Source organism: Salvia hispanica, chromosome 1 (assembly GCF_023119035.1).
Source record: "Salvia hispanica cultivar TCC Black 2014 chromosome 1, UniMelb_Shisp_WGS_1.0, whole genome shotgun sequence".
Classification (NCBI taxonomy): domain Eukaryota; kingdom Viridiplantae; phylum Streptophyta; class Magnoliopsida; order Lamiales; family Lamiaceae; genus Salvia; species Salvia hispanica.
Window position 1 is genome coordinate 27256993 of NC_062965.1, and position 118670 is coordinate 27375662.

Genomic DNA, 118670 nt, shown 5'->3' on the forward strand with positions numbered 1-118670 from the left:
ACCAAAAAAGGAAATGTGTCATCTTAGTTGGGACAGACTAAAAAGGAAAACTTGTCATCTTAAGCGGGACGGAGGGAGTAATTAAATTGTGGTGTTTTCTTTTAAGTACTTTAGTGTTATTCCAAGTACATAGACGGACACAATTTTCCACCGATGACTCTCACGTCAAACTCATCGTTTATTTTCACCACATAATTAATCAATGACCAAAACAAGCATCCACTATTTCCATTCGCAACTAGTCAAAACAAAGACAGTATTTTAATCAAGGTCTATCACTCGCTCGTTCTCAAAACAAAATTCAACGTGAAAAGGTACTAAAAAGACGGGTGTTACAATTTTGGCAATTAAATTAAATTTCTTGCCACCACACACAAATTTCATCATGACGATCACTTTTCAATAAGTAATCACAGAAATATAGATCAAACAGCAAACAGAAAATACAACTTTCTTAGCTGCACAAATAACTCCTACACATTCTATCAATACAAACAAAAAAATAATATTTCGCATTAACATATTCTACTCCTCAGAAACATGTCCACATCACAAAATCAATGCCAATTATCAATCAGCACCAAAAAATGGTGTCACAGAGCATTTCTCCATGTTATTGCAGATTCCATCAGAATGCAGAATCAGACGCCTTTGATTTCTTCAACAAGATGTCTTTAGCTTCATTGATCTTTGAAGCAAGGTAATGGCTGCCCCCAGCATCAGGGTGGTTTGCTACCATCACTCTTCTATGAGCCTCTTTGATCTTTTCCAAGGCAACGTGCTCCCTGATCGGATCAAGCCGGATATCAGATATAAAGATCCCATCTTTCATTAAAGTAATGAAAACTCAACATGGCTCGAGCAAGCTAGAGAAGAAACAAATTTTACCTTACTCCAAGAATCAATGCGGCCTCTCGCCTGTTCATGGCTTGTTGAAACCCCCCATGGTAAAAATTACGGGCCCGTGGGTTGGATTTGAATGCTTGCCATGCCCTTAGCAAGTATCTAGCACCTAGAGCACTAGCTCCAACTGCAACCCCTGCTACTGCTACGGATGCCTGCAAACCGGGGGTGAGAGGATGAAAAAGACTTGATTTTGAAAAGTGAGTGTAGAAACGTAGAGAGAGAGAACCTTCTAAATTTGCCTAAATGTTGCAGTGTTTGCATCAAAAAACAAGTGAAGAAGACCAGATAAAGAAGTAAATAATCTGCAAAATTAGCCCAAATGTTGCAATGTTTGCATCGAACAAGAGCAACTTTTGCACTCAACAAGTAAAGAACTTTTTAAATTAGCCTAAATATTCCAATGTTTGCAGCAAAACAAGAGAAATTTCTGCACTAAACAGAACAAATGTGTTCATGATCATTCCTTAAGTTGAGAAATGCAACAACCTAGCTCAGCAAGGTGATTTTTTAAAATTGTTTTTAGTTTATAATTGGATTAAATCGAAACGTGGTCACACAAATGCTTCATTTTCGCTGAATACCAGAAACTTAAAATGCAGAAATCGAGCTCAGAAATGGGAAAATTTAATACAATAAGCATTCACCAATCACCACACCTTAACAAGGTGCATAAAATCTCAAAGAAATAGCCCAAAATCAAAATACGATTATCGAATTTATCAATTTCAAATTTTGAAACCCTAACCCCAATCTCAAACATTTCCTATCTTTACCAAAAATAATAACAAGAGAAACAAAGCAATAAGCTCGAATTCGCGGGAAAATTGCAGAAGATGCGCAGGGAATTACCATAATATAAAGAATGCGAAAATAGCCGCAACGAAACGATCCCGGCCTGAAAATGGAGAAATCAATTCATAAGAATCCATACAAACATTTAACAAAACACATTTGGAGGAATACACCGAAAGAGGCATACCAACGCGATCGAATTTTGAAATGAATGCAAGAGAATTCAATACAAATCCTTGGTTTTTAGGTTGATTTTCCAGCTCCGAGACGGAAAAGTGGAAAACGGAGTTTTATGCTAGGTGCTTTCTTGATGAAGAAGATAGATTCGGACTTGGTGTCGGTTTCGTGTGCCTTCTAGAACAAGTATAGGTTTGTTTTTTAAAATTTTACTAGTTAATTTACAAATATTTGATTTTTCCACTGATTTTTAAAAAAGCAAATATTTTTTGCTAAATTGAAGTAAAGATTGTGCTTGCTTACACATATATATGTAATGATAATATTTTTGTGAACTTGTTATTACTACTATTAGATAAATAGATTTGGGTGTCAAATATGAATTCGCAAGTTAGATATAAGGCGTTATTTAACTTAGTTAAGTGGACATTTTATCTATATTGATATTTTAGACATATGGCACAAATTCAATTTTACCATATAAAACCGGGAAAACATTAAATCTTTTTGTACCAATGCTAGAAATCAGAAATAGTCATGATAAGATTTTGACTTGTGGTACCAAAAGTACCCACTGCAACCCAAGTGCCAGGAGCAGTCATCCAACTACTTAAAAATTTGCAACAGTACAGTTAATACTAGAAACTTTAGAATGTTAAAATTTTAATGGGAATTAATAAAATATTAATGAGAATACGGAGATAGTATTGATGGATAATGCAATCTACATTAATAGGAATATAGTGTATAATAAAAAAATAATTAAAAAAGTAGAAATGGATTCGTTTCAGTTATTATAAACTACTGTAATGTATTTGTGATCAATAATTATGAATCTGTACATTCACACGACACGATAAATAGTTGTATGTATATTTTAGTCGTTAGTCGCAGTATTAAATTTTAGTAATATGCTGAAAAGTGAAAACGACATTCTTATCAATTATTGAAAAAAGTCGAGTCAACTGCCATTTTCTACTCCACTTTTCTGAGTCGTTTTTTATTTATTTCCGAATTCCAACTACCTTCAATGAGTGAATGAAGCAAAAAATCAAAGAGCAAAGTTGAATCATGAAAAATCTGCATGCTGCTACTTCTACTGCAATTTTCCCGCCGTTTTGCTTCTACTTAGTCTTCTTCCTCCTTCTCAGCTCAGCCTCAGCCTCAGCCGCCATTGATGCTATCTCAGTTAACTGCGGCTCAAAGTCAAGCGGCGGCAATGTATGGCGCGGCGACATGCCGCCGCTGCTGCAATTGCAGGGGGAAAAGACCGTGTTCCGAAGCTCAACATCCAGCGCCGGCGCCGGTGATCATCCGATTCCTTACCGGACTGCGCGGCTCTCTCGCTCCAGATTCTCGTATAGGTTCAACGTGACTCAAGGTCAGAAAATTCTTCGGCTTCACTTCAATCCAGCGTTGTATAGGGGATTTAAACGGTTTAATGACTTGTTCGAAGTTGAAGCCGGGGGTTTTACCTTGCTCGGAAATTTCAGTGCTTCTCTCACTGCCGATGCTCTAGGTTTGAGTTATTTTGTGAAGGAATTTTGTGTGAACATTGATGCAGATCAACTGTTTGATGTAGTGTTCTATGCTGTGAATAGTGAATTTGTAGATACTTATGCTTTTATAAATGGCATTGAGATTATCTCGGTGCCTGCTGCCGTTTCTTACTTTGGAGGGAGATATGTAGGAGTTGAATTGGTAGGGAAGTCTGTGATCAATGTTGATAATAGTACTGTGCTTGAAATAGTCAGGAGAGTTAATCTGAAACAGGACTCTGTCTCATCGTCTAATGATGCACATGGCGTGTTTGGGGCGTGGGAGATGGCTTCTCGGAGGAAGGAAGCTAAGGTGAAGAGTGTTGAGTGGCGAACATTGGTGGATGTGGGATTTAGGTATTTGGTTAGGCTCCATTTTTCTGAGCTAGGGCTCGAGATGGCAGAGATGAGAGGTGTTACTTTCAAAATCTACATTAATGGTGTCATTGTAGATGCTGATATTGAGAGAAGTGAAGGGGATTATGATCATGAAGATTCCATCCCTTGGCATAGGGACTACATGGTGATGGTCAAAGGGCTCAAACGTGAGGGTAAGCGTGAGATCGTCATTTGTCTTCAATCCAATGGCAAGCTTATGCATGGACATGGAATCCTTGAAGGGTTTGAAGTTTTGAGGTTGAGTAACCCTGACAATAGTTTGGCCAGTCCAAATCCCTTCCCTTCGTCTTTCAGTTCATCAAATTGGATTATCCAGAGTTTTGATCAAGTTCTTGGTCACAGAAATACGATTTCCACTTTTGTGATTACATTACTGGCTTCTGTGAACACCATTGTACATGTATTGCGTCTAATATGGGAAGTCAGATATAGAGAGGAGAAAAACATGCCATCAGTTAAGGCTGGACGACTTTGTAGGCGGTTTTCACTTGCTGAACTCCAATCAGCCACAAGAAACTTCAGCGATGCACATCTCATTGGAAGGGGAGGATTTGGCAAAGTTTATATAGGCCGCATTGACAATGGGCAAGTGACAGTGGCCATAAAGCGACTGAGATCAAATTCGAACCAAGGGCAAAGAGAATTTTTGACAGAGATTGAAACACTAACTGAGCTCAGACATGTTAATTTGGTGTCCCTGATTGGCTACTGCTATGACCGTAGAGAAATGATTCTCGTTTATGATTACATGGCCTATGGAACATTGAGTGACCACCTTTACAAACTTTCGAGGAAGGGTGTTGAGTGCTCGTCTCTAACGTGGAAAGAGCGCCTTACTATATGCATAGGAGCTGGTCGAGGACTGGACTATCTTCACACTGGCCACTCACTCATACATCGGGATGTTAAGGCTTCAAATATTCTCCTTGATGAGAAATTTGTAGCCAAGGTGGCAGACTTTGGCTTGGCTAGGCACATGAATATGAGAACATCACATACTCATACTCATGTTAGCACAAAAGTTAAGGGTACATTTGGGTACTTAGACCCAAATTATTACACCACAGGTAAACTAACAATGAAAAGTGACACATTTTCTTTTGGGGTGGTTTTGCTGGAAGTACTTTGTGGAAGACCGGCTGTGGATGCAGGGGTCGGAGAGGATAAATTGCTGCTGACTAAGTGGGCTCGAGAAAATATTAGCAAGGGAAAATCTGACCAAATTGTAGCTCCAGATCTAATGGGTGAAATCTCAGAAGATAGCCTAAAGGCATTTATTGAGGTTGCTGAAAGATGCTTGCATGATGATCCAAGGGAAAGGCCAACAATGGCTCAAGTCGTGCTACAGCTTGAGTATGCTCTTAAGCAGCAGGATACCTCAAAATCCATGCCACAGAATGTTAATGATCCCCACTCATCCAACAAAGAAGCTAACTTGTCAATTAATGCTCAGCAGCTCGAGCAGAATGCACCCAGTCCCAAAGAGCAAACTAACAGAATCGGATTTGTTAATATTAAGCCTCCACCTATATATGAAAGAGAAGATTGGGGAAAATCCACGTCACAGAGACCATCACGACTTAGGCCATGGGATGCATTTTGGAGTAGAGTTAAACCATCTGGTATGCAGTTATGGAGATAGATAAAATGGACTACAACACTTCTTCTTCACATATTATATTAGTTCACAAACTTTACTACTATAACTCTTGTAGGCAATTATGAAGATCGTGCAACGGAAACAATGAAAAACTACAAACATTCTATGGATATGTTGCATAACAATGTTCCTGCCACTATCCCACTAGATGAATTAGCAGAGATTACTGATGATTTTGATGTCAAGTCTCTTATTGGTGAGGGATCGAGTGGAAAGGTATACCATGGAGTACTCAAAAGTGGACTGGCTGCTGCAATAAAAAAGCTCAATTCTAGCAATCAGGGAGACAAAGTACTTTTAGCACAGGTTTGATAGTAAAACTGTACTTATTGATATAGATACATGCATATGAGTTCTCTAAGAGTACATTTTTTAATATATGGTTATGCAGGTTTCCACAGTAAAGCACAAAAATGTGGTTGAGCTGCTTGGTTATTGTGTAGATGGTGGTTTGCGAGCCTTGGCTTATGAGTTTGCTCCAAATGGTTCCTTGCATGATATTCTCCATGGTGAGTTATGTTTGCCATAGTTTATTTGTGACTAATTTGAGAGTATTGAATATCCTCTCATAAGCTTCATTATGTTCACTCACATTAGCTTCTTTTTGCTACCGAATTCACGCATTTACAGAGGTTACACATATTTCTTTTCTTGAGCCCATTTATTTATTTGTCGATACAGGACGAAAAGGTATCAGGGGTTCAGGGCCGGGTCAAGCTCTGCCGTGGCCTCAGAGAGTTAAATTTTCTGTTGGAGCTGCAAAAGGGCTAGAGTACATCCATTTGAAGGGACAGATTCATGGGGATATCAAATCCAGCAGCGTTCTTATTTTCGATGACTATGGAGTTGCTAAGATCTCTGATTGTGATCTTTCAAATCAAGCTCCTGGCACTCGCCTTAATTCCTCTGGTTATCATGCTCCTGAGTAAGCTCTTTTCTTAGTCTTTTTCGTAGATCAAGTTAATTGGCTAGGGGTTTCAAATTCAATGTGTACATTTTTCACCGGGTTAGAGGTTCTTTTTCTTTTTTTCCTTTTTTTGTGGTGGTAGATTCATTACTAGTGGCCAGCAAAGCTGGAGGAGTGATGTTTACAGCTTTGGCGTTGTACTTCTAGAACTTCTAACTGGACGTAAACCTGTTGGTAATACACAGACAGGTGGAGAGCCGGATCTTGTGACATGGGTATGCAATTTCATCATGATAATGTTTCCTTTGGTATATTTGTCGAGCAAATCTATTTAGTCTATTTTCCATCCAGCTAGTAGTTGATCCAACAGATTGTGAACCAGGCAATGAAAAATCTTATTGAAGACAAGGTAAAGGACTATGTTGATGTTAGAATGAAAGGAGACTACCCTTTTAAGGCAGTTTCTAAGGTGATTCACTTATATTTTCTACATAAATAGAATTTTATGTTTGTGATGGGTCAAACTGCAGATATGTCGTTGCTCCATAATTCTGATATTTTTCAATAAAACAGATGGCTTCACTTGCTATCTCGTGTGTGCAATATGAAGCCAGTTTCCGTCCAAATATGAGCGTTGTAGTAAAAGCTCTCCAACCTCTGCTGAATAGTGCATCAAATCATACTGGTCAAGCATCAAATTTGTAAGACGCTTTCCTTAAATCAGATTAAACATCTTGCTATAGTCATCAAGCCCATTTAAATGACCCTGATAATAGAAAAGAGTGTCAAAGATCTTATGTTGTAATAGTATCTTTTAGTTCTTTTTATCTGTTAAACATACATGTTCTCAAGTTGTAAAAACTAACTTTGATTAATGGGTGAATGAAATTCTCTGCTCAGAAAGTTAGAAACGCGTCGTTATGTGGAGCAATGGATGAACCACTGTCGCTTTCCAGATGAACTAAGAAGGTTGTTCTTATCCTCTCGTGTCTTACTATCAACTCAAGTTTCATTTTCACTCGATAGTCGATACATGTTTCTATAAGCATTTATACATCATTGGGGGTGCAATATTTCATAAATGTGGTAGAACTTTTGACAGCATATAAGCTTATTTTTCATTCATCTAAAAGCATAACAACTTTTAGCAAGACTACAAGGATACTTTTCTCGATAGAAAAGCATAACTTGTTTTTGTCAAAGTTTTAATAGCTAAAATCACGAAGTTTGGTCAAATTTTGGTCAGCTCTTAATCCCCTTAGAAGTATGTTCCTTGCAGGCAAGTCCGAGAAGCCGAGCGTCTTAATTGGGCTGCCACCAGTATGTTCAATGAAGATTTGCTGATGGAGAAGTTACCAGAAAACCTTCAAAGGGATATACGTCATCATCTCCACGGATTTGTTAAGAACGTAAGTTCCACTGTTTCAGAATAATAAATTCAATAATCTGGTGATGAACAAGTGAAATTATGCCTCAGAAGAGCTCAATGATTCATTGACCAATATTATGAACTGATTCTGTCTGGTGTAAGAATAAGAATCAAAGTCTGAAGTCTGCACTGTCTTGATTAAGCTTGAGTTTGATTTTCTAGTACAAGGCTATCCTTGACCTATTGTTTCCTATGTATCCTGGTCATGGCAGCTCCACCTTTTACGGTTTTTGGATCAACGAGTAATAGATGCTATATGTGAAAGGCTAAGAACAAAAACATATGTGAGAGGGAACACAATACTTTATCCCGGTAGTCGTGTCAATAAGATTGTTTTCATAATTCAAGGAAAGATGGAGATCAGCTTTGTGGATGAATTTACTACTTGTCTCTTGTCGGAAGGGGATTGTTGTGGAGAAACACTCCTTCCTGGCTGCCTCGAAAACTCTTTAGTGAATACAGGTTCAACCCCTATTTTCATTCATTGATCAAACATTGTGGAGTCTGTCTCTCTATCTCACACACACATACAGGTGGAGGAGGCATGAGTGCTGGACCGACTTTAAGCGACAGTCTAGTTCGATGTTTGACAAATGTAGAAGCATTGGTATTGCAAGATGTGGATCTGGAACAAGTTGTCTGCCTTTTTGCTAGATTCATTGATGCCAGGCGCATCAAATGGGCTGCAAGGTGACCATTCTCTCACATACTTTCTGTTCTTCGCACCAATCGGATAATCAATCACACTATGATACTATGAGTTATGCAATAATGCACGTAACATGGTACAGATATATATCGCCTCACTGGAGAAAGCTCGCAGCTCGACGTATTCAAGCTTCCTGGAGACACGGAAAGAAACTACGAAGTAATCACTCTCCATGATGGTAAATCTTCTAACTCTGCATGCTCTTCTGTGTGCTCGTATATCCGCCAATAAATGTTCCATTTTTCTTTTTTTTGTAATGTCCCATTTCACTTTTACTATATTTGGTAAGTGGACATACATTCCACTAACTCATTTCACTCACATCTTGTTATAAAAACAATATATAAAAGTAGGTTCCACATTCTCCTAACTTTTCTACTCACTTTACTACATAAAGTCAAATAATTTCTTAAAACGCGTGCCAATCAAATATGGGACATTTAATCACGGACGGAGGGAGTATATTGTACATTGAAAACTGTCCTATAGGGACAATGAAGTGCAACTTAGTTGATAAGACGTTTTCGTTTCCCACCAACAAGTAGGTGTGGAGTGTGAGATCTTGTTAAATTTTCTTATATTTCTTTTAATATAAAAATTGTGGGGGAATATTTTGTTAGGGGTATCCATAGTACCATAGTGGAGGCTAGAAGCACAAATATATAACTTGAATAATGCTTATGTCTTGATTAAATATATGAAGGCTATGAATAGATATGCCCCTAGTAGATGCTAATGTTGACACACTAGTTATTGGGCTAGAAGAAGGCCCAAATAGAATGAAAGGTGGATCCGCTTTGAAAAGGCCCAACTATAAAAATTCATAATAACTGACATTATACTTATTAAAATCATATTGTTATATTTAAAAATAACTACCCTTGATACAGATTTTTTATTGAAAATGGATAATAAGATTTTCGTTTTAGAAAGAATTAATATAATGTTATCTGGTGATCTAAGTTCATATACACACAACTACTACGTCAACGAGCCAGAATTGATCCTGTTTCGTAGAGTATTAGGCCAAGATTAGATTATTAATCTTGACCCAATATTGCTGTTTGGTAGCCTCCTCTTTTTAAACACATTGACCAGCGTTGGCCCGAGTTTCATGTTTGCTACTACTTTCAATTCATTGCTCCTCTTATGTTTCCTTATCTCTCCATTTTGAGATTTTATCAGTAACTCGCGATAAAGAAGAAAGAGATTGTGATATTCTGATCGGTGATGAAGCGAGACAATATTGGTGGTAGGAGGAGAGCTCGGTGGCCCGTGTACATGGGTGGAACCATGTGGATGGGAGGTGGTGCTAAAACCCTTAATAAAATTATTTTTTAACTTTTTTCTTTTATAAATTTTTAAATTTATCTACATTTAATGTAAATTATTATGTAAAAGTCTTTAAAAATAATCTAAAAAATCCAAAAATATACTTTAACATAAAACTTATAAATTACAGCCTTTAATTATTAATATTTTTTTCTGCGTCCGCTCCTGCCTGTATATCCCTTCCTCTCCCTCTCGGCGGCGGAGTGGTCAGGGAAAAATGGCCGTTGGTTTCTGGGCATAATAAACTGGTGGGAATTTGGGAAGGACAAAAATATAATTTTACACTAAATAATCCAGCCTATCAAAACTTTAGTAAAGTCTTGATTTTTATGTCAACTTTACTCTCGATTTATATCTAGATATGCTATCAAAATATTAGACCAATTTCATTTTCGTGTACCAATCTAGATATGTATTAATGCATGAAGTATTTTTCAAAGGGAAAAAGAATTGGGCCTGCCAAATTGCTGACAACTGAAAAATTAATTGATAATTAATTATCTTCTTTAATGCTGTCATATTAGCATATCAACAGTTGATCATTAGGCTTACTGTTCTTATCTTCAACCTTTATTTGTCAAACTATTAATTTTCTTTTCAAGAAAAAGACATTGCATGTCATTCAATTTACATTAATATGTCAATATTAATTAAAATAATTAAGAGTAAACCGATGTTTCAATGAGAATATTAAAGTAAAAATTGTACTAATATCAGTACTTTAATGGATTTAGACATTCAGTTAGTTGAAAAAAAAGGTGAGAAATATAAATCCTTGATCACATTTCTTAAAATAATATAGGATCAATTAAATCCGTAAGTGATACTTTCAGTTAACAGACTTTCACTATTCGTAACATCCAGACTGCTCCACCTACATCCATAATAATATGTTATCCTCCCCTTTAAGATTATAGTGTTATAAGCCTATGATCGTATCACTACAAAAAAAAACGATTTTACCGATTGAAATTTTCGGTGGTAATTCCTAATTTCTCGTCGGTAGATAGTGTTAGCGACTGGTTACTGACTGAAATTATTTGTAGTAATTTAACATGTCGATTATTTTTTAAGCGACAGACTACGGTTATTCCATCAATAACACTATTTACCGTCGGTAAACCAACCTTTTTTTATATGGTATATTTAAATACAAAATTGAAATATTATGAAGAATTGAAAATAATGTGTGATAATACTGCACAAAACATCTTTTTCATCTTTTAAATGTACAAGGATGTGTGAAATAGCCTATGGTATAAATGGTTATTATGACTAAAACCCTAGCAAGTTTAAAAGCTTATAAAATCAGCAAATTAAATTGCAGTATGATTGTATTTGAAGATTACGTTCATTATGAAGCCAACATATTAACAAAGTGCATTCCTGCCTTTAATTTCATTAAAAAAACAAGGAAAAAATAAATCCGCATGGAGCTATTAATTTGCAATAATTTAATATCCAAATGATTATTTTTATAATTATTGTGTACGTACTTTTTTAAAAACCTATAACTTTAAGGCACCATATAAATTCTATACCTATATCAATATGACCATTTCGTAATGTTCTTTTTTTTTTTTAATTCTCAAATGCTTCATTTATGTAATTGTTAATTACTAATATCATTATTTCATTAAACGCCACGAGGAGTTGTACGTAGAGCCAACACTGACTAAAGCTTTGACTATTTTCAAGAAATAATTCTTTTCTTATATTAATTGATTTCTAGTCAAATTCGATTATTTCCAATAACTTTTAAAATCAGTTGCATAAATTATGAATATTAACAATTTTCTCAATTTCATGACGAAACGTTTTGATTTCCACTTTGTGACATGTCGTTCATTTAAACGTGTAAATGTTTTAAATTGATGGCATAGTTGAATTATTTGGTAAATGAAAAATTGTAAAATTCACTGATGATTTTATCCTCGTAGACTTTTTTGGATGCCACATTAGATATGGTTTCATCCAAATTAAACCTTATGTATAAATTGAGAAACTTATTAAAATTCACGATTTTTACAGCCGGTTTTAAAAGCTACGGAATGAACCAAAATTCATCAATTTGCGTTTCTCACATTTTAAAAGTTACGAAATTAACCAGAATTCATCCATTTGCCTTTTTCACACTTTTTATTTTCTTGGTTGTATTTATTTTGGCATTCATTCTCGAGAAAGGTGTAAACTTTAATACCAATGCCAAAAAATCAGAGCAAGAAATGAAGGGCAAAACGGTCACTCCGCCGGCAAATTTCCGCAGGCGGCGGCGCCACCGGCATTAATATCTGTTAATGGTGAGTTATCATTTTCCATCCACCACTAACTACTAACGCTTGTCCTTTCTCTCTCTTAATGTTTTTCTGTGTGTTTTCAAAATCCAACCAAATCAAAACAAGAGAGAGAAATAGATATAGAGTATTACTTCAATTTCATGTACATAAATTTTTCGATATTCAATATTATCAAATTCATATGCAACACCTTAATTTCTTCTAAAGATGGATGCACACTTATGTAGCATAGTCTTCAAAATTTGAATATAGTCACTAAATTAAAATACTTATTGCAGGTATTATTCTCATAGTTTATTTACGTGCATATATTAATTGTAACACCATTACTAAACATGGTTTCAAACAAAATCACTGATACCACAAGATATAATAATATCAGTCAACAAAATACATACTACTATCATTGTTTATTTACATACATATATCATTCTTAACATGGATTTACACACATGGCATTGTTTACTCACATACATATATTAATTGTAACACATTAACATGGCCTCAACCAAAATCACTAATACCATAAAATAACATGGCCTCAACCAAAATCACTAATACCATAAAATACACTATACTACTAATTAACAAAATAACATTTCAAACCAATTCACACAAACCGACACACACACACATAATCAACAATATAACATTTCAAACCAATTTAAACAAACTGACACACATACATGCACATACAGGTAACTGATACCACAAAATAGATTCTAGTATAGTAATCAACAAAATAACATTTCGAACAAATTTACACACGCTGACACACATATATACACATATAATACAAGTAACTAATACTAGTAGTACCTTAAAATACACTACTATTCAACAAAACAACATTTCAAACCAATTTCTACACACACACACACACATAATACATGTAACTAGTAGTACCACAAAATACACTATACTAATCAACAAAATAACATTTCAAACTAATTTACACCCACTGACACACACACATACACACATATATATGTGTATATAGCTCATCTCTCCTATTTGAATTCATATTACAAGAATCCCATCCACCCCCAACCCCCACTCCCTCTTTATTGCAACCCTTTTTTCTCTCACCGTGTGATCAGAAAACCATTAATCCGTCGGTTACAACACCACACACACACACACACATTAATGTGTAACATATTGAGTGGGCAGTGTGTGTTGTGCGTGTACGTAGACATAGTGCAATAGTAGTAGTAGTTATTATTATGAATGATTTATGGGTTGGCTTTTCATCTCTCAATTCCATTCTTCTTCACTTCTCTTTGGCTCCCTTAATTACTCCACACCATCCTCTCCCACCCTCCAAGAATCCCTTCATTTCCACCCCACCTACACCCACCCCACCCTACATATACATACACACACACATGTGTGTATGTATATATCTTGTGTGGCGTTACACTTCCAAATAATGAAAACATGGCTTGTGCCTTGACAGATGCTGCAATAACTCCAAAATCCACTCCCTAAACTTCATATCATTTTCCATATCAAATCCCAGATATTCTTCTCTTTTCCTTCTCTCTCATTTCCCCATCTTCTTACCATAACTTTTTTGGTGGGTTTTCGCTTTTCTTGATTTAATTTGTTAGGGAAATAAATTGGCTATTGCTACAGTTGTATTATGGGAATATACTACTACTAGTATTTATTGCAGTGCTGCTGCTTTCATCTCTTCTTCTTCTTCGGAGCCTCACCCATGGAGTTCAGCAGCGGCGGCGGCGGCGGCTCCAGCGGCGGCGACCCTCATGACGCCTCCGAGAGGAGGAAGAAGCGCTACCATCGGCACACCGCCAACCAAATTCAGAGGCTTGAATCGTAAGATTTTCCCTTTTTCTCTCCCAAAAACTTCATCTTTTGCAACTCTATCACCATGCACTTGCATCACCACGATTGACAAACATCAAGAAACGATTTTTATTAAATGGGTATTTTAGCTGTTCGAGTATACCTATGAAAAAGCATCAAGCAACGATTTTTTTGAAATGGGTATTTTTGTTATTTGAATATGCCAAGGAAAAAGGCATCAAGAAACGATTTTTATGAAATGATATTTTAGTGGTTCGAGTATACTAGGAAAAACAATCAAGAAACTATTTTATTTTAATTGTTTTTCGAAATTGGTATTTTAAAGTTCGATTATACTTATGTTAAAAAGCATCAAGAAACGATTTTTTTGAAATGGGTATGTTTTTTTTAGGATGTTCAAAGAGTGTGCTCATCCAGATGAGAAGACAAGAAATCAGTTGAGCAGAGAATTAGGCCTTCATCCACGGCAGATCAAATTTTGGTTCCAAAATCGAAGGACTCAAATGAAGGTTCCCTCGAAAAATCAAAACCACAATCTCAAAGTTTCGATCTTGCTAAGATTACTACAACTTGGATTGGATGTTATCTTCATTTTTTTTTCCTATTTCAGGCACAGCATGAAAGAGCAGACAACTGCACACTAAGAGCAGACAACGACAGAATCCGCTGCGAAAACATAGCAATGAGAGAAGCCCTCAGAAACGTCATCTGCCCCTCCTGCGGTGGCCCTCCTGTCACCGAGGATTCCTACTTCGACGAGCAAAAACTCCGAATGGAAAACGCCCAGTTGAAAGAAGAGGTTTTTTGCCACTCTCGAGATCTCAATCAATCACTTTCCGATCATAAAAATCTAATCTTTATCTTCATCTTCATCTTTTCTCAGCTTGACAGAGTTTCAAGCATTGCAGCCAAGTACATGGGCCGCCCCATTTCCCAACTGCCGCCGGTGCAGCCAATTCATGTCTCTTCATTGGATTTATCAATGGCCAGTTTTGGTGGACATGGGCATGGGATGCCTTGCCCTTCTCTTGATCTTGATCTCCTCCCCCGGAGCTCGTTGGGGCTAGCTCCATTCCCTCTGGCCAACATCTCCGATGCGGACAAGGCCCTCATGGCCGATGTAGCGGCCAGAGCCATGGATGAGCTGATCAGGCTGCTGCAGGACAATGAGATGATGCTTTGGATCAAGTCTGCACCGGATGGCGGTGAGCTCCTCAATCTCGAGAGCTACGAGAGAGCTTTTCCGAGGCCTAATAGCCACTTGAAGAACCCTGGTGTTAGAACAGAAGCTTCCAGAAGCTCAGGAGTTGTCACCATGAATGACCTGGCTTTGGTTGACATGTTTGTTAATTCTGTAAGTTGGCTGTGTGATTTCAGTTTTTTGTTATTAATTGATATCTGTATATTGATTTCTGTTTTGTTTGTGTGTTGGAATGGAAGAATAAATGGATGGAGCTGTTTCCTGCAATTGTGTCAAGGGAAAGGACTATTGAAGTGATATCTTCTGGGATGCTAGGAAGCCATAGTGGCTCATTACAATTGGTATTTACTTTACTATATATATATGTGTGTGTGTATGTTATTGCAAAGTCTAAAACACTGCATTGTGGCAGATGTATGGAGAGCTACAAGTGCTCTCAGCATTAGTCCCAACTCGAAAACTCTACTTCCTACGCTTTGTTCAGCAGATTGAAGCCGGATCATGGGCTATTGTCGACGTCTCTTACGATATCCCCAACCAAGAAAGCCAGTTCTCGTCTTCTTCGTGCAAGTCTCACAGGCTTCCTTCCGGATGCTTGATACAGAAAATGCCTAATGGCTACTCCAAGGTTTGCCCTCATCTCGAATTTTCTAGTGAAATTCTATCTTCGTGTGCATGTCTTCGGTTAATGACAGTGAGTTTTTTTAGGTCACTTGGATCGAGCACTGGGAAGTCGAGGATAAATCCCCGGTCCACAGGCTGTATAGAGACCTAATCTACAGTGGATTAGCCTTTGGTGCAGAGAGGTGGCTTTCAAATTTGCAGAGAATGTGTGAAAGAATTGCTTGCTTGATGGTGGCTGGAAATTCAAACCGTGAGCTTGGAGGTATTTCTAAGTCATATTTCTAATCATTTCATCCAAATTTACAATTTTTGTGTTGTTTATATGCTATGTGTATATGCTATCTTAGTGTAACATTTGTTGTGTGTTTTGGCAAAAGTGTGTACATGTTGACTAAGTGTAATTTTTTGTGTGTTTTGGAAAATTTGTGGTGTAAGTGTGAAAATTGTTGTGTTTTAGCAAAATTGTGTGGTGTATGTGTTGTCTAAGTGTAAGATTTGTTGTGATGTTTTTTGGCAGCCATTCCATCACCAGAAGGTACTAGAAGCATGATGAAGCTTGCTCAGAGAATGGTGAACAATTTGTGTGCAAGCATCAATCCCTCGAGTGGGCAGCAATTGACAACCCTAATCGGGTCAAACGAGCTCGAGGTCCGGGCAACGCTCCACAGCAGTGCCGACCAGGTGAACCGCATGGTGCTCAGCGCGGCCGCCACTATATGGCTCCCCGTCCCCCCTCACGCCGTCTTCAACTTCTTCAGGGACGAGCGCACCCGCCCTCAGGTACGTAATCTTCGTCTTAATTTAATCTAAATTAAGGGCGGACGCAGAAATTTGTTACAAGATAAAAAGGTTAAGTGTGAGTGTGTGTGTGTGTAATGTATTGAAATTGCACAATTATGTTCTTAATTTTTTGTGATTTTTGTGTAGTGGGATGTCCTCTCAAATCAAAATCCAGTTCAAGAAATTGCCCACATTGCTAATGGCTCTCATCCAGGCAACTGCATCTCTGTTCTTAGGGTAATTTTATTAGGCCTTAAATTAATTTCTAATTCTCATATAATATTGACTATATTTAGTTCTAGGAGTTAATTTATTGTAAATTTAGTAGCAGTATAGTTTTTATGAAAAAATTACGTTTTTAATTGATTATATTTGACCAAACAGGCCTTAAACACTAGCCAAAACAACATGTTGATACTCCAAGAGAGCTGCCTAGACTCATCAGGCTCACTAGTGGTCTACTGCCCCGTGGATCTCCCGTCGATCCACCTCGCGATGAGCGGTGAGGAGACATCGTTCATCCCCCTGCTTCCCTCAGGATTCACGATCTCCCCCGATGGCAGCAGTGGGCCTGACTCCTTCCCAGTGGGAGGTGGCGACGGGGCCTCCACTAGCTCCAACACGGACCCCGCTGCCAGGTCATTATCGTCCGGGTCCCTCGTGACGGTCGTCTTCCAAATCCTAGTCAGCAACACGCAGACAGCAAGGATCAGCCCCGAGACGGTCAACACGGTCAACAACCTCATAAGCAACACCGTCCATCAGATCAAAGCGGCCATGAATTGCTCCTCGTCTTAGATCCCCGACCGTTCGAATAAGCCCTGGACAGGGCTTATTCGAATGAGTGATCAGAATGTTTTTTTTTTTGCTACTTTTTTTGTCCCACTTCATTTTTTTTTTACTTTGAAAAAAAATAGGAGTCAAGAACGCACCGTTTCATGCTTTCCTTCAATTAGGGTTTGTTTGGAATTTTCCAAATCCAAGTTGAGGGAAAGTAGGTATGGTTCGGGTATTGACTTCTTCAAATTAGAATTTTCTTGAATTAGAGAAAAAAGGATTTGTGTAGTACTTAATTGAATTAAATTGCAATTGTTGAAATAGAGATGTGTTGCATGTGTGTATGGATGGATTTCTCATTTAATGAACAATGTGTTTCATGTGTGGTCCATGGGTGTAGGAATTAAGACAGCCATGAGTTTACAAGAGTGGGCGCAATAACATTGACAGAGTGTGTGTAGATATGTAGATATAAATGTGTATGTGTTGATAGACATAGATTTAGATGGATAGATTAGATGGGATAGGTTGATTGTTGCAATCAATATAACTAACTCCAACTCACCCCTTCATTAAAATGTGTGGCTTAAGAGTCGCATTTTGGAAGAGGGGGGAAGATCCTATCTTAGGTTTGGTGGTAGTACACTCCATGGATGGCGCTTTTAATGATTGATGGTGACACAATTTTTATTAAGCGTGTGTCTTGAGTCGATCGGTTGTGTTTGTTCGTTCATTCGTTTAGTCATAGTATGTCGAAAGTATTTACATGATTGAGCTTATAGATAAAAATGTTTCAAAAGTTTATAGGAGTAAGATTCAGTAATTCTTATAAAGAGTCTTATTAGGCTGATAAGTAGCTTTATTTACTAATTTTGTGAACTTTTCAACTTTGCATATAAAAATGTTAATATCATGACATTAGTATGTCAATATAAATCCAAGTTGACATGGTTGACATACTTATGTATTTGTGTAGACATATATATTTAAATGTCAATGCAAAGATGTAGGTATGTCAACTAAATTTATATTGACATACTAATGTCATCGTGTTGACATTTTTAATATGCAGCATTGACAAGTTGACAGATTAAGCTAGTTAATATTTAATCACATCTATTCTTCATAGATTATAAGTTGTGAAAGTGTTTGGAGTAAATCATAATCCAAGTAAATGAAACCGTGTTTAAAATCGATCACTACTTAAACCATGCCGTGTTTAAAATCGATCACTACTTAAACCATGTCGTCAGTACTAATGCATAATGATGTTTTATATTGATATAAAATACTAAATGTTGACAAATGTAAAGAAGATATGGTGCAAATGTTAGGAAATTGGGGATGCATATACTAGTCTAGCTATATACTATCCTATAGTCTATAAATTAGAATTTCGGAAAGTCTCCATTTACTCTAATCTAATACTACTGTATAATACTAGTATTAATTAGTCATGTTGAAATTTTCTAAGACTTGATTTTTCTTATATTCCATCTTAGTATTTAATCTACCTCCTTATGTAATAAGCATGCATTAAAATTAAATTATGTATGGTACTTGTGAATTGTGATATCGTTATTAAACTATAGTAACATCTACGACTCTCAACAAAATATACAACTATTTAGATCAGTCCCTTCATCTAGAGATAAATTTCACAAGTTACTACAACATTAAATGATCAGTAAGATGTAGAAGTTGAATCTATCTATCTTAATACATAAACCATCATTAATTAATCCATAAGATATAGAAGTAGAAGTTGAATCTATCTATCTTGCTACATAAACCAAAGAATCCAACACTCTTGGACCCACAAAACTATTTAAGAATGTAATTCTATTGGTATTTTTTTAATCCCCTTCCAAGCCCTCAAAGCAAGTATAATAATAATAAGGGTTTTTGGCTTGTTAAACCAAAACATTTCTCCGAATTCCGGTTTTTCCCATGAACTATGAGATTTGTTTTTAAAACCACGAACTTTCATTTCATTGGGTTTTTCCCTGGCGGGTCAACGGTGAAACTCTGGTTGTCTACGTGTTAATTTTAATTCTATTTGTCATTAACGGCCAAGTCGCCCACTGCCAGGACATCCGCAGCCGGCACGCCCAAAATAAGGACGCCCAAAAGCAACCTCCTCACCTACCTGAGATAGAACGAAGACGCCTGATTTCGAAGTGAGCGGATGAATGAAGATGCTGGAATTCAATTTTAGGGTTTAATTGGCTGGCTGAATTCGATTTTAGGTGAGTTGGGTAATGTTTAAATGTGATTGAGTCGTAAAACGACATCGTTTTAGCGTCCTATATCCGGCGTCCATGTCATTTTTTCGACAACTTCTCTACCAGAAATGTGTTATTCGGGTCGGGTTGGGAAAATCCTAACGAAATGAAAGTTCGTGGTTTTAAAAACAAATCTCATAGTTCATGAGAAAAACCGAAATTCGGGGAAAGGTTTTTGTTTAAAAAGCCAAAAACCCTAATAATAATAATAATGCTTATAGTAATAATAATAAAAAATAATTAAAAAAGGCCATTGCAATCTAGGCAAATTGCTAAAAAAAACATCAAATTTGGTTAAATTTGGATACGTTTAACAATTTTGTAAATTAGCTAGAAAATTACTATAAAGTTTGGTTTTGTCCTTAATTATCACGTGATGAGAATTTCTAGTCATCTATGTATTATTCATATTTCCAAACCAAATTATGTCATTTTCTATATGAATTGATAACGTTGTTTAATTCATCGGCGTTGATGTTCATTTATAATTTTTTGACTTTCATATAATTTTACCAAAAAAATTCTATAATCGGATAATATAAATTTCATAGCTTTTCTAACAATTTTCACTCATTTTATATTGGGATATTAATATTAATATTTTGTGTGTAGGGTAGAGGGAAGAGAAAGAGATTGTATGTGGACCTATGTCTAGGCCTACTCTCTGGCCTTTCGTATATAGCACGATTAATAGGCATATACTACTAATTTATAAAATTAATCTCTCAACGCAAATTTATACTAGGTGCTTAACTAATTAATGCTGCGTATTATGTACACATTAATATATGTAATAACATTTGACTATGACATAAAATACGTAGTAATTTTTAAAATACACAATAAAGTTTGTAATATATCTTTAAAAATATAATAGTAGGATATATATGGTGATTCTCCATTTACCGACTAAGTTTTCCTTCATTGTTAATTAGAAATATAGGGTTCAATGCACCACCTTTATGAGTTGTGAAAATGGCCTATCTCGAAATGTTCAATCAAATGTTTAATGTTTCCACATCAAATTTGTGTTTGAAATTGATATATATTTTCCTCTTTGGTGGAGATCATTTTCATTGTGACATAAACACCAAAAGGCACTCTTGTAGTTTGCCATATTAGTCCAAATTGTGTGATTTATCTAATTAAAATCGAGCTCTTGTCATTTTCCATGTATTTGTGGTATCTCTTACGCCCACATACACCAAATTATGTTGTGATTCAGAATGTTCGTCACAATTGAAAGTGGACACCACCACTATTGAGTGTGACAATCGTTAGGAATAAATTTATTATGCCTCGATCATTTTAAATAATTTATTTTAATTATTTAAAGCATGTTACATACTTATATTGAAATAAAGGTAGCCTGTCAAAAAAAAAAAATGGGTGGGGGGTTACCAAAACAATTGAAAGAATAGGAAATTCTAATCACACTTACAATTTTATTTTATCATTTATTGTTAAATATTACTCCCTCCGTCCACGAAAATTCGTCCCGGTTTGACCGGGCACGAGTTTTAAGAAATGTAATGGAAAGTGAGTTGAAAAAGTTAGTGGATTGTGGGTCCTACTTTTAAAGTATTAGTTTTATAATAAAATGTGAGTAGGAATGAGTTAGTGGAATATGAGGTCCACTACCAAAACTGGGACAAATTTTCGTGGACGGAGGGAGTAATAATATTTGAACTTCTTGTAAAAGTGTAGACCATTTACTGACATTTATTATTGGTGATAGATATAGAATGATAAAAATAATACGGAGTAGTGCATTTTAATCTATCATCCTATTTTAATAAGTTTATTGAACATATCGAGCAAGCTCAAATTAACATAATACTATGAAATATATTTGTTCGAAAGTTCATACAGAACAATAAATGTCCGAACATTGCCTAATTGATAAGAGTAAAATTTCGTTGTGCTTCTTCATCCCACAATAACAATAAATAATGCCCTAAACTTTATTTCTACTAGATTAAATTCAAAAAAATAAATTTTATCCGTTTAATGTATTTGTCATATTCTAATACCACAAAATAAATGCCCTTATCTATCTATCTATACATATATAAAGGGGGAGTTTTGGGGGTAGTTATGGAAATGCCATTTTAGTTGAAAAATTATACGATTAAATAAAAAACATTGAAATTAAATGTTAAAACGTGTGATTAGGAATTAAATTGAAGACAATGACCATTGGAATTAAATTTAATTTAATTCAATAAAATCTAACAATATGTGTAGCAGTTAAACTTCTACACACATTTGGTCCAGATTCAAAAAATTTCCATTGAGAACGGTTATAAATTTCTATGCCATTTACTACTAATTTATTGGAATCACTAAGAGTCATTAGAGAAGAATGTAAAAGGGATTAGAATTCCAAAAGCTATTAAATTTTCTATAAATACCAATTATGTTAGCAAATGTGTTATTGGAGAATAAAGAAAATGAACATTACGCCTGAGAAGATTGAGTTACCGGAAATAACATATGAAGCATGGAGGAGTTGCTAGAGAAGAAGCATGGAGGAGGTGCCACGAGGGTGAGAAAGAGAGGCTATCAATTTTTATGTAGGTCAATTTTATAATTATCTTAGTGGGCTTAATATAAATTAGCCCAATTTATTTAATTTAATTTACATTTGATAGTTTTGTTCTTACTATAGGAAAAAGCTTCACACCATGTTCCGATTCTTCACCTTGATCAATGAGGAATAAGAGGGAAACAAGAAGATATGAACTGTGTGTGTAGAAGGAAATCGCTGCCGCTGTAGGCGGCCATAGTGTTTTCGGCAACGGAAAATATAAATAGAAGAGAGAATGCGGCGATAGCAATACAAAGAGAAGGAACACCGGAAAAATAGAGAAGATAGAGACTGGAGGCTATTTATGGTGGTCCTCTTATTTATTGGAATAGTGTCATGATTTCAGGATTTAATTCGAATAAGATCATTTTAAAATAATTAATGAATTTTACTAACTACAAGAAATGTTGGGTAATTTAAAGGGATAGATTTTAGGTGTATTTTCCATAGATTTATAACATTTCAGATTGATTTATTCTGTAATACCGTTTAAAAAAATTATTTTACATAACTCGCCCGGTATCTAATAGAGATAAATCATTTACATCTATTCTTATAATTATGGATTAATTGTACTCCACGTATGTTGCCCTATATTTCAAACTGATAAATCAATATATAGGAATATATCCCAGCATCGAGCCACTCTTAATTTAACTCGAATCTATAGTATACTTTTGTAGATAAATATTAGTTGTACATTATTTTTTTCAACAAGATCTTCAAACCACTCTAATTGAGCTCAAAATTTTGGAATATGTTTTCCAAATTTCATGGGTGATTCCTCTATTATTTAATTGTTTATTATGATAATTTTTTATCTCCTATGATTTAATATTGCAATATTATAGTTTAAGATTAATTGTTTCATAGTAATATTTATTATTGATCCATATTTTGATATTTCCTCCATACATGAAAAACAAGGCACATTTGCCATTTTGATTGTCCACAAAATGCCATTATGATTAATTTAAATGCATATTATAACTTTTAATCACAATTAAGTTTACAAAGAAATGGAAGCCGATGGGGTTGCAACAAAGAAATGAAAAGCCAAAAGACTCAACCATCCCATACACTATAATAGTTGGTGGATTTGGATGAATGCAACCAAGATTTTTTTTTTACCATTCATATAACTCTATTGTAAAACATTTCTTGATATGAGCATATAAATAGATTTACAGCCAAGATAGATTCAGGTAAAAAAAACATCTACTATCAGTAAGGATTATCAAGTAAGCTGCCCAATGTAAGATATCAAATACATATCTAAAACCTCCAAAATATATTAAGTGATCAACAACGTAAAATTGAACGGGGATGGAGGGAGAATTTTATTGATATTTGGATTATTTGTTGGTCATGATGAGTGAAGTATATTTTAAAGTTAAGGGTTTAGGATTTAGGTTTCAAGGTTTGGGTTTTTAGTGTATAAGGTCACTATATTGCAATGAAATGAAGCTCGACTAGGAGTGCAATCTTAAATTATAGCTTTTGATAAACAATATCTTAAATCTCATTAGGAGAATTGGTGATTATACATTCTTTAGGTTTCTTTGTTTTGTGTGATGTAAATTTGCTTTATTTTTTAGTCTCACGGTCAGAGTCATTTTTCCATTTTACAAAAATAATGTACAGTATTTTTTTCCACGTATTTATATTTTAGCTGAATCCCAACATGATCACGATTAAATGTCAACACATATTTGTGTTGGCTTTTTAATAAACTGTGTTGACATTTAAATATCAATGTCAACATAATGTATTAAAATATCAACTTAAGTTTATGTTGACATTTCAGTATCATCGTGTTGACATTTTTAATAGATTGCATTGATGAGTTAGCAAGTTAGCAATTTAAGGAAAATATGCAACGGATCACACCCATGTGATCATATTTATTAAAAATATAGAAATGTACATGGATTTTTTTTTCAAACTTGCGATATCCATATTTTTTTTTCTGTATTTATGTATAATTGTCAATATTATCATTATATAATAAAATTTTCTTATCTCAAATTTGTGACACAAATTATTATAAACTCATCATTTGTATATCACAACTTTATTTTTATAAAATTCACTACTTTAATCAAATGTATTATTTATATTTATTATTAAATACATTACTATATCCGTCCCCCAAATTTTGACACAGTTTACCATTTCAGTTCGTCCCTGAAAATTTGACACACTTCACTTTTACCATTTTTGGTAGTGGACCTCATATTCTACTAACTCATTTCTACTCACATTTTATTATAAAACTAATATTTTAAAAGTAGGACCCATATACCACCAACTTTTTCAACTCACTTTCCATTACATTTCTTAAAATCCGTGTCGGGTCAAAGTGTATCAAAATTTGGGGGACGGAGGTAGTATAATTTAAGACCCCATATAATTTTATTATTTCAAAAAAAAAATCATATTTGAAGAGAATAAAGTGGACCGTGCATAGCACGGGTGTGATAGTAGTAGATTATAACATGCCAATTGTGTAAATGTATAACCATATGGAATGAACAAAAAACATGCATGTTCTAATTAGCTAAAGAAATTCAATTGCATTTATACATACTAACATGAATTGAGAAATGGTACATGGACCCAAAAAAATTTGTGACACTAATTAGCCCAGTTAATTACATATAATTAATACTACTAATAATATGACCCCCAACATTCATGCCCTACATGGATATTAAATTGAGGGCCCAAATCCACGAAAAAAATCTACCAAGCCAACCTTCTAAACCAAGATTCATTAAAGTATCTCAAGCTACTAATTATTAGACCATGTGAAGATTTATTAATTAGTATATGCAATTTATTGATTTAATAATTTGCCATTTGGGTACACAAGCCAGGACAGTACACAATTATTATCCTATAAATGTTCTTAAATGTTTCACTATTATTATGACAAATTGACAATTCAAGACAACACATTTCTCAAAAGTGTATTTGTTTCTCTTATAAAAGCACACATTTGATATATTTTATTACAAAAATGCGGTTCAGTGATCTTATTTATTATCCAACATGGCTCGTCAATTCGATACATTCATATATACACATATGAGTTTATAAAAACATAATGTTATTTCAAGCGTTTTTTGTTTGATCATATATATATGTATACATATAGTTTGATTTTTATATAATAATAAAATTTATTGTCATTTTAAATGTATAAATTACATAAAAGTTAAAGCTTCATTTTATTATTTATTTTAAATTATAGAGAAAATGAATAAATGAGCGTTAATTTTTAATTAATCTCTAGAACTAATGGTACTAATAACAATTTCTTAAATACTAAAATCAAAATAAATAGTACTCCACATAAAATACTAACTATAATGAAGACTAAACGTGAACGATGTTAGCAGATAGTACGCACATTAAAATAATAAAATATATACTATAAATAGCTATAATGAAGACTAAACGAGAACAATGCTAGCGGATAGTACGCACATTAAATAATAAAATATATACTCCTACAACATAACATTTCTCATATGACATTCATTTGCTATAATAATAGAAGATGAAACATAGTATTCCAAAGTAGGCCTAATATTGAAGCAACTCATATATTATAATAATAGTAGTATACTAAACCACATTATACTCCATAGAAGATGAAACATACATCTCTCTCTCTCTCTCTCTTTGATATACTAAATGTGAAGTACTACTAGAAAAGCATGAAGCCAAATCAAAAGTTGTATGATCCAACACCATGAGCAACCTGGACCATGTCATATTGTCATGATATCTTGCTTTAAACCCTTCTTTCACGAGGGAAAGCCTTGGGCCCAGTGTCACTCACTTTCTCTCTACATATAAAATACAATATCACAAAAGGGCTCACTGAAAACAAGACAACAAACGTTGCTATTACAACATTTTTTATTTTTATAATTTTAATTAGCATGGGAGAACGGGCTTCCATGAAACGCTTCTTAGAATCTACTAAAGCGAAAAAGCGCCAAATCACTCAAAGACAAGATACTTTGAATCCACTTATATATATCACACCATCAACATTTAAGTCTTGGAGGAAGCGGTGGCTGAGACACGGAGGCGGAGAATCCACGTTCATCGAATCAACCATCGACTCATCATCATGGCCCCGGTCGGGTTGCCTCCAGGTTTCAGGTTCCATCCCACCGACGAAGAGCTTGTGAATTACTACCTCAAGAGGAAAATCCAGGGCCAGGAAATCGAGCTCGACATCATACCTGAGGTGGATCTTTACAAGTGTGAGCCCTGGGAGCTTGCAGGTATGTATAACGACCCAACTCGTACAATAAGATTATATTATAATTTCAAAAACATAGTTATAAAATCTACTATATATATTATCTTAACTTGTCATGTCAAGAAAAAATGTGCATGTTAGATCACATTTTATTAATATTATATTACATATATTACTCTATAATAAACAGTGTGGTTGGTAGGCAGATAACTCATAATCGAGGAGTTATCTGACCTAAAATGTGTTTATTTAATCATGGTTTGTTTTATCTATCTTCTCTATCAAACTGTTACGTCTCGCGTTTCATTTCAGAGAAATCTTTCTTGCCAAGCCGGGACCCCGAGTGGTACTTCTTCGGCCCTAGGGACAGGAAGTACCCTAACGGGTTCAGAACGAACCGGGCGACCCGGGCGGGCTACTGGAAGTCGACCGGGAAGGACAGGAGGGTGTCAAGCCAGAACCGGGCGGTCGGGATGAAGAAGACGCTGGTTTACTACAGAGGGAGGGCCCCACAAGGGATAAGGACTGATTGGGTGATGCATGAGTATAGACTCGATGACAAGGAGTGGGAGGATGTTTCTGGAATCCAGGTAGCTCGTATGGTTATACTGATTTTATTATGGATTATATTTTTCATAAAAAAAATTATGCTATTTTGAGATATTGTGATCATGAATAGTACTTACTAGTTATTGTGTGTGTGTGTGTGTGTGTTATGATAGTGATAAAGGGTCAAGTGTCTTTGTGTTTCTTTTTCTTTTCTTTATGTTTTGCCAAAGATAATTGTGTATAGTTGATGCATAGGGAGGTGTCATCATTTGACTCTGAAAGCACTAATTTCGAGGGTTATTTTGGTGCAAAAAGCATTTATCTCTCCATTTTTTTTGTTTTTTTCAATCGTGATCTCTTTTTAAACTCCTGCTAAAGGATGGATAAAAAAGCAAAGATAGGTTGAGCTTTAACATGTGCACTCAAGTATTCATGTAGAGAGAGAATTTGGAGAGAGAAAATGAAGAGAAATATCACAATAGTGTGTGTTGAACGTGAGTTGCATGGCATGCATGGAAGAGAGTTGCTTGTGTGACAAATAATCATCCATCTTTGTAGTTTCAATTTTGATGAATTAAATAAGATCTAGTTGTGTTGTCTAGTTAGATGAATTTGAGTGATATTTATCATAGAATTAGTTTTGACTTGTGAATCTTGAGTAACAAACACCCTAATAATATGATTATGACATGATCATTAATAAATTTCAATATAGTAGTATAATCTAAGGCCAGCCAAAAAGAAAAGGAAATTTGCTGACATGTTATTCTTTTCTTGCACAGGTCTTAGATCTCTTGAGTGACAAAGTCTAGCTTCACTTTGTCTTTCAATAATGAGACAAAAGTGCAATTCTTGAATTCGAATCACATTTCACCAATCATCACCCCTTCATTATATACACTATAAGTAATTTTTTATTTCCTCCTGTCACCTTATTTTTTTATAGCAATATACAATCCCAATCTTGAATCCCAGATTCTTTCCACAAAATCAAATCATTTTCTATTGTTTTTATATTATACGCCAAAATCCAAAAGTAGCATCCCTTCACTTTCATTTTTGTAAGAAGGTGTCGGCCTCTTTTCACTTTATTCCCTCAATAAGCCACATACATATAGTAGTATATATTATACTAATGTATATAGGAATTAATTATTGTACACACTTTTTTATTGCAAGAACGTGCTATAATAGTGTATGTGAAATTCATATAGTATATTATATTATGCAAAGTAAGAACAATACAATTCATATTAGTTCAGTGCAATTGTTTCCATATTCTACCTTTAAGAACATTTTTATTTGAACATTTCTCTATATATAATATTTATGTAATGTATATGGAGAAAGAGAAAGAGATCTCTTTCAAAAGACTGCCTGTTTAAAGTTGATAGCTGATAAAATGCACCTATGATCGCTTCATTTCTATAGGATGATGTGGAAGAAAGAACAGAAAGATTTCTTTGAACTTGCAACAATTAGATTGCTTTTTTTCCCATAATTTCTGCTTCTTTTATCACTTTAATTTGACAGTGTATCTCACTAAATCCAGCAGCCCCTATTATTGACTTAAAAAAACATCCATGACCCTCCCTTTTGTTGTCATCAGATCATTCATGTTCAAACTTTTCCCTCCCCTCATAACCTAAACATGAATTCAAGAATCTAGTTGTCTTCCAATCTAATCTCTTTTTTGGTTTCACAGGACTCCTACGCTTTATGTCGTGTGTTCAAGAAAAACGGGCTGTGCTCGGAGGTAGAGGAGCTAGGGCAGTCGAGTAGCATACCGTTGCTGGAACATTACATGCAGGGGGTCTCCAACGAGCACGAGACAATGTCGCCCGACTTCCCCTTGGCGTCATCCTCAATCGTCTGTATAGAGGAAGAGGACAAAGACGACAAAGATGAGTCATGGATGCAGTTCATTACAGATGATGTGTGGTGTTCGTCTAGTGCTACATATGGTGGCGAAGAATGGGTTTCACAAACTAATGGCACAAGGAATTAACGAAGGGGATTCGTTAATAATATCAAACCTTAAATTGAATCGTCTGATTTATATTTTTTTTTCCACCAAAATCTTCATGATTAAAAAAAAGATTTCAAGTTTCATCATGTGCATTACTCTGATCATCTCTAATTGTACTTAGAAATATTTTTTCCCTTCATTTCTTTTTTGGGTGGTGTATTATTCTCTGTACAACAGGCTATCTTGTGGCCATAGGGATTTGGTTTTCCCCATTTTACTAAGGTTTCCTCATTGGGTTTCACTAGTGTAATAAAAGGCTTATTTTCTACAGAGCAATCGTAGGTAGTTAGTCGTTCCTCCAGTTTTTCTCAGACACAAATTCGTCACTCCTATTGCAAAAATATTATGTTCAAATTCCGCTGACCAAAAGGTCCTAAGCTACTGAAAAAACTCTTTAACGAAAATGGCATTTATACATGTGATCTAATCTAGGTAGGGGTCCATATATAAAAATACTACAACTTCACCTGTCGATTTTCATTCGAGCAGAGATTCGGTCACGCTAATCACATATAAAAGGTCTAAATCTTCAGTGCATATGGTTGAACATTTTACAGACCTGACAACAATGGAACATAGATAAGTTTGAAAAAGAGTATCAATTCGTACTTACTTACCATAGATTGGAATTCAAATTCAATTCAAGAGAAAATGTACCTTTCTTATCCGAGCATGATAGTAGATGTAAAGGGATTTCTTCTGCAATAATTGTAAGTAGGTGGAGCTAAGTAACATAAATATATAAAGTTAGTACAGACATGAACAGGTATAATAATGGCATGACAAAACTAGAAAAATTGTTGACCTGAGTTGAAATTTATATCTATAAGAACTGATGTTTTGTTATGAGTTAGAGTTCAAGATGGTATAGTAAAACAAAAGTCATACGAAATTATTTGATTAAATAGGGAACCCCCTCCCCTATTATTTTTACTCCATGTTTGGACAGAAAGCTTCATTTGGATCATAATAGCCAATTTCAGCCTAGTTGAGGGGGAGATCCTAGATTAAGTTGTTATGAGAAACCTTCCGTCTATGAAATCTGGCATTATCCATCACGAACCATCTGGCATTCTGGTATCCACCATCTCCATATTTCTGCTTAAAATTATATAATAGGCCAAAGCTTGAGTTCTATGGCTTACATTCTCCCAAGAATATTAGTTTGGAAAGCAGAAAATCGCCTGTGATATGGGTGTACTGTCCTCATCACCAACACTCCACTCCTTCTAGGCTAATTTTCAATCGGGAGTCATTCTCAAGTTCAAGAACTATGTATACAACAGCTCCAGTTCCTCTAAAGATAGTGAGCAATAATTGCAAGCTGGAAATTACTCTTTGTTTAAGGAAAAATCACCTTCAAACTAATATGTATAGCAAGCTACGTTTAGCACTGTCTCCCAACCCTAATATAACAACTCGGAATCATGCAATCCAATAAAACATTGACTTGCAGTACATGCAAAACTATAGCAATGGGTTCCCATATCACCATATTCCATCAAAGAATACCCATGGATACACTTTGTTTTAGTTTGCATAGTTAATCAGATATGTGTATTAACACTTAAATTTGACTTCGATAAAACTAGGTTAGAGATGTTCTTGTATGCGTTCAAGCAGTTCTTTCTCATTCAAGAGATAAATATTAGGCATTTGGAAATGTAGTATGCATAAGTTTGATTCTTCCGAATTAATTGAATAGGCCAACTACTCATCATTAAAACTTCTGCCAGGTTGTCTTAAATCCATATGAATTGATCCTTAAATCCATATGAATTGATCCTTAAATTTTAGATAAAGGTCAAACAGTTCATGACTTCAACGAATATGTTATAATTCAATCTTTCTACCATATTATCTACATCTTAGTTCCAGAGAAACACAAAAGAGCTCCATAACCAGAAAGATATTATGATTCAGTCTACTGAAGTTGTAACTTTTACATTTCTTTCTCTCTTGAAAATATAGACATTAATAGACTAAGCGTGCAATGATAAATAGTTAGTGGTAGGCCCAAAATATTTTTCTGCTTTTGTCCTTGTGTGTGTTTGTGTTGTGTGGGGATGACTACATAATACGACTCTTGCAGATGTAAAAAGGCAAGGTGATATGGAAAAGAAGTAAATGGAAGAGATATAGCTAGTCAATTAGAGAGTTCAAGTCAGTAACAACTGACCTCAGGTTCATTTTGAGGCTTTTAAAAGCTAAATATTTCCCAAGTTCACTCCATAGCTCATGGATGAAATCCGCATTGACAGCCTAAGGATAACGATCCATAAAATGTATGTAATGATATATCAGGATGAAATACCAAACATTCACTTGAAATATTAGCAAAACTTTTCAAAAGCCAAAGGTGTATATTTATCTGGAATATTGAAAGTTAACTTGTTATACAGCACAGATAGATGAAGTTGTTTATCAACCTCCTACTAACAGGAGCTTAAATCACATAGGGGCCGAATTCAGCATACCCAAATGCAGTAAAAGATCATCAAATTTACCAACCGATTTCCAAAAGCACCGCCACCAAGAGTTAGTTCATACGACAGCTCGAGAACCTCTATCTTTTTCTGTTTACCTGCTAAGATTGACATGCCTAGACTTAGTACTGAGCCAAGTTCTAATGAGAGCAACTGAAATCATATCAACCTTAAGCAAAGAGGTAAAGGGGGAAAAAAAATAAGAGGAAGGTGTGCAGAACAGAGCCTGAGTGATGTCTTGTGAGTACTAATATCAATACGAAACCGAATAGTTTTCAGCAGTTTTCAAATGCCAAATTTGACAGAATAGAGATTTTCTACTTGAAACATGCACCCTCCAACAATATAGTTAAGTTATAAAAACTCAAGTAACCGTAAAAGGTGAGGGCACCTACAATGGATAGATTCATTCTGTACTTGGTGAAAGCTGACATGACATTGTAGCGTGACTCACCATTTGAGAAATGAATATTTGGTCAGCTAGAGGAGAAAGAAAATATCTCAAAAAGGCATAATGGTGAAACATGCACCCTCCAACAAAATAGTCAAAATTATAAATCTAAATCTAAAGTAACCGTAAAAGGTGATGGCACCTACAATGAGATATATTCACTCTGTACTTGGTGAAAGTTGACATGACATTGCTCAGCGTGACTCACCATTTGAGAAATGAATACTAATATTTCGTAAGCTAGAGGAGAAATAAAAATCTCAGAAAACCATAATGCACTGCAGTGGTTATGCAAACAGATGAGAGAGAGAGAACGAAAAGCCAAACTCTGGCCCTTAGTGTAACCTAAAGGCTTGTAATAACTAACTAGTAACCACCCCTCGAATAAAATATCATGTTGAGCGGTGGGAATAAACATCTTTCGGAACCATGACCAATCCTTCAATTACTCAGGGAGAGGTGTTCATATTTCAATTCACAACCAACAACATGTGCATCATAATGATAGTTACAAGTTAAAATCCAATTAGATTTTCAAATAATGCTTTTCACTTCTGATCCAATAGTTCATTCATTTTTGTAAACATTTTAGGAATCTAATAATCTATATGCAAGTTGCAATTTAAAAAGTGTTAGGCACAACTGACCTGCTGAAACAAGGAGGTATTTAATGTAACATCAAATTCAAGATTCAAATCCTTATATCCACTGCTAAATGCATTACTATTCGGAAAGCGCCACCTCCACAGATAACCATCCTCACTCTCCGGAATTCAGCAATGGCACCATTGAAATCACTGTTACCGTCCCCACACAAGAGTTTCTCCTTGAAATAATCATAATCTAGCTCCACTCCTGTCCCTGTCCATCACTTTAGGTACATTCCCATTAGTTGATGTCCCCGAACCCAACATCCCGAGGCAGTCTTGTGATGATGCAGGACTACAAGCCTATACAACCAATCAAAAAAACACAATTACCAGAAATGTAGAAACATTGAATGGCTCTAAATAGAAAATGCATTATTGAAGTTGGTTTTGCATCCCTTTTCTTCTTTAAATGGTGGGAATCTAATCATAGTCCCACTATGCACTAGCTTACCACATTAGATCAAGACCAAAGGTGTACCAAACGTATCACCAAATTTCAAGAATTGTTTAATTTCACATCCAAAAGCAACCAATGAGCAAAACCCACTAAAAAGTTTTTATTGATCCACAATCCGTATCACAAAAACCACAATCATCACCCCTACATCAATAAATAATAATCTACTTGTCCATTTTCTACTGAATAAGTGCCTTTGTTTTTGTATAAATACATGAACTTCCACAATACTTTTTCTAATCCAAATACACGAACTCAGTGTTCTTCTGTTTTTTCCTGGACGAGAAATTCAAATTCGGATCAAATTATGATTGATCTTACACGTGACATACTACTATCTATGTAGTCCCGTGATATCAAATCAACACTATCATATATCAATTTCATTCGGAGGCAGATCATCAGCTCAACAATATTACAAACACCTTATGCGCATGAATTAAACAAGCAATTTCCTAACTGATATGCGTGTGAATTGAAAATCTCGGAACCTGATAGGAGAGCAAACGGTGTCGTTTAATGCAGCGCCGCCAATGCATCGTCGATTAATGCAGCGCCGCCATTGTAGCATTTGCTGCTCATCACTGTATATGTAGTCTCGTTTCAGAATTTTGTATAAATCATAAAATCAATGTCATTTTCGATTTTTTTTTAAAAAAAAATTAATTTTGATTAATATTTGTTTCAGAGTGTAAACGATTTTATACATCACATTATCAAATTCAATCTTATTTTTCCCATTTTGATCTTCCATAAAAATTAGTGGGTTATGATATTTTTGTTACATCTTGGACATGATACACATATATACACTTATGAATAATTTTGTTTACACAACAGAGAAATGATTTTAGTCATACTAAAACATTGAGTAAAAACTTAAATCATTGCAATCATGTTTTAAGCTGTTTATCCAATGATTCTCCATTGAAACATCAAACAAAAATAGTGCACGAGCACAAATATTCGATAATGAGCTGCAATTATAGTGTGTCGATGCAATTATTGTGTCTCACGGTTAATTCAAATTATTGTGTCATTTTATTTTATTATTTTTGCGTAACACAATCGTCTTTTTTATTTGTTGAATTCCTAACACTTTTAAATCCTAAACTATAGATATACTTCATTAAAAATTACGAAAATATTTGATTAAATCAAATTATGTAGTAGTACTAATTTATATCGACTAACATAGAGGTCCCCACGGTTCAAGAACCACCGGTTTCCAGTTCGGAATCGGCGGTTCAGGTTCGAAAAAATTGCGAACCTGAACCGGCCCGCCATAGCTTCCGGCGATTCCGGTTCTTGAACCGGACAACCCGGTTCAACGCACGGTTCAAGACCGGCGGTTTCCAGCCGATTTCGAGCGGTTCCGGGGCCGGTTCCGGTTTTAGACTGCTGGTTCACTATTTTGATTTTTTTTACTTTTTTTTCAAATTTATTCATTTATAGTACTAATTACAAATTACACCTTGTCATCTTGTACTATTGAATAAATAAAACGAGAATGACAATTAACAAATGGAGTAGAAGTGGACATTGGAATTTTATTGATACAAATTTGAACGATATGTCGATATTACAAATACAAATGTTGAAAATTTAAATGTACAAGTACAAGTTACAATTTATCTATGGACTTATTAGTTATATACAAATTGAAATTACAAAAGACTTGAAGACTTAAACAATAATAATTAATAAATTAATGATGAATGTAAATATACATGATTATATAACTATTTAAATAAAAAAACTTAAAGTAAAGAACAATAAATGTAAATAGATAGTATATATATATATACATATATACTTCTAGTCGGCGAAGGAGATGTTTCTAGATAACTAAATTGAGGATACTTTTAGCAATTCAACCTTAATTGTTGAGTTTAATTCAACCATCAACAATCATAACAATCATGGTAGAATTGTCAAAAGTCTCCCGGGTTTAGTCTTATAGAGAAGTCTTCTTCACCGATTAGAGTATATACAAATACAATTATACAATTGTATTTGAATATTTTAAAGTTGAAACAATTGAAAAAAAAAAGAAATAAAGGAAAAGGACTTGAGCCCAACTTAAATTTAAAATTTAAGTTGGGTTGCCTACGTATCCTTAATGCTCAATTACATTATGGAATCAAAGTCCACGTAGTTGTCTTACCTTACTTACCTATTCGGCAACGGTTGACCTCCCACTCCACCTCATTCTTGTTGTTGTTGTTCTTTTTCTTCGTCGGGGTAGTAGTCTTGGTCGGTTTGTACTTGGGTGTTCCAATCTAACTCTTGGTCTCTAATGTCAGCCGAACACCAATCGTCAAGTAACATGGTGGCTTTCATATTATGGCCGGATAGTCTACTTCTTCTATCATCCAAGACGTTGCCTCCAATACTAAAAGCGGACTTGACGGCGACAGTGGAAGCCAGAATTGAAAAAATCTCTTTGGCCATTGATGCAAGTATGGGAAAATCTTTCTCATGTGTTCCCCACCAATCGAGGACGTCGATTTGATTGGGAGCGGGACCTTCATCTTCATTCAAAGAAAAGCGTGAGTCAAAATATAAATCTAACTCACTTACCGTCCTTGCCGACGAACTGCCGCTGGTGGTGTAACCGTATAGGTCGGCCAATTGGGATTGTGCGTCGAAGTCATCAACTTGAAAGAACCCAAAACTCTGTGGTTGTTGAGGGGTAGGTCGTTGTCTCACTTGGTGGGTACTGTTGTACTTGGCTTCGTATTCGGTAAAGAGAGTTCGCAACTCAAACTCAAATGCATGGTTGATGACGGAGAGATTGGGGAGGTTTATTTGGAATGTTCCAGACAAATTTATGTTGTAGTTCTCATTGGTGAGCCATTTGTCAATCATATAATATAAAACACACATCAACTCAGGATTTGAGGCAAAAATTTTCATAACCGTCTTAAAACCAAGTGATATATACATGCAATGCTCTAAAACACGAACAGATGTGCAATAATAAACACTCGATAACTCCACAGTCGCATTTTTGAAACCTCTGAACAATTTAAACAAACTCATGCTTTGATTCCAACATGCTTGCGATAGATATAAATCAGGAACGGGATAAGTCCTAAAAAAGTCAATCAAAAAATCTATATGCTCCAAAGTAGAGTTCAAACAATCATATGTGGAGTTCCATCTAGTAGACACGTCAATTGAAAAATTTGTGTACCATATTTTCTTTTGATGACAATATTCCTTCCAAGCCTTACCAATCTGAGGCTTCCAATGGATCAAATTTACGGCAGTTCTAATAGGATCAACATGCTTTTGCCACAAAGAAAGAACATCTCGTACACATAAATTTAAAATATGACAAATTCATCTTTGATAGAAAATACTTACCATTTATAATCGGGGCACAAGCCGCAATTAAGTCGGCAATACTTGCAGTGTTAGCGGTTGCATTATTAAAACCAACAGAAAAGACCTTATTGCACAACTTATATTCATTCAAAACTTGAATAATTAAAGCAGCAATTGCGGTGTGGTGTGTGGTGTAGGAAATTATCTAAAACCAATCAAACGCTTGTGCAACGTCCAACTATTGTCCAAAAAATGACACGTAATGCCCATATAAGAATTTCATTGATAAGCATCAGTCCACACATAAGAGCAAATGTTTACTTTGTGACCCAAGGTGGACAAAATACGTGTTACTGTTTATTAAAAAATTGTTTGTTGTTAGATCTTTGATGTGAAGTTGTGGGTATTCTTTTAGCAGTTACATTAAAAAGCGGTTTTCATAGTGACTTCATATTTTTTGTCATCAAAAAAATTGAAAGGCAAATGCTTCATTGCAGCCCATCTAACCATAGCATCTTGAGCGACTTTATGATCATATTTAAAAAGAGGCGTACATGTTGTTTGTTTCAGACACACCGATTGGGAAGTTTAGTTGGGTTTGGGATTTGGCAGTCCCATATTCGATCGGATGCTTTGCCTTTAAATGACGACGGAGAGTACTATAGCCCCCACCGGGACTAAAGGGGTAGAATTTTTCGCAATAGTTACAATATGCGGTAAATTCACTGGTCTCTTCTTGAGAGTTTGGATCGTTAGGGTTTGGAACTACTACCGGGACTTTTTTATAATGTTTAACAAAAATATCCGATTTCAACGCCTTCTTATTCTTACTCTTACCCCACCCGGTTTGAGTCTGAGGAGGAGGAGGAGGAAGAACTACTTCATCATTTTCACCAACTAGTACGGCACTCGTCGGAGGATATTGTTCAGATCTTCCACCTCCAGTTCCACCATCGTTGTCGTCGGATGATAAATTCACGCCGCCATAAGAGTGATAAGACTCGTAACCTTCGCCACCGGAATGGCTAAGTAGCATGGCACTCCTATGATCTTCTTCGGCCTACAAATATTATATACAAACGGTATAATTAATGTATAGTACCAAAAACAAGAATATATTTATATATTATATATAGTTGTGAATTTAAAAAGAATTTGTAAAATTAATATTCGAACAACTTACTTGCAAACGCAAAGCGGTTTGTCGGGAAACCTCATCCATAACCTCATGATGAGTAGGGCGCTTTGATTTCCGACGACCACTTTGATCTTGGTCTTGGGCAATTCCCTTGCCCCGATCACCACCACGACGAGATGAAGACATTTTATAAATTGAAAAGTAGAGAGTATACTAGTATACTAACTAGAGTAGTGAGGGACGTATATGATATTATGATAGACAATTGAAGTAAATTATAAGAACAATTTGCACAAATATTATAGTAAACAACTTGAGCAAATTAGAGAGAATGGAGATAGAGATGAGAGAATTTGTGAGATTGAGAAGACAAATCCTTGTTAACACAAGAATGGGGTGAGTAGAAGTGAAGGGGAGAGGGGGTATTTATAGGAGAAAAAATCAGATTTAATTAAATAAAAAAAATTGAATTTGAAATCGGTCGGTTTACGACCGGAACCGCCGGTTTTGTGACCATTTTCTGCAGGATAGGCCTGCACCTATACGCCTGCCACCTGAAAAAGGCGCCTGAACTCTGAAAAAGCCACTGGAACCGGTGGTTTCCGACGAAAACCTCCGGCTTTTGTCCCGGTTTCTGACCGGTTCCTGCACCCCTATACCCTACCCTATACCCTACTGGAACAACCAAACCGTCGGTTTTGAACCGCCGGTTACGATTCGTCGTGTTTTGAAGACCTGAACCAGCCCGTCGGAACCGGCGAACCTTGTCCCGGTTCCAGTTCATGGTTCCGAACAGCCAGTGACGATTCTGGGCCGATTCAGTTTGGGGACCTCTAGACTAACATATTTGACTCGGCTCGCGGGTGTCACTGTGATTTTTATTTTCATTTTTGAATTTGAAATTCATGATTTAAAAGATCTATTAGTACCACATTTTTAGTATTGCTACCAATAATTTTCCAAAGTACATATTAGCCTATTTTTTTACAATTTTTGTTCGTGTAATTAATTTTATATAATTGTTACACATATATTTATAATTACATGGAGTAGTACTCCATATAAGAGGCAAAATTAATAATGTACATTTCGATAATGCATAATACAAGAGTTCACAGTTTTTATTGGAATCAACAACCACATTAATATAATAATATAATAATAATAATAATAATAATAATAATAATAATAATAATAAATTAAAAGCCAACACTAATAATAAATCACAGACCCATTTTAAACAAAGGTAACATTCTTTTTAGTCCGCGAATTTTGCCTAGTTCTTAAACTTGTAAATATCTTTTGAAATCCGTCAACTTTGACTTAATATCATTTAAGCTACTAACTTTTTTATTATTTTGATTTTTTTGGGGACAAAAATACTCTCAAGACCATGAAGAACAATTTAGTCTATTTTTTCTCTCTTCTTCATTGAAATATTTAATTTTTCTGTATTTCTTCTTACCTCTTCAACAACCTAACTAATCTCAAAACTCTTGACATATATTTCGGGGAGTTTAACGCCGATTTCTAAACTTAAATCCTTGAACTACTTCGATATTTCGATCAATCCTTTTACAGGTAATTTTGCGGTTGATATTTCGCTGTTAGTTAGTCTGAGATTCTTGAACATCTCGTTAATAACATCTCGGATTTTCTGAACTCAAAATACGTCCATCAATTCAACAATTCATCTTTCAACCACGTCGGCAATCTCACCACCACCGTCCCCGACTTGCATATAAAACCCACTCGACGTCTTCACCGCCGCACAACTTGAAAATTCAAAAAATTAAAGAGTGGAAAATTAAATATTTTAATGAAGAGGATAAAATAAATAGACAAAATTGCTTTTCATGGGCTTAAGGATATTTATGATAAAAAAAAATTATAAAAGTAGCTCAAATTACATTAGGTCGAAGTTGACGGACTTCAAAAGATATTTTCAAAATTTACAGATAAAATATGATAGTTTGACAAAATTCGCAGACAAAAAAAATGTCCGTCTTTCAACAATATAGTACTAAAACGATGTAGAATGAGAATTGTGAGTTGCCCTAAATTTATACTCCCTTTTTATCAGCGTCCTAATTCTTGCCCCACACTTTCTTTTCTTTTTAGGAATATCAATCGAGTATGTTCGTCGAATTTAGATTAATCTTACTTAATTTGTAAGCTAATTAATCTATAATCAAAATTCACATCTAACCCTTAAGATTTAATGAATTATTAGGGTTACTCTACAAACTTCGAATAAATCCTAAAAAAATGTTGCGTGTAATTTTTTAACCTAAATGCCCAACATGTTGTGGGCTCAATTGATTAGTCACATTTTGTAAAATTTCATAATATAGTTTCCTCGAGAAAGAATCATATGCATCCATATTCCTTTTGGTCATATAGTCACTCTTTTGTCCAAAAAATACTAGAGTGCTACCACATATCAATACAAAGAAACTTCTAGAGAAAATAAAAAATGAAAAAACCAATAGACTCCAAAATGAAAGGAACAAATCCACAAAATCCATTAATAGATTTGGTGTTTCCAATTATTACCCTCATCGATACAATATCGATACAACCGGTAAAGAAATAATTATATTGCTATTGTTTATTATTCGTGAATAGTGATATTATAGTTTTTATTTAGTGACTACATAGTTGTATAGTGAAAACGACATTTTATAATAATACTCCAATGGCAATATGCCTTTGATGATTTCTTATAAATAAATATTGTAAAATACAATTTAATTGGTAAGATGTTTTTTATTAGTTAATAAGTCTGTCTTATTGTGGATGTATAGACTATAGTTGTCTCTCAAGATAAAAGGTAAATAATTATTGTAATTTATGGCTATTTAATACTGCTAGACGACTGTTTAAATAATCAATTAATATTCATTTAAAGATAAACAATAAAACGATCTACTGTATATTATGTATGTACGGTTAATCAATATATATTATTGCAAAATTCAGTAATAAAAAGTTTACCAAGCATAATACAATTCATGCATTTTAACTGTTAAAGTGTTCGTCTATATTAATCAATTCACTATTGAGCATTTTAAACTAGTTAGATGTACCATTCATAATTTATTCAATATGTGTAATTATTACTTCAAAATTATTTTTGTTAGCATCTGACTATATATTCATTTTGCAATCATTCATTTGATTGTATTAGTATGTAATTATATGATAGTGATACGAATATTATATTAGAGCACTCCCAATGGTTTGGGGATAAACTCCCTTATTTCTCCCTAACTCCTGCCACATCAGCGCCACATCAGCACCAAAATTTATCCCCAGTTTTTAGCCAACTTTTAGCCAACTGCTCCAATGGTTTCTCCCTTATTTCTCCCTAACTCAACATTTCATTTTTACATCATCACTAATTTAATTGTTTTATTTTTATATATAATAAAGCTAGCTTATTTAATTTATAAGATAAAACAAATAATAGTAATAAAGTTCGTTGTATTAAACACGGGTACACATTACAACGAAGAAAAAAAAAAAAGTACACGAATGGAAAAAAAAAATCAAAAAAAAAATTCAAAGAAAAAAAAATTCAAGGGCGGTGGGCGCGGTTTCTATTTGCCCACAATTCTTCGATGATATCGTGTTGTAGTGCTTGATGGGCCTCCTTCTGGTGTATATCCATGAACGCCTGGAACCGTTCATGTTCGTTGTGCGGTACACCCTGGCGGGCGGACTCGGTTGAGACACCGTGACTCGATGATGCAACACTTGGGTCGTTGGTGACGTCGAGGGGTCGTTGTTGATGACTATACCAAAATAAGCATGTGAAATCCAAAGCAGATTGGTGAAATAGCGGCTTCAAGAATGATGGTAGGATGCGTACCTTTGCCGCGCCATTAGTGGCGGCTACATTTCGCCGCCTGCTGATTGAAGCTGATTTTCTGCAGTCCACATCAATCGATCTTCACAAGGCATCCCCGGAGCGCCGTCGGTCCTCGATTGCCAATCCAGTGGGCTGATCATTGTATCCGTGAAGGCGGCGTGATGCTCCCAAATATCTCGCCACGCCTGACGAAATTCTTGGGCACTCGTTCGCATTCGTCTCGCCCGCGTGCAGTCATGAACATGTGAAGCGGACCCTGCGTATGCCAGCGGATGACGATTGCACATTGCAGCAGGCGGAAATAGTCGAGCTACCTGCGTCTACGCTGGGCGAACTCGGAGTAGCAGCGCTGAGACGCGTACAACAATGCGGGGAAGAAGGCGGCGCGTCCCCGAACGGCGAAGCCATATTTAATAAAGATGGAGAGAAAAAAGATTGAAAATTTGTGTGAATGAAGTTTGTGGGTGATGAATGGAGGAAGAGGATGAAATATTTATAGGGGTGGAAATTAGAATATGACCGTTGAGGAAAAAAAAAAAAAAAAAAAATTGATCATCGCCGAAAAATCGCCGAACAGCTCCCCACAGTGGCCGGCGATGATCCGGCGATAGCCCGGCGTTAAAACGCCGCTTGGCGTAAAATCGGTAGGAATTTCGCCGAAAAATCGCCGAACTCCTCCCAATGGCCGGCGATAAGTCGGCGATATCCGGCGAAAAATAGCCGGATTTTCGCCGTCGCCATTGGGAGTGCACGAGGAAGAGTTATTTTCATATTTGATTTGATATGATATCTATTTTTAGCCCTATATATTGTGAAGTAGTATCTCATAAAAAACTAGTAAATAAAGAAATAAAATTATTATTTTCCTAAATGCTCTCTTAAATATATTTGGTAAACTATATATCACCCAACGTTATTTCTCCCACTCTGTCGCGGTTCTTTCTCCCTCTCTCTGTAATTCACGTGTGTTTTCGAATGTTATTTGTATGATTGTATCAATATATTTACGCTACTATCAAATAATTGACACGAGCAATCCAATAGTTGTAGGTGATAACTATGATATTCTACTGGATGCGACATAAATAAACAAAGTACTACTAATATTGGATATCTATGCATATTTGCGAAGGGCTATATTACTAGTTGATCATGAATAAATCTAATATACTTAATTCTTAATTGGTTGAAAGATTTATTGAATCCAACCTTCAATTATCCCAATCAAATTTCCAAACAATACTATAACACACTATATCGGTATAAAAAGAATCCGATGTGCAGCGTATTGATCCAGTAATAGAGTGGTTAACTAACTTTATTAACTTAAATGAAATTTTATATTAAAAGAGTTCACACGAGTTGAAAAGCCACATAGATTTATAGCAATGTACATACAACTTATACTAGAATATTGATGGTCGAATTTTTGCGCTAGATATTTTAAAGCAAAAATTAGACATTTGAATATATCTGAACTACTATCCCAGATTGAGATATTTTTAATAAAACGCTAAAACTGGAAAATAAAATTAATTGCATATTTCGACATTTAGTTATTTACGATTGTTCTTCAATAACGTCATCAACACCTTTATATGCCATCACCAACCCATACCAAAATTGGAATGTAGTGCGGAATCTGCGGTGCAGTTTGATTCCAACACACTATTGTGGGTTTTAGGCGGTATTGAATGATTTGAAATTTGAATGAAATGCTAGCGCGACAATTGCTAATAATAAGTTATTATATGATTTGAGATTTGAAGTTTAAAAATAAGCCACATAGATTTGTCATAATTTACATTTAGTTTACACCAAAATATTGATGGTCAGATTTATTTGCTAGATACTATAATGTAAAAATTATACCGCTGGATACGCCTGTACACCTACCCCGAGGTTGAGATATTTTAATAGAGTGCTAAAACAAGAAAATAAAATTAATTACATGTTTTGAAATTTACTTATTTATTATTATTATTCAATGACGTCATAAACCCCTTTACAGGCTATCGCCAACGCATACCAATATTGGAATGGAGTGCGGAATCAGCGGTGCGGTTTGATTCCAACTCATTATTGTGGGTTTAGGCGGTGTTGTATAATTTGAAATTTGAAATTTGAATGAAATGTTAGCATGACACTTGCTAAAAATAAGTAATAGTATGATTTGGGATTTGAAGTTTAAAAATAAGCCGAACAGATTTGCCATAATTTATATTCAGTTTACACCTAATTATTGATGATCGAATTTATTTGCTAGATACTATAATGTAAAAATTATACCGTTGGATACGTCTGTACACCTACCCCGAGGTTGAGATATTTTAATAGAATGTTAAAACAAGAAAATAAAATTAATTACATGCTTTGAAATTTACTTCTTTACTATTATTATTCAATGACGTCATAAACACCTTTACAGGCCATCGCCAGCGCATACCAAAAGTGGAATGAAGTGCGAAATCAACGGTGCGGTTCAATTCCAGCGCATTACTGTGGGTTTAGACGGTATTGTATAATTTGAAATTTGAATAAAATGTTAGCATGACAGTTCATATTTGTCATAATGTACATTCAATTTACACCAAAACATTGATGGTTGGATCTTTTTGCTAGATATTTTATAGCAAAAGTTATGGATACGTTTTTATAACACAACTATCTTGAAGTTGAGATATTTGTAATAAAATTTACTTGTTTATTATTCTTCAATAATGTCATAAACAAATTTACAGCCATTGCTAGCGCATACTAAAATTGGACTATACAGCAAAATTGGCGATGCAATTCGGTTCTAGCATGTTAACGGAAATTTTAGACGACATTGCATAATTTGAAATTTGAATGAAATACTAGCACAGCACGACCACTTTTAAAAGTAAGTTACATGATTAGAAGTTTTAAATCTGGCTGGTTGGTTTTAAGCCTAAGCAAATTGAAACTAAGAGTTAGCAAATTAAAGTAGCAAAAACTTAATGGCCTATAATCGAATTTATATTTTGGGGCTGAGGTTGAGAAATTAATACGATAATCATTTGGGGTCACAAATGATATCACTTTCCACGCTGTCGTTCCCACCAGTCACCATCTCCAGATCCTCCACGTCGGATGCCACATCATCTGCTGAAAAGCAGTCAACGCCATTCTCATTACACGTCATCATGTCACTGAGCTCCAGTCCAGAAAAACGGATATCTAGGGACTGAGTCGTCATTTCCTATGAGACCAAGCGAGTGGCAATTACGTAATTCCGTCAAACGCTAGCGCCAATTTCCAACCAGCAACCCCACACCTTATTTGCCTTTTTTATCCCTTACTTTTTCTCCACCCTCTCTCTCTCTAATCGTACACACACCCACCCACCCTCTCTCTATATATATACAGTTGTAGTTGCCCTGTGCCTGCTTCGTCGCTGTTTGTGAGAGCTGAAGCTGTTTCCGTGCCGTTTTGTAAGTCTAAAGGTGAGTGTAGCAGAAGATTTTTGTGTTTGTCGATGAAAAAGCCTGCTGCAAATTTTGCTAGGGTTTTGATTCCGTCGTTTGGTGTTGTTTTTGGTGGATCTAGTTGGATCTGGGGTTTTACTCCGTCTGTGTGCAGTTGCTGCTGCTTCACCGTGTGTCTCTCTTTGCTGTGTTATTTCTAGGGTTTATTCCGCCATTGATGATCTGATTTCGTTCGATTTTCGAATGTTCTAGTTGTTTTTGGCGTGTTTTCTCTTTCTAGAAGAAAATTTTAGATCATTCGAAATTCCGTGCAGCAAATTTTGTTTTAAACGACTTTTTAGGGTTCTTCCGGTGTCAGTTTTTCACTGTTTTCCTAAGTTTTTAATTGTGGTGAAGCTTATTTGTTTTCCTGTTTGAGGTATAGCTCGCTTTTGAATTCTCCACTTAGGCCTAGGTCTCTGAACTTTTAGCAGAGTACCACCCGTATGTATAGTGTTTGTCATTCTCAATCGTATTATATGGCTCTGTAAGCTAAAGCAAAGCCTGTGCATGCTGGATTTCGATTGTATTTTTGGTGACTTTCGTGATGATCGTTGCTTTCAGGAATAGTTCGAACTTGTATTGCTAGAAGTTTTGAACTATGTTATGTTGTGTTTTACGCAGTCTCTTTATGTTTTGCATAACTGGAATTTTACACGCTGCTAACTAGTTGGAACTGCTCACTTTCTGTTTTCAACTTGGTGAAATTTTTGTGATGCAAACAAGATAATTTTAAAGATAATCTGGTAGTGTTCTTATGTGGATTATCTAAGGGGGACGTTGGCGGGTGTTTTCCTTCAAGTATTTACTTATATCATGATTATTTTTACTCGTGTTAGATTCTGGTTGTGGTTGATATAAACTTATAATTGTGATGCTTTAATTTATACAGTTGTTTCTACTATGGCAAGAAAGAGGCGAACCGAACTTCCTGGCGGTGAGAGCTCGGAGTCTCAAGAAGGTGCAGGGCGTGGTGGTGCTCAGAACCCACCTGCTCAACAACAACCACAGCCACAGCTACAACAGACACAACAGCAAGGGGGATATCAAGGTGGGGGAAGAGGCTGGGCACCCCAACGTGGGGCCTACGGTGGCCGTGGCGGTGGCAGAACAGCTCCTCAGCAGTATTATGGTGGACCTCCTGACTATCAGCAGGGTCAGGGCCGTGGTGGACAGCAGTATGGTGGTGGTCAGCAACATGGCCGAGGAGGTGCGTCCCGCCGAGGTGCATTTGTAGGTGGCCGAGAGGCGCCTTCTGCTGGTGGTCCATCTCGTCCACCAGCGCCCGAGCTGCACCAAGCTACTCAATCACCACATCAAGCTGTGATGACTAAGCCTGCTTCTTATGGGAGGCCTGTTGAGACATTTCCAGGGGCAAGCTCCTCTACACAGGCACCTGATCCTCCGCAAGTTTCGGAAGTAACTGAACAGATCCAGGATCTCTCTATCCAGCAAGAGGTGGCTCCCGGACGAGATATGCAACCAGCTTCAAGCAAATCTCTGAGATTTCCGATGAGACCTGGCAAAGGTAACTATGGGACAAGGTGTGTGGTGAAAGCCAATCATTTCTTTGCGGAGCTTCCAGACAAGGATTTGCATCAATATGACGTGAGTTGTTCACATGAAATTAATTAATTTCTCTGTGATTTAAGCTCTCTTCCATTACTTTATCAACTGACCCATTCTTCTTTCATTTTGTGAAAGGTCTCAATAACTCCTGAAGTTACATCCCGTGGAGTTAATCGTGCTGTGATGAAGCAGTTAGTTACCTCATATCAGGAATCACATCTGGGTCGTAGGCTTCCTGCCTATGATGGAAGAAAGAGCCTGTATACTGCTGGACCATTACCTTTTGTTTCTAAAGAATTCAAAATAACACTTCTGGATGAAGAAGATGCTCCCGGTGGCGCCAGGTTTTTGTCTCCCTTCTTTTAGACACTCTTTAACATTTTGCCATCTCGTATTTTAGCAGGTGTTAGATTTTTTGGTTCGAACATAACTGTCATTATATTCTGAGAATTGTAGGCGAGAACGAGAATTCAAGGTGGTCATCAAGTTTGCTGCGCGAGCTGACTTGCACCATCTAGGAATGTTTTTACAGGGTAGACAAGCTGATGCACCGCAAGAGGCTCTTCAAGTTTTGGACATTGTTCTTCGTGAACTTCCTACTAGTTCGTATGTTTTTTTTTTCTCATCTGCTATCTTTTCATTTTCAGTTCCTTACTTCTTTATACATCCCCTGTGCTGATTGTTCTTTGCTTTAGGTATACCCCGGTTGGACGTTCTTTCTATGACCCTAGGTTAGGCCAAAGACAACCTCTGGGTGAAGGACTTGAAAGTTGGCGTGGATTTTACCAGAGCATTCGTCCTACTCAGATGGGCCTATCACTGAACATCGGTTAGAATTCTTGATCTGATGTAGACTTTGTTATTCTATTAAATATACTTGTTTATGCTAGTAGTAGGAGTGTAATATTTACATTGATTCTTATCCTTACGATTTACTGTTCTTGACAGATATGTCATCCACTGCATTTATCGAGCCACTCCCAGTTATTGATTTTGTTGCGCAGCTTCTGAATAGGGACGTATCAGCTAGACCATTGTCTGATGCTGACCGTGTGAAGGTTGGTTTTGAATCTTCAGTTTTACTGGATATATTCTTTTGCTACTTGGATATTGCTTAAATAAATGATAGCTTGGGTATGACCATATGATTTTCCAGTATGTGTTTGGATATTATACTTCAATGATGAGTTCCATCGTCCACAATTATACCTTTAGTGCCTTAATAAAAATTATTTTGACAGATCAAGAAAGCCCTTAGAGGAGTAAAGGTGGAGGTTACTCATCGTGGAAACATGCGAAGGAAATACCGTATCTCTGGTTTGACATCACAGGCAACACGTGAGCTAACGTGAGGATCAAATTCCTTTTGTTATTATAATATTATTATATGCTCTATTTCTTTTCACTTTTTTAAGATTGCTGTGCATTGAGTTCATTACATACATGTTTGTTCTTTATACTACTACTAGTATTTAGTGGAGATGGTTTGATTTTTGTTAAATCTAAGCTAAATCTGGTGGTGTCAGATTTCCGGTGGATGAAAGGGGTACAATGAAATCTGTGGTGGAATACTTCCAAGAGACCTACGGATTCGTCATTCAGCACACGCAATGGCCTTGTCTCCAAGTAGGAAATACCCAGAGGCCAAACTACTTGCCCATGGAGGTCTGTCTTTTCTTTGACTCACTATTATTTTTCATGAAATATAAAAGAATGTTGAATTTATAGTTTTGTCATATAGGTATGCAAGATAGTTCAGGGCCAGAGATACTCCAAGAGGTTAAATGAGAGACAGATCACTGCACTACTTAAAGTGACATGCCAGCGTCCTCAGGATAGAGAAAAGGACATTCTTCAGGTTGGTTATGTCATTTATCTCTGTTGCTTTAGTTATTTTTTTATTGCTGATGCAAAATAATCTTGTTTTTTTTACAGAAAAGCACTTAGTTTAGGACACTTGACTCATCAGTTTCTGTTTTGTGTTCATTGTTCTGTGTGATGCTATGGATCTAAGCAAATGACCTTTTTCTCATTCTCTCTTACGTTTGCCATTTGTACAGACTGTTAAACACAACGCCTATGCTAATGACCCTTATGCAAAAGAGTTTGGAATCAACATTAGTAACACGTTGGCACAGGTTGAGGCTCGTGTCCTACCTGCACCCTGGGTAATGAAAATATTTTATTTTTGGACTTTTTAATAGATATCCTTTTTATTTCATGATGAAGACTTTTAATGTTATGTGATCCTGTTACAGCTCAAATATCATGATTCTGGTAGGGAGAAGGACTGTCTTCCTCAAGTTGGGCAGTGGAATATGATGAATAAGGTAAATTGCTTCATTCTTAATTTTTACTATTTGGGTTTTTCAATGGGAAAAAGTATTACTATCATCTTCATTTTAGAATCAAGGCATCATGTAAGAATAAAGTACAAATGGTTTAACTTTCCTTTAGTTCATGTGGTTGATGTTTCACTATTTGCTGCCCGCTTGGCATGCCTAAAGTACATTGGGCATTGTGGTGGGTGGGTTCACGTTGGGTGTTCCTGCTGGGACATTGTTTAATATATATTCATGGCATTTTGAATTAATAAGGCCCTTGTTATAATTGGATTTAACAATTGCAATTGATTGCCAACCTGCAGAGGATGGTTAATGGCGGTGTTGTTAGCAATTGGATCTGCATCAACTTTGCCCGAAATGTTCAAGACAGTGTGGCACATAGCTTCTGTCATGAGCTTGCGCAGATGTGCACCACTTCTGGCATGGTAGAGACAGTTTTTAATATACCCTGTTCCCTCCGCTGTTAACCTGTTTCTAATTTTATTTATTTTCTTGTAGGCATTTAATCCTCAACCTGTCCTACCTGTCTTGAGTGGTCGCCCTGATCAGGTGGAAAGAGTTTTGAAAGCTAGGTTTCATGATGTGATGACTAAACTGCAGCCACACAATAAGAAGGAGCTTGACTTACTAATTGTTATATTACCCGACAATAATGGCTCTCTATACGGTACTGTATAATTAATTCCTCAAATATGTGAAAATCTTATCAATGGAAACTATATATTTAGATTTTTAAGGAATTATCTTAGGTTTCTACTGTTCATGCAATATGTAGACCTGATAATTTGATATCTTATTTCTTTTAGGTGATCTAAAGCGTATATGTGAGACAGATCTGGGTATTGTCTCTCAATGTTGTCTACAGAAGCATGTTTACAGGATGAGCAAACAATATCTTGCCAATGTTTCTCTTAAGATAAATGTCAAAGTTGGTGGTAGGAACACTGTTCTGGTTGATGCAATTTCCAGGCGTATACCGCTTGTGAGCGACGCCCCTACAATTATTTTTGGTGCGGATGTTACACATCCACATCCCGGCGAGGATTCTAGCCCATCAATTGCTGCTGTAAGTTCTTTTTCTTTATGGATAGATGTATTGTATCCTTTGTGCATGCTTTTATTTATAGCTGTATACTTTCTTGACATTGTTTCAGGTTGTGGCTTCTCAAGATTGGCCTGAGGTCACAAAATATGCTGGCTTGGTTTGTGCACAAGCCCATAGGCAGGAGCTAATTCAGGACCTGTACAAAACTTGGCACGACCCACAAAGAGGGACTATGCACGGTGGCATGATAAAGTATGTTAATGATTTAGTTTTCAAACTGTTTTTTCATTATATTTTGATAAGCTGTCTATTATACAGTATATGCAAACAACTATATGTCTAAGATGTCATACTTCTGTAAATCAGGGAACTGCTTATTTCATTCCGCAAAGCAACAGGCCAGAAACCTCAGCGTATAATCTTCTATAGGTAATACCTTCATCCAAATTTTACTTTTTAGGTGCGATTTTCTGCTGCTGCTTCCTCCTCGACATCTCATAGATTAATTCATGTGTAGGGATGGAGTAAGTGAGGGACAGTTCTATCAAGTTCTGCTTTACGAACTTGATGCCATACGTAAGGTAATGATTCCTACTTTGGTTTTGTCATTTGGAATAGATCTACACTTTGATAATTAATACAAATTCTGTAATGATGTTCATACTCATTCAGGCATGCGCGTCTCTGGAGCCAAACTATCAGCCTACTGTTACCTTTGTGGTGGTTCAAAAACGTCATCACACTCGTCTCTTTGCTAATAACCATCACGACAAGCATTCAGTTGACAGAAGTGGCAATATTTTGCCTGGTACAGTTTTTATGTGATTCGTTGCTATTTTTTTTCTTTTATTTGGTGGCTGGAGTCCCCTGATATATTTTGTTATGAATATTGTAGGTACTGTTGTTGATTCCAAGATCTGCCATCCCACTGAATTCGACTTCTACCTTTGCAGTCATGCTGGGATTCAGGTTCCGTCATATGCCTTGTCTTAAATTTCTATATCTTGTAGTATTATTATTCTGTGCTCTTACATTTGCAATTCTATGAAATCACAGGGAACGAGCCGTCCTGCCCACTACCATGTCTTGTGGGATGAGAATAAGTTTTCAGCCGATGCTCTACAGTCTCTTACTAATAACCTTTGCTACACGTGAGTTTCTTCGTTAATTGCTTGTGAGGTTTTTTCTCGTATTATTTATCTGGTTTAACTTTTGATTTCATGATCTGCAGATATGCAAGATGTACTAGATCTGTTTCAATCGGTATGTGTTTGATGTCAATGCTTTATTTTCTTGATTCCAATTTGTTACTCTTATCTTTACTTAATAATTTGAATATTGGCTTTTGTCAGTACCTCCTGCATACTATGCCCATTTGGCTGCTTTCCGTGCTCGTTTCTACATGGAGCCTGAAACGTCGGACAGTGGTTCTATGACGAGTAGTGCAGTTACCGGTCGTGGTGGAGGTGCCGGGGCAAGGGCTACTAGGGTTCCCGGGGCAAATGCTGCTGTGAGGCCCCTTCCACAGCTCAGGGAGAATGTTAAAAGAGTTATGTTCTATTGTTGAGCGATTACTTTGGCTCAATACCTATCTTATTTTTATTTTGGTGAGTTATGTTTTTATGATATACTTATACCTTTGTTGGGTGTGGATGACTGCTACTGTTTCTGTTACATTTGTGGTTGTGTTATTGCAATATTCGAATATTTGACATTTGAGTTTTTGATTAAGTTGTGATTTACGTTTTTTTTACTATTGTTATTAGTGCATGCCTTAACATACAAAAACAAAAATATTTTAAGATCATTTTTTTCTTTGATGGCTACTCTATTTTTGGAATTAATTCTCTCTGAATATAAAATTGCATCTAAGGATTTATTCTCCCTAAACCCAATTAAATTAAGTCATTTGTTTATTTAATAATAAACAAAATATCTAATTACTATTACTTTATATTTTATCACATGTTTTACACTTTATTCATTTCTCCTACTTTATTGTCTTTTGCTTTTCAATATAATTTATTAACTTCCATATCCAAATGTTATGTCTAAACTTAGTTGGAACGTAAAGTCTTATAGTATGCAACCGGTTCAATAAAAAATTTCTACTCACTCCGTTCTTATAAATAGAAATTTTTGAATTGATATAGGTTTTAATAAAAAATTAGTAAAGTGATAGAGATGGAAAGAAAAGTGTAATAATGAAAAATAGATCTTACCTCTTTAGAGAGAGAGAAATTTTCAAATTACAAAATTTTTATAGATGACAAATAAAAAAAAAGAAATAATTTTTATTTTTAAGAGACAAGAAATATTATTGAATGTTAAAATCTAATTTTCCTATATTTGTAGATCCAGGTGAGGAATAAATATTGTACAAGGCGTAGTTTTTCCCTTTTCTTTTACTTTTCTAAATTTATTTATTTATTGTGTAGTAATTGTTGATTTTTAGTTTGGTGGATGCGCTGTTGGTGCTACTTCATACTCATAATTTGCGATGAAGGATACTTAAATTACAATATGACCCCTAACTTTTAGTACATCATTTCGACTTAAATTACGAAACTACTTTAATATATGGATGTGACCCCCAACATTTCCAATTTTTGTTAATTGTAATTACCAAACTACCCCAAAAAGGGGTTATTACAATGTGACACCCTTGGACCAATCTTAAATGTCAAATATCTTTAATTTATATAGGAGTATATTTGATGTTACATTGAAATTAAGAAGGATTTATCAATTCTTTTATTTTTGGAATATTGGTCCCTAAATCATGAACTTTACCTAAAATTTAAAATTTTCGATGAATTCTAAAATTAGTTTAAAATATCATAAATTTTGCACTTTGTTTGGTATTTCTCATGGCATGTCAATCATCATATTACTAACTTACGAGTTTTTTTTTTTTTTTTTTTAATCATGCTTGACATAATTAAATCAATGTTGTTTTCTACGTGACCTTTTATCCTAGTACTTGTTATAAACTTAAAAAAGTGGTTTAAAATACTATAAAACGTATCATGATTGCCCGCATAAAATAAGATTTTGATGAAAATATCTTATTTGGGGAAGTTTTGGAAATACCAAACAAAGTGCAAAGTTTATGATATTTTAGACTAATTTTAAAGTTCGTGGCAACTGCCAAATTTTGGCAAAGTTTATGGTTTAAGACTGATATCCCTTTATTTTTCATTTCTCAATTTATAACATTAATTGATTGAAGTGTCAGTTATTAATTTCCATTCACAACTCAGTTCATGTAATTTCTAGTTCTCGTTTGACATAATTTATACATTTATTTGTGGTTTTTACAATTTTTATTGCTTTGAATTTATTAAATTTCACTACAAGAAGTTATTCTTTTACTCCATTTGTTTCATAAAAATATCTATATCTAGAACAACATAGATTATAATATTAATGCACAATTAGTAAAATAAGAGAGAGAAAAAGAGACAAAAATAATTAAAATATTACTCCATCCGTCCCACATTTTGAGTCACTTAATGGCTCGGGTTTTAAGAAAGAGTTGAAGTGTGTAATAAATGAAGTGAGATGATAGAGTGTGTATTAAATGAAGTGAGATGATGAAGTTGATTGAAGGTGGGTCCCTTTTGACTTTTGATTTTTGTTTTGATTTATTTTAATGTAGATAATGACATTTTTATGTAATTTTGATGAAGAATGAGGTAAAATTGTATAACCAAATATGGAAAATTCTAAAAGTGACTCTTAAACTGGGACGAACTTTTATTGCAAAAAGCGACTCTTAATCTGGGACGGAGAGAGTATTAGTGAATAATGAGCTTAACCCATTAACGAAAAAAGGTTAACAAAATTAAGAGCTATGAGATGGACCAAAATTGAAAATGACCAATTTTATAGGAAGGAGCAAGTATTGTATTAAATAATAATAATGCTGATAGTCCGAGTGATCATTGAATAAACTAGTAAAAATTGTTACGGTTGGAATGAAAGGAATTTCAGTGAAAGAAAGAGAACTATTTAACTTAAGTGTATGAATATATAAGTAAAAAACCATTAATTTGAATATATATCAATCTAAAAAACATAAATAAAGAAGAGATGGAATATCCTAACTCCATCTCTCTTTTGTGCATAATCCAAGAAACATGAGTTTAGTAGTCATTTTTCCAAGATATTACACAGATAATCATTCTCAAGCAATCTTTGTCAAACAGTTCAACCAACACCATCCTAAACAACTAACAAAACTTCATGCTATGCGAACTATTTTCTAGCAGTAGGAGATCTCAAAAAACGGTGCACCTGTGTGTCGTAAGAGCATTTTATGCCGTTGCGAGTTAGAAGCTCACACATTTCCCTAGCCTTGCAAAATTTCACCCTGCGTTTCTAATCACATCAACCCTCAATCTGCACATAAATCATCACATTTGTTGATATCGATCAAGTTCCAATTTATGTTTCAAGAGCTCGGAGGGGGAGGCTTGGATCGGGCCGCATATTTCCCATATCTTCTAGAAACCTCAGCATCAGATAATATATCCCACATCTGCAACAAGAGATGAAAACAATTGTTTAGTCGTTGAAAAACAATTGCCACGAAAATCTACCACTAGATCACTGGATATAAATTGTTCAGTCATTAAAAACATGAAAGGAGTAAAAACGAGTACTCCTAAACAAGAAAAAATAATACGCGCACGGATTTTTAAAACAAATCACCAACCTGCAATTTTCCCTTAGAACCTCCAACGGCCAGTGTAAAAGGACAATCTACAGAGAATGAAATGGAAAACACGGCACCCTGAAACAGCATTCAAGGAAAACCGATGGTCAATCTAACTCGTATAAGTGTGACACGTATATTTGTAAGCAGAAGGAACCAATCAATAGAAGAAAACCTCAGCTTCATATACGACAAATTAACATGCATATTAACGAACACAATTCAAGGAAATTAGCATACAGCTTTCGGATTGTTGGAAGCAATACATGACGGCTCGCTTGACAAATCCCAGAGCTTAACCTGAGGAGACAGGTCCAAGCAGATGAATCATTTGAATCTCTATAGCAAACACACTATAGAGTGGAGACAAATAAATTGATAGAAATAGGAGAATACCATCTTATCCATTGAGCCAGTAGCAAGAAGCTGTATGAACACAACCCCCGAATTCAGTTCAGAAATATTGTATAGTGATTAACATCTAAAGTATTCTATGATGAAGATAAAATCACATACATTTGGAACTAAGCTATTATATGTGATTGCACAAACTGCTTTGTCATGCGCATGGAGAGTGAAACGTGGCTTGGGCTGAGATGACGGATCAGAGCTAGCATTACGGATATCAAAGCCAGAAACCATGCCATTTTCCAGACTGACCTGAAAAAAACAATTGAACGAGAAATTTCATGCTCAGGGATTTCCATTCTGAAAAAAAAACTGAATAGGCTATACGCATCTACAGCCATAAAATAGTTGAAATTGGAGAAAGCTAAATCACAAACCACAAATGAGTACTCTGTGTGTGGATCCCATGCCACACTCTCAACATCAGCAGCTACAGACCACTTAAATCCACTATGTTCAGGTTGCCGGCCATCTTTCTGCAATGCATAATAAAGCTCATCGATATAGATATAATACTCCTACAATTAACATAAACTGAGAGTAACAAATTAAGAAGTTATCTTGAACTTTAGAAAGACAAGCCTGCCTACCATAACCACAGTGTGATCAAAAGATCCACTGAGAAGAACTTGCGGTGCAAAATGATTCCACGCAACTGATTGAACCTGTGAAAAATCGCATCACATCATTGAACACAAACTGCAAAAAAGAAATTTCTGCTGGAATATCAGATCATCATATGTTCGGTAAGCCTATAGGTGTAATTCGGTTGATTTTCCTCAACTAAATAATTAACAGGTGAACTGATACAAAATTTAACACAGCTACAATAAATTTTGTTACGAAGAACACAATAATTCAGCCTTGCCTTGTCTGTATGGTGATCCAAAGTCAGGTTACAAGTTTCAGTTGCCACATCCCAGATTTTAACCAATTTGTCTGCACTTGCACTTGCAAGAATATTCCTGAATAAACCCACAGCATAAGAAAATAAACCGCTACATTCCGATTTCTCTGGTGCATGATATGTAAAACAATATAAAACTTCCCACATACCTATACTCCTTGTTCCAAGCAAGTCCAAGAACTGAATCTGTGTGGCTGCCATCCTTATATTTAATAGATTTCTAATAAAAAGACAGAGAGAAGGAGCAAGTTATATGGCACGTCGTCAGGCTACCAGGAAAAATAATCATCAACATATCCCTTGGTTTTACTCTTTCAAGTTAAACAAGAGATACTCCTTGCCAAGTATAACAAAATGACCACTCGGGATAAAAAAAAACTATTCATGTCTTGACAACCTTAGTGTGATAGAAGGAACGAGTACTGGAATTTTCATTATTGCATACAAATACAGCAGGCGATAAAATGTATAACCTTTTTGGTGCCAGGAACATGCTGTATTTATAAAAATAGTAGTATGTGAAATATACAACACTTAAATCTGTATTAAGGTGCAACTGGAAAAAGAACAACCTTCTTTCCTTTTTTCTTCTTTTCCGCAACGCCACCTAATGTAGCAGATGGCTGGACTTCATCCATCTAACAGAATCAAATTTGGAGGTTATTTTAACCAAAAACAACATTACCTCATAGACAAGGAGAAAAGACAACATACTATATCAAGGTCCCATATCTCAATAGCTGGTTCCATTGACCCAACCGCAATGAAGTTTCCTACAACAAGAAATATGACCAATATTTTTTATTTATCTGGGCGATGGCATGCATATAAGGAGAGAACCATTTAGAAATTCACTACGCGTGCTTCATCACTGAGTAAAAGATAAATATATCCAAACAGGTAAAGGGATATGAGCACTGGAATGACATCATGGTGTACATACATTACACAAGACTTCCATCATTAACAAAGAAACTGTAAGATGCCAACGGATAAAAAACACCTGCAATCTTATTACCTTTTTCTCCACCTTTGATGGGACAATCAAGCCAAGCTGTGCAAAGGGGAAACGCTGGAATGACAACATCATGGTGTACATACATGTTTGAATTAACATCTGAAGGGTCTTCCAATATCCAAACCTGTTTCAAATGTCATTCAAATAGTTAGTGACTGGATTATATTGAAATCAAAGAGCATCTAAATTTTTCATGAATTTTTCGACAAACAAACCACATGCCTCGAGATGGCTGACATCATCCTCATTCCTGGCACACACTATGATACCATCCTCTGGTTTTATGGTCATATCCTCTTCCTCTTCAGAGTCTTCATCCTGAATGCATTATAGAGATTCACCAATCAAACGGTTGCCAACATGTACAATAGCGCACAGCAATTTATATCATATAAAGGCAACTTACACCATCCTTCAAATAAGGGTCCATTTTGTTACTTGCATAGTATAAGTTGGAAGATCCAAACAGCTCAGCACCTGATGTCAATACAAACCCGAGGGATTCATTCAGTATCAAATAAACAATTAGGAAGATACATCATTTGACAATTGGCAAGAGATTGATATATCAATACAAAAACAGAGGAGTCATTCAGTATCAATCAAAACACACCATCATCTTCTTCATCATAATTATCCATGTCTAGCTCCTTCAGTGCTTCTGTCAAGCTGTCGGCCTCCGGGTTTCCAGTCTTGATAGCTTTTCCAAGTGCATTAGCAGCAGATAATGCATTAGAAAGATCATCATCTTGACCGAGCTCATCCTCACTCATATCCTCATCATATTCACTCCCTTCGCTGCAAAAATCAAACGAAACAAGAATTTACATACCACATGTAATAAAGCTTAAATTTTTATACTACTTGCTTCACTATGTCTTCAAACTATGCCCTTCCATGTATCAATTAAATGTTTTCCCCAAATTCAAAGTATTAATCATTCAATAAAGATAAAATAGCGATTTGGGGCTTAACCAAATAGAGGGAAGAGATGAACTAACCGAGTATCCAAAAGGCCACTCTTTACCATCTCTTCGATTTCTTCTTTGGAAGGAGGGTCTGCTGCGGTGGGTACTGAATTAGCGAATCCTTTCGGAACCCAGGAGATTGCAGCAATCATTGTTGATAGCGTTGGCCGGAGAAAAAGCGGCGACAGAAGATGAGAAGAAAAGCGGCGGTTCTGATTTAGGGATTCTTCCTGGTTTTGATTATATGTATTTCTTTTTAAACCTTAACTCATTTTATTTAATGTTGAATTATGTAAATTTGGGCTATTGATTTAATTTATTTAATAGTACTAGTAATGACCATAATCACAATTGAACAGATTAACGATGAAATCGAAAAGAGGGAGTATTAATAACTATTTAGTATGTTGTATTTTAATCTAGTACCATCTAGTATGTTGCATCTTAATCTCATAAACAGAATTATTTTAATCAAATAAATCGCCTATTTCTACACATTTAGTAATACAACTATTTATTGAAATCCTTATTTAACATAATATTACATCTTTTTGAAAGAAAAAAGGTTAATATCAACCAAGATTTAAAAAATAATTAATATCATTCATAGATAGCAGTTATTGGAAGCGAGTCAAATATTATTGGATAGAGAATGATATACGTAGATCTACTTATTTAGTTGGTGCATTTTTATTTGTCTGGTTCAATTCCCAATCAAATTGTTCCATCGGTTGATCGACGATTTGGAGCCATCAATAATAGAATCAAAGCTAGTACTCCCTCCGTTTCGCCATAGTTGAGTCATTTTTTCATTTCGAGAAGTTTCTTCATAGTTGAGTCATTTTTATATATGGTAACTTTTTTCTCTCTCTTACTTTACTCTATCTTACTTTACTCTCTCTATTTTATTCACTTTATACTTTATTCTCTCTACCTTTTCCTCTCTCTTATTTTTTATCTATTCATTTAACACATCCAATATTCATTTTTAAAACTCTGTGTCGAAAAGTTTCGCTTCAACTATGGTGAAACGGAGGTAGTATTGTTTAAGGTTTGGTACTGAATAACAGAAATTAATTGTGGATATATTAATCCTTAATCCCTCTGTCCTCTAAGATTGACAAAGTTGTTAATACGGGTTTTAGTCTGGAATTAGTATGGTGAAAGAGATATAGGAAAAAATAAGAAAAAGAGAAAAAAGTAGCGGAAATAATGTTAGTGAATTATGGAGTCTACATTATTATTGGTGTGTGTTTGTTCAAAACTTTTCTTTTTTAGACTTCATCAAATTTTGAGGGATGATCCAAAATAGAAAAAATAATTTTTTTTTGGGACTGGTGGAGTTTTTATCTTGCAAGAAAATTAGAAATTTGTTTGGGACTTATGTATAAGTGGGCTAAAATTGAACAAGTCTCATTGATAGATTATGAAAAAAAACACAAGTTGAAAATGGAAAATGTTAGGATTGAAGTTGAGGGCATGTATTCTTGCTTCAACATAAAGCAAGTAGCTAAAAACGGCCCGATTCTCACTTTTGTTGTCGAACAGCGACAGGAAGTTGAAGCAAACGAGAAGGGCGTCAGGCATTATGAAGTTTTTTACGAGACGGCACGGGTTGAAGTGCAATCAGTGGCGGACCTACACACATTGGGGGAGCGGCTTTAGCCCCTAATGAATTCATTTTTTTAATTATTTTCTACTATAAAGTTCTAAAATTTATTCATATTCTATACACATCATTATATAAAAGCCCCTATTAATAATCTTATTTACCTACAAATTTATTTTTAAGGTAGAATTTGAGAATTTAGCCCTTACTCCCAGAGACGAAGCCAGAAAATTTTCGTTGGGGGGCCCATATCTTAAATCTTTTTCGATGTTAGTGTCACCTAAGGATGCTACAATATAGGTGAAAGAGAGTTGTAAGAACTAAGAAATATAGTTTGAATGTGACAAAAATATTTGAGAATGCATCATAATAAATGCTAAATAATTAATCTACAGTAATATTTTTCAAGAATAAAATGATAGGAGTAGTTTTTAGTTAAATTTAATATTATGATATTATTACATATTTAATCTCATCAAAATCTAAAAATATTTATTTGAAAAATAATAATCTACATTTTCATTTTTTATTCGATAAGTCAATATGTAGAATATTTTATTCATCACATAATATAAATCTATAACATAGATTTTTGTAAATAATAGTACTATTTTGCAAAAAATAAAATTGCAAAACTAAAAAAAACCAAGTTTTACTATACAAATAAAAATATAGGATAAATTATTTCATTACATAATATAAATCCATTTCGTACACAAAATAATAGTACTAGTATTAAAAAGGAATATTTTGTAAAGAATTAAAAATTTTGAAATTGATAAACAAAAATATTGAATGAAACAGAAAAACAAATAATAATAGGCACATTATTAAATAGAAACGGGAAAGTGAGAGCCCTGATCGAACTCGCGACCTCAACTACAGAAGCCTGCATGCTCAACCAACTAAGCTAGCACAGAATTATACATTGAATGTCGGTAGTAATGGTATAACAATGTGAAATGTTGAGGGGCCCAGGGACCCCCAGGCCCCAATGTGCCTTCGTCGCTGCTTACTCCAGTTCATTTTTGCGTCCGCCACTGAGTGCAATGCATTTGTGGCCTTTTCAATTTCAAAGGTTATTGTGTCCTTAATCACAATAGTTTGTAGAAGAAATACCATCTCAAATTCTCAATACATAAACTATTACAAGGGCAAATTTCTCTTACAATGCCATTTTTTTCTATTTTTTTTTCTTTACCAGTTTTATTCATGACCTTTTTGTATGATTGATCTTCGTACATAATAATTGAGAGTACTAAGATCAATTTGCAAACGGTACATAATAAGTGAAATATGATCGATTAATTCGTAAAGGGGTACATAATATTAATAATTGATCCTTCAAATATGATTGATCTTAAAACTAGGAAATGCAAACCTTGTTCATTTGAATGATTATAGACAAAAATAGATGTTAGCTATCGTTTCAATAATTCTTCTCCGTCAGCATTCAACATCTTTGAATGATTAAATTCAGCTAAACTAAAACTAGGAAAAAGGTATGGGCTTTGTCATCAACCATCAATCTTTGAATAGATTGAACTAGAGCTAAACTAGGAAATATGTATGGGGTGAAGCATGTTCATTGTCAGCGTATCTTAAATAAATTCAACAAATTCTATACTAGGAAATGCAATTCAATGAATTGGTTATGCTACCTAACCAAACTTAACTATTCTTGAATATCTTACTTTCCTCTTTATTTTGCAATGCATCCTGATTTGGGGCTCAATCGGAAGATCATTATGATGCAAGAAATGAACTCTTTGCTGACTGAAGTTAGTGTAATGGACAAGAATTAGTATATATGCAATAGCTGATGTGTAGTATATAGGAGTATGTTTTTGTGGTGTGTTGTTTCCTAATCTTACTTGGATATATACTATTCCATTGTTAGTATCTCAATTTTACATAATAATTAATCAATCCGAAGATCAATATCTAATTAAATCTCCATTCAATCACTAATACTCTGTCCACAAAAAATATCTTTGAATAAGTTGAAGTAAAGCTAAACAAGGAAATAGGTATGGCCATCTTTGAAAAGTTAGAAGTAAAGCTAAACTAGGAAATAGGTATGGGTGAAGCATGGGCATTGTCCTGAATAAATTCCCCAAAATGAATTCAATGATTTAACCAAACATGACAAAAATAGACGTTGCCAGTTTCCCTCCATTTCAGAATATCTATAACTCCACCATTTGCCCTAACACTCTTCACTTCACTCCTCCCTCTCCTCTCTGATTGTGCTTTCATGATTTGATTTGAAGTTCTTCCTTCTAAAGCTTCATTTTTCTGGCGCAGATCTGCTTGTTCATTCCCACCACTTTTCATCTACTTCAACATGTAAGTTGATGAGCTGTGCTTCAACTCTATCTCTGAATTTTAATTATGATCGAATTCGAGCCCATTACAATGTGCTATTCATATGATTTTTCTCTCTCTACAGAAAATATCGCCTCTGTTTTTCGTTTCTCTCTGCATCTCAGAATAACTTCTTCAATCGTCAAGCATCTCCATAAATCAGGTAATTCTATTCCAAAATACATCATTATAAGGGATCCAATTGCAATTTTCAGCTACACTTCTACTGCATCTTTGGAGGTGAATTCTCTCCACAATTCAAAGTTGCACATTTGATTATTTCCTTCAAATTCAACTTCTAGAGTATTATTATTTTCATCACTACAGTTAAATTGTTTCCTTCTAATAATAAACCTGCTTATTTCTGCAAATTTTACTACTATTAACTTAACAGTTCTCCCTATCAGATAGTTTAACTAAGTTCTTTTTTTTCATGAAAGATGGGTAGCATTAACCACAACCAACTCACGCTCTCCATATGGTTACTTTATGTGCTCGTCTTCATCGTATCTCAAGTGGACGCTCAAAACGCTCCCCAACAACTGAATGTGACATTCATTACGGATGCCATAACAAAAGGGGCTGGTAAAAGTTCTACTACTTTCCAAGAATTTATTTATTACTACTCCTATTTCTCTAGATATGATTTAATGATAAACAATTTAATTGGATAGTCTGCTTGGATGGATCCCCTGGAGCCTACTATTTTATCAAGGGATTCGGAGATGGAATCAACAGTTGGATGATTTTTCTACCGGTCAGCCCTCAAACTAATACTAGTATATAAGAGAGTATCCCTAAATATTTCATCTTAATCTTTTTTTTTTCCTACATATATGTGTATGCTATGATATTTTAGTTGTGTTATTTGATTAGTTTAAAGATTTACATTTTTCATATTAGGGAGGAGCATGGTGTGGTACAAAGGGAGGATGCCTCTATAGAAGCAACACAAATTTCGGGTCCACCAAAAATCTTCCTCCTTTATATTTACCTTTGGTTGCTTGCCAAAGTCCCAACAAAACAATAAATCCAGGTAATAAGAAATCACATCTATATATGAATTAAATAGTTGAGTTCACATGAATGAATTCTATGTTTGTATGTGGTTGAGTTATTATAAAATTTTATCTCTGTTTGTAACAATAAATTTCATAATAATTGGTTGATTTTTGTTTCAGATTTTTATAACTGGAATATTGTTTTGATCCAATACTGTGATGGGGCATTATTTATGGCAGATGTTGAAGCCGTTAATCCGGTATGTCTATGACAATTTAATTATCTTTGTTTCATAAGATCAAATAGTCAAAAACTTGTTATAATTACAATTCTTATTTATTTTTAGGAAACAAATCTCCATCTAAGAGGCCGGAGAATCTTCACATCTGTAATTGAAGAGCTCATAAGTACTCAAGGAATGAGTAGTGCTGAAAATGTATGATTTATTCTAACCTGATTACTATTATTACTCAATATTAATTAGTCATTTAATCATAGCATAACAAGTGTGTTGGTGATTTTGTTGACAGGCTTTACTCATAGGAAACTCGGCAGGTGGGTTGGCGACGATCCTAAATTGTGATCTTTTCCATTCTTTCCTACCCGGTGCCTGTCGTGTAAAATGCATTTCAGATTCTGGCTTCTTTATTCGAGCGTAAGATTCAAATGAAAATTTAATAAGAACTTCCATTAAAGTTTGTTATTGAACACTTAACTATATATTTTTGTGTTTGAACCAATAGGGAACATCTCAGTGGAGCTCAGGACAATGCCACAGACTACTTTCGCAAAGTAGTTTTATTTCATGTAAGGATTTTTGTGTATTTTATAATAATTACTATAATTCTAAAAATTAGTACTTTCCATGTTATAGTTTCATCTCACATTAACATGATCGACTTAACATCAATTCTTTTCTTCAGGAATTAGCCCAATTTCTACCGGAGTCATGCACACAAAGACTTGCTCCAGAATTGGTTAAATGGATATACATACACTTATATAAAGTTGATTCTGTCATTATTATATTTCAAACATGACTAATTAATTGTTTTCTTTTAAAATCTCAGTGTTTTTTCCCGGAAAATGTGGTCAATGATATCCGGACGCCATTGTTTTTGCTAAACTCGGATTTTGACAGATATCAAGTAAGTTCTGTTTACATTTATATTATTCTTCCTATGTCCTACAGTTAAGCTTCTTTGGGTTAATTCCTTTTCAAAATAATAATTATATTTTATTTGTGTAATTTTTCAGATAACGACATACATAGCACCGAATTCGCCTAACGAAGTGGGTTGAAATAATTGCACTACAGAATTTAGCAAGCTTTCAAGTTGCACAGAAAATCAACAACATATCATAATGGGTAATCCAAATTCATAATAATTATTGTTATTACTATTTCTATTTCCAATTAAAACTACTAATAGTTCATAAATTTTATTTTTCGATTGATTTTGTCCTCCATAATCCTTTGAATTTAATCATAGATTTTCATACCACGTTTCTGGAAACATTGGAGAAACTAAATGATAATCCATCAAGAGGATTATTCATCACATCATGCTATGAGCATGATTTTATTTACAAACAGTATTGGCAAGGAACACCCACTTTGCAAAATAAGGTAAGTTTTATGATTTTATTTGCCTTTTATGTCTCAAATAGTGGACTCATTTTAATTTATATCATGAAATAAATTATTCCATTTTTATGATAATTTTTGTTTTTTTTTTATTACAGACAATTCAACAAGCTGTGGGTGATTGGTATTTCGATAGAAGTAGTGTTGTACTCGTTGACACTCAAAATTTATATCCAATTAATTGCAATGTAACAGTTTGAATCCATTTCATGCACAACACTAAAATGCATTAATTTGTAAATTCTGTCGGTTATTTTATGTTATGCTAAATTATCTGACTTTCATCATATAACTCTTAAATGCATTGATTTGTAAGTTTCGTCGGTTAAATTATGTTGTGATAACTTATCTATCTTTCGTCAGATGACTCTATATAAACTTCATAAACAAAAAAAATGAAGAGGCTATAAACCAATTAAAATATGACTCCCCAATTCAAGCCAATATTTCTGATCTTAGGTTTTTATATATTAAGTGTTGTCACTGTAGGAGGTTATGATCCCACAGGCCCAGAATGTTATAAAAATTTGGCACAAGAATGTTTTGGTCCATTTTACCGTGAAATGTGCGAAGATGCAAATGCTTCTATAGACATTTCGGATAAATGTTGCGGCTACTTTATCTTCACACTTAACTATGACTGCTTCTTTAACGTCCTTGTTAAACAAGTTGTGGATAGGCACCTTTGCGACGATAAGCTAGGTGCTGGCAGGGGTACAATCATTTGGGACAAGTGTTATAGCGGCCCAATGCTGTAATATGTACACTACATATATATATATATATATATATATAGCGGCTGTTGAAAATAAAAATACATATGATGTTATAATATCACATCTTCTAATTCTAGTATATAATTGTCAACTTACTTTTATCGAGGTTATTTAGTAATTTTGTAGTATGAGTTTAAGCAATGCTATAAACAACATACCAAACACAATCAAAATAATCTCAACAATTTCACAGATAATATTATCATAGGTTTACTTATCTAAGTTGAGGCGCATTGACTTCAATCCAGTTTATATACTAGTATGTTTCGAAAAATCCTAGTACCTGTATTTCAAACCAGTTCATGGAGATAATGATTTAATTCAAATATGTAGCTGCAGAAACTGATATTGGAACACTATACTATTGTTATTGAGCTTAGCACAATTTTTAACGAACAATCTGATGTTTAAAAAAATATAGATGAGGTTAGAGTTTATTAATGCAACCAATAGAGTGATCAAAGTTACTAGTTGAAGCCATTTTGAGTTCATCACATGATTATGTTGGAAAATGTGGTCAATGATATCCGGACACCATTGTTTTTGCTAAACTCGGATTTTGAGAAATATCAAGTAAGTTCTATTTACATTTATATTATTCTTCCTATGTCCTACAGTTAAGCTTCTTTTTGTTAATTCTTTTTCAAAATAATAATTATATTTTATTTGTGTAATTTTTCAGATAACGACATACATAGCACCGAATTCGCCTAACGAAGTGGGCTGGAATAATTGCACGAGCAAGCTTTCAAGTTGCACAGAAAATCAACTAAGTATCATAATGGGTAATCTAAACTCATTATTATTATTGTTATTATTATTTCAATTTCCAATTAAAACTACTAATAGTTCATAAATTTTATTTTTTGATTGATTTTATCCTCCATAATCCTTTGAATTTAATCACAGATTTTCAGACCTCGTTTCTGGAAACATTGGGGAAACTAGATGATAATCCATCAAGAGGATTATCCATCACTTCTTCCTATATCCATGATTTTATTTACCGTCCAACCAATTGGCAAAGAATACCGACTTTGCAAAATATATAAGACAAGTTTTATAATTTTATTTGCACTTATATCACAAACAATGAATTCACATTTTGATATATATTACGAATTAAATTATTCAACTTTTATGATATCTTTTGTTTTTTATTACAGACAGTTCAACAAGCCTTGGGTGATTGGTATTTCGAAAGGAGTAGTGTTCGCCTTATCGACACTCAAAATTTACATCCAATTAACTGCCCGATGTAGTATAAATCCATTAAGTTTATCTATTTTATCATTGTAAGTATATTTAAATTTATGTTTAAGAAAAATGTTATCTATCAAGTTAATATGTTATATGGGTGTAATTCAACTTATTTTATCAATATCAGTATTATTTTAGCATATCTTCTGCAATCAAGTCATTGAGCATTTTATAAACTCCTATTCAAGTTTTCTTTGCGATTCTTTCTTAAGTCGAACTGCAGTCTGCATAGGAATTGGATTTTGTATTTAATAGGAGATTTGTTTAGCTAATAAATTTCACTTGGTTGATATTTTGTATTGAATCTGTTAAAGATAATAAATTTCACTTACTTCTCATTAGTAATAACAGCAATAGATGCATTAATTTGTAAGTTTCGTCGGTTAAATTATGTTATGATAAATCATCTAACTTCCATCATGTACTAACTCTACACAATACTTAAATGCATTAATTTGTAAATGTCGCCGGTTATTATGTTGTGATAAATTATCTATTTTCATCAAATAACACTATATAAGCAACAAGATGGAGAGGCTTAAAACTAAGTAAAACATGACTCCTCAATCCAAGACAATTATTTTGATCCTAGGTTTTCATATATTAAGTATTCTCACTGAAGGATTGGATTATCAAGATCCAGAATGTTATAAGGTTTTGCCTCCGGATTGTTTGGATACATTTAACCATGAAATGTGCGAAGATGCAACTGCTTCAGTAGACATTTCGGATAAATGTTGCGGCTTTTTTATCTTCACACTTAACGCTGGTTGCTACTTTTACCAACTTGTTAAACAAGTTGTGGATAAGCACCTTTGCGACGATAAGCAAGCTGCTGTCAGGGGTGAAATCATTTGGGACAAGTGCTATGGCTCCCCAATGCTGTAATATGTACACTACATATAGCGGTTGTTGAAAATAAAAATACATATGATGTTACAATATCACATCTTCTAATTATGCTACTCCATATAATTGTCAACTTACTTTTATCAAGGTTATTTAGTAATTTTGTATGAGTTTAAGCAATGCTATAAACAACATACCAAACACAATCAAAATAATCACAATTTCACAGATAATATTATAGGTTTACTTATATAAGTAACCATGGATACCAAACCAAATACACACTAAGTTGAGGTGCATTGAATTCAATCCAGTTTATATAGTATGTTTCGAAAAATCCTAGTACCTGTATTTCAAACCAGTTCATGGAAATAATGATTCAATTCAAATATGTAGCTGTAGAAACTGATATTGGAACACTATACTATTGTTATTCACCTCAGCACAATTTTTGACGAATAATCTGAAAATGTATGATTTGTTCTAACCTAATTACATTATTACACTATTAATTGTCATTTAATCATATGGCATAACTGGTGTGTTGGTGATTTTGTTGACATGCTTTACTGATAGGAAACTCGACAAGTGGGTTGGCAACGATCCTAAATTGTGATCGTTTCCATTCTTTCCTACCCGGTGCGTGTCGTCTAAAATGCATTTCAGATTCTATCTTCTTTATTTGATCGTAAGATTCAAATGAAAATTTAATAAGAACTTTAACTATATATTTTTGTGTTTGAACCAATAGGGAACATCTCCGTGGAGCTTAGGACAATGCCATAGACTACTTTCGCAAAGTAGTTTTATTTCATGTAAGGATTTTTGTGTATTTTATAATAATTACTATAATTCTAAAAATTAGTACTTTCCATGTTATAGTTTCATCTCACATTAACAGGATCGACTTAACATCATTTCTTTTCTTCAGGAATTAGCCCAATTTCTACAGGAGTCATGCACACAAAGACTTGCTCCAGAATTGGTTAAATGGATATATATACACTTCTATAAAGTTGATTCTGTCATTATTATATTTGAAATATGACTAATTAATTGTTTTCTTTTAAAATCTCAGTGTTTTTTCTCGGAAAATGTGGTCAATGATATCCGGACGCCATTGTTTTTGCTAAACTCGGATTTTGAGAAATATCAAGTAAGTTCTGTTTACATTTATATTATTCTTCCTATGTCCTAAGTTAAGCTTCTTTTGGTTAATTCTTTTTCAAAATAATAATTATATTTTATTTGTGTAATTTTTCAAATAACGACATACATAGCACCAAATTCGCCTAACGAAGTGGGCTGGAATAATTGCACGGGCATGCTTTCAAGTTGCACTGAAAATCAACTAAGTATCATAATGGGTAATCTAAACTCATTATTATTATTGTTATTATTATTTCAATTTCCAATTAAAACTACTAATAGTTCATAAATTTTATTTTTCGATTGATTTTGTCCTCCATAATCCTTTGAATTTAATCACAGATTTTCAGACCACGTTTCTGGAAACATTGGAGAAACTAGATGATAATCCATCAAGAGGATTATTCATCACATCGTGCTATGAGCATGATTTCATTTACAAACAGTATTGGCAAGGAACACTCACTTTGCAAAGTAAGGCAAGTTTTATGATTTTATTTGCCTTTCATGTCTCAAATAGTGGACTCATATTTTAATTTATATCATGAAATAAATTATTCCACTTTTATGATATTTTTGTTTTTTTATCACAGACAATTCAACAAAGCTATGGGTGATTGGTATTTCGAAAGAAGCAGTGTTGTATTCGTAGACACTTAAAATTTATCTCCAATTAACTGCAGTGTAGTTTGAATCCATATCATGCAGAATCAGTAAGAATCAGTTGGAAAAGGAATTTCTTCTGCCTATGGTGCAAGAATGAACTCATTGCTTACTGAAGTTAGTGTAATGGACAAGAATTATATTATATGTGCAGTATCTCTTGCCCAACAAAATACCAAGGGGTCAACTTATTTTATCCATATCAAAATTATTTTAGCATATCTTCTGTAATCATGTCATGGAGCTTAATATAAGCTTATTCTTGAGTTTTCTTTCTCAAGTCGAAAGGATTTAGATTTTGTATTAATAGGAGATTTGCTTAGCTAATAAATTTAACTTGGTTCCCCATTAGTCATAGGTCTCACAACAGCCGTAGAAGCATTAATTAATTTAGATTTTGCGTTTTATTGCGAATAAATCTCACTTGGTTCTCAGTAGTCATAACATCCATAGATGCATTGATTTGGAAGTTTCTTCAATTAAATTATGTTGTGATAAATTATCTTTTACTTAAATGCATTAATTTATAAATTCTGTCGGTTATTTTATGTTATGACTTTCATCATATAACTCTAAACACTTAAATGCATTGATTTGTAAGTTTCGTCGGTTAAATTATGTTGCGGTAACTTATCTATCTTTCGTCAGATGACTCCATATAAACTTCATAAACAAAAAAATGGAGAGGCCATAAACCAATTAAAACATGACTCCCCAATTCAAGCCAATATTTTTGATCCTAGGTTTTTATATATTAAGTGTTCTTATTGAAGGTTATGATGCCGTAAGTCCGGAATACTGTTTTAAGTATTTGCCACAAGAATGTTTTGGTCCATTTTCCAATGAAATGTGCGAAGATGATGATTCAGTAGACATTTCGGAATACTGTTGCAGCTTCTTAGCATTTAACTATAACTGCTTCTTTGACGTCTTCGTTAAAAAAGTTGTGGATATGCACCGTTGCGACGATAATCATGGCAGGGGTGAAATCATTTGGTACAAGTGCTATAGCTACACAATACTGTAATATGTACACTACATATATATAGTGGCTGCTGTTGAAAATAAAAACACATATGATGTTATAATATGACATCTTCTAATTCTACTATATAATTGTCAACTTACTTTTATCAAGGTTATTTAGTAATTTTGTAGTATGAGTTTAAGCAATGCTATAAACAACATACCAAACACAATCAAAATAATCTCAACAATTTCACAGATAATATTATCATAGGTTTACTTATGTAAGTAACCATGGATACCAAACCAAATACACACTAAGTTGAGGCGCATTGACTTCAATCCAGTTTATATGGTATGTTTCGAAAAATCGTAGTACCTGTATTTCAAACCAGTTCATGGAGATAATGATTCAATTCAAATATGTAGCTGCAGAAACTGATATTGGAACACTATACCATATAAACTGATATTGGAACACTATACCAACAGAGTGATCAAAGTTACTAGTTGAAGCCATTTTGAGCTCATCACATGATTATGTTGGAACAGCAAAACAGGTTAGGCTACTTTTGTATTTGATGGCTTCACTTGAATGCCATCTAACTCTTAAATAAACACTATTGGCTTGTTTTATTTAGCTGTCTGGTTTCTAAACCATCAATAGATTCAATACATTATTACATGGAAATGGTGTAGCCTGATGATGACTTGTACAGATTGTTTGATCAACTGTATTTGCAGACTAGGAAAAAACATGTGTTAGAGCTTTTACAAATTACGAAGTTGTTAATTTTTTCATACAAGCGCACAAATACAATTGGACTGACTTGCAACATCTTCTCTCTTATGCTTAATTTAAGCTTAATTCAACAAGTCATGCTTAGCTCCCCTCCAATGAAAAATAAAATAAATAACAAAATGTCATGCTTAGCTGACCTAACTCATGCACTTACTACCTTATATTGTCTGGTAAGAAAGCTGACCTATTTTCCTACCCATAGTCACACATACACATATATATACACCACAAAATCTTGATGACACATTATACCAATACATAATTTAGTTCAACATAACAAGTTAGAGCAGAGCACCTCCAATGGCAGAACACCATAAGAAGATATATCCAGATGTTGAAATAGCGATGCCTACTCGGCCTCGGGCCTCGCTAGGACTAGAAAATGGAGATCCATCATCAATTCCGATGGTGCCACCAGGCAAGCCCAAGCCCAAGCCGGACCCTAAACCCGATCCAGACCCTAAACCCGACCCCAAACCCAAACGTTGTTGCTGCAAATGCCTTTGCTGGACGGTTGGCCTCCTGACGCTCCTGCTATTCATCGTTGGAGCCACTGCAGGCATTATTTACCTTGTGTTTCAGCCCAAGCTTCCCAAATATTCAGTCGACAACCTCAGGGTATCGGATCTGACACTCAATTTCGACATGACCCTTTCTGCAAGGTTCAATGTTAGGATCACCGCTGACAACCCCAACAAGAAGATTGGAATCTACTACGAGAAGGGTAGCCGTCTGAGCGTATGGTACAAAGACACCAACCTCTGCCAAGGAACCATCCCCAAATTCTACCAGGGGCATCAAAACAAGACGGTGTTGAATGTCGCCTTAACAGGGAGGAATCAGTATGGGACAACTCTGCTGAATGCATTGCAAGAGCAGCAGCAGACAGGCAGGGTCCCTCTCGATCTTAATATAAATGTGCCTGTCAGCATCAAACTTGGAGCCCTCAAGCTCAGGAAGGTCAGGATATTGGGGACCTGCAAGTTGATCGTTGATAGTCTTACTACTAATAGTTTAATCAGCATTAAAGCTAGTAGCTGTCATTTTGGACTCAAACTCTGAATAATTTCTTCTTCTTTTGGTCGCCGCCGCACCCCTCTTCCAATGTTCTCGGAAGATATTTTGTTACTCTCTTTACTTTCAGCTTTCACGTTCTTTGTAGATCTGCCTTCCTTTTTTTGTATTTACCTTTCATTGATTATGTTAGTATTAGAAGAACAGCCTACACAAATAAATAATATCAAACAATCTTGAAAAACATAAATAATTTACTGCATTGTCAAAAGATTGTAAGAGAACTACATTCACCAATCTGGAATAACTGCTAATAATACAATTCTAATATGATAACCCCGGAGCTGTAATTTGATATCCTGTTGGTGGAGTTCTTGCTTGGCCCATATTTGCAAAACATCAGCCATGTAGATGCGGACATGAGGCGTTTCAGCTAAAGGGCCAAACAATGGTGAACTCTTTCACCTACTCTCAAATGGTTCCCCTTGAACTCCTGCCTAAGATCTTGCGTACTCTGTCTATAACCAGGAAGAATTAGTCAACTGCACTCCTCCTGCTTAAAGTAATCAGACATCTTTACTTTACTTTCAATTTCAACTGCCTCCTTGGATGTCCGGGTGCTTCTCAGGCAAGTATGACATTATTGTGTGGATGTGGTATGGACGGTAGTTCTACTGCGTATACATGTCAAGAATTGATTGGATAGTAGACAAACTCTTCCACAAAGTGGAAATATCCATGGCAGCATTTTAGTCCCCAATTAGTGCCCGTGGTCTGTGCTCTACTATGGAAAGAGACATTCCTGTCTGTAAGACAGCCCTGACAAAAGCCATATTTGCTGTTACAGTTTGTGCACACCAATAATCACCAGTGCCAAAAACCACTTTGTTTTTCAAAGCCAGTTTTCTGGTTGTTGGAAGGCTCATCAGTCGTGTTGATGGACAGTCAGGCACTACCCTGGTATAGTCACTTATTTATTAAGGAAAAAGATATTCACAAATCTCTAAAAACAAGCACCAGAGAAACAAAAGAGTAAAAAAAAAAGCAATCACACACATTGCAGTTTCCAATTTCACTTTTCAAGACAGATCAAATATAGTTACTCAGCAAGTAAAGAGTCAAGATAATAATTCCATCTTCATAGGTGAACTTGAATATAAGGCCAGATAACAAATTATCGTAGTGATACAAGCACACATAACTTGGTTCCTAAGAACTTACTTGAGAAATTTCAGAAAGAATTCAGCTCTTAGTTTCTCATTAGGTCCCCCGCACATTGCAATGAGCTCTTGGAACTCCAGCCGAACACTTTCACAGATAATTCCTCGTTTTCCTGATATTAAGCCAGACAACTCTCTGTGGATTGGATTCTGATTTTCAGAATCAACCTGGAATTGCATAAATCAAGGTCAACAAATCGAAAAAAGGAAACCATGGGAAATAAATGCAGCATGCAGATGAGAGTTAAAGTTGAAGCAGAACAATAGTTAAGTTTACTATGACAGTATGATTCCTTGCTTCTTCTCACATTTCAAGCAATATGAGTGATAGGATATGAGCATATCGAAGTCTCCCTTGTGAAACATTCATCTCATGAGCAATTGCAGGATTTGCATTTACATAAAACTTGATGCTTGAATCCTGATTTTATGTGTTAACCTAGAGACGCACTGGCAGAATATATAGTCAGGCTGCATCCTAGAGATTAAATTGACGTTACATGATCAAAATCGCGAATGCATTAAATACGGCTCATAAAAATGTACTTTTCTATATCAACTTGCCAGTGAACACCAAAAAACAGCAATGCACTCTTATTAGTCTCGTATTACCACCTGGGTGATCACAAAGTCATAGTTGCCTTTAAAACGATCTCTCAGTTGACGCTCTGGAGTAGCCAAAAGCTTCTCTGTCCTTCCATTACTAATTCCTGAGGCAATGGCAACCATTGCTGTAGTATCAAAATTAACCAACTTGGCTTCAACATCCCTCCATGACTGATTCATTAATCCAACTTGAAGCTCCACTTCATCATCCAAAGAGCAGCACCAGCACTTCATTCCAGTAACAAGAGAACTTAAAGACAAGCCTGGATCAAAACCAGAGTGCTCGCAGCACTTGTTACACGAAACAGGACCACCAATCCTATTCTCACTGATATCTTTCGCCCTTACAATTCCATCTTCCCCGATTTGTATTCTCACAGCACAAGCATCAGGAAACAATCTACCAAGCACCACATCAGTCCACTCCTCCTCCAATTCCAACTCATGATAGCTAAGTGGCTCCAGTTTCACATCCAAAGCCTTAAATTCACATCTAAGCTTCTGGTAAACATCATCACCAAGGCCATTAGAAAAGAATAGCACAACCGATGATGGTCGGAGCGTTACAGGGGAGTGGCGTGCAGCATCGACAACTAGCTGAATCTTTTTCCTCAATCCCTTGTCCTTCTCAGAAGATCCGCCATTCCAGGAGATGCACCTAGGGTTTCTGCCGGAGACAATGAACCACACGGGATTCCCGTTCAGTGAGCAAACTACATCAACATAAACGCTAGACGATTTCGAAAATTCAATCGGCTTGCAGACGCGCGATACTCCGGTGACCGAGGGCTGCCGGAGCACATGTACCACCGCCTCTAAGTGGCCGATATTCAGACTGCCATATCAAATTAATCATATAAGCTAACTGTAGAACGAAATTGAGAACCGATTATCAATGGAGGGGGATGTACCTGAGAGGAGGAGAATTGAGATCAGACGCCGCGGCGGCGGAAATACGGTGGAGAAAAGTGAGCTCTGAGTTGATTAAACGGCATAGTGTGGTCTTTGAGGAGGGAGAGAGCTTAGTCCTTGGTATGTGCTGGAGTTGATCGATGAGGGAATCGCACCTTCTCTTGGCATCTTCCTCCGGCGAGGCGGCGGCGGCGCGTGCTTTCTCCTCCATCTTCTCGACGCTCAATTTTCGCTATTTCGGTCAGTACAATTTATATTCCGAATATTTTTAAATTTTAATGTATTTTCTTCTCTTTTTTTTTTGGTAATTTAAAACTATTTTATGGTTTGTTTAATTTGTTAAGTAGTTTAAATATAAGTACTACTTGCGCATAAAACATAATTATTTAAAGAGTAAAGAGTAGTAGTATAAAATTTGATCAATCGATTCTGCCATTTTTTAAAAAGTCATAAATTTTAGATTTTTTTTCAATTGATTCATGCAAAAAAGAATTGCTTGTAACGTAGTACTTCCTCCGTCCACGAATAAGAGTCCATTTCTATTCGGCACGGGTTTTAAGAAATGTTAAGGTTAGTGGGTGGAAGAAAGTTAGTGGAATATGGGTCACACTTCTATATATATATTTTAACTTTTAAATGATACGTGAGTGGAATGAGTTGGTAGAATGTGAGGTCTCTTTATCATTTAAGGTAATTATGAATCGAGACTCTTATTCGTGGACGGACCAAAATGGAAAAACGAGACTCTTATTCGTGGACGGAGGGAGTATAATTTTTGTGGTGTTGTAACTTGTAATAGATACAATTTCATCAAAACTATTTGTTCGTTGAACAATTGCGACTTACATAATTTTTTAAATAATTTATCCCAGTTTTAAAGTATATGTTGATCCCAATTTTTTTTATTATTATTGAGTTGCTATTGAATCACCTTCTTCGATTACATAAGTCAATATTCACGAACTTAGATGATCATACACCTACATTATTTACAACTTAAACAATATATTATCCATGAGATGTAAAATCAATAAACTTGTTTAAGATCCTCTCAATAACAAAATTAAAAGCAATGAAAATAGACTGATCAGAACTTATAAAGAGGCATTGGTGAAATTCGAACTTATCAAGCTGGAATTGAGCATATAAAATGGTTGAAATTATTATGCTACCGTAGCATACTTGCACACATTGAGATCTACACTAAAATGTGAATTTTACAGAGCAAAACACCACATAATTCATAAATTGTGACAACCATTTTGGTCATGCCATCATCATCATCATCTACTCTTTTGTGCTTGTTGATTCCACGAAAGATCCACCTCGGGAAGCTGGTACTCGTCCGGTTTGAGGGCCAGAGTGAAATCCGGCAGCGTTGGTGCTGTCTCCATTATCCTACAACAAAACACCATCGTCATTCAATCATCCTCATTGATGAGTAAAGACGAGATGAGGGGGGCGGCCAACTTACTTGTCGTGGGAGTAAAGATCCTTGTTGATTCTCACTTTGCTACAAGTATCCTTTGGAATCTTTTCAGACAGAAACTTCATTGTTCCCCACAGAGGAGGATTCCTACACAGATTCATACACTTATACAAAATAAAATAAAAAGAAATGAAAATGAATGAATTTGAGCAAATGGAATGATGATTCTACCTAGATAGGGGTGTTGATGAGTGAAAAGCTTCACATGCTTTGTTGCTCTCTTTGAGGCACTCATCTGCTGCTTGCAGAGCTGCTACAGCCATTCCGTGAGACTTCTCAGTGTTCCCCTCGTCCAGAATCAGGCCGTGGTAGTAGTATGCTGCAGCCTGCACCCGAACGACCATCAATCACTATAACACTTATCCAAACGAATCCCCATTCATTCGTTAACATACCTTTGCTTCGAGGTATTTCCACTTCACGAATAGCCTGTGCTTCTCTCCCCACCCGTTCGCCAATGCAAGGTTCATTATGTTATCTTGCGCCTGCCATCACAGAAATCCCCATTACCTATGTGCCCAAAAGTAACGAGCCACTTACAATGCGGAAGAGGGAGTAACGGACGATACCTGTTGCCAGTATTTCACCATCTCGCAGGCAAGTCTTCGTTTCACAGCCAGTGTTGCTTTAGTGCTGTCGATGGCGAGTCCCAGCTGAATATCAACACCCTATTCAACGCACGAATTAGCTCCCACAAAAACAGATAAAGCTTCATCGACTATAGCTTTTCACAGACGGGGCAACACAGACAGTGATTTCTGGGATATGTCACCTAGGCATTGTTATTAATCATCAAACATTATTAACTCCGAAGCCGCGTGCCATCCAAAAGTCCATGCTCAGTTATTATCAATCTAATGAAGTCACAACAAGTCGATTAATTTGTTTAAAACCGGCGAAAATTTTCAGGTTTTATGCTCGAGAATCATATACTATTCAGGCAACACAACCTCAGATGAACCTCAAGATGGAAGATCCATCTAAGCATTGGCCACAAGGCAGCAAACGAAACGAGATGAAGCCAATACCTGTCCAAGTGCTTGAAGGCAGAGTGCTCGTAGGACTCCTTCAGCAAGGTCGACCGGAAGATTTCTCCTTGAGAACATAATGGCAAACAAGGATTTAATCGAGCAATTCTTGGATACAATCCAGAGTAATAATTAAAAGCGTGCACGATGATACCTTAGTTCGTCGGGCAACTGTGGGAGAACATGCCGGACAGCACAGTCAAGGTAACCAGCTGCCTTCAAGAAAACATCAACAGAAGATCGACGACTCTCTGTTGGAAAAGGACCACATTACAGAAGAACGAAAAAAGCTTTACACAAAGCACACAACTCTCATAGTACTGCTTCTTAAACAATATTTGTAAGGCATAGTATGATCATAACATATATGTCGGTATATGAATCATACAACGATAATCGAACATTACATCAGTTTTTCATTGAAATGGTTTGAACATCACTTCACCTACAATGCAAGTATGCAACAGCAAGCATTTCTAGATATGTTTATAAGCCCAAAAGTTGCATACCTTCTGTTAGCTTGGGCTGATAACCATCGACTGACGTTCTTGGAAGGAGCAACAGATTAGCTTGAGATAACGACAGCGTTGCCATCAAGTGCAAAACAGATAATACTTCATACCAAGCGCTACACATTGCCGTTTCCTGGAGAAACAGACAAGGATAATGAGACGAACAGCTCAACAGAAAAAAAAAATTTAAAGAACGATGTCCGTGAGGTTTTAGTTTGACCTCCGCTTCGTCTTCTTGATTGATCCAAACGAACTCTACTTTGTGTTGCAAGGGACTCCCTGCACAATGCAAATGAGTCACGCTCACCATAGGAATGGCAAAACAAGTGAATTGGCAGAGCAAAAGGCTTACCATCTTTAACCAATCCCAGAAGCACAGGCAGATAATCTTCTAGAGCTTGAAGGAGATCACCCAGTGTCGAACCTCCTGCAAGAATCAGTCAGCTTATGCAACACCAACACGATATGACAACAAAACACGATACTAAGTTACTACTAACCATGTTGGGTTGCAGTTTTCCTTCTCGTTCTTGTAATCGTTGGAGCTTCTTGCCCGGCCATAACAACTATCCTCGTCCTAAGCGCAGATAGGCGCTCCACCAAGCTTTTAGACAGGTGATCGCCCAACGCCTCCGAGAAATTGGTGGGCTTAGGGATCCGTAAACCCGGAACAAACACAGCAACATCCCCAATGTTTGCTGGCCTCCTCCGGTTCCCGCCCGTGTCCTTTTGAGTCGATAGAAAACACCCCATTTCCTAAGATTTTATCGATCCGCCACCACAAACAACCAATCCAGGGAGTCCTATCCAACAATTTCAAGAATTTGCACAGATTCACATCATGAGTCAAGACAACCAAAACCAAGAAAAGCAGCTGACAAAGTGTGTATTACTAAGAGATGGAAATGTGCTTACAAATAATTCAGAAGCTATGTGTCTTGGCAGATCCCTCTAGAAAATTCTGCATTGAAAAAAAATGAACAAAATGAAAAGGGAAGTGATATCATCAATGTCACAAGAGCCTCATGAAAGTGCTAGCTTTTTCAATGTGACCAACCTTGATTAAAAATCTAATCTTTGATTTAGGTTTGGATTTAAGCAAAAACGTTTCTCACTTTCTGGTATTTGACTCACGAGAGAAGCATTTTGAGTAAAGCATAACCATAAGCCATAATTCAGGAAGCAAGCAATCAACACAAGCAAACTCATATTTATTCATAGTATTTGCCACAATTGAACCCAACAATCAGAAAGAATCCCACTTCAATCACAGCTGATTTCTAATTTCTAACCCCAAGATTCAATCTTTAGAGATAAAACCATACCTGAAGTGAAACAGAGCCCAGAAATTCCATCACACAAGAGAGAAGAGAAAAGGGAGGAAAAGATATGTGAAAAATTTCACTTTTTGGGATTGATTCTGCTGTGGGATTTGGTGGAAAGAGTTGAAACCATCAAGAAAAGTCGAATCGAATCAACCCCAATTGAAACTAGACTCTGATTGAATTGAATTTGTGTGCCGCATATATCAACATCAATTACTATGAGGTAGAAAGAGAATATATATATGTAAATACAGAGATAGAGAGAGAGAGACTTGCAAGTTTCAATGTGAAGCGTGGAGTGGAATTGTTGATAAGTAGTCGCAGCAAGCTAAGAGAGAGAGAGACTATTTTATAAAAAGAATTTGGAATGCAAACAACACAAAGATTTACTGAATATTTTTAGTTAAAAACTCAAAAAAGTAAACTGTAAAACACAAATGACAATGAGAAGAAGCTAAATTTGTGTTTCAATGGCGACGAGTGCTACCTTTTTTCGAAGGTCATAATCCATCTCTTTTCTGTAATTTTCAGACAAAAATCTTTTGTACCATGTGATTTATACTCCCTCCCTCCGACCCTATTAATTGTCCACTTTTACTCCCTCCGTCCCAAATTAAAAGTGAAATTTTTAGGACACGAGTTTTATGAAATTATGGGAGTGCCACTTTTACTCCCTCCATCCCAAATTAAAAGTGAAATTTTTAAGACACGAGTTTTATAAAATTATGAGAGTGAGTAATAATTGAAGTGGGATAGTGATTGCTAGAGTGTGTAATAATTGAAGTGAGCAGTGGAAAGTTGGACCTTTTATCTTTTTGTACGTTTATGATTTTATTTTATTTTTATGAAAATAATGATATTTGAGTTTAAATTTTATCAACAACGAGGCTAAATTTTGTGTCAAAAAATGGTAAATTCTAAATCATACTCTTAAACTGGGACGAACAAAAATGGCAAAATAGGACTCTTAAACTAGGACGGATGGAGTACCATTTTTCTCCGTCCTCCATTAATTATCCACTTTCATTTTTTCCTGAGCAAGTCATGCATTCCACTAACTTATTTCACTTATATTTTATTATAAAACTAATATATAAAAGTGAGATCCATATTCTATTAATTTTTTCAACTCACCTTTTCTTATACTCCCTCCGTCCCACTTTAGCAGTCCCATTGACTTTTCTGCCCTTATTTTGTAAAAATGATAAAAGTAGTTAAAGTGGAGAAATGGTAAAATAAGAGAGACAATAATTTAGATAAGACTCTTCTTTATATTATTCTCTCTCTTAATTTACATTTCTACTCTTTAATTATTTTTTTATCATTTTAATAAAAAGATGACAGAAAAGTTAATGAGATTATTAAAGTAAGACGGAGGGAGGAATTCTTAAAATTCAAATAATCAAAATGGATAATTAAGTAGGGAGGGAGGAGAGGAGTAGCTTTTTTCTCTCTCCTAGATCTTCTGAACGGCAAAACTACCTAACATGAATATTGTTATCATCTAATGTAATAAACTAATCTTTTTCCTCGAAAGTAGTAACTCTCTGATTATTGTCACTTGACCAAATCTATCTCGAACTTCTAATTTTCTGAATTTCTTTTTTAATTTAAATCAAGAAATCATTTTTTTAATTGAGGAAAATCAGAAGATATGCTTGAATATCCAAATACTATTAGATTGGCTCGAAACGACGAGGAAGGGGTGCTAGAAAAGTAGAAATTAAACACATTTCCTATTCCAAATTAAGGGTATTTATATCTCTATGTGCTCAACTTGAATGTGGTCCAGTTTTTATAGTAATTTAGGTTCTATGAATAGACTCAGTCACATACATTTTGCCTTTTGGCATTGAAACTTGGATCAAGTATTGGATTTTTGGATTTCTCCTTTCTTTATTATACTATATTAAAGAAACCCTTATTGAATAATAGTCATGATAATAAAAGTGAAATAAAACAACATACAATGTCGTATGAATCCAAACTGATAAAATGAGTAATGGACAAGGTAATTACTTAAGAAAGGCAAATGACCCACTCAAATATTCTCATATGAAGTTACAAATATAACAATAATATTTATTTATTTTATTATATGTGGAATTAGTAGTCAATGCATGAGATGAAAGATCTCAGGTTCAAATCTCAACCTTAAAAAAGTAGGAGCATGTTTATATATTTATAAAAAAAGTACTCCTCCTGTCCCGTTTCAAGTGAGACGCTTTTTAGGGCACATAATTTTTTAAAAGTGTTGTTTAGTGTTATTTAGTTGAAACACTCCAAAAAAAAATATATAAATAGCTTAAGGTTACGAATAGAGTACTTATTCAATTTATCAACTATATAACCCTCTTCAAATTTTCAAACTTTCTTCGTACTACAATTTTTTCACCTCCCAAACTAATTTTATGGCTCCACCCAAAAAAAAGGTAAAAAAACCAGCATATTTTTTAAAAAAAGAGATGAAATCAGCAATCTAGCAAAATATATAAATAATACCCACACCATATAAACACATAAATACTCCACATAAGATATGGTTTGGCAGTTAAATGCAATCTAGTCTACTCGAAATAAGTACTAGTTTATGACTTTATGGAAACACCGTTAGATGCTGTTTTGACTTGTTTGGTTTTATTAAAGCATAGAAAAATGTTAATTGTTTAAGTAAAGAATATTTGCAACAATCGTACTTTGGATTACTGTGGAATAATATAATTAAATCTGATTTTTATGTCTCCATGAATTCTAATTAATTAATATCCGCAATTAGGTGAATTGCGACAAACCACCTGTTTTATTATTAGTTTATTATACTATACAGCATATATAGGCAAGAATACAGTGGAAAATCATAATTTAGGGATGAATCACTATTACCAAAAACGACATTTGAACTACTACGAATTTTTTTTATAAATAGATGCAATTTGTTCCAATGCTACAAACCTTATGTTAACATGCGATATCATTTTTTTTAAGCATCACTCTCGTTTAATTGATGTTTAGCGTTACCCATATTATTTTTGTATGTATATTTGATTTTAATACATTAAACTTAAATTAATTATTTGAACTTGCAGAGAAAATTAAGAAATCCAACTTAGATTTTCAAGTAACTTTGAAGTGGTCCCTAAACATCAAACAATAATTATTTTCGAAATTATAATATCCTCGAAGGTTTACAAAGTTCCCTTTCTACATGAAATATGACCATAATATAAAAAATTATTAAAAGATAGGATGATAGCCCTTCCAGAAATTTAGAGTCAATTCTCGGTCGTCATTATTAATTGACTCCTCATGCCATAGTTTTGACCATATATATTAATAATCCATATAATTAAAAGTAACAATATTAATTTATTAATGGAACTATTTAGTGCTCTCTTGCAAACAATTTTGAAACCTTATTCTTCTAACTCTTTCCATTCCATTCATCTTAAATTATACTCCACTAGCATATAAATTGAATGTTTATTATATATAGCCCTAATACTTGTGTTGGGAAATAATGCATACACAATCACAAAATAACAATAATAATAATAATGATAATAACAACAACAATAATAATAATAATACAAGATTTCTTTACTCAATTTGTCCAGGGCAACACCAAATCGGGATTTTCACAATATAATTTTCATACACAGAAACAAGGAGAAACAATTACTTAAATACAATAGCAATATTCAAACCCTAGTCTATTAGGTTCTGTCGGAGCCAAAAAACGTAGACACTTAAAAAATTTGGATCATCATATTTATACTTGGTGTTCAGTTTTAGGCTTTAAAAATTTCGGTAGGAAATATGAATAAACAAAAATGATAGTAAGATACATTTTAGGACAATTTTTTGTCATATAACTCTAGAGTAGATGAATTATCTATTCTACTACCAAACTACTCCTAATAATTCATCTTTAAGGTTTCACTTCATGTTGTACCATATGTTAATTGTGATGATTAAGTGCACAAGCCATAACAAAAGTATTTCCACCTATAGTAGTCACATGTCTCAAAAAGTTATTAAATTGATAGAACAACGATTGGTTCAAAAATTTTGGCACGTATCTTGGAATTAGATATTTCATATGTACAAGCATCTACATACATTATATTCTCCATATAATAATAGCTTGCATTGCAATTATAAGAAAACAAATAAAAGAGCTCGCATGCACATAATCATAGGAATTGGCTCGTTTGAAAACTATTTTAAAATAAAAACTTCTCAAAAAAAAATAGAGCAAATTCATTTATGGAAAGTTCCAATAAATTAACCCTATACATCATTCCATTAACACTACTTCTCACTTACTTTTTCTCCTTCTCTCTTATTTTTTTCCCTTCTCTCTTAATTTACCAATTATGCATTAAAATCCGAGCCATATACCAATTGCTCTATTTTTTGTGGACGAGGGAGTAATAAATAGTTAAAGTGGAGAGAGACAAAAGTAAGAGAGAGAATAATGTAGAGAAAAGTCTTATCTACAATATTCTCTCTCTTACCTTACTTTTTATTCACTTTAACTATTTATATTTATTTTTTCGAGACAAGTGCAGAAAATGAAATGACTCTACTATTGTGAAACGGAGGGAGTACTATTCTTTCACAACTCAACTTCGCATTCGTACAATACTCCCCCCGTCCGCCAATAGGAGTCTCATTTCTTTCCGACACGGGTTTTAAGAAATGAAGAAAAAAGGCGGCTGGATCACCTAATTCTTTTCCTACACCATCTCTTGCTCCACTCCTCACAAACATAATGTAGAATTAAGTGATCTGGACTGGAAAAAAGGGTGGAAGAAAGTTAGTGGAATATGAGTCATACTTATTATATTAGTTTTAAATTATATGTGAGTGAAATGAGTTTGTTGAATGTAAGGCTCTTTATGATTTATAATAATTATGATCTAAAACTCTATTCACGGACGGATTAAAATTGAAAAATGGAACTCCTATTCACAAACATAAATGAGTAATATCTAACAATAAATACATAGATATTTTCATCAAAAATCGCACTCAAATATTAAATCACAAAACCACCTTGCAATGATGGGAATGAAATGAGAATCCAAAATAATTGACCTAATTATTGCCGTTAATACGAAGGCGAGTGGATTAGCTTGACACGTGTAGATATGTTTTGCCCTTGCAAATAAAGAGTTGACTTTTTTCTATGATTCAGCGCATACGTGTCCGACAAGGAGTGGTGCTCGGTGGCATCTTCCAAAAATAAGGCGGCAAAGGGGATGGCCGTTTTCAGACAAGGGCTACGTCACGTGCCGCCACCTGGCCACACGTTATAAATTATGCAGCCCCACCCAATGAGAAGCCGGAATAAGATATGGTGACGTCAGACTTTGGGGACACGTGGTGAGTGGAGGGAGTCCGGACGGCTAGCGCCGACCGTGGTCGGGTTAGATTAGGTGACCTCTATTTGCCAAAAGGGGGATGCATCATTTACTTTCTTCAAATCCATGTTGTCATAATTAATTAATTAATTAATTAAATATCTGGAATTAATTATGACAATTTGTATTGTCCACTATTCTAATCTTCTAACTAAGTTTTTGGAGGTCAACGATACTAATAATAACCAAAGACAATCAAATTATAAATAAGCAAGAAGAACAAAAAAAATTGGACGATTTTGCATGCATGTAATGTGTTTCATTCATTTCGTGGTTTAATATTTTTGCAGAAAACTTCAATAGATATATTTTCTTCGCCTTTTACACAGCCTTTATTACATATAAATGCGAATAAATAAATTATAACTGTATAAATATATTACAACAGTAGTATAAAAAAAATCACTTATTCTTAATGAAAATGTCAACTCGGCCATTTTAGACCAACTCAGCCTTTTATTGTTTTTCTCGTATAATCATATGAGATATGTTGGAAATATTCAGAAATGTCTGAAGGTGCTTCGTCGAGCAAGATTTTTTTTTCTAGCTACCATGATCTTTGATCTTTTAGCTATCGTAGCTGTAGATATTTTTATTTTTTCTAGTTTGCCATGAGTGACAACACTATCTAGATCCTTGCAACAGTTAATAAACAGTCATGCACTTTGAGAATGAAAGACATTTGAATTCCCACAATAGCATTTTCAATAGTTGATATTTTTTTACTTTAAAACTTCATCAATTTTAACTATGTCTAGCACATTTGAAGTGCTTTTAAATGTAGTAATAAATTTGTTTATCTTTTGTAAACAGTAAGTCAATTCGTTAGCATTAGCCACAACATATATAATATAATGTCTTGCATATAAATACTAGCGTATCTCCTTTACTTGATTGACGATCCTTTATTTCACTTTTCCTTCGTTTTCGGTTGTTTTTCCGGTTTCTTGCATTAATTCAATAACCTTTTTGATTCAAGTTAGTTTATCCAATAGAGAGTTTTTTATTTAACAATCATTTCTATCTAATTTTTTAATAATAAACAAAGCTTATTGTATAGTTAGTTGAACGAATTGGTCCAATCAAATCCTAGAAACGCGATCGATGTATCTTTGGCACGTAGTCTTTTTAAAAGTTAAACAAACGCTTTCTTTGATGAGAGATCGAAAGTCCAATTATTGCTATGCGATATTTAACGACTTCTCACTTTCTTTGATAATAAGTTTCCTATACTTTATTTTTATAAAAGTGTTTTTTTGGTTCCACTTTTTATATCTAACAATCAAGTGTATGAACTTTTAAACACTATCTTGCAAGATGACAATATTGGTTATCTAATCTACCCATTATAATTAGGATTCTATAATTTGGTTCACTGTAATATGCGATGATCAAAAGCTATGTTTTTTTCTCAACGCTTACATAGTTATCTAAGACATAAATAGGTTTGACAATAAGTTAGACTTATCATACTTTGTATGTAAGCATTTGGGCATATATTGCTATATACTAATTAGGCCCAGCTTTGTATTATTGTATATTAGAGGTTTTTAATTTATGAAGACTTAAGCTTGAATTTTGTGATATACAAGTTGTCAAGTTGAACTACAATTTATTCTAAAAGAAAGTCTTTAGAGCGCGAAAAGAAATTAAAACTTGTAATTTCATCAAAAGAAAGGAAATGGTAGTTTCTAATTTGTCTCACCCGGGCAAAAGATGATGGAGTTTGGAGCCCCTTGCACAGCGGAAGACTTGTACAAAACAAATAAATCAGACACGGATCTATTTGACCGATTATGCGATTAATCAATTCACATGTTAAACAGATAATTGCATGCTATAACGCAAATAATTCCTGCTCATAGAAAGTAAATCCTAAAACATGAATTCTACGGTTTAGGGTTACCGATTTGATTCTCCAAAGAATCGTCGATTGCTCGCGCCTTCTCCACGTGATGATCTTCAATACTAGACCACGGATCTTCTCTCTGGTTCCCGAACTGTATCTCGATATCAGGGTGGGCTGATCTTATCAAAATACTAGGACTCGAATAAAGAAGACATAAGAAATCCTTCTCCAATTAGGAGAGAAATTCGAATTCCTCTAGGTAGAGGGGGACGAAAATTATGAATAATAATAATGAATGATTTATGTCCCATTTTTTCTCCTATTTATATTAAGTTCATTTTGGGCCCAGACGGGGATCTATGGAAGGTTTTGGATATGGGCTCCCCCAATTAGCTTTTTACTAATTAAATTGAACCCACAATTTAATACAAGCTTATATTGGAATATTACGAGCAGCCACTACAGAAGTAATATTGAACTCTCCCCATCTAAATCCGAAATTACAAGTAATCCGGGTTTCCACTTTGTTTATTATTTATTTCCCGCGCTTAAGATATAAATGTCCATTAATTAATTAATGTCTGCTATGGACTTAATTAATTAACATCTTATTAATTCCAATAGTGGACTTAACAAGAATCATTTATTTATTATTCATAGAGTAATAAAACTCCAACTGGCCAGTTTTCCGAATAATAAAAACTTGTTCGAGCTCCTCTTGAGGACATTATCAAACGATACTCACATCGCGCACGTTTCAACATAATAGCAATCCTAGCACCGCTAGATATTAATCACCACTACCCAATATATCAAGATTATTGGGTTGCGAAAAATCCGCACCATTTGATAAGTCAAAGTAGTGCATAATCAATACCGTATGCTCAATGCTAACATATGTAGATTAAGAAATAGTATTTTACCAAGACCTAGTCTTTCAGTAGATAGCATAAAAGACACGTCTTGCTGTTAGATCCGTTTAGTGCTATACCACACCAATGTCATCTTATTTCAGTAAGGCTTAGAAATATGCGGACTGACATTGCAACCTTTCACGATAGGTAGTCTAAGCCTATCTAGGTTGTGAAATTCTTCTTTTCCTTTTGCAAAGCATTGCATAGATCTGACCGTGTTACCTTAAAGTGGACGCCGCCCACAACCAGTCTACTAAGCAAAAGACTTAGACTTTGTTTACTTCTTATGCATTTAAATGTTTATAAATGCACAAGCAAACACAATGTAATAATATACTGATTCTATTCATGCAAAACTACTCGAATAATACTGAATCGGGTTAAAAGTGGATTATAGAGTTTTACGTATACAAGCCAGATTCTATTCAAGCGAAACTTGCTCAAAACATGCTTTTCAGTATACCAAACCTAACAAAAGATACTGTTTTTACGTGAATAAAATAATTGAGAAAAATTAAAACTTCATGATTTGATATTACACTTTCAATTGACTGGTCAAAATTTAATCAAATTTTATAATCTAAATGTTACTACTATTATCTATGGTATTATACGTATATAAATATGTAGGATTGGAATAAAAAAAGTTACTAGCATCTAAATAATAGTACAGACAATGATCTATTACTAGCCACTAGATCACTTATATATTGCTTATCATGTAAAAATTTGAAAATATTAAATTTAATTGAAAATAATCAATATTAATCCTTTATATGGTAGTTCTGTCATTCTCTATAATTACTCAAATATTTCCATAATATGATTTATTTATGAGAATACCACTTTTTGTAACATTAATTTATATTAACTTATTTATTTTCATGTTCATGTATATGTAAGACATATACAATATTACCAATACTATAATTGATATAAATTCATAAACATCATCTGTAATGCGTGTAAGATATTGTCACCTTAAATGATCTCATGCATTTTGATTAATAAAATGATAGTTACAAAATAAAAATTGACTATAACAAGATTCAAGACACGTTAATAAATTCAGTAGATTTGAATTGAAATTCAGATTTCAGATATTCCTGAGGCCAAATATAGAATTATTTTAATATATTGAGTACTATTGTTATGACAAAATTTGAATTGAAATTCAGATTTCAGATATTACTGATTAATGCATTTAATTATAAATAGATTTCTTACCAAAATCGTTGCAAATTGCTAAATCGGACTTTATACGGGCTGATTTGAGCCCGCAAACTCGGCCCATCTAACCTTTTCAAAATCAAGCGCTCATTTCCCCCCCTTTCATCGTGAGCAGTAGAAGAGAGCCCTAAATCAATTCAAATTCCAATTTCCTTCAAATTCACTGCTAAAAGGTTCAAATTCTCAACGAATTTTGTTAACAGTGAAGAAAAATAGTCTAATTTCTGTTTGATTCAGGTCTCAGCTAAAAAAAAGCATGGGAAAAACCATGGAGGAAACGTTTGCGCAAGATATGGCGGGAAAATGTTCCGGAATTTCTCCTTCTGATACGCAAAATAAGGAAGGAATTACTGAAATTCGTCCAGTCGAGGAGGATTTTTCGTCTCCGACGCCGGTGAAAAGGAAAGAGCGGCCGCGCATTCAGAGCAAAGATGAGCTGGCTCAGCTTCCAGAGAAGTGAGCTCAGTTGTTTATGCAGTTATTTTTCAAGTGATAATTTGATTAAAGTTTAATTTTAAGCCATGTAATTGAATTTCTAGGTATGCGACATTATTGGAGGTTTTTGGGCGTCTGATGAGTTCATTGAGGTTGCTAAATCTGCGTAAAAAGAGTCCAACATTTCAGAACGTTAGGCGCCAAATTGAAATCTTGGCTGGAAGGTAAAGACTTCTGCCTTCATTTACTCTTAGTTCTTGTTTATGTGCTTATGGTTGATTTACAAAATAAAGCCATTTTTTGTTCTGTTTGTCCTTCCATTTGAAGAATATTTAGTGACTATAGTGTGCATTATGTGTAGATTGTAGACGTTGTAAGCGGATGCTACCAGAAAATTGATTATTCTTGTTCACTACATTTTCATAGCACATGAACTTGTGGTCATATACTGTAGTTTCTGATATGATATGTTAGCATGTGCGTAATTTGCTAGCGTGCTTACTCTTGTATTCAACTTTTTGTGTGAAATATTTGTTTTTGGTGGAATGGAGTCTGACCCTTCCCTTTTACATTCCCTTGTTAGAAAATTCCTACCTAGTCATCTTGCACAAATCAAATACATACTTCCTGAAGCAGTTCAAATCGATAAAATTCTCGTTCATGATGAGAAAACCAAGTGCATGAAGGTAGAGATGAATATCAGGTTGCTGTCTGATGTTGTAAAGCATCATGATGAAGATGAATCTGTATATGTGGCTCTGAGCACTATTTTCTCTTCGAGGCTAAGAGACTTTAATGCCAAACATCCTGAGGTAATAGTGTCTTTCCTTTTACATAAGTTTTTGGTAATTGGCAATAGCGTTGTCACATTATTCAACTATCTCATATGCAGCTATGCTGAGTTTGTTTTACTATTTTGTAGCAGGTGTGTGATATCCCTGAAGCTGAACTACCAGATCCATTCAACGAAAAAAGAACCCCCATTAAGGAATATTTGACCTCTCAGAATTTGCCAACTTTGTGCGAGACAGAGATGTTGAATTCATCTCATCTTCCCCCTTTTTTCCAACCACTCTTCAATCAGAAGACTGCTATTGCAGACATGGAAACAACTGACATCCCTTCACCTGTTAAATCTGCTAGTGAGGTTAATGAAGTGTTTGAAAGCGTGAGGTCATCTTCTGCCTCATATACCTCAGCTAACATGACTGAGACCACCCCTATGAAGCCTTTAGTTGGGAATGATGGTCTTACTGCTGTAACACCAGCACAGTCCACTCCCCTGAGACCAATTTCGTCGCTTATCTGCGATGATCAGAACAAGATGACTTCAAGCCATAAACAGTCCACTGCAAGTGCTAAGAAAGCATTAAATTTTGCTAGCTTTGATGGCGAAGAGACCGTCTTCTCCCACAAGCAAAAGCAAAAATCAGTTTGCCCGTCAGACCTTGTTCCCTTGATCCATCAAATATTCCAATCAGTGAAGTTTAATCCCATTACAAAGGCAGAACTTGTTCATAAAATTATCATGAACAGCCTTGAGTTTGACGATCACAGTAAGCATAGATTTCTATCTTCTCTTGCCTTTTTGGTATATCAATTCAGAAATTTCTGAACTGTTCTGTGTTATGTTCAGGCGAGATTGAAACACAAATGGAGAATCTTGAGAAGCTGGCCCCAGATTGGTTTTTTAAGAAAATGGCACCTAGTGGTGATCTTATGTACAAGTAAGTTCCCTTCTTTATGTTGAAGCCTCAAGATTTTCTCAATTCTTGTTATCTCTTTTATTGAATACGTAGAAAGCAAATAAAAATTTTCAACAAGAACAAAAAAATCGTATACTATTACTAATGGGATCTCTTAACAAGATGAAGTGTTTGATAACATAGCTGCCTCTGCTAATCTGCAGTGTGAGGAAGGTTTCTGATCTGAAGTCAGTTTGTGAAAAAATTAATGCTATGTGATGAGAGGTTAGTTTTACTTTCTAATATGTGTATGTAACTTTGTAATGACTTTTCTTTATACAGTTGCCTCTGATATTGTCTTCCTCACTCTCTTTGCAGTAGCTAATGAAATTGAGGGCATGGTTTCTTTTAGTTTTTGCTATAGTGAATCAGATTGCTGCAGTCTTTCTATATAACATGTAATATTGCACTTGGCTTTAGCTCTAATATTCAAAATGACTGCTTTTGATTTTCATTTTTTTGTTACCACATTCTTGTACTAAGGTACTCCTTGTTAATTCAACCAAAGTCACATTGTATGATCGGAACAAAAAACAGACACAGTTTACTTATCCATTAAAAATCAGACTTTTTCATTATGTGTTGCTTGATTGAACACACAAAACCACACTAGGATATTACAGCATTGCTGCTCTCATAACCTAAGGCATCACCAAGAATCCTTGTAAGATAATCCAGCTGCTCGAATTCGCCTTGGAGTTCTTCCCACTGCAAATATACCACACAGACACCATATCAATACACAACTCCTTGCATAAAGAAGCAGAAAACAATATAAACTTACATCTTGATGAGACACGGAGACGATCTTCCACCCGGCTGCAGCAATGTAATGACGTTTGAGCATAGTATGCCCCAACGGCACTCCTGCAAAGAAACAAAGGTTCAAAATGGTGCAAATGAGACATCATTAATCAACATAACTACAGCCACAATCACACACCGGTATTCCTTGAGAAATGAGTTGGCCCATCGATTTCTAGAGCCACTTTCTTGTCAAGACAGACTGCATCCACTGTGTAGCCATCCACGCTATACTCCTTGATCCACTCCAGCCCGGTGCTAACAAGGAGACGCAACACCTCCTTCTGAAACGAGGAAGTCACCTTCTGATTGAACTTCTTAGTTTTCCCAGTGCCCTCGATTCTCCTCTCCAGTTCACTAGACAACGCTTCCTCAAGCTCAGGGTACTCCACTTTGAGGCACTGCATCACTAGGTGAAGCTGTGAAGCAAACACAACGTCTTCCCTATGCTGCCCGCTTATACTCCGCCCATCAAAATGGTTCAAAGCTCTCCACACATGTGAAAAGAACACGCGATCCAATCTCCCCATAACCGCATATGACCAAGCTACATTACCAATCTGATCTCTGGTGAATCCCACTGTTAGAGGGACACCATTTCCACCTGCTTCTCTCTCATCACCAAGATTAGTTACCACAGAGCAGCCGTCAAACGCGTGATCAAGAGAGTCAAGCAAAGGGTCTGCAACCTCATTGAGTGAAGCAAAAGCCCACAAAACTTGGGCAATTTCTTGAGGCTGGAAAGTATTGATCAAAACCGAAGCCCTCTTGCACAACTCTGCAAAGAGCTCCGGAGCAGAATGCTGCATAGAAGCGAAAGCTCCAGCCAAATTAGCAACATTCTGCGAATTCAGCTCGTCTACTTTTGCCACGGCCACCTCAGCCACCCTGTCCATTTCAGACAGATAAAGAAGCTCCCCGCCAATCTTGGACAGCGCCCACGCAATGTTGGAAACCCCCTGCCCAGAGCACTCTGGCAGTGCGGCCATTGCCATCCCGACAAGCATGCTCATCTCCCTCCTCCGCGCAAATGCCAGCCTGTGGGTCCTCATCAGCGACACCTTCTCCATGTTCTTGGCAATCCGGTGCAAGGCCGTGGCGATGTTCAGAGGTGAAAGGGGCGAAGGGCTGAGCCCTTTGGCCACAGCCATGATCACCTCAGCTGTGGCCTCCAAAACTTCATCTGCAGTCTGAGCTTCCACAATCAACTTGTTCAAGTTGATCTCTTTCCGGCGATCGGAAGGCCCCGAAAACTGCGAAAGCCTCTCGACAAATGTCTCCATTGTTCTCTCACGCTTTTCCTCGAACATCCCACCTGCAATCTTGCTCACTGTTTGCCTGAGATGGCTAGCTTTATCCAAAGAGTCCAAATCAAAATTGAGAACATCACCCTCATCCCCATCATCAACATCACTCAAAAATTCATCATCTTCATCATCATCATTATCAATTTTAGGCTGCTTTTTCTTCTTTTTCTTTTTCTTCTTCTTTTTGTCGCCGGTGACCATTCTCTCCATTTTGGCCGTCAATCCTCTAGCCTCGATAGATTTAAGAGCTACTTTTCTAGCCCTAACGCACCAATCCATATCATCATTTTCTCGAATTAACCTAGAATTCAGCTGCTTCACCTTCTTTTTTGGGGATAAATTTCCGTTGGATTTTATCTCCCCGAGAAATTGCGCCTCCCAATTGGCTGAAGTAGCAATCGAATTGGAGCTCTTTTCTTCCTCTTCTTCTTCTTCTTCTGCTGCGCTATCAACCTCTTCATCGGCGGCGGTCTCAACTGCTGAATGTTTACCCCTTTTGGTGAAGCTTACGCAGCAGGTCTTGAGAGAAAGGGAGCTCAATTGAGCTCTAGAATTAGTAATGGGGAGCAGAGGTATGAAGGAAATCGGTTTAGTTGATGGGATTTGGAAATTTGAGATGGAGTAACTGACGGCGGAGGCTTTCAAAGTCTTCATTTAGTATAGCGGCGGTGGCGCTAGCAGCTGCAGAGGATAATACAAGTATAAAATGGAAAACAAAATATATAAGCCATTTTACATTTCTAATTTTTTTTAAATACTAGTAGTAGTATAAATTTAGGGTGATGCTAAATGGCCACATTATAGCTTAGCCATAATCAGATTTTACAATCAAATTGAATGCACTTAGAAAGTATCAAAATTTCATGACTATCTTACCCTTTGCTTTAAATCATCCAGAAACATTTGCTGCTTTATATATACGTTCTATACTAGTAGTAATTATTTCTTCTCTTATTTTCTAAGATTTTATTTCGTCTTAGTCATAGTATTTGTTCATGAAGGTGACTTAATATACATAAGGCAGTGGAAACGGAATATTAAAATAGTAAGGCATTTCCAATTAAAAGTAATATCACCAGTATATTTAATTGAAAATAAATACTACTATTTACTTACATTTTTATTAATTTTTTAATTTATATTGTTTTAGTTTGATGGGAAAATTGATATTTCGCTTTAAATGTTATAAGTTTGTAACATAGTCTGTATTTTAGTTCATACTAGTAAATTTCATTCAATTGTTATTCAATTCAATTATAAATTTGGGATTTCATTTAGTCTTAACATGCAATATTTTTAAAATTTATTAATAATTTATAATAATTCAATACATCATAAATATAATAAGTAAATATATAGGACTACCAATATATATACTATACGTAATATCATAATCATAAATAATAACTTTTATACAATATTAATACAAATACGTATTATTAATATTAATTTAAGATACTACCCCATATTATAATAATTTGATTAAGAAGAATTCATAATAATAACTTCATACACCATAATGTTACTTAATATTAATGTATATAATAAACTACAAAGGAGTATATAAATTTATAATTAAATATATTAAGTAATGACATTATGCTACACGATATCAAACTATAGCCATTTCTGTTACTTTAATTTACTAGTAGTACTTATTCTTATTATTCCCAATGTTCTTAATAATTTAACACCATTTAATTCGACACGAGTTTTTATAAATATAATAAAAAATTAATTGAAAACGTTAGTGACATGCAGGTCCTATTTTTATATATTAGTTTTATAATATAATATGAGTGAGAATGAGTTAGTGGATTGTGATCCATTATAAAAAAATAGTAAAAGTGAAAGGTGACAAATTTTTAGGGACGGACGAAAAAGAAAATAAGTAACAAATTTTCAGGAATAGAGGAAGTATTATTTTTTTAGAATCGTAGTTACTAGTATAATTTAATTGTAATCATATGATTAGACTTATCCATTTTGGAGTGTTAAAGTAAATGTTATTCAATCCGTTAAAATACTCTTTCTGGCTTAAAGCCTTAAAGAATATATGCATTTGGGTTCGTCTCTATTTTAATACAAAATTAGTAAAATAAGAGAGGGGTAGAGAAAAAAAGTAATTAAAATATTATTAGCAGAGAATGGATCTCACGTCACTAATTAAAATATTATTAGTAGAGAATGGATCTCACGTCACTAGAGAAAAAATAATTTCCAAAATTAGGAAGTGCATATTCTTGTTGAACTAATCAAAAAGGAAAAAATATATATTCTTGTAGGACGAATGGACTAAAAAAAGTGAATAAAGTAAAGAGTAAAGTAAGAAAACAAATAAATTAAAGTGAAAAAAATGTTAATTACCTCGACTATAATGGAACTTTCCTAAGTGAAAAAATTATTTAATTATAATGGAAAATTTCTGATATGAAATAAACGTACATGCTTAATTAATTCAAGATTAATTGTGCAATAAACATACATACTTCATTAGGATCCGATAATAATTATTTTTGGGAAATAGAGTTTGTAATTAGTAAAGACGGAGATTAGTTTCAACATTTAATTTGAAATTAAATATGTATTCTCTCTCCAAAATTGGAAGGAAAGGGTGATTGTGTAAAACTAGTTAAGCACTATCTAAAACTATTATTTTATTATATTACTTTTGCAATTATTTATAGAAATACCACCGTGTGGCCAGCCACATTGTGGCCGCATAGCATTATTGATAAATTTATTACTATATTATATGTAGCTATTTAAAAGTTGTAAAAAAAAAATTATAGATAATTTTTTTTTTTCTCATGGAGACAGTATATATTTTGTGTTCTGCTTCTCTAAAATCACAAGAAGCTGATAAATACACTTGTATAACACGTTTCTGAAAGTGAAACGACGACGAATTTATGGATAGATGAAAAAAAGACAAATCTATAATTAAGAAATGATAAGTGTCCTAACCACAAATCTATAACTCCCGATATATGAGTTATTAGGTTTATATAAGTGTTTAGTAGATAAGATGATTTATCTGTTGGAATCTATGCCGGTCAATGGACTTTGACCAATTATAATTTCAACGAGACATTTAATTTTGTGAAATTAAATGATATAGTGTCGATCTATGTTCGGAGTAGACGACCGTGGTATATACATTTTCTCAAATCCGATTCCCGGTATGTGAGAAATAATGGATTAAAGTTGTGCAAAATTGCAAACTTAAATGAGCTATGAAAGAAGCTTTAGAGAATAATTAAGAAAGTTAATTATCCCACATTTGAAGTTACGACCTTATTAAACTAATATTTAATAAAAATGATTATTACATGTAATAATTATAGTGGACTAAGATGAGTTGTAAGCAGGGGCGGACGCAGAAAATTTGTTCAGTAGGGGCTATATTGTAAACGATACTCACTTTGTCCTTTATAGTCTTGAGGGTATTTTTGTCCCAAAAAAATTCAAAATAGTGAAAAAGTAGCTTAAATGATATTAAGTCGAAGTTGACAGGCCTCAAAAAATATTTTAAAAATTTACAGACCAAAAATGATAGTTCAGTAATGTTCGCAGACTGAAAAAATATTTCCCCTATTAAAATATACTTCCTCCGTCCGCGAGTAGGAGTCCCGTTTTTCTATTTTAGTCAGTCTACAAATAAGAGTCCCGATCCACTTTTACCATAAATGATAATAGAGTCTCACCTTCCACTAACATATTTCACTCACATTTCATTTAAAACTAATGTATTCAAGTGAGATTCCTATTCCATTAATTTTTTTTCACCCACCTTTCTTAACATTTGTTAAAACCCGTGCCGCCAAGGAATGCGACTCCTAACTGCGGATGGAGGGAGTAACAACTAAAAACACTCCGAATTTATAAGGTGTCAATTACCTGAAAAATTTTCAATCTTAACAACTTAAACTCAAATCAATAATTTTTCATAAATAAACAATTCTGTAAATTACCGAGGTGGAAACAACTAAAATTACCGAGCAAAGTCAGCCACTGTAACCGAATAACAAAATTCTGGAGTATTTGCTTTAGTTCTAGTCCAGGAAATTTTTAAATTAAAGAAGAATTCGTAGTTTTACTAATGCACTTTTATTAAAACTAGCTCCTAAACCTATCAATATCTATTGAAGGCATTCTACATGAATTCTGAATATTTTAATCTGACAAACAGTAAATGCACAGTGAAAGAGGCTTGAATCAAAGTAGGAGTATAAGTATTTTATATCATTATATTATTTAATCTTTAATGTTCTTCTTCTTCCTCGAACCAATAGCACCATTGTTGCTTTTCTTCAATTATTTCAGAATTTTAATTTCAGCCCCGCTCATCAATCTATTTCCAATGATTTAGTCATCAGATATATTGATTTTGTAAGGGCTAAGTAGATGATTTTCAAAAATTTCAAAAAAAAATATTGGGTAAGGGCTTAAGCCCCACCCTGTTAATACGTGTGTCCGCCCCTGGCTGTAAGAGTCCACACGTGCGCACACGCGCCCGTCGTCCGCCGCGAGCCTCAGCATGTGTCCTTGGATCTTGGCAATTGGTCTTTGGGTGTTCTTTGGGCCTGGTCGTGGACTTGGTGCTTGGGCTCGACCCAAGGCTAGTGGGTCTAGTTCTTTTTAGAGCCCCGTGTCCTTGGATCTTGGCAATTGGTCTTTGGGTGTTCTTTGGGCCTGGTCGTAGGCTTGGTGCTTGGGCTCGACCCAAGGCTAGTGGGTCTAGTTCTTTTTAGACCACCACCGTTTCCACGTCAGCGAGCCAAGCGGATGACACCTCATCAGTATGATGCGGTAAGCCAACGTGGCTGACACGTGACGGTCCACGTCATGATCGAATCTAGAAGCGTCTAGATTCAACATCTTTGAGCTTGTAACGGCTCGTAACCGACGACCGTTACGGTCTAGCATTGATGACAGCGTTGACCCCTACAGTGGACTGAGCTTATAAATAGGCTAGTCATTCTAGCGTTCTATACACCAGAAACTAGAATATCACTCTGCATCATACACTCTCCCCTTTCTTCTGCATTGTTTTTCTATCGAAAGCTATGCCCTCTCCTCCGTCCAGTTCGCCGGAGCTCTGCTGATAGCGGTGCTGCTTCATCAGAGACGTAGCCGTTTTATCTTTGGGGATGAAACGCCAGTCCGAAGAGCACTACCGGGGCGCATCTCGTTTTGCGGAAAGAGGACTCCTCAACTCGGCTAAACACTTTCACGGTTTACTTGTTTCAAATTTTTCTTGTAATCGTGTTTCAATTTTTCCATTTGTATTTTTTCTTGGATTGTATTACGCTCAGCTAGTTTTATATCTTGTAATTCCAGAAACCAACAGGGTGGCTGTTAAGCATATCGAAGCATGAATTGGTTTGTGCAGTTAATTCATCAGCTAAAAAAGATGGGTTAGCATCTCACCATAAAATTTAGAATTTTATCTTAATTTATTTTAAAGTTCATCTTATGTTAATATTTTGTGCTATATTAACATGTCTACCAAATTAACAACTCTAAGCACTTCAAACGCAGGATACAAAGCTCGATATATGAAAGTATGTAGGAAACTCATCTTGAATAAAACTCTACTGTACAAGATAACTATATCTCTAAAATGTCCATTAACTATGAAAGACTAGGAAATTCATCTTAAATAAAACTCCACATGATAACCATATCTCCAAAGAGTCCACTAATGACGATGAATAAACAAAAAGATAACTCTATCATAGATCGATATGGTTATCATGTTGTTAGGGGTACTATATGTTGAACACAATGAAATAAATGTAACCTATCGATGTTAGGTAATTGTTTCTATTGTATGATAATAGTAGTATTTCATAAAAAGTTAAGACTTTCTTGCACCATCACTATTTTACCCCACACACCATAACACACATCAATATTAAACACATCATTTATGGCTTTAAATTTTAGGCTTTCAAAATTCAAAGTCACACCAAACCCTTTGTCTGATTGTTTCATTTTCTAGCTAGTACAAGAATAAAAGTTTATAAAATAGATAAAATAAGAATGGTCCATGATGACCATTATAGTCAAACTAATAGAATTAAAAAACTTGTATAAATTTCTAAGAAAACTTTGTACACATTGCATTTCATCAAACTCACACCTAAACCTTACAAAAATAATAATCTAACACACACATCAATCCAAAAAAAACAAAGTTCAATTTCTACAAATTGAAAAACTTGTCCTTTTTTTCATTCTTTCAAAACTCAATGTTGCAAGGAAATAGCCCTTCTAAGATTCACCACAGCCTTCTCATACCTCACAAATCCCATGAACCAAAACTCATACCCATCCTCAGTCACAATCTCTATATACTTGTGTGTTGGATTGTTCACATTCCCACTCTCATTTGCTGCCTTTATCTTCTTCATCGGAATCGAAACCTACAAACACCACAAAACTGTCTCATGCTCGAGTCCACTATGACACGATCTATGAATTTAACGTTTTCAAGTACCTTGTAGGGGATCCGAATGAGGCCTCCGGAGGAGGAGTGGACGGTGATGGATCGTTCGCTGCAGAAGGAGAGTTTCTGTGTGGAGATGAAGAGAATGCCAGCAATTGGACCAGCAGTTGTGGAGAGATAACATTGGGATGCTTTGAGCAACTTTTCTCCCTCACTCACTCCAAATATGTCTCTAAATATATTCTCTCTGCCCCCTTTCTTTATTATCTTGGCTCCAACACTCAGCTTCCCCTTCACTGTTTCTGAGAATTTTGGCCCCATTTTCACTGCACCATTTTTCAAGATTATTGCTTTAAACCAACACATCCATCTATCTATGCATATACAATCCAATGAGAAACATTATTCAAATTGATGAATGAAAAACCATTTTCAGCTCTTCTGATTCCAAGATTCAAAAGTGAGTACATCATTTTGCTAAATAAGTTAGGGGCAAAAATTTGCATTTTTTTTAGTGCAACTAATTTAAGTGAAGCGCTAATTAAGCTGCATTAAACGTATAAAGTATATGCATTCGATGTGAAATTAATTGAACTAAAAGAAATTGAGGGACAAGTAAATGACTAAACCTTCAATTAACACACACACACACACATACATGAATATATATGTACCATGTTCACGAACTCTGTAAGCAAAGCTGGTTCCTTTTCTGTCCAATTTCTTCTTCTGATTCCTCCCAGCTTCAGCTACCTCCCCATTTTCTGCAAATTTTTCAAGAGCTATTCATTTGACAAATCTTCATTAAAAAACACACACACACACAGTGAGAAATCTTGATAAAATTAGCATACCTGTAAAGGGAGCAGAGTGATCTGAAGAGGAGGGACTCCGGGAAGGCTCAGACAAGGAAGAAGATCTATCTAAGCTTGCCACAAATGGGCTTGTCGGAAAACCATCTTCAAACTCACGATCCTTGGTTTTCTCCATCAAAGACTCAAGCTTTCTTGCTGGGTTTATCAAAGATTCGATTTTTATGGCTGGGTTTGAGAAAACACGGAATGGGTGAGCTGATAAATTGCAGAGGAGAGTTTTAGGAAAAATCGTGGCAAGAAGTGATAATTGAGGTGTGGAATAATGGGTATGACATATGCTGTCACTGTCGGAAGCCCCACAATTTACATTATTTTTTTTAAGATTCAAACATACAAACTTAAATACAGCTTCAAATTTTCAATCATTTCTTATCTTTAGCTTACGCTTTCCAATTCAGAAGTTTCCGTTGGCAGTTTTAGAATTATTAAAAACGTTTCTTGGAAATTTCCTTTAGTCAAGTAAGGTTAGCGGTGACTTTTTTTAAATACTATAGATTAGTTGGTCCTAAATCATAAACTTTAATCGAAATTTAGTATTTTTCAAAACTTTAAAATTGATCACAAAATTATAAATTTAAGCTTTGTAGCCAAATATTTACATAAATAATTTTATTCCAATTCATTTAAAATTCACTAAAGGCAGCAAGCTTATTTTCTTTACCGAATTTTGAAGTTTATGAAAATATCAAATCATGCCAAAGTCTGTAATTTTAGAGATCAATAATTTAAATTTATTCATTATTAGTCCTCACAAATTTTTTTAATTTAAACAATATTCATTTCGTATGTAATTTTTTGTTTGTGTGTTTTACTAAAAGATTTCATATCCAGGTAATCATATTTATTTATTTATTTAATATTATATGCTAAATGGAGTAATATTTAGTGTGTTTAGCAAATATATTAAATAGAAGATTTAGTAAAGTTAATTAGTCCCTAAAATCACGAACTTTTGCCTAATTTAATCTTTTCCATGAACTAAAACTTTTTGCCAGAAAAATCATGAAAATATTTCTTAGACTGAAATTTTCCAAGAACTGACTTCGAAAAAAATTCACTACAAAGCCTAAATTCATAATTTTTGTGACCAACTTTAAAGTTTATAAGAAATGGTATCAAATTTCAGTCAAAATTTATAATTTTAGGGACCAATACCATTTAAAAATAGAACAAACTAATCCATACATATATAAACAATTGGAGAGTATGGAAATTTGTTTAGATATCAGTCTTTTATTAAATTTATGTCTGTCTCAGTTTGGTTAGGCAAGAAGGTTTTTTTATTCACATTACTCCGACCGGTTAAATTGTTACAACAATTTCTGTCTTTGAAATCTGTGTTGTGTCAACACAGATGAAGAATCTTTGACTAACTTTGAAGGGTAATTTGAATAAATGGAAATACATTACACATCATTCATACAAAATTTTGCCAAAACTTATAAGAGAACCTACTACAGCATGTTCTAAACAAATTAAATTAGCATCAGTACAACAGAAGAAAAACATCATTCTTGACAACGAAACGAAGCACGACTCAGTTGGTAAAGAAGCTTCCCCTCCAACGAGATGAGGTATGCCTATTCGGCGGGGACTTCTTTGTGAGCTTTATAGGACAAAATCACATTCCATACTAAGGCAATAAAATTGGCAGCAAGGACCTGCAAATTGGTGATTTGTGGGGAAAATATGTGATTCAATACACAATAATTTACTCAAATTAAACAAAGGTAAATGGCAATCATCATCTTCAGCTATTTAAAGATTAAACAAACCTGAAACTGCTGTGGAACAAATTGGAAGTTGAGGAACTGAAATGGTATCCAGAGTTGCCAATTTGCAACAACTGATGAGAACCATTCCTACAAGTAAAACGTTAAGCGTTGTCATGAACATTTTGGGCAAGAACAATCAGATCCTTCGCAATCACCTTCATGTTTAGTCACCAATAATCAAAGTGCAAGTAAAAGTACCTGTTTTAGTTTCGGGATTACGTTTGACGGATGTCCCTCAAGTGTCACCAATGTAGATAGGAAAGTCCCGATGAAAATGGGAGAGAAAATAAACTGTATATGCAATATCAAATGCAAATTATGTTAGGGGGTTTGATTCAGGTGTAACAACAAACAAAGATAAATCAAGCTTGTAGCTGAAATCGAGAAGCTTAAAGAAGTGACCTGATCAAGGATAAGCCTCAAGAAAGTTCCAGAAGCTCCGGGGAGGGTAACGAGTTTACTCAGATACAAATACCTAAATATGCATCGGGAGTGGTTAAATTGTGTATGCGAAGATATAGGTCATGGCTTCAAGGTATCAAGTTAAAGAATGCAACTAATCCAGAAAATAACGAGACAAATAGATGATAAAACAATAATCATTAGTGACAGAGCTGCATCCACATTGTAGATTTGTATGCAGAGTAAAAAAGGAGGGTACGGATAAAGGAAAAAACAACTTTTAACCGTTACCAGAAATGCAATGTCGGACCAACCAAAACCAGTCCCAACGAAGTGAAAATAAATGTCCGCTTCAAATCAGGAGATGGCACTTGATCAATGAAGAGCTGACGAACATTGTACCCGAATAGAAAGGAAAAGAAGAGTATTACTTAATGGAAACAAAAAAAACGTAACAACCAGCCAAATACAGAGGTAAATAAACTAGTTCTACGACTGATGCATGACTATGCCAATTGCCACACCCTACATTTCGACTCATAAGTTGATAGAAACACAATTCACAAGCACTAACCACAATTCCACAACTGGTTTCAAAGGTGTCACTCAAAAGCAAAGCAATTTTTTTTTTTGCTTTCAAAATTTTGCATGACTCCATTGATAGAGTTAGGCTACATCAAATATATGATCTCAAGCCTCTAACGAGCCAGTTTACCTGGCATATAACATCACCAACCAAAGTTAACATTGCTGAAGTGACGGCCTTGGTGATCACAGGATGCTCGGCAAGAAGAGACAGATACCTGGAAACAAACTTAGAATGAGATGAATGCAAGGAACTGATCCTCAATTAGCAATAAGTCAGACCCCTTCCATTTTTCTATAACATCACAACTACAAATTGCAAGATAAAGATTTAAGAACATCCTCAGATACTGAATTTTCAATCCAATATCATAAATTTCATGCCCCACATTATGCATATAACTAAGAAACTAAAGATTTAAACTCTTTTTAGTACTTATGAAAGAAAAACGATGGACTCAAACGTGAGACCAAATGCGTTAACCACACTACCAATAGACCAACACGCGCACACAAAATTGAAACTTTTACCAGAATGAGACTCCACTGATATCAATGCTTAGTTGCAGAAACAGAAATCATCCAATTACACTAAACTTTTCAAGAACAGAAATTTCATCAAAGATGTAGTCTTTCTCTTTCAAACTGGATAAAGTACAAAGATTGGATTTTTATTATACCATGAAACAAATGACCAGTTACTGCCATGGCCTCCGCCTCCTCCACCACTGCCGCCTCCGCCACCTCCACCGGAAGAGCCTCCGCCGCCGCTAGAACCGTCCCCAGCTCCGCCGCCACTCGAAACCTGGAAAGAGCGAAGGGCCAAAGGCTTCGACCCATATATTCCTAAGCCGTTTGCAGAAGCCAGAGAAATCCTACTGCGAGAATTCCCATTATTGTGAATTGAATTGCAAGAAAGAATTGAAGTTGGAGTATGAATGTGGGTGCGGCGGAAATCCGAGAAAACATAGTATTTTTGGGCGACAGTTGTGGGATTCGCGGCCATCATAGTTTCTGCTGCTGCTTCTTCCTCTTCGTATGGATAATGGAGTATGAAAAACTAAAATAATGGGGTTTTGCACAATTTGGGGTTTTTGAGGTTTTAGCGGATGTGTAGATTCTTTTTGTTTTCTTTCTTTTATGAGAGATTTTTTAAACCGGCTGAATATTTTGAATATATGAGTTTAAAGCGATCGAGTTATTTTTTTAAAAATTTCTGGTAGTAAAGATAAGGATAATTGCAGTGAGGAGTGATCAATTGCTAACCACTGTCCCTGTCCCTGAAAATTTGATACATATTACTATTTCGGTCCGTCCCGAAAATTTGATACACTTCACTTTTACCATTTTTGGTAGTGGACCTCATATTCCACTAACTTCATTCCTACTCACATTTTATTATAAAACTAATACTTTAAAAGTAGGACCCACATCCCACCAACTTTTTCAACTCACTTTCCATTAAATTTCTTAAAACCCGTGTCGGGTCAAAGTGTAGCAAATTTTGGGGGACGGAGGTAGTATCATTTAATTGTTAACTATAACTAATTTAAAGTCATAGGATTTTAGAAAATATGTGGTCTACAATTGCCACGTGTAATTTTCATTTTTATTAATAAAATAAAAAAAATAATAAAAAACCCTCCAAATTAGGGTTTTTGATGAAAATGTTAATATAGTGTTTCGAAAATATCAACACAATGCATTGAGAATGTCAACATAATGCTTTAAGAATGTTAACCCATTGCTTATATTGACATTCTACATGTATTATATTGACATATTTTATATAGTATGTTGAATTTCTGTTGTACAAAAAAATTAAAAAATTTTGAATTTTTTTCAAATTTTGACGTCGGAACATATGCATGTAGGATATCGTTGGAATCCTTATGAAATTATCTTTAATTTGATATATGTTATATGAATTTAAAGTTTTGGGATTTCTTTTAAAAGTTAGTTATAACTAAACATGTAGTTAATTGACATTAATACCCCTATTGATATTTTTTGGAATTAATCTTATGGCCTTATTGACGTTTTTCGTTGATCATATTGATATTTAGGGATTGATGATCTAAACCCTTAATTTGAATATCTAATGACTATTATTTAGTTGTAATTAGCAATTAAGTTATGAGTTAGCAATATAACACTCCTCTAAATGTAGTACTGTACTCCCTCCGTCCCATTAAAGATGACCTACTTTCCTTTTTGGTTTGTTCCAACCAAGATGACTCATTACTTAAAATGGAAACCCCTTTATCTCTACTTTATCTCATCTCTCTTACTTTACTCTCTCCATTTAACACACAAAATAAAGTTGTATAAAATCCCGTGCCGCCCAAGAAAGGGGTCATTTCCTTTGGACGGAGGGAGTATTATATAAATTTTATATATATAGAGTATGAGACGTAATCAGAGTTAGCAATATAACACTCCCCTAAATGTAGTATTATATAAATTTTATATATATAGAATATGAGACGTAATCAAATGTAAACTCTAAATACTGTACAAACTCCAAACTATGATCTGGATCGTTGAAAAATGTCAACAGATGATAAAATTACATTAACACGAAATGTCAACACAGTGTCAACAGTTGATGCTATGTTGACATTGTGTTGATATCATGTTGACATTTTGTGTTGAAGTAATTTTATCATTTGTTGACATTTTTCAACAGTCCAGGTCTTTCGAGTTTGTATATTTAGAGTTTGCATTTTATCACTACCCGACTATAGAGTATTATACCCTAAACTTTAAATGTAATTAAATTATATTACAAATTAAATTTATTACTATATTATTCTATAGAAATAATAAAATTTAAGCTTGATTTATAATAAAAATTTTCACTTGTATTTAAGCTTGATTTGATATTAATAGAAAAAATATATATTTTAAATGTATCAATATTTAATTAAAATTCTAATATTTTTCTATATCATTACCAAGGGGAGTGATCAATTGCTAACTCATCATTTAATTGCTAACTACAACTAATTTAAGGCCATAGGATTTTATAAAACGTGTGGTCTATAATTTGTCACGTGTATTTTTTTATTAATTAAATCAAAAAAGATAAAAAAAACCCTCCAAATTAGGGTTTTGGATGAAAATGTCAATATAGTGTTTCGAAAATATCAACACAATGCTTTGAGAATGTCAACACAATGCTTTAGAATGTTAACCAATTGCTTATATTGACATTCTACATGTATTATATTGACATATTTTATATTGTATGTTGAATTTCTGTTGTACGAAAAAATTAAAAAAATTTGAATTTTGTTTTCAAATTTTGACGTCGGAACATATGTATGTAAGATATCGTTGGAATCCTTATGAAATTATTTTTAATTTGATATATGTTATATGAATTTAAAGTTTTGTGATTTCTTTTAAAAGTTAGTTATAACTAAACATGTAGTTAATTGACATTAATACCCCTATTGATATTTTTTTTAATTAATCCTATGGCCTTATTGACGTTTTTCGTTGATCATATTGACATTTAGGGATTGATGATCTAAACCCTTAATTTTAATATCTAATGGCTACTCCCTCCGTCCCCGATTAAGAGTCACACTTTTCCATTTGAGTCCTGTCCCCAATTAAGAGTCACACTTCATTTTTACCATAAATAGTAAGTAGGTCCCACATTCCACTAACTCAATTCACTCACATTTTATTATAAACTAATATAAAAAAATGAGTCACACACTCCACTAACTTTTTCAACCAACTATTCTTTACATTTCTTAAAACTCGTGTCCCGGTCAAAGTATGACTCTTAATCGGGGACGGAAAGAGTATTATTTAGTTGTAGTTAGCAATTAAGTTATGAGTTAGCAATATAACACTCCCCTCGTTACCAAATGATTAGTTTGTAATTTTATTCAAATTAATTCATTTTATAAATAAATTCAATCATTTATCATTACCTCAAATTAATTCATTTTTATAAATAAATTCAAAGATTTATCATTACCTATTCCAGAATGGAAATGGATCTATGTTAAACGGGTTTGTTAATTTACATAATTTTGCTGCAAAATGTATATGAAATTAAGAATTACAATCAACCAAGGATCCAAAAGATATTTTTATCAAAAGATATGTATATGTAGATTACAGTATTATAAAAATAAATGAAATTATTACTCGTATAAGTGTATTGCAAATATGTTATAAATAACTCACAAGGGATTTGTGTGTATATCCCAGTATATATGTTCAACTTAAACCTTTTTACTTTCGAGAAAATATAATTAAGCATTGATGCAAAATTCACGCATCAATTGTTGGAACTTTTGTTTATTTTATGTACGTCCAGTGCTGCATAATTAAAAGGCATAAATGAATAAGGATGGAATGATCACTATTCTAGTAATTAATAATAACCTCTCCATCTCAAGAACTAAATTTATAGATGAAGAAATTTCGTACAAAGAATAAAAAAAGGTGAAGCGGATACATGAAAAGACAAGAAAATATTGCGCTGGTTCGATATATATAGAGAGAGAGACCTGTGGATTTCTTTAGTACTGTATGTTGGCGCTATTTCAAACAGTCCAATCTTCATCACTTTCACCCATGTCCTGAACAAATTCAACAATTCATAACCATTATACACATGAACCACGTAGATCTACAGAGCTTTCAAATTCAAACCTCTGGTGAGCTGGAGAACTCTTCGATCTCATTGTCTTCGTCAACCTACAAGAAACATGAAAACATAGAGAAGCTTAACTAACACAGTTGTCTCACTCAAAGCTTTGTTCAACATTCTCTGGGGAGAGAGAATGGGTAGTTTCACACTACAAAAAACATTACAAAAACAATTACCTTATGTTGCTTTTTCCGGTCCTTACTTGCAGTTGACGGCTCTGTATAATAAACAAGTGAAAACTATTACTATTAGAACATTCTTCCGAGAACAATGAAGTGAAACAAACTAAAGGCCTCTACAACGTTCAATTGCTACACGTGATCTATCCGTTCAAAGTTTTTCATAAGATCCTATTAGACCTAGAGTATATGGAGTATCAAAGCTTCTCTATTGCCGGGCCTAGTGTAGCTTCAAATTATTATATTAGTTTCACTTTTTGAACGCATAAATAGGTTAGGTGTTCAGATTCAGATCCAGCAAAGAACTATGGGCTTTTTACGTCTTCGCCAAGAAAAATCACATTGATGCATTCAAATGACATCATAAAGATCACTTACGTGCAGAGTGTTCAAGAGATTATATGTGGATTTTACATATTCAATAAAATAATTGCAGTTATGTTGATTGAATACATGCCAAGAAAGAGAAACAGAGTGAGGGTGCTAACCAGACTTTCTTCCCCCTATTTTCTTTCTCCCTTTTATAGCATTCGAGGCCTGGACATAATAACCATTGCAATGAGGGAATTGGTTAGATTTAAAAAAAACATCAAGTCAAATTCCTTCAGGAGGCAAATGGAAGCAGATGAGGGATAGGCATACTTCAGAAGTGTTGGTATTGCCTTCTGCATCCTTCTTCTCCTTCTGGAAAATTGTTAAAGCCTCATCAGATATAAAACATGAAACATGATGCATCAAAATATATGAACATTTTTATCGATTAACATTAGTTTCGGTATCAAAAGAATGCATGCGGAATAGTGGATACGCCAGAAGCAGGATGAGACCTGCTTATCTTTAAAATTTGATTTTAACGAGAACTGTAACTTTGCTGATAGTACCAAACATGGGAGAAAAATATATTTGCATTAAGAACATCCAATGTTATCTGATCGCTCATCAACTTCAACAAGATCCACAAAACAAATCTATGATGGCCACTAGAAGTCTTTCTCAATGGTATAATTTTGTAGGGACAGTATGCTAAACTGGGAATGAGAAACATTACCTTGTCCTCCACTTTCTTAAACAGTGAAGATAATGTTGTCTGAACAAGAGGTGTTCTCTGATTCTCAGAGGGGTCCTTAGCTTTCCCAGTCTGTATTTGTCTATTAAGGAAAATTTTTATATACATTAATACTCTTGTGCATGCAGAAAGAGAGATGAGAGGTTTAGACAGATACAGTAGCTTGATAAATGGGAAAAACTAAAACAAGGATATTCGTAGATGTATAAACTCTTTTAGCATCATCAACTTTGGTATCCTCTTCTTCAGGTGTCTCATCTCCATTTCCAGATGATTCTGCAAATCTGATAAAGAAATGTTACATATGTATTGAAGAAGTCAATTGAGCATGCACAAATTAGGACAAAAATGGTGAAGTGTAAAACCTCTACTTGGCCTTTTGCCAACAAGATAAAACAAAAATAACTACTCCTTTCACCAGGGCATACTGCCTAAAAAGCTCATAACAACTTTGCAAGCAATAATCTTAATGAATTAAGCTACCAAGTAATTCTGAGTGTCTCAATAAACGAAACTTAAAATAATCTTGCCTGCATAGATTGATAAGCCTACTACAGTTGTCTCACATCAGATAAGAATAGGAAATGAGTAGCACCTACAAGCTTTCAGTTTTAACAAATTCTAAGACAAATTTGTCATGGGGGAGTATCTGCATAAACTTGCCACTTACAGTTCCTAACCAAACCTTAATACTATGAAAGAAATGTAATTATAAGTTTAGCATTTTTTAAGTATAGATAAGCATCCACTAGAAAACGAATAAATCAGGAAAAATGGTTGGCATCTCAGAGTTCTCCTTATAGACTATATCATGTTAAAACTTAAAGGAAAGTGAAATTTCTACTTGAACGTTTTCCCAGCAGTCCTGGCTGAATGTCTGGTGGGAGTCATTTCGGTCAACTCCTTGTAATCATCAGGACTGTCAGTTAACTCATCCTCTAAATAATCTTTTTCAGGCTTTCGTTCCAAGCTTTTCATTGCAGGTCTTACAGAACCTTGTTTACAGTCCGATGGGACCCCTACTCCACCCTTGAAATCGACTTTTTCCTGTTTTTCCTGGACCAGAATGCAGGGAAATCATGTCACTATTATTGAATCTCATTTGGTTTATGCAAAAGACCAATTGGAAAACGAATTTATCCCTTGCAAGCATAATAGCATACAACTGACCTGATTGAGCTCCTTAGGAAACTCAAGCTGTAACTCTTCTGGATTCAGTTCTTTAGTCCCGATCCACCAAGCATCTGAAAATACTACCTGGAAGTAAAGAAGACACATACCCGACATTAAGCCCCAAGTGAAAAAGAAGAGGGGAAAGGGAAGAAATATATATCCACGGTATGAAGTCTAAACAATTCCTCTCAAAATATGTTAAACAAACAAATGCTAGCAAATGAAACTAAAAGACAGCATAGGAGAAGATAAAAACCATATTCTCAAAGTAGTCATCACATGTAACATTGTTCCCGCTCTTGGAAAATTGCAGTGTCAAGAACCTGTTCTTCGGATAAACAATTGTTCCAAACAATTTCATTCGACCCTGCACATATCAACACATCGGAAAACTACCATCAAATTTTGCTCAAACAAAGCAATCTAAAACTCCCTTTCACCATCCTTCCTAAAATAACATAATATGGAAAGCATAATTCACTACAATTCAGATTAACTATCAACATTCATCAATTTTCCCCAAATCAGCAAGCTAAAAGTAACCTAAAAACGAAAAATGAGAATCTCCAATTAAGTAAAACCTGAGGGAAGTGTAGGTATAGAATGGGGTTTTTGGTGCCAAGGTCTCTGAGCTCCCCAATTTTCCCGCCAGAGACGGGGCCGAGAAGGCCAGGGAATGAGAAGAGGTATTTGTTCTTCCGCTGCGACTTCCTCAAGATATCACAGCCGTGGTGCTTGATCACAGTTTTGGACGGGGCGAGAGCGGCTGAACCGGCTAGCTTCACGGCATCCCGCGACAGAATGCTTCGGGAGAGGGCCAATTTCTTCAGCCGCGACCTCTCTCCCGCCTCCGGATCGGCGGCGGTGGCGGCACTCTTCTTTCCTCCTCGAACCATTTCAGCTCAGTTGTGTGTTTTTGGGAAAGCCGGGTAAATTTTAATCATTTCATTTTCTTTTTAAAACTTGTTAATTTACATTTAAATTTGGATATTTTTTATTCAAAACTGAAAAAACACATTTATTGTGTACTTAGTAATAAATTAAATTAGCTTCATCAAATATAAACTAAAAATTCAGTGGACGGTCTTGAATGATCAAATAAACTTAGCAACAAATGATAAATTAAAAACGGACTTACATATTGAGCTGGATTTATTTGGTAAATAATTCATCAAATTTGGTTTGTGTCATTATGTATCATTCGTTCTTTTCCCAACTTGATATGTTTCCTAATCATTGTAACAAATAATGGCTCAATTAACCAAATAAAAGGATGCTGGAGTTAGATACAATCTCAAGCCCCTATAATAAACTAGCTGCTGATTAAGGCAATCCAGAAACAATGAATGGAATATCCTAGCTAGCTATGCTAAATTCACAACTGGCTGGCTTTATAGGAATGAGGAGAGCACGATGCCGATGCTCCTCGGTTTTTTCGTCAAATTCAGAGACGGCTTTGGCATGGATGAAGAGCATCGGTTGATTAAAATTACACACGGCAGCAGCCAGTTCCGATCAGAGGTCATGATGGAGTTAGAATATCACATTCCCAGAACCTCCATGATCCGTCGTCTTGCCTCTTCAGAAGATAACGGATCTTATAAGGGCTGCACCAGATAAGTCACAAGAATGTGATACTATGCAGACAGATAATCAGCTTACTCTACCAAATTAGGTTAATGGTAAAGATAGCTCAGTTTTCTGTTTCACCACTCAGGATTTTACCTGTAGTAAGTTGGGTTTTTGGGCAGGGACTCATCCACCAGTTCTGCGGCCTCCTCCAAATGTACTTCTATGTCTGCCATCTCCCCACCAGCTCCGTCTTTCAAAATCTCTGCATGTTCAATTGTCAAGTGCAGCAAAACAAATCTCCAGTAGCACGACCTTGCTTCTGCAGTATCAGCTAACGCTTGCCACTAGAACAAATCCACCAACCAGAAGTTAGTAAGAAGCATATGACAGCCTAGAAGGGTTGAAATACACTTCTTCTACACTGTAATCATGAAATGAAACTGACCTGCGCAAGCATCGGTCCATCAAGTATTTCACCAAGCCCACATATGTTGTGGTTAGGTCCAAGTGCTTCTGCTTTAATTAATTGCCACTGTTTGACAAGAGCCTCAGCATCTTCAACCGGCATTGGAAACCTATATGTTGGTGATATTGAAGAAGAGAGAGAAGCTGTTTGCAGGTCTGCAGATTCTGGATGGACCCCAGACTGCCTTTTAACAAGTGAAAAGACTCTCTGGATTTGTCTCATGATACCATTTTGCTTAGTGCTCGAACGTCTGAAACTAAAATCCACTGAAGAATCTGTTGGGGTAGGAGAGCTTGCTGCAATTCTATGTTCATACATCCTCCATCTCGAACCATTTCCTAGTCTCAACTGTTGTGAGGTAAGTAGCTTCAACAGGGCAGCCAAGATACAGCCTAATGCAGTAGCATATACCATGTTTCCAATCACATGACTGAAGTCCAACCACATATTCCATACTCCACCCTGCTGGGAACCTAATGTTCTCTTCAATTGAACAGAGGGTGTGCTAGCATTGCTTCCAGCATTGACCTTGCTCTCTATTAGTGGACTTTCCAGGTTAGGAGGAGCAAGCTGCTTGACAGCTGGCCCAAGATGTCGTGAAGTTTCTGTGTAAGAACCTGTCACTTCATCTCTTCGATCCATTGGAAGAGAAAAAGAAAGTGATCTGTGACTTGTGTCGGATAAAGTTGGAGAAGACTTTTTGTACTGTCTTTTTCCAGAAGCTCTTTTGTCAGCCTTGAAAAAGTCCGCCTATTATTGCAGCTGGAATTAGAATTTGAGAGACGAGAAGAGTTGCAAACACTATGCAAATTCACGGTATGGAAAAAAGTTTTTACCAAGGATGGGGTACAATCTCGGGTATCTGGAAACATGCCAAGAACATCATCTTTCAACCATGTTTCCTGGAAAGACAAAATGCAAAGCTCTGATAAGCATAAAAAGTCTAGAACTTCAATCAACAACACGCAGACATACCAAGCTCTACAACTGATTCCAATCTCCGCAGAAAATGGTAGCAAGAAACTCAAAATCAAAGTCATTCATGAATAAACTTTCTGGCAAACAAGAGACTAGGCTGTATAGAAGGGCGCTTAAACAACTTATGTAATATCAATATGATTAATTACAAATTGGATCTAAAACATGTTTAACTTTTCAATATAGAAGGAAAAAGGAAGATTAATTGAGGCAGCTATTGGATAGAAAGTTATCTTGCATAAAGAAACAGCATAATCTGATTTTCTTTAAAAAGGACAACATAAAGATTAGATTCACTAAATTAGAAGCATGTCATTGTTCTGAGAAAAAACTACAATAAGTAGCATGTAAAAACTACACAACCAATGCTTATCTTTTGCAATGGTAAGAAAGAATGGCATAGTATATAGGTAAGAAGTTTATATAACAGAGATATCTACCAATGGTTTGTTGGCACTTGAAACTTCTTTAGTTTCTTTAAATTGCAGTGCTTTCTGAGAACTAGGAGCAGAATTCAGTTCGAGCAGTCTTAACTTTTCAACAGCTGTAGCTTCATCACCCTGGAAAATTCATTATCATAAAAATGGATAAACTGATAAAATGCAACAATGGAGAGGAAACCGAGCATAAAGGTGCACCTGCCCAAGAAGGAAAGCACAAAAGGCCTCCTCAAATTTCAAGTCAATGCCTTCTGATGCTATCAAGCACTCACAAATTAATTTTGCTTTGTTAATCTGCACATAAAGGAAAAACGATGGTAAACTTATCATCACTAAAAAGCAACAAAAGAATAGATCTCTTTCACGACCCTGTACATCCTATAAAGCATGGAATGAACATACATTTAGAAGTAATGTACGAGTGAGATGAACTAATTAAAATACTTAGAATAATACGTATATTCAAATGCATAACATCATCTATTAAGTGGAAGTCAAACATATCAATATTATAGCAGAAAAAAATAATTACCAGGTCTATTTGTTTGCTTGAAACTCCAAGTGCAATATGCGCTAACAAAACTACGTAGAAGCTATTGAAATCAATGACAATCCTTTGATTCTGTGCCTCAAGAGACTTTCTGTTCTTTCTGGTGATAGCCAAGCTTTCCCATGGAACGAGTTCCACTATTTCTGTAGCCAATAGCTTTTTGAGTGCTTGATTCAGAAAACAAGCCCAGTCTTGAACTTGACATGAAGTTTCAACATCCAGGCCTTGTCTCAACAATTCACGCAAAGCTGCAATAGCACCAATTCTTCGCTCTGCATTTTCAGGCGTATGGGGCATTCCCAAAAGATCCAAAGTGCAAGCAGGTGCAAGCTCCTCCAATGATTCTTCTATCTAAAAGCAAGAATAGGACTTGAGTGAATTAAGAATTAAACTCTCATGGCCATCTATAGGATTGGTACATTTGTCATTTACTTAACCAGAGAAGAACCTTACAAAAGCAAATCCAGGGTCGAAGCCCACAATAAAATTGATGGTTACCTGAGACAACAGCATCATCTTCCCGAGAGATATCTTGCTCCGGAGAAGACATTGAGCACGGGCAAGAGCTTCAAATCCTTGAGATATATTGTTCTTCTCAAATCCAACTTTGGCAATTGCACACTTCAAGAAAGCACCTATTATAAGAAGGTGAAACATAACAGAAGTGGCACCCTCTCTTTCCCTTTTCTCTTACCTCTGCTAGGGCCATAGATAAAAGCAAATCGTGAACAAATGGCTTTGATTCAAGATGCTGCAGAGCTCTTCGCCCAATTTCTAGCACAAGCTTCTCTTCACCAACCTACATTAATCCAGTAGAATGGCATCAACCTAGATTCTCCAATTGTAGATACGTAGGACCGGCAACCAATAGATATATCAGATTTGACAGAGAAGGGTCTTACTTAAACAGGGGGGTGGAGAAAGATTCTCAACTAATTGAAAAAATGCAACTGACATTTAACAAAATAAAAATCATACTTGCTACATATGTAATGCAGACTGGATAGAATCAAAAACATCTAAGTGCATGACAATTGACAAGGCTTACCTCCTGAAGAAGGCATAGAGCACCAGGCAACCAAGTCCAAGGAATCTTGAGAGAAGATTTAGGCGGCTGTTTCTCTTTAAAATTTCCAGCATATTCTGGTTCAAAAAGAAGTTTGTCTCTTACATCCATCAAAACATCCTGAGGAAAGGAAACTAATATATGAGCAATACAGAAATCATGGGCCGCTCCCACTTGTTAGAGAATAGGTGGAGCATAGATGAATAAGTTACTCATCATATTATGCCCACCAGGCATGAGAAGGGAATGAATCAATAGGAAACAGTGCATAAAGAACTCAGGATCCAGACCCTGCGAGACAAAACAGCTTCCTTGGTGTATCCCTCTTCAATCTCTGCATTTTTTAGATGCATCACTGACTTAACAATTTCATCTTTCTCTGCTTGATCATGAACGCCAATAATCTGAAATCACATATCAACAAAAATCAAGAATTCAGGTACAGAGATTAAATTCTTAATCAGTAGGAAGATCAATTATATGTTTCCTAAGAAGAAATTTAGAGCACTTTTTACAATGCAGGCAGTTTCTGAAACTTATCCGCATAATAAGAAACATCATACTGCCCTAGGAAGCTCCCACCAGACTAACAGAAATGAGTTGGGAGAGGCCCATATCAAGTTGATTCTTTATCAGTACCCACACAAATCTTTTTAAGATATTCAGAGCTTAATGGAAACGATCACACAAAGGGCTCTGTGCTATTATAATATAATAATAAGAGCATGTTTATAATGCAGGCAGTTACACACAATATGAAACATCATACTGCCCTGAAAAGCTCCCCACCAGACTAAAGGAATTAAGTTGATTCTGATCACTACTTACACTGTTACACAAATCTTCTCAAGCTAATTCAGAGCCAAATGAGAAAGATCACACGAAGGGCCTCGTAATATACTACTCCTATAATATTGGAATCAGCATTCATGTTCATGTAACAGAAGGACGAGCTAATATAATATTTTCCGTAAGTGATTCAGTAACTCTAGCCTTATTCAGTCATTTAGTATGGATTCATATCTCCCCTAATAACACATTTTCCAGCAAGTATAATCACTAATTAACCGAAAACAACTGCTATTGTCAATCAATATTACTATTCCACAACAGAAACAAAGAATCACACAAACGAAATTCAAATTTTAACAAAATAAGACTGCCTTGACCTGGTAGCAGGTGACGGGGATCTCAATAACGGGAACCTGATTCGCAGCATTGATGCTTTTACCATGACTCTCCTGAACGACACGAAGGTCCGTTGCAGCACACAATCTCCACGAGCGGCCAGCCGCCGAATCCCTAGCTCCGCAGCGACTGTGATAATCACAATCACCGAATTTCTTCTTCGCGTCGTAATTGCGCCGCCTAATTAGAGTATCGCCCGCATTGTAACAGCAGAACTTGTTTCCAGCTTCACTGGAGAGGCATAGGTGATTTACACTAGGCAACAACGTGTGAATATTGGCCATGAAATCCTAAATCAGCTGCTCTCATCGGCATATATTACTGCAATAGAATCAAAGTAAACAGATTCTAGCTAGGGTTTGTGGAGTGGAAATTGATCTGCATTGGGGAATTTTAGGAGGATTGTGGAGCCAGACTTGTGGAGATTCTTCACAAAACCATTGCTTTCTGCTACATATTGTTTTTTTTTCTTTTTCGCTTTTTTTTTTTTGCTTTCAATGAAAATAGAAAACCTCCCAGCTATTGCCGTTAATTATGTGAATTAGTCATGGTACCCCAATTAATTACTCCGCTAGATTTTTCAAAATAATTTACCCTATATTCTTATTTCATGAGAGTCTCACGATGCTGGTTCAAGAACGGTCGGTTCCGGTCGTAAAAAGTTGAAACTATAATCTACAAAGAAAACAACAATTCCAGTTCAAAATTATTGGTTTTGCTAACTTTTTTGGTCTTTCAACGATTTTTTTGTGATTTTATTAGTTGTTGAAATCCGTTACAAAAATAGAAACTGATTGTGGGAGACGGTTTCGGTTTCTAGTTTTAAAACCAAAACTGATTTTAACCAATGGCTCACTATGAATAGACATCTTACCATTTTTTCACCCCCTCCATTCCGAAATAAGAGTTTTCGTTTGATTCGGCACAAGTTTTTAAAGTGTAAAAAAATGGATGGAAGAGTTAATTTAGGCATATGAGTTAATTTAGCCCAATTTTTCATTTAGGCATATGAATGGAAGAGTTTCATTTGATTTCTCACAAGTTTTCATTAGGCATATGAGTTGATTTAGCCCAATTTAAATGTAAGAGATTGATTTGGGCCCAAGTTATAGTATCAGAAATAAAGGTACAATAGTAATTTATTTAAGCCGATTTAATTTAACATCAAAGTGTTTTGTGCTTTCCATGTTGGCGTCTTTTTTACCTCACTAAAGATGTTTTGCTACTTGGATTAAAGTCATTAAACTAATTCCTGATTATACAAACTTGAATTAATTTGAGATTACATCAAATCAGTTCTGTTATGGAGGAGGCCAAAATTCATAGAACAAGATTGAATTGACAAAGAAAGCAATCGAGAATCAACCAATTAACAAGAGATCAAGCCAAGAAAGAAATGTCCGCTAATTAATAAATTGAATTGCATTATGTTAATTTACATATATACCATAATACTCCGTCCCGCTTTAGGAGTCCCGATTGATCAATTTTGAGCGTCCCGCTTTAGGAGTCCCGGTTGAGATAAATTAATAACAAATGTCTACAAAGTGTTAAAAGTGGGTCCCAACATCCACTATAACATTTATTTATTGAACACTCAATTAAAAGTGAGTCCCAACCTCCACTACAATATTTATTTATTACACCCTCAAACACTTTTTTTTTTTTTAAACATGTGCCCGACTCAACCGGGACTCCTAAAGCGGGACGGAGTAATTTATAGTACTAATAGTTAATGCAACAGAGACAAAAATATAGAGTACTATATATATGCAATTCAAAACCTATTCACCTCAACAGTTCAAAACCAATATGGCAATATTCAAAGTACTTTTGTACCAATATAGGTCTCCAAATTCTTTTTTTTTTTAATGATTATCACAAAAACAAGTGATAAGAAATTAAACGTCTGAAAATAAGACATGAGAAAATATTGAACTGATTTTTTGGTACTATGATTTTAATCTCTAAGCTCATATCATGAAATTGGGCCTTCATAAATGAAACAAAACGTCTTCAATTCCAAATTTATTGTTTGATACCGAAAAAAAAAAAATTGGATTTTGATTAGTATTATAATTTCAATTCCTCTCAATTTCATAATTTAAATTTTATATCAAAAGTAAATGATTGAAATTTCAAATAGTTGTAAAATTACACTCCTTCACACAACACACACAACAACATATGCTCATGCACACACACAACACATATAAGCAAGCACACACACTGCATACACAACACGCACGTACGCACATGCAATTGCATACACACTACACATGCACATGCTACCATTTTCACCGAACAAAGAATTTGGAATTGAATTATAATTCGATTTCAACAAATTCGATTTCGTAGAATTTTAA

The 118670-nt window shown here is 35.0% G+C and overlaps 17 protein-coding genes across 43 annotated transcripts; 7 read left to right on the plus strand and 10 right to left on the minus strand.

The window, feature by feature from the left end:
• Positions 1-435: 435 nt before the first annotated feature.
• Positions 436-2042, minus strand: LOC125212996 (mitochondrial import inner membrane translocase subunit TIM14-2-like). The gene is made up of 4 exons (XM_048113325.1): positions 1886-2042; positions 1756-1801; positions 889-1058; positions 436-785 (listed from the first exon to the last, which is right to left on the minus strand). Exons 2-4 carry the CDS (start codon positions 1756-1758, stop codon positions 629-631), a joined length of 330 nt encoding a protein of 109 aa, XP_047969282.1. The 5' UTR covers positions 1759-1801; positions 1886-2042; the 3' UTR covers positions 436-628.
• An 884-nt stretch (positions 2043-2926) lies between these two features.
• On the plus strand, positions 2927-9905 carry LOC125200726 (putative receptor-like protein kinase At5g39000). 4 transcript variants are annotated; one of them, XM_048098468.1, is made up of 13 exons: positions 2927-5434; positions 5528-5778; positions 5864-5981; positions 6154-6397; positions 6522-6654; positions 6762-6848; positions 6953-7080; positions 7280-7348; positions 7659-7788; positions 8021-8270; positions 8342-8498; positions 8600-8695; positions 9703-9905. In XM_048098468.1, the coding sequence occupies exons 1-12, from the start codon at positions 2947-2949 to the stop codon at positions 8691-8693; spliced, it is 4149 nt and encodes a 1382-aa protein (XP_047954425.1). In that variant the 5' UTR covers positions 2927-2946; the 3' UTR covers positions 8694-8695; positions 9703-9905. The 4 variants fall into 4 exon arrangements, with proteins under 4 accessions (XP_047954425.1, XP_047954427.1, XP_047954426.1 ...); XM_048098470.1 differs by having other exon boundaries at positions 8162-8270; XM_048098469.1 differs by lacking the exon at positions 9703-9905 and having other exon boundaries at positions 8600-9690.
• Positions 9906-13510: 3605 nt separating this feature from the next.
• LOC125200728 (homeobox-leucine zipper protein HDG11-like) lies at positions 13511-17749 on the plus strand. 2 transcript variants are annotated; one of them, XM_048098474.1, is made up of 11 exons: positions 13511-13725; positions 13825-13985; positions 14368-14485; positions 14587-14775; positions 14860-15330; positions 15417-15518; positions 15590-15805; positions 15886-16063; positions 16319-16581; positions 16729-16818; positions 16966-17749. In XM_048098474.1, the coding sequence occupies exons 2-11, from the start codon at positions 13867-13869 to the stop codon at positions 17377-17379; spliced, it is 2160 nt and encodes a 719-aa protein (XP_047954431.1). In that variant the 5' UTR covers positions 13511-13725; positions 13825-13866; the 3' UTR covers positions 17380-17749. The 2 variants fall into 2 exon arrangements, with proteins under 2 accessions (XP_047954431.1, XP_047954429.1); XM_048098472.1 differs by having other exon boundaries at positions 13511-13985.
• Positions 17750-26323: 8574 nt separating this feature from the next.
• LOC125202093 (NAC domain-containing protein 86) lies at positions 26324-29361 on the plus strand. Of its 2 annotated transcripts, none has more exons than XM_048100422.1 (3): positions 26324-26537; positions 26828-27108; positions 28770-29361. In XM_048100422.1, exons 1-3 carry the CDS (start codon positions 26381-26383, stop codon positions 29070-29072), a joined length of 741 nt encoding a protein of 246 aa, XP_047956379.1. In that variant the 5' UTR covers positions 26324-26380; the 3' UTR covers positions 29073-29361. The 2 variants fall into 2 exon arrangements, with proteins under 2 accessions (XP_047956379.1, XP_047956380.1); XM_048100423.1 differs by having other exon boundaries at positions 26828-27105.
• Positions 28761-33757, minus strand: LOC125202095. 18 transcript variants are annotated; one of them, XR_007173039.1, is made up of 8 exons: positions 33629-33756; positions 32678-32980; positions 31975-32059; positions 31571-31680; positions 31273-31355; positions 29751-29817; positions 29561-29652; positions 28761-28936 (listed from the first exon to the last, which is right to left on the minus strand). XR_007173039.1 is itself a non-coding variant. In XM_048100431.1 (7 exons), exons 2-6 carry the CDS (start codon positions 32785-32787, stop codon positions 29623-29625), a joined length of 303 nt encoding a protein of 100 aa, XP_047956388.1. In that variant the 5' UTR covers positions 32788-32980; positions 33629-33757; the 3' UTR covers positions 28761-28936; positions 29561-29622. The 18 variants fall into 18 exon arrangements, 7 of the variants coding, with proteins under 7 accessions (XP_047956388.1, XP_047956387.1, XP_047956383.1 ...); XR_007173038.1 differs by having other exon boundaries at positions 31571-31677; positions 33629-33755; XR_007173036.1 differs by having other exon boundaries at positions 29751-29792; positions 31605-31680; positions 33629-33753.
• An 11049-nt stretch (positions 33758-44806) lies between these two features.
• Positions 44807-51643, plus strand: LOC125219538 (protein argonaute 1). Its single transcript, XM_048121549.1, has 22 exons — positions 44807-44949; positions 45863-46578; positions 46675-46883; positions 46996-47145; positions 47235-47368; positions 47488-47597; positions 47781-47887; positions 48066-48204; positions 48281-48397; positions 48600-48707; positions 48798-48869; positions 49187-49309; positions 49383-49551; positions 49691-49950; positions 50039-50181; positions 50296-50358; positions 50447-50510; positions 50602-50737; positions 50825-50898; positions 50986-51080; positions 51161-51192; positions 51282-51643. Exons 2-22 carry the CDS (start codon positions 45874-45876, stop codon positions 51494-51496), a joined length of 3225 nt encoding a protein of 1074 aa, XP_047977506.1. The 5' UTR covers positions 44807-44949; positions 45863-45873; the 3' UTR covers positions 51497-51643.
• A 2358-nt stretch (positions 51644-54001) lies between these two features.
• LOC125201755 (periodic tryptophan protein 1 homolog) lies at positions 54002-58192 on the minus strand. The gene is made up of 16 exons (XM_048099993.1): positions 57984-58192; positions 57596-57780; positions 57389-57459; positions 57205-57300; positions 56983-57106; positions 56679-56737; positions 56537-56602; positions 56114-56184; positions 55926-56022; positions 55648-55722; positions 55435-55533; positions 55166-55309; positions 55046-55075; positions 54890-54949; positions 54650-54727; positions 54002-54472 (listed from the first exon to the last, which is right to left on the minus strand). Exons 1-16 carry the CDS (start codon positions 58100-58102, stop codon positions 54386-54388), a joined length of 1461 nt encoding a protein of 486 aa, XP_047955950.1. The 5' UTR covers positions 58103-58192; the 3' UTR covers positions 54002-54385.
• Positions 58193-61766: 3574 nt separating this feature from the next.
• On the plus strand, positions 61767-64863 carry LOC125205197 (pectin acetylesterase 8-like). The gene is made up of 14 exons (XM_048104054.1): positions 61767-61908; positions 62012-62089; positions 62367-62511; positions 62601-62683; positions 62830-62962; positions 63108-63187; positions 63275-63364; positions 63459-63583; positions 63672-63735; positions 63852-63905; positions 63999-64076; positions 64186-64297; positions 64422-64558; positions 64675-64863. The coding sequence occupies exons 3-12, from the start codon at positions 62367-62369 to the stop codon at positions 64228-64230; spliced, it is 897 nt and encodes a 298-aa protein (XP_047960011.1). The 5' UTR covers positions 61767-61908; positions 62012-62089; the 3' UTR covers positions 64231-64297; positions 64422-64558; positions 64675-64863.
• A 6379-nt stretch (positions 64864-71242) lies between these two features.
• On the plus strand, positions 71243-72184 carry LOC125201054 (NDR1/HIN1-like protein 6). Its single transcript, XM_048098943.1, has one exon. It carries the CDS (start codon positions 71342-71344, stop codon positions 72101-72103), a length of 762 nt encoding a protein of 253 aa, XP_047954900.1. The 5' UTR covers positions 71243-71341; the 3' UTR covers positions 72104-72184.
• A 107-nt stretch (positions 72185-72291) lies between these two features.
• On the minus strand, positions 72292-75048 carry LOC125201053 (UPF0415 protein C7orf25 homolog). 2 transcript variants are annotated; one of them, XM_048098942.1, is made up of 4 exons: positions 74793-75048; positions 73891-74716; positions 73277-73443; positions 72292-72874 (listed from the first exon to the last, which is right to left on the minus strand). In XM_048098942.1, exons 1-4 carry the CDS (start codon positions 75002-75004, stop codon positions 72805-72807), a joined length of 1275 nt encoding a protein of 424 aa, XP_047954899.1. In that variant the 5' UTR covers positions 75005-75048; the 3' UTR covers positions 72292-72804. The 2 variants fall into 2 exon arrangements, with proteins under 2 accessions (XP_047954899.1, XP_047954898.1); XM_048098941.1 differs by having other exon boundaries at positions 72292-73012; positions 74793-75041.
• An 856-nt stretch (positions 75049-75904) lies between these two features.
• On the minus strand, positions 75905-79444 carry LOC125202470. 2 transcript variants are annotated; one of them, XM_048100870.1, is made up of 13 exons: positions 79424-79444; positions 78738-78783; positions 78323-78625; positions 78175-78249; positions 78043-78101; positions 77820-77955; positions 77465-77561; positions 77311-77377; positions 76852-76950; positions 76678-76767; positions 76454-76608; positions 76268-76369; positions 75905-76191 (listed from the first exon to the last, which is right to left on the minus strand). In XM_048100870.1, the coding sequence occupies exons 3-13, from the start codon at positions 78573-78575 to the stop codon at positions 76077-76079; spliced, it is 1248 nt and encodes a 415-aa protein (XP_047956827.1). In that variant the 5' UTR covers positions 78576-78625; positions 78738-78783; positions 79424-79444; the 3' UTR covers positions 75905-76076. The 2 variants fall into 2 exon arrangements, with proteins under 2 accessions (XP_047956827.1, XP_047956826.1); XM_048100869.1 differs by lacking the exon at positions 79424-79444 and adding an exon at positions 79148-79417.
• A 9198-nt stretch (positions 79445-88642) lies between these two features.
• On the plus strand, positions 88643-91200 carry LOC125200583 (CDT1-like protein a, chloroplastic). Of its 3 annotated transcripts, none has more exons than XM_048098238.1 (8): positions 88643-88739; positions 88804-89022; positions 89106-89225; positions 89585-89813; positions 89924-90557; positions 90638-90728; positions 90911-90971; positions 91065-91200. In XM_048098238.1, the coding sequence occupies exons 2-7, from the start codon at positions 88823-88825 to the stop codon at positions 90963-90965; spliced, it is 1329 nt and encodes a 442-aa protein (XP_047954195.1). In that variant the 5' UTR covers positions 88643-88739; positions 88804-88822; the 3' UTR covers positions 90966-90971; positions 91065-91200. The 3 variants fall into 3 exon arrangements, with proteins under 3 accessions (XP_047954195.1, XP_047954196.1, XP_047954197.1); XM_048098239.1 differs by having other exon boundaries at positions 91068-91200; XM_048098240.1 differs by having other exon boundaries at positions 89927-90557.
• A 94-nt stretch (positions 91201-91294) lies between these two features.
• LOC125200582 (RAP domain-containing protein, chloroplastic) lies at positions 91295-93546 on the minus strand. The gene is made up of 3 exons (XM_048098237.1): positions 91690-93546; positions 91531-91613; positions 91295-91454 (listed from the first exon to the last, which is right to left on the minus strand). Exons 1-3 carry the CDS (start codon positions 93509-93511, stop codon positions 91356-91358), a joined length of 2004 nt encoding a protein of 667 aa, XP_047954194.1. The 5' UTR covers positions 93512-93546; the 3' UTR covers positions 91295-91355.
• Positions 93547-98934: 5388 nt separating this feature from the next.
• LOC125207796 (putative GEM-like protein 8) lies at positions 98935-100426 on the minus strand. Its single transcript, XM_048107293.1, has 4 exons — positions 100166-100426; positions 99986-100075; positions 99363-99637; positions 98935-99288 (listed from the first exon to the last, which is right to left on the minus strand). The coding sequence occupies exons 1-4, from the start codon at positions 100299-100301 to the stop codon at positions 99112-99114; spliced, it is 678 nt and encodes a 225-aa protein (XP_047963250.1). The 5' UTR covers positions 100302-100426; the 3' UTR covers positions 98935-99111.
• A 1130-nt stretch (positions 100427-101556) lies between these two features.
• LOC125201557 (protein sym-1) lies at positions 101557-104066 on the minus strand. Its single transcript, XM_048099722.1, has 7 exons — positions 103629-104066; positions 103079-103166; positions 102655-102749; positions 102364-102436; positions 102160-102252; positions 101962-102048; positions 101557-101847 (listed from the first exon to the last, which is right to left on the minus strand). Exons 1-7 carry the CDS (start codon positions 103955-103957, stop codon positions 101767-101769), a joined length of 846 nt encoding a protein of 281 aa, XP_047955679.1. The 5' UTR covers positions 103958-104066; the 3' UTR covers positions 101557-101766.
• A 3252-nt stretch (positions 104067-107318) lies between these two features.
• Positions 107319-110977, minus strand: LOC125202438 (DNA-binding protein RHL1). The gene is made up of 11 exons (XM_048100834.1): positions 110626-110977; positions 110301-110411; positions 110042-110128; positions 109716-109927; positions 109067-109155; positions 108854-108945; positions 108448-108489; positions 108294-108342; positions 107803-107843; positions 107629-107673; positions 107319-107555 (listed from the first exon to the last, which is right to left on the minus strand). The coding sequence occupies exons 1-11, from the start codon at positions 110938-110940 to the stop codon at positions 107520-107522; spliced, it is 1119 nt and encodes a 372-aa protein (XP_047956791.1). The 5' UTR covers positions 110941-110977; the 3' UTR covers positions 107319-107519.
• Positions 110978-111280: 303 nt separating this feature from the next.
• LOC125201592 (plastid division protein CDP1, chloroplastic-like) lies at positions 111281-116798 on the minus strand. The gene is made up of 12 exons (XM_048099766.1): positions 116286-116798; positions 115407-115520; positions 115099-115236; positions 114745-114849; positions 114549-114671; positions 114033-114401; positions 113699-113794; positions 113501-113620; positions 112919-112984; positions 112062-112832; positions 111770-111960; positions 111281-111651 (listed from the first exon to the last, which is right to left on the minus strand). The coding sequence occupies exons 1-12, from the start codon at positions 116586-116588 to the stop codon at positions 111567-111569; spliced, it is 2481 nt and encodes an 826-aa protein (XP_047955723.1). The 5' UTR covers positions 116589-116798; the 3' UTR covers positions 111281-111566.
• Between the last annotated feature and the right edge of the window lie 1872 nt (positions 116799-118670).

Excerpts from the sequence above, each read along its gene's own strand:
- LOC125201053 (XM_048098941.1), bottom strand. The coding sequence starts at position 75,004 with ATGGAGGAGAAAGCACGCGCCGCCGCCGCCTCGCCGGAGGAAGATGCC. Across the intron at positions 74,717-74,792 it reads CTCAATTCTCCTCCTCTCAG|TCTGAATATCGGCCACTTAG; the intron begins GTACATCCCCCT and ends TTGATATGGCAG. Across the intron at positions 73,444-73,890 it reads ATGACTTTGTGATCACCCAG|GTTGATTCTGAAAATCAGAA; the intron begins GTGGTAATACGA and ends ATGCAATTCCAG.
- LOC125205197 (XM_048104054.1), top strand. The coding sequence starts at position 62,367 with ATGGGTAGCATTAACCACAACCAACTCACGCTCTCCATATGGTTACTT. Across the intron at positions 62,512-62,600 it reads TGCCATAACAAAAGGGGCTG|TCTGCTTGGATGGATCCCCT; the intron begins GTAAAAGTTCTA and ends TTAATTGGATAG. Across the intron at positions 63,584-63,671 it reads TCTGGCTTCTTTATTCGAGC|GGAACATCTCAGTGGAGCTC; the intron begins GTAAGATTCAAA and ends TTGAACCAATAG.
- LOC125202095 (XM_048100424.1), bottom strand. The coding sequence starts at position 32,448 with ATGTTTATTCCCACCGCTCAACATGATATTTTATTCGAGGGGTGGTTA. Across the intron at positions 32,007-32,176 it reads CAGAGTGAATATATCTCATT|CTTTCACCAAGTACAGAATG; the intron begins GTAGGTGCCATC and ends ATGTCATGTCAG. Across the intron at positions 29,653-29,750 it reads ATCATGCTCGGATAAGAAAG|GTCTGTAAAATGTTCAACCA; the intron begins GTACATTTTCTC and ends CATTGTTGTCAG.
- LOC125201557 (XM_048099722.1), bottom strand. The coding sequence starts at position 103,957 with ATGATGGCCGCGAATCCCACAACTGTCGCCCAAAAATACTATGTTTTC. Across the intron at positions 102,049-102,159 it reads TAATCCCGAAACTAAAACAG|GAATGGTTCTCATCAGTTGT; the intron begins GTACTTTTACTT and ends TTTTACTTGTAG. Across the intron at positions 101,848-101,961 it reads TTGTTCCACAGCAGTTTCAG|GTCCTTGCTGCCAATTTTAT; the intron begins GTTTGTTTAATC and ends ACCAATTTGCAG.
- LOC125201054 (XM_048098943.1), top strand. The coding sequence starts at position 71,342 with ATGGCAGAACACCATAAGAAGATATATCCAGATGTTGAAATAGCGATG.
- LOC125212996 (XM_048113325.1), bottom strand. Across the intron at positions 786-888 it reads GCATTGATTCTTGGAGTAAG|GGAGCACGTTGCCTTGGAAA; the intron begins GTAAAATTTGTT and ends TGATCCGATCAG.
- LOC125202438 (XM_048100834.1), bottom strand. The coding sequence starts at position 110,940 with ATGGTTCGAGGAGGAAAGAAGAGTGCCGCCACCGCCGCCGATCCGGAG. Across the intron at positions 107,844-108,293 it reads AATAGGGGGAAGAAAGTCTG|AGCCGTCAACTGCAAGTAAG; the intron begins GTTAGCACCCTC and ends TTTATTATACAG. Across the intron at positions 107,674-107,802 it reads ACCGGAAAAAGCAACATAAG|GTTGACGAAGACAATGAGAT; the intron begins GTAATTGTTTTT and ends TGTTTCTTGTAG.
- LOC125202470 (XM_048100870.1), bottom strand. The coding sequence starts at position 78,575 with ATGGGGTGTTTTCTATCGACTCAAAAGGACACGGGCGGGAACCGGAGG. Across the intron at positions 78,250-78,322 it reads GAAAACTGCAACCCAACATG|GAGGTTCGACACTGGGTGAT; the intron begins GTTAGTAGTAAC and ends TGATTCTTGCAG. Across the intron at positions 77,378-77,464 it reads CAGTTGCCCGACGAACTAAG|GAGAAATCTTCCGGTCGACC; the intron begins GTATCATCGTGC and ends TATGTTCTCAAG.
- LOC125207796 (XM_048107293.1), bottom strand. The coding sequence starts at position 100,301 with ATGGAGAAAACCAAGGATCGTGAGTTTGAAGATGGTTTTCCGACAAGC. Across the intron at positions 100,076-100,165 it reads TCACTCTGCTCCCTTTACAG|AAAATGGGGAGGTAGCTGAA; the intron begins GTATGCTAATTT and ends AAAAATTTGCAG. Across the intron at positions 99,289-99,362 it reads TCATTCGGATCCCCTACAAG|GTTTCGATTCCGATGAAGAA; the intron begins GTACTTGAAAAC and ends TGGTGTTTGTAG.
- LOC125200582 (XM_048098237.1), bottom strand. The coding sequence starts at position 93,511 with ATGAAGACTTTGAAAGCCTCCGCCGTCAGTTACTCCATCTCAAATTTC. Across the intron at positions 91,614-91,689 it reads TCATTTCTCAAGGAATACCG|GAGTGCCGTTGGGGCATACT; the intron begins GTGTGTGATTGT and ends GTTTCTTTGCAG. Across the intron at positions 91,455-91,530 it reads TCTCCGTGTCTCATCAAGAT|TGGGAAGAACTCCAAGGCGA; the intron begins GTAAGTTTATAT and ends GTATATTTGCAG.
- LOC125219538 (XM_048121549.1), top strand. The coding sequence starts at position 45,874 with ATGGCAAGAAAGAGGCGAACCGAACTTCCTGGCGGTGAGAGCTCGGAG. Across the intron at positions 46,579-46,674 it reads AGGATTTGCATCAATATGAC|GTCTCAATAACTCCTGAAGT; the intron begins GTGAGTTGTTCA and ends ATTTTGTGAAAG. Across the intron at positions 50,511-50,601 it reads AACTTGATGCCATACGTAAG|GCATGCGCGTCTCTGGAGCC; the intron begins GTAATGATTCCT and ends ATACTCATTCAG.
- LOC125202093 (XM_048100422.1), top strand. The coding sequence starts at position 26,381 with ATGGCCCCGGTCGGGTTGCCTCCAGGTTTCAGGTTCCATCCCACCGAC. Across the intron at positions 26,538-26,827 it reads TGAGCCCTGGGAGCTTGCAG|AGAAATCTTTCTTGCCAAGC; the intron begins GTATGTATAACG and ends GTTTCATTTCAG. Across the intron at positions 27,109-28,769 it reads ATGTTTCTGGAATCCAGGTA|GACTCCTACGCTTTATGTCG; the intron begins GCTCGTATGGTT and ends TTGGTTTCACAG.
- LOC125201755 (XM_048099993.1), bottom strand. The coding sequence starts at position 58,102 with ATGATTGCTGCAATCTCCTGGGTTCCGAAAGGATTCGCTAATTCAGTA. Across the intron at positions 57,107-57,204 it reads ATGATGTCAGCCATCTCGAG|GTTTGGATATTGGAAGACCC; the intron begins GCATGTGGTTTG and ends CATTTGAAACAG. Across the intron at positions 55,310-55,434 it reads ACACAGAGTACTCATTTGTG|GTCAGTCTGGAAAATGGCAT; the intron begins GTTTGTGATTTA and ends TGTTTTTTTCAG.
- LOC125200728 (XM_048098472.1), top strand. The coding sequence starts at position 13,867 with ATGGAGTTCAGCAGCGGCGGCGGCGGCGGCTCCAGCGGCGGCGACCCT. Across the intron at positions 14,776-14,859 it reads ACGCCCAGTTGAAAGAAGAG|CTTGACAGAGTTTCAAGCAT; the intron begins GTTTTTTGCCAC and ends ATCTTTTCTCAG. Across the intron at positions 15,806-15,885 it reads TGCCTAATGGCTACTCCAAG|GTCACTTGGATCGAGCACTG; the intron begins GTTTGCCCTCAT and ends GAGTTTTTTTAG.
- LOC125200583 (XM_048098238.1), top strand. The coding sequence starts at position 88,823 with ATGGGAAAAACCATGGAGGAAACGTTTGCGCAAGATATGGCGGGAAAA. Across the intron at positions 89,814-89,923 it reads TTAATGCCAAACATCCTGAG|CAGGTGTGTGATATCCCTGA; the intron begins GTAATAGTGTCT and ends ACTATTTTGTAG. Across the intron at positions 90,558-90,637 it reads CCTTGAGTTTGACGATCACA|GCGAGATTGAAACACAAATG; the intron begins GTAAGCATAGAT and ends TGTTATGTTCAG.
- LOC125201592 (XM_048099766.1), bottom strand. The coding sequence starts at position 116,588 with ATGGCCAATATTCACACGTTGTTGCCTAGTGTAAATCACCTATGCCTC. Across the intron at positions 115,237-115,406 it reads AAGCTGTTTTGTCTCGCAGG|GATGTTTTGATGGATGTAAG; the intron begins GTCTGGATCCTG and ends TCCTTTCCTCAG. Across the intron at positions 114,402-114,548 it reads AGATGATGCTGTTGTCTCAG|ATAGAAGAATCATTGGAGGA; the intron begins GTAACCATCAAT and ends TCTTGCTTTTAG.
- LOC125200726 (XM_048098468.1), top strand. The coding sequence starts at position 2,947 with ATGAAAAATCTGCATGCTGCTACTTCTACTGCAATTTTCCCGCCGTTT. Across the intron at positions 5,435-5,527 it reads GAGTAGAGTTAAACCATCTG|GCAATTATGAAGATCGTGCA; the intron begins GTATGCAGTTAT and ends TAACTCTTGTAG. Across the intron at positions 6,849-6,952 it reads CTTTTAAGGCAGTTTCTAAG|ATGGCTTCACTTGCTATCTC; the intron begins GTGATTCACTTA and ends TCAATAAAACAG.